Raw genomic sequence first — 144,179 nt, 5'->3', positions numbered from 1 at the left:
ATTAACGAAACAGGTAAAATGCCTTCAAACTGGCTGAAAGCCATCATAGTACCGATTTACAAGAAAGGCCCTAGAGACGACCCCAATAATTATCTTCTTATAAGTTTATTATCCATTATAGGAAACATTTATGCCAACTTTTGATGTAACAAACTTAAAACTTCGATTAGTAACTATAATAATCTGGGGAAAGAGCAAATTGGGTTTAAATCAGGACATTCTACTCTAGACCACTGTTTAGTATTGTCGCATTTAGTACAGAAATCATTGGCGATCACTCGTGGCCGAGTAAGATTGTCTTCCAAGATAAGGTCTTTGCTTGGAAGACGCCTGTGCATGAATTTGTTTTATGTGGGGAGATCGGTGCACGACGATCAACACACAATCTTGAAAGAAAAAGGCTTTGATCCAATGGCATGGATACCATGACGATTGGAAGTCTTTTATCTGCTGCAGCCTTCATCCGCCTTCACAGCCGTTGTAACATACACATTGTTATCCTCCACCTGTTCTGCCGCTGAGGCTTTCTTGGATTGTTCTTTGTCTGGTTCCTCTCCCTTGACCTTACTGCCATGGATGACCCTGCTGCGAGTACATGACTCCCGATGGCATCGCTCACAGGGTTCATTGGAAAACGCAAGCCCACTCACCACTACAAGGTGACGATCCAGCGAGGGGAGTACAGAAATACACAGAACCAAAAAAAGGCAAGCTGCTTACAGCCTTTGTAGATTTAAAATCAGCTTTTGATATGATCTCACATGAGAGATTATGGAGTAAACTGAAGCAGTCAACCTTAAACAGGAGATTGCTGTTCCTGATCCAAAGTACATATTCACTAATAGGCAAAAAACCTTGCAATTTAAGAATGTACCTATGGCCAACAGATATTTCTATCAAACTTTAAAAGGCAGGGAAATTGGGCAGCTATAGCAAATGTATCAGGGGAGCAGGAGACCTGATCTCCTCTCTGAGATATTATACTGCCCTACAAATTTGTTAAGATGCAAACAAAATTTGAGTTGGTCTTTCACAGGTCAATAGCTGGTGGCTATAGGTACATTCTTAAACCGCAAGGGTTTTTTTTGCCTATTAGTGAATTTCCCTGCTTTTTAGTCTGGGAGGTAAGAAATGGGGTCCTATGCAAGTTTGCTGAGAATGGGATTTACTCCCCTGCAATCATGCTTAGGATAAGTGAAACGGACCACAGGGGATGGGGAGGGGAGGAGGGGAAAGGGAGCAGGCAGGATGGGGAGGAGGAGGGTAGGTTTGATCATTTGCATGTTTATTGAGTTCAGTGGGATTTACTCCCATGCAATCATGCTTAGGATAGGTAAAACTGACCATGGGGCGGGAAGCCTGGAGCAGGCAGGGGAGGAGGAAGAAGGAAGAGGGGAGGAGAGGAAGAAGGGAGGAGGAATGGAGGGGGGAGGGGAAGGAGGGAAAAGGCAGGTCTGATCATTTGCATGCTTATTGAGTTCAATGGGATTTACTCCTGCGCAATCATGTCTAGGATAGGTAAAACTGACCATGGGGGAGGAGGAGGGGGAGGGGAGAATAGAGGGAAGAAGGAAGGGGGAGAGGGGAGCAGAAGGAGTGGGAGGGGGAATGAGGGGATTGGAATGAGGGGAGGGGTGAGGGAAGGGTGAGGGAAGGGGCAAAAGGGAGGTGATGGGACGGAGGAGGAGGGAAGGGCAGGTTTGATAATTTGCATACTTATTGAGTTCAATGGGATTTACTCCCATGCAATCATGCTTGAAAATGAAATGTACTGCCTTCAATTCGATTCCGACTTACGGCGATCCTATGAATAGGGTTTTAATGGTAAGCAGTATTCAGAGGTGGTTTACCATTGCCTTCCTCTGAGGCTGAGAGGCAGTGACTGGCCCAAGGTCACCCAGTGAGCTTCATGGCTGTGTGGGGATTTGAACCCTGGTCTCCCAGGTTGTTGTCCTAGGATAGGTAAAATTGACCATGGGGGAGGGGGAGGGCAGAGGGGAGGGGATAGAGGAGAGGGAAGGAGGAGGGAGAAAGAGGGGAGTGGGAGGGGATGGGGAGGGGAAGAGAGGTGTGAAAGAAGGGGGAGAGAAGGGGCAAGAGGGAGGAAGAAGGGAGGGCAGGTTTGATCATTTGCATGCTTTTTGAGTTCAGTGGGATTTACTCCTGTGCAATCATGCTTAAGATAGGTGAAACTGACCTGGGGGAGGGGCGCAGGGGAGGAGGAGGGCAGGAAGGGGAAGGGAAGGGGGGAGATTGGGTGGGCACTGGGCAGAGGGAAAGCCCCTTTCCTTCCCAAAAGGAAAACATGGTGAACATAATCATTCTTTTTCAGGGTTCCCCCCCTTTTTATTCTATAGTAGGCACATGTAGCCTCCCACCCAAATTTAAATCAAAGCTGTCCCTGGTCACATCCACACCAGACTGTTATTTCACTTTAGGCAGTCATGGCTTCTCCCAAAGAATCCTGGGAAATGTAGGTAATGAAGGGTGGTGAGAGTTGCTAGGAGACACCCTGTTCTCCTCACAGAGCTTCAATCAGAGTGGCTGACTGTTAAACCACTCTGGCCATTGCAGCTCTGTCAGGGGAACAGGAGTCTCCTCTCAGCACCCTTCAAAAACCATGCATCCCAGGATTCTCTGAAAGTTCTGGGACTGTTCATATGACTGTTTCATATGAAATCAAAGTCTGGTGTGGCTCCCTGATTAGGCAAGCCCAGCAGCTGGGAGTCTGGGTTTTAGAACACTGACAGTTGGTTCTTACTGAGCATGTCCGATGTTATCATTGAGTTCAAGCCAAAATTTCTTAAATTTCTTAAAAGTCAGCCAGGCATTTTTTAAACTTTTAAACTGCAGAAGATAAAGTTCAGAGTATAGGGCAAGGTCAGTAATAGCATTACAGGTACTCTGTGAACCTGGCTGATTTTTAATTAATTTCAACAAATTATGAGAACTCTGACAAAAATGTCCAAAAGGGGTCTGTTTCTTTCTCTCTCTCTTTTTACACTTTGAACTCTCAATTCTCTCTGACTGTTTTGTGTATCACCATGAAAATGGAGAAGGTTGTTTAGCAAGCGTTTCTGAGTTCAGGACTATAAGTTTTGTAAGGTTTTGTTTTGAAATGAGTTTATGGGAAGCATCATAATGGCATGGAGGTATTTTCAATTTAACATTGAGGAATGTGAAAAATCTATGCTGACTATAGTATACAGCCACTCTCGTGGTTGTATAATCAAAGTACATCAGCTCAGGTATGATGCAGGAATAGTGGTCATTTATCTGAGGTAGGGTCTTCCACAGGTGGGGTATGGCAAGATTGTGTCTTAGCCCCCACCCTGTTTAATTTATACATTTCTGATCTGCCTGTTAATTTGAGCTCCATAGCTTCATTGCCTCCATTACTGCAGGCAAGAATATCTAAAGATAAACTATGCAAAAACAAAGGTCATTGTGTTTTCCAAAAAGAGGGTTAAATGCTCCTGGCCCATGGATGGACACAGGTTAGAAGAAGTCGACTCTTACAAGTATCTTGGGATTTGTTTTTTTACTCTTCCAAGTAGACTGTGCATGCTAATTTAGCAAAGGCAAAGGCTGAGCACACAGTTAAAGCAATCCTTAGGTTTTTCTATATGAAAGGAGGCAAATCTGTTCCAGTGGCTTCACAAGAGTATAAAGCAAAAGTTGTCAGCCAGATTCTATATGGAGCCTCAGTCTGGTTCCCTGGGCTTACATTTTCTCTAGAAAGAGCTCCTTTTTGTTATAGCTATATTGGGTACACTCAAATGTGTTCCTAATGCTGCCCTCAATTTGGAAGCTGGACTCAATTCATTAAGCCGCTTAGCACGGACATATTCTACTCATTATTGGCTTAGAATCTGTTCTTCTGCTTCTCCAATGTCTCTGGTTTGTCAGGTGCTACTTGATCTATTTGGAAAAGACAGCTAATTGGTAAAATAAGTACTGTTGGTTCATCTCCTTCTTATCTCTTGTCCTTAGACCCAACATAAGCTAAAATACATTGTTAAACAGAGAATAAAAGATATGGATATCTAATGGGGAATTTTCATGTATCCATATATGATTTCTATATAGCCACATATACAAGTTGGAAAATATATTTTAAGGAATATAATGAGTAGGAAACATAACCAAACAACAGGCCTGTGGTGTTCTTGAACTTTCAGGGACCCGAACATGAGCAAAATCAGGCCTGTATATGATTGACTTTTGATAAATCATTATGTTGCTTAAGGCCATGGATGTGTAGAGCTGGTTTCAATAACTACAGGGTACTGGTAGGCTTGGCCGATCGGAAACAATGGAATATGCTATGTGCTGGGTATGCATGGCAGACCAGTCATAATAGTATAATGTTGTGCTTGGTAGTAACTGGTTTCAACTGGCCTAAAAGAACATCAGTCAGGGGGACAGCAGAAACAATGGTAACATTAGTCCAGTAGACAGAATAGTGGAATAGGAAAATGCTTGCGTACGATGAAATATTACCTGTACACATGTTCATGTAACTAGATATTAGAGGTACCTAATATTATCTGATTGGTTTAGAAATACTATAGGAGGGTGTAACCTTTATGTAATGCTTTAAGGAAATTGTATGACTGGTGAAATGATTAATGCCTCATTGCGAGAGGGAGTGGTCCCTGGCTGCCTGAAGGAGGCGGTAGTAAGACCACTTCTGAAGAAACCGTCCCTGGACCCAGAAAATCTTGATAATTACAGGCCGGTAGCAAATGTCCCATTCCTGGGCAAGGTCCTGGAATGAGTGGTTGCTGGCCAGCTCCAGACACTCTTGGATGAAACCGATTATCTAGATCCATTTCAGTCGGGTTTCAGGCCAGGTTTTGGCACAGAGACAGCCTTGGTCGCCCTGTATGATGACCTTTGTCGGGAGAGAGACAGGGGGAGTGTGACTGTGTTGATTGTCCTTGATCTCTCAGCGGCTTTTGATACCATCGACCATGGTATCCTTTTGGGGAGACTCGCTGATTTGGGAGCTGGCAGTACTGCTTGGCAGTGGTTCCGCTCCCACTTGGCGGGCCGTCTCCAGAAGGTAGTGCTTGGGGAACATTGCTCGGCACCCTGGGCTCTCCAATATGGGGTTCCACAGGGGTCAGTTCTGTCCCCCATGCTTTTTAATATCTATATGAAGCTGCTGGGTGCGGTCATCAGGAGTTTTGGGTTGTGCTGCCATCAATATGCTGATGACACGCAACTCTACTTCTCCTTTTCATCTTTCTCAGGTGAGGCTGTCAATATGCTGAACCAATGCCTGACTGCGACAATGGACTGGATGAGAGCTAATAAACTGAGGCTCAATCCAGACAAGACTGAGGTGCTGTTAGTGGGTGCTTCTCCTGACCGGATGGTGGATGTTCAACCTGTTCTGGATGGGGTTGCACTCCCCCTGAAGGAGCAGGTTTGTAGCTTGGGAGTTCTTTTAGAACCATCCCTGTCACTTGAGGCTCAGGTAGCCTCGGTGGCACGGAATGCTTTTTACCAACTTCGGTTGGTGGCCCAGCTATGCCCCATCTGGATAGAGAGAATCTCGCTTCGGTTGTCCATGCTCTAGTAACCTCGAAGTTAGATTACTGCAATGAGCTCTACGTGGGGCTGCCTTTGAAGACGGTCCGGAAACTGCAGCTTGTACAAAATGCAGTGGCCAGATTGATAACAGGGACTAGGCATTCCGATCATATAACACCGATCCTGGCTCGCTTGCATTGGCTGCCTATATGTTTCCGGGCCAGGTTCAAAGTGCTGGTTTTAACCTATAAAGCCTTATATGGCGCGGGACCACAATACCTGGTGGAACGCCTCCCCCGATATGAACCCACCCGTACACTATGCTCTACATCGAAGACCCTCCTCCGGGTACCTTCCCATAGGGAAGCTCGGAGGGTGACAACAAGAAAAAGGGCCTTCTCAGTGGTGGCCCCCGAATTATGGAACAATCTCCCTGATGAGGGACGCCTGGCACCAACATTACTGTCGTTTCGGCGCCAGGTTAAAACTTTCCTCTTTTCCCAGGCATTTTAGCATTTTAGTATGTGTTGAAAACTGTCTTGATTCTTCTGGGTATTTTATAATTTTAAAGTTTTTTAAAAAGTTTTAAATTTGTTTATATGTGACCTATTGTATTTTTATGTTTGACTGTTGTGCACCGCCCAGAGAGCTTCGGCTATGGGGTGGTATAGAAATTTAATAAATAAATAAATAAAAATAAAATGGGCCTTGTTCATCGTGCTCACTGGGCCTGACTTGGTCTGCCTATAACAATAACAACAATAATAACAACAATAACAATGACAATAACAATGACAATAATGTTTTCCCCTTCATTTCAGCAGCTGTTTCCCCTTTTAGCAGTGCCTTGCTGCCAGCATGGTGCTTGAAGTCCCAACTTTGGGACTTCAAAGCACAGCCAAACTGAGCAGATTTGGCTGTGTGAGAGAGAGTTCCTTGCAGGCAGCTCTCTTGTGCCTCCAAATCAAGGTGAATTGACTTCCCCTCGCATCAGCCAATGTGTAGGGATGTAAGTCCTGTTTAACACTGGGTTTGGGTGTATGAGAGAGTTTCTTGCAGGGAACTCTCTTGTGCACCAAGTCAAGCTGTATTGACCTCCCCTGACATCATGCTATGTGTGGGGAGGTCGGTCCTGCTTAGTGCTGGGTTTGGAAGTGTGAGAGAATTCCCTGCAGGGAGCTCTCTTTTGTATCTGGGACAAGCGGGATTGACCTCCGTGCATAACAGCTGATGTGTGGGAGTTCAATCCTGCTTTGCACAAAGCTTTAGAAGCTCCTGACAACTAGTTGGTTGTTGGGTGTTTTGGAAGGTGCACCAGGGTGCTTTGCAGGTAATACCAGTTGGAAGCACTTGCAAAGCCCCTTTCAGCCAAGGGGTCAGGTGTAGAGCAGGTGGGTATGGCATGCCTAAAAGGGCCTCATGGGTCAAATGGAGAAGACTAGCAGGCCAAGTTGGGCCCACAGGCTGGAGGTTCCCCAGCCCTGATGTAGGGAAAACATGTGCCTGAATTGTGGTCCAGGAGTATGTTTCATGGCTATGCGGTAAACACTTTCACCTCTTTGTGAGCCCCTGAAAGGAATGATTGAAAAGTGGGGTACTTTTCATGACTTGAGCAAGTTTGAAAGAAAATGCTCCCCCCACAACATGTAGCTCAGCCCTAGTAAAATCTTCCTTAACACTTTCAAGGATGGTCCAAGCCCTCTTTAGATGTGGAGACACAGCCCTCTTCAGGGGTTCATCTGAATGCATGTGGGCTAAAAGTGGGGAGTGACAGAAATGTGCAAGCCTTCTCCCAATGTGTCTGTGCTTTATTAGGATTCCCGGCTGTGAGGAGAATTCTAAATATGTTCACCTGACCATGCTTAGAATTCCCCCTCATACTTCTGTCTTGATGGGTAGTTCTGAAGTAGAATCTGTATCTGCAGGGACATTGGGAGAAGGCTTGCACATGTGCCTCTGCCCCCTCCCCACTTTTATTCCACATGTGTTCACTTAGAAAGCTGGAAGAGGAATCACATGTATACTAAATGCATGAAGGGGGAAGCAGAACCTGCCTTGCTACCCTGGTTATGATGATGATGATGATGATGATAATGATGATGATGATGATGATTAATCAAAGGTTCCAGGGCAGAATACAACAAATTTAAACACATAATTAAAAACAGTTAAAAACAGCCTAAACAACATCACTGAAAATACCCTGCCAATCCTCCCCATAATGTCTGCACATTTGATGTGACATCTTAAAAAGGGAGCTTATGTTCACTGAATGTGTGGACATTTGGGTGGGACTAGTGGGCAAACAATATCTAAATAGGGCTGCAGATGACCAATCTGCTTCAGAATAATTTGGTCATTTTCATAGACTCTGTGTATCATTCTGCCACACAGTAACAATTGTCAGATATGCCAACAAACACAAGACTCAAGACCTGGCAACCTTGGTCCTTAATGTTACTTTTCACACAAAATATGTATACCACTCAACATTCAGACCTGCCATGTTTACAATTTGTCAAAAAGAGAAATCACATATTGCGACACTTGTGGTACAATTCTAAATCCACTTACTGGAGTGTAAGCCGCACTGAATTCAGTGATGTTAAGATTTGTGCAATTTTTCTATATATATACGTTTGCTATTCACATGGTGCTAAGCTGTTGCTCCTCTAGTTGCCCTTATAAAATAAACTATTTGTGAACTGAATGGGCTATTGGATTTATTTTGTGAAATAGGCTTAATCTGGAACACCTTTTGTAATACAACAGAATTTCCTTTCTTTTTTAAAAAACTGGGGATCCATTATTACTAATCAGAACTCTGTTGCTGTATCTAGGATACTTTTCTTTCTATGTTCTTGTAACCAGCATGGGTAGATCAATACAAACTATTCGAAGCCAGTGAAATTTATGCTAGGGTAAATTTTGCCGCTGTAATTTACCCCTGTTCCAAACTGTTCAGGAGCTGAGCCTGGAAGAGGGGAAACAAGCCTTTAAAATACAATTTGACTTATACCATCCTTTTTGCCTGCGTAACTTCTGCAAGGCTAAAAAAGTTACTAGGTCATGTGACTGAGCTGAACAAATAAGGGTAAATCTCTGCCTGCCCCATCCCTCCTTTTTCAGAACTTAACCTGGCTTCACCTCAGCTGACTTCAGCTCATCTGGCTGAACCCCAGCTGAGCTGGCTGAGTCCTGGCTGAGAAAATCCTGCTCAGATGGAGGACTAATGCTGGCCTGTCTGTGGCTGAGCTGGAGTTAGGGACTCAGCCGGAGATCTGCCTATTCCAAACTGTTGGATCTTGGGTTTGGATTGCTCCCAAAGATATAAATTTTTAAAAGAACACAAAATCAAACATATCAGCAAGGTGGATATTACAGAATCATACAAATATAACAGTTTAAATAAGTATCCCAGACTAGTTAGTGAGCTTTGGACTGCTTTTTTTCTTACCCCGGAAGGGGAAAAACAAGTTTTGGCCACAAATTGTGCATTATTAAATCTAACATATTGCAATAAGCTTGCTACAATATGATTTTGGAAGAATGTCTCTGATTCCTCTGGGAAAAAAGTTACCATGGAAACCATATGTTTGTGGCTTCTTTTTTAAGACAGAGGAGGAAGGTGTTGTAATATTAGAACACAATTTGGTGCGTACATTTCCCCTTTTCCGTGTTTGTAGGAAGAAGGGTAACACTTTAAAAGGGAGGATGTCCAATAAATATTAAAGCTCCGGCTTTAGAATATAGGCACAACCCAATGAAATTCTTCCTGCATATCCTCCACTGAAATGAACAGGGACCAAGCTACTGATTTGCAAAACCTGCCTTCTCAGTGCAGAAATCTCCAAAGCTCAGAAAGACCCAGCCTCCACTTTCACCAGGCCTCTTATCTGCCAATTCCTCAACTTTCCTTTCCCATGCTTTTCCAGAATTGGCATATTGAACAATGGTGATAGCATCATAGAGATTGACTAAAGCTCTTCCCAAGTTTCAAGTTTTCAGAAATGAAGGCTTCCGAACATGCTTGGCCTTTTCATGGTTAACAGAATGCCTGGAAACTAAGAAAATTATGAACCAAGTTAAAATTTATTGCGGGCTTTGGTTCAACTCAGATTGGCTCAGAGATCTCCAAATGGAGGCAATTCTACCTCAGTTAATAAGTGAATTCTATTAAGTTGTCTTCCAGATTGATTAACAGGCAGAGCAATCCTAACTCAGCCTGGGGAGAAGCAGGCTAGAACAGAGTGTCACATGTGAAGAAAGGGGTAGGGGTAGTTTCCATCATTTTTTTTTTGCCTGCTCTAGGCTGCTGCAACAGAGGGATCCGATTGAGCCCCTCATGGGAACTGAACATGTTGGTGCAGATCTGCCCCACCCCAAACACCTCTGCCATGCTTTCTATGGCTGCAGAGAGAGTTTACTTGGTGACAGAGTCCCTCTTGCTCCCCCAGCAGCAAAGGCTACTGAGTGGGGATATTTGCTGGATGCTAACCTCCTCCAGCAGCATGGATTGCTGCTCAATTTCAGTTTCTCATTTTTCCAATTTTAAATTCAGTTCTCCACATTTCCACATCAGTTTGTGATTTATTTTTTTTAAAAAACCCTCATGAAAATTCATCAACACTAGTGAGATTTCTCCCAATATACATTTTTTGCATAACGTACACATTTTTGCAAAACAATTTCAGCTAACATAATGCATTTTTGTATATAATTTTCATTAATATATGCATGTTTATGCACACTTTACTCTAGTATATGCACTGAAGTACACATTATTTGGCTGGAGAAGTGCATTGCAAAATTCAGAGAAGTGTGAATGTTGAGGGATGGCTATGTTTTGGTTGGCATATGTTATCTCCCTCCCCTTCCATCCCTGGCAACAAAGCTTTGGCAAACAGTGGTGGCCATTGTGGCAAAGCATGTGGCCAAAGCTGATGGATAGAGAAGGTTAACCCACCAGTGGCCAGAAGCTACTGAGGGGGTTCCCTAAACTGGGTCCCATCCATTTTGAAAGCCCTTGATAACACTTGTGTCTCCCTCCCGTTCTGCAAAATCCCGGGCAATGGAGGCTTGAGCTGTTGGTGCTAGGCACTTGGAAAAGGTGGAAATGGGATTTGCACTGGGAAGGTTTGGGTGGTATGTTGAAGGAACCCCAGTTCCCATTGGAAAGGGGTAGTTTAAGGGTGAGGCATACAGGATGTGGACAGAAGGTTTGATATACTTAAAACAGGATAAAGAGTCAGTGACTATTTATGGTGGTTAAGGAATGTCTTGGGCAAATTAGTTGGTTGACTCTTGGAAGGGGGAGGGAAAGGAGTAATTTCTATGTTACTTTCTTAAAGCACAAGAACATGCTGCCTATGATATTGGGAATATTAAGAGCACATGCAGAATGGAAGGCAGGCATCCTGGAGAATACTGGCATAGAGTCCATCCCCAAAAATGCTTCGATCTGTTATCATGACCCAGAGGTGGAAATGGCCTGTCGATTTCCAGGATTACTAAGTAATGCTTCCAGGAGACAACAGCTGGAAAAAGATGTCATCCATCAGCTACCTGTCTTACAGAGCACAGCTTGTGAGGAGACACGATTAATTAGATGCACCCAGAGTCCCCAGAAGCAGCTAGTTCAGTTTTGCCATGATTCTTCAGTGGACACCATGATTTTTTCCACCCCACAATTTGGTGAAATGTCCCAAGGCAGTGATATGATTCAAGAAGAAGTTTGCAACATTTTATTGATTTCTATGGTCACTTGGGGGGAGGGATCATCTTTGCATTTCCACATTTTTATGGCATGTGCCGAGAAAAGAAGATTCACTGATAAACTGGCTCTTGTCCTGATTTCATCAACAGGGCAAGAATTTCCCAGAATGATAACAAACTGGAAGCAGTTCAATTGACTTATGGATGTAAATATTGCAAAGGAATTCCCAGTCTGTGTCTCCTATTTAGAAATTAGTAATAGGGAGTGGGACAATTGGGTTAAATTATGGGAAGGGGAGAATGGGAGGAGAAAGAACAGGGATTTATCAGGGTGGTTGGGTACTGGAGCTGCCTTCTTGGATGCCACCAATATTGAAATATGAGCAAACAAATTACATTATACCACTGAAGAAATAAGTAAAATGACAGGACCTATCACCAGAGCTCTGGAAAAGACTACTGAAACTCCCAAGATCATAGCAAGTTTACTTCCAATGTGGGAACAGGGAATTGAAAAAGATAATTATGCCATTGTAAATAACATACATTCCTTACAACATAATATTTCCTTGGCCATTACATGTCCCCAAATGCAGAATTGGGCACATAAAGTGGCTTTGGAACTTACCCACATGACAGATAGTGGGCTCATACCCAGGGAAATTAGGTCCCTAATTCAAAATCAAGTTTCCAAGGGAGAAAGAAAATTGGAAGACTGGTGGAGCCTAGTCAATGCCACTATGATAGGCAAAATCATGCACTAAGATTGTTTATTGTAATGGTAGAAGCAGCTGCAAGCATTACTGTTTATTCTATAATTCCCTTGGGAATCACTGTAGATCAAGATTTAGTTCTTAATGCCCAGGAATTTCACCAGTGTGCCATAGTTAAGCATACAAGATGGGTAACAATTAATGTTAAAGGCTGTCAACATCATAAGGATTTGGGATTTGTTTGTGAAGATGATAGTTTGGAATCCCATCAAGATTGCTTTTCTCTTTGAATGATTAATGTTTCTTATTGCTCTTTCATACTAAGAAATGAATAAAGCTCAACTATTGTATATTCTGGACATTCATGCGTGTGCCTTAGAAAGTTTTGTGATTATGTTGTTATTGATAAGTATCATATACAACCTATGCTAAGATATATTAATAGATGCTTTTGTGGTACTGAGGAAATAGTAGGATGTGATTTTTCATTTAAGGTCCTAGTGTGGACCATTCAGAGAATATTAGTTAATCCAAATTTGTTTCAAAACCTCCGACCTATTGCATTGGGCTACGGCCTCGCTGATGTCCAAAAGTTACTTTCCCACCCTACGTTAAAGCAACAATTAGAAGCAGTGAAACACCTGGGAGAGCATTCATTCATTCACTATGTCATCACCAACACAGCAGCCAAGATTAAACAGATAGGGACACACAGGTGGTGGGATGGACTGCTTGGCTGGAGTGAAGGAGCAAAAGGATTTTTATCCCTTCTAGTACACCCCATTGAGGTGATCTTAATGTTTCAAGTTCTTCTGGTCATTGTCTGAATGGCCCTTGTAAGATGAATCCTGTCCCAAATGGCACAGTTATGCCAGATGGAAGAAAGCATAAGAGTCAAGGGCAAGACAGTGAAGTCTGAGGTGTGAAAAGACATCTGTATAAGTATATTCAGATGTTTTTCAATGGGGGAGTTACGAGAGCTCAGCTAAACACCCCATTTTGGTTCAAGTGGAATCAGGGGGGTGCAAGGCCCTGGAGCATTCTGGACTATAATTCCCACCCCATACCTCCTGTTGTCTTACTGGTTATGCATTCCTGAGGTACTGTGAAAAGGACAGCACAAGGTCATCCTGTGAACAACAAAAATAACCAAGAGAAACTGAAATAAATGTTTTCTTCCTTGGCAGGCTTCCCTCAAGCTCAGGAGAACAATCCCATTGTTTAACACTAGCATTAGAAAGTAGCCTGAGTTTCTCAGTGTCAACTAGAAACACACACACACACACACACACACAATCACCTTATACCCGGACCCCTCCTTTTTCATGGGAGTTGGAAGACAAAAAGTGTCTTTAAAAAGCAGGGCTTGAGATCTAAGAGGGGTAATGGCGATCTGAGCTCCAACAGAGGTAACTACGCTCTCAAGTAACAACATGGGACTGCGGGCCACAACCAGGAAGAGAGTCTGTGTCTCGGCATAAGCCTTGAGGCAAACACTCTCATGGTTGTATAATAAGTTCCAAAGGCAACCCCAGGTGGTAATCTGGCTGCTGCATTTTGTACTATTTGAAGTTTCCAGACATCTTCAAGGGCAGCCCACAAAAAGTGCATTGTGATACTACGATCTGGAAGTTCCCTTCAGGTGGAGAATAAGTAAGGTTCTGCTGTGTGTGTGTGGCACACTAAAGTCAGAAAAGAATTAGTTACACTTGCTTTCCAGAAGAGTAGCTGCACTGGTGTATTATACTACCAATTTTTCTGGGCATATTTATTTGGCAGTAACCCTATCAAACGAATTCTGAGTAGGCCTGCACAGGGCTGGGAATTCTAATCTGAGGTAGGTATGGTAAACATTTATTTAAAACCAGAGTTTGGAAGATTACTTTTAAAAAGTAATAAATTACCATTACAAATACATGGCCCGAAAAAGTAGTAATTACAAAATATGCAGGACCAAAGATTCCTCACAACTGGCCTAAAAGTTTTAATTAAAATGTTTGCAAAAAAAAGAGAGCTGTTTTATTTTTAACCCAATGCTCAAGAAATCTAATTTAATCATTTGAAGTGATGCAAATTAGATCTTTGTTTTAGAAATAAATAATAAGCTCATATTTTCCCTTGAATTGTATTTGGGAAACACTTTGGCATATTACAATATGATTTTTTTAAAAGGAACATTTTGGATGTTCACCAAATAAAATAAAGTATGCACAGATGAAGAAAAATGTAATGAGCTTTATTAATAATATTAATATTAATCTGCCCTTCACCAGCAGGTCCCAGGATGAGTTACAATAGTTTAAAATTCAATGTTAAAAACAATACAGATTACAATCACAGGAATAGGGTGGACCCTGAAAACATACATCTCAAGTGTCAATGGCCAGGGGAAATCTGTACAGTGAAGATGCCAAATGCACCTCTGTGGGGATGGAATTTCACAATTTAGGGACTGCCACAGAAAATGAGGTTACAGAACTTCCAAGAAGGCCCTCTCTGTTGATCTTAATAGTTGAGAGGGCCTGTAGGGAAGGAGATATTTGGGGCTTAAGTAATTTTGAGCTTTAAACACTAGTATGAGCACCTTAAACTGGGTCCAGAACAAACTGGCAACCAATGCAACTTTTTTGAGCAGGGGTTATATGACTTCAGTAAGGAATCCCAGCTAGTAATCTGGCTGCTGCATTTTGGACCAGTTGAAGATTCTGAATCATCTTCAAGGGCAGTCCCAAGTAGAGCCCATTGCAATAATCCAATCTTTAAGTTAGCAGAGCATGGATTATTGCAGCCAAGTCATCTCTATCCAGAAGAGGCTGTAGCTGGTAAACCAGCTGTAGCTGGGAATAGGCACTCCTAGCCAGCAAGGCCATCTGGGCCTCAAGTGACAATGTTAGATCCAGGATTACCTCCAAGCTACAGACCTGCTCCTTCTAGGGGAGTGCAACCCCATCCAGAATAGACCATCTCTCCATTTCCTGGACTCAAGAAGTTGGAACACATAACACCTCTGTCTTTTCAGGATTCAGCCTCAATTTATTGGCCCGTATCCAGCACATCACTGCCTCCAAATGCCCATTTAGCACCTCAGCCACCTCTTCTGATTCAGATGGAACAGAGAGATAGAGCTGGGTGTTATCTGCATATTGGTATCACTTCACTCCAAAACTCCTGATGATCCAAATTAGAGTGGTTGATTATTTTCTTACAATTTTTTGGAGCAGGTGATTGAAAGCCTTCAGTCATATATATCAGACATGAGTAAACACTCATTTTAATCATGTTTAGTTTTTTGCCAAATCCTTGAATGACAATCTCTCTGTATCAGCAGAGATTACTCCTAGCACTTTGTCTGCGTTCAATTTTCAAAGGTTTTCTGGAGTTATAATTCCTTGATATTAATGTATCTTTTTGATCACCACCAGATTTTTCAGTTTTGAATGGGTAATCTGCAAATTATGAACAGAATTACCTCTGACATTTCCCTTTACAATATATCCAGAAAGCTTGCAAACTCTTCTACTAGAGACGAAACCAGACATGACATTTAATGAGCCTTTGCATTTAATGGGCAGGTTTTATAAAATGCAAATATCATGGAGGCGCTGATAATTTTAGGGATCAGAGTAAACATGGAGGAGGAATTTAACCTTTTCCTCCTTTGCTGCAGTCCTGAGAAAAATCTCTCCTCTGAAGCTACAATTTGCATTGGGAACAAATCCCTCATTAGCACCTATATTGGAGCAAGTTATTCACCTAGAGCTTTCCATGATGCTGCAACTACCAGCCTGCCTTCCTGTCTTATCTCATGGGTATCTGCTTCAGATGGATCAGAACAGCCACCAATCCCTCCCTTTATAATCTCCTTTTATAGTACTAGAGTGCTATAGCACTCAAGATTTGGGGCTGGTTTTACAGCATTGAGAGAGAGAGGTTAAACCAGATTCACTGAACTGTATCGCTCAGATTGGGGTTGCAGTCCTCCTCTCCCTCATGATTGCAGTGGAGGGATAAGGGAGGTTGGACCTTCTGACAGCTCTCACATCCCCCTAACTAGTTTCTACAATTTGCAGTGTTCTCTAGAGCATTTACGCTTGCATCTTACAAGTAGAACCTTTCCCAAGAAAGCCTGTATGGCTTGTTGTATAACTTTCATATTAGGACTGCAGAATTCTGAAAGCAAATGCCTAAGTAATTATTTTACATCTGTTGATGGTGTGTATTTTATTGCTTTTATATCTAAATAATGGTATGTATGCATGTGATTGGTCTTGATTTAATTTACGATATAGTAACCCACCCACTCATTATCTCTTGCATTTGGTGTATGCAAATGCTTAGCAGTCAGGGTATTTTAAAAATAAAAAAATAAAAAAATAAATATTTTATAGTTTTATCTGAGTATTTGTCTGGGAAGCTTTGGAGAGGGTGTAGCTACATAAGCTTCTATAGTTTTCCTCTCCTGAGCTTCTAGTTCAGTAAATTGTTGGGTTCTACTTTTGTTCTTATGAGTGAAGTATGCAATTATTCCCCCTCTAATCTATGTTTTAAAAGTATCCACTAGCATGGCTATAGATGGGATTGAGGGCAAATTAATGTCAAAGAACTCCCTGATCTCATTTTCCATTTGTGTCCTGCAGACCTCATCTTTCAAAAGGGAGACATTTAATTTTCAAATTGGTCTAGAGGGAGGTAGTTGTGCCAAAGTCAATACCAATTGTACTGGTGTTTGGTCTGGGTTTTTTTGGGGTGTGTGTGTGAGAATTTTGCATTCTTCATTTGCCTTCATGAGAATACAGGACAGAAGAAAATAGTTTGTTCACAAGGAGTTGTTATGCATTGAGGACAGAAAGGTATATTTTCTTTCAGTGGGATATATCAGATTCCAAATATCACCAAGATCTGATGCCTGCACTTATGCTGTGATGATGCATTTTATCACTATAGGCTTTGATGAATTAGGGCTCTGTTCCAATCTGTACATGGGCCTAATATCTCATTCCATTGCAGAAATGAGCTCTTGCAGAGCAAGAGAGGCAGCTGTGGGAAGATTGTCCAGCACTGTGCACCATGTTAAAGCTAGGAGGCTAGAGACATGTCACCACGAGAAGGATGAGATATTAACACACTGGAAGAAGGCTGCTGATTCTGAAAAGGCATTGACTGGCAGAATGCTTTTTGGCTGCCATTCAGTGTCAGCTTCCATGTACTTGTGTGGCTTCCGAGTGACAGCTTGAGCAGTAACGGGAGGAATTGATGCCTCCGCACAAGAGTTGTGTGAGGTGTGCAGAAGGAGAATGCATTGTTAAAACAATTTGTGTCCAGGCTGCAGAATTGTGCTGGTCTCAGTGCAGAAATTTCATTTATTTTTAGAGCTCTTCCTCCAAATCAATGAGATATCAGAAAGACAGCACTGAAAAGGACTAAGCAGAAGTTACCGCTGCCTGTCTGAAAGTACAACAAGGTATTGGAAGGATAACATCATAGATATAAGGCAAGATAAAGTGTCAACATATCTTGGAACAGAGCCCTGAAGTTGCTTATCATTCCTAGGAATTAATGAGAGAGTATTGACACATACAGTGCCAAAGCTTTAGTGACAAGAATAACAATCACAACCATTTGGGAAATGTTGTATAACTGAAAAATGTTCCTTTTTATGAAAAAAAAGCTTGTTTTTGTTTTGAAGTGATGGATCGTGTCAAATGAAGGCATTAATTCAAATGTAAAAGCTTCAGTTCTCCAAGGAGGTAACTGGACAGATTTCAAAACCAACAGATATATGTCAAGCATCTTTTCACTCATGTAGAATTTCTGGCAAAAGAGAAGGAAGTGAGGGGCACAACATGAAAAGTGAACAGCCCCCAGAGGTGCTAATCAAATATGAAAACTGACAAAGATATATGAGGAAAAGCTTGGTGTCTTTCACAATAACTGCCAAACACAAAACATTCATCATGCTGCATTAATGGTGGGTTGTCTGTGAAACAAAAATTCCACACGCCCAGATTCAGATATTACCTCTGCCTTAAAACTGTGAAAATGGAGGCATATATCAGTCCCAAGAACCTCATCCTGCCCATTGCTCCTGGATGTCTCATTACAGGTTGTGCCCCAAATGCTCTTAAATTATATATTCCCACTCCCCCAAGAGATACAACTGAAATTGATAATCAACTAATTATCTTTGAAGCCTTCACAGACAAGACTAGGGTTGCCAGGTCAGAAGCACCTCAAACCCTGAGATTTCAGGGGTGGGCCCTAGTGATGTAATGGGGAGTGGGCTCCAGTGATGTCATGTGGTGGGCCCTAGTGATATCATTAATCATGATACATTAAGCATCAACCACAGCTGCTTGGAGCATACCTCTCAAACAAAAAAAAATCTTTGATTGGAAATTAAGATAGAAATCTTAGCTAAATGAGGGTGTTTCCAGGTCCAGCTGAAGTGGTGGAATCATTCCTTCTCACCTGCTTAGAGAGCCTGGGAATATAACATTTAATCTAGCCTACTTGCTTCTGGCAAGAAGGGTTTAAGTGCCCTCAAGCCAGCCTAGTCACCAGGAGGCCATTGTAGGAAGAAAGGAGCCTAGTGCTATGGAGATGTTAGAAGGGAGCACTCAGGAATAAAGATTAAAGCTGCAATACTAAACACACCCACTAAGTGACGAAGACCATAAAACACAATAGGACTTACTTCTGAGTAGATATGGTTTGGATTGTGCTCTTGGTAAAGCTGGACTAGGGATCCTCTGCAAAGATATCCATATCCAAGCAGGGTTGGCAACCCCCTGCCCGGAATGCTCTGTCTGCCTTTTAACATGGCTGCTCCAAACTTCTTTACAGATTTAGCCCTTCACTGCAGAGAGAGGTTTAAAAAATGAGTAAGAGTTAAGAAGTTTCTCTACCCTTTCCTGCCTACTCTGTGAGTGCTAAAAACTCACTTTGACAGCCAACCCAAATCCAGTGAGTAATAATTGACAGAGAGAGAAAACACATATGGTTTGGTCTACTTTCATGGGCAGTAGCCTGGGAACAACAGCAATTGTAGCCACACTTCCCAGAATGTGAACTCTCTTTTACCACTATTGGCTAAGAAACAAACCATCATGCAAATAACAAGGTGCATCATCAGTGGGTTTAAGGGGGTTGAGCTGACCATATGGAACCACTGTTGTTGCTTCTATGGATGTAAGGGAATAAGGTCAGAGGTAAATGAACTGCAAACAGAAAGTGATGATTTCCTAAATGCAGTACCATACCAACCACAACAAGATTCCTATGAGTAAGGTAGAAAACTGAGCATCTCACAACCAGTCAGGGCTCCCAACCAAAACTAAAAAAATCCTGTCAGCCAAGGTCACAGAAATCCCCATGCAGCACAACCTGACCCAGGGGCTACAGTTAGTGCAGAATGTTGTGGCACAATTGCTGACATGAGTGAGATTTGCTACCAGGCCAAATTCAAGGTGTGCTATCCATGTTACAGGTTCCACATTTATTTGTTCTGCACTTGTAAAAAATCAATCCTTTAGTGTGGCAGCACTATGCTTTGGAATTCCCTGACTATTGACATTAGGGATGTATGTGTGTGTGTTATGTGTCTTCAAGTCAGTTACAACTTATGGCAACCCTATGAATCAGCGACCTCCAATTGCGATAGATGGGTGAAATAATACACAGACAACAGCAGTTATGGTTGAACAAAGGGCCACTTTATTAAATTATAAACAAAATCTTTAAAGTGATCTGCAGAGGTGAAACCTAAGTGCGGGAACTAACTCTAGGCAAGCAGCTTGCCCTACAGCTCTCGGGCGACCAGCCCCTGCTGGGCAAAGGGCAAGCCCCTTTTGCTTACCCCTTGCCCTGGCCACATCTTATAGGTGAGTAGGGAGGCTTTCCACATCACCAACCCCCTGGGGCCGTAGAACCCTTGGGTGGATGATGTAAGAATTGCCCCCAAAGCAGCCCCTATCCTGCCCTCGAGCTGTAAAACCCTGAGAGGCAGGCCTCCGGAACCACCAATCACCTCCAAAGATGCCTAAGGGGGCCACCTAGCTGTCATTACCTATTCCCCTTCCCGCACTTTACCTCCATAAAAGGGGGACAATTTATTTATTTCCCCTTTCCCCACTGCATAGGAGAACTTCCAGCAGACTCCTCTGCAGGTCTTGCAAAAATATGTCATTCCCTGTATCCAACAGGTGAACGCCATCGGCCCTATAGAGTTCAACCCTAGAATGCTGTATAAGTGGATGGGCAATGGGCAACCCACCATCCCCAAGAAGAGCCAACCGAATCTGCCGGTTGACCCTCTTCTGTGCCCAGTCTATTCTCCTGTGGTTCCAAACACCACGCCACTCCCTGCGTGGAAGGATGTCTGACCAAAGCAGACAAACTGAAGGCCAACACTGCCTTATAAACCGCATGTCTTCACATGCCTGAACAGTAAGGGCTCTGCCCTTGAGTAAACCCAGGTCATTACCACCCAGGTGAATGACCAAACTGTGCGGAACCATTTGCACTAACCCTTGCTGGAACAGGGCAGGTAGGAGCCCATCCCAGCGCATCCCTCGCCAGCCAAGCCATTGTATGGTAGCTCGATGGCTGAGCCCCAGCTGTGAGCCCATTCAAGAGAACATGGCCCTACGGCCCGCCCAGAAAATCATGCTGTGGCGGCAGAGTACGATGTGCATCCACTCCATCCCCGTCCAGCAACTTGTCAAAACAAGGCAAACATCATTAGGCTTCCGTATTACCAGGCCCCTTCAAAGGGTGAACATAAGTTTTGTAGGCCCCTGAAGTCCACCTTCCAACAGCCTGCAACCGAGCCTGTGAAAACCTAAGCCCAGCCGCTGTAGAGGCAGCTCCAATTCTAAAAGAGTGGGTCCCAAACCCCAATGGGTCCAGTCCAAGTCTTTGCAGGGCCATCTTAGTGAGTGCCCAAAATTGGTATTTAGTAAGGGGAGATCCATTTCCATGAATAAATAGATATCCACTCCTTGCTCCCCTAACTTTTAGAAAGGATTGCAGGGCCAACACCGGGCAAATGTGTGGCAAAGGGGAAGGGGCTAAAACGATGGTCCGCTCCCTACCCCTCTGGTCAGTCTTGGACTTATGCAGTGTAATGCAAGCGCCGCCTGTTTTCATGACTATATCCAAAATTAAGAGAGCATGCTGGGAATGGTCGAGTTTAGACCCAGCCACCACTTCTCCAATTCTAAATGCCCCCCAAAACAGCGTAAGGGACACCGCCTTAAATAATAGCACTTCGTGGCTGGAGGAGCATACTTCCGGCCACTGGGTCATCAGTTCGCCTAAAAGTTCTGGTGATATCGGACGGCGTTGATCAGGGGCAGCTGGGTGCTCCCTAGCCCACCCAGCCAACATACGTCATACCCTAAAATCTGCTGAATGGTCATGAAAACCCCATGCCTTGGCCATAAAGGAAAGTCCAGCTAGCTTACCTTGTAAGGCTCGGACGGACAGGTCCTTCCTTCTGCCATCTACCAGGAATTCCAGCAGATGACTCACCGGAATGGGCCACTGGGGCATGTATCCCTTGCTGGCCCAAAATTCTTCAATTGCCCTACCTGCTCTTTGATAGGTGGCGAGCATGCTGGAGGCAATGGATAGGCTTATGGCCCTCTCCGGCTCCGCTCTCCAATCTCCCAAATTGTAGCGGGCACGGCATCCGGCTGAGCCCTGGCCACCAGCGCCAGCTGACAGAAACGGTCTCTCTGGTTCCGTGACAGAGCATCAGCAACACTGTTGTCAATGCCAGGAACATGCCGTGCCCCAAAAAGAACATTAAAACGCAGGCACTGGAGAACAAAAGCCCAGACAAGGCCCATAACCTTGGTGTTCCTGGATGTAAGCGAATTGATAACATGTACTGTGGTCTCGTTGTCGCACCAGAAATGGACAGTAGAGTTCTGGAGCCTCTCTGCCCATTAATGTACTGCTAACACAATGGGAAAGAATTCAAGAAAGGTCAGGTCTTTGTCCAGCCCTTCCTGAATCCAAGCCCGAGGCCATTGCCCATTACACCAGGAAGACCCGAATATTACTCCAAGTCCATAAGACCCTGATGCATCAGAACAAACTTGCATCTCTGCCTCCAGGAGCCGCTCCTGTCTCCAAAAGGAGATCCCATTGTATTCCTGCAAAAATGATGACCACACGGCTAGGTCGGCTCGCAAGGATGCAGTAACCCTGAATCTATGTCGGGGTTGAGAAAGCCCCGCCATAGCATCATAGATGCACCTCAAAAAGGCCCACCCGGGTGCGACGACCCTGCAGGCAAAGTTCAGGTGTCCTGCTAGTTCCTGGAGCGTAGAAAGGAAAACTTTCTTAGCCCCAGCTACCTTCCAGATCTTAATGCGCAAAATATTAATCTTATCCATGGGAAGCCAGCAGCTCATGGTCACTGCATCAATTTCAATACCTAGAAATGTCAGGACCTGGGCAGCGCCCTCTGTGTTCTCCAAGGCCAGAGGCACACCTAACTCCTTGGCTAGTTCACTAAATTCGAACATTAAATGTTGGCATTCATCCGTGTTTGCCCTACCCTCAAACAGAAAGTCATCCAGATAGTGTACCACCGTGTGCAAGCCCCCCCGTCTCCTGACAACCCACTCCAGGAAAGAGCTGAAGCGCTCAAACACAGCACAAGAAATTGAGCACCCCATGGGCAGGGCCCTGTCCATGTAGAAATGGCCCGAAAAGGCGAAGCACAGTAGCTCAAAGTCTGCCAGGTTGACTGGCAGGAGATGGAAGGTGGACTTGATATCACACTTACCCATAAACGCCCCCTTACCACAGGAACGCACCATGCGCACCGCAGTGTCCAGGGATGTGTAGTGGACACAACACAAATTATCCGGAATGAAGTCATTAACAGACAGCCCACGAGGGTAGGACAAATGGTGAATGAGCCTAAATTCCCTGAGTGCCTTCTTGGGAACAATACTCAAAGGAGACACTCTAAGGTTAGGGATAGGGATTGACCGGAACGGGACTTGCCCTGCCTGCACCTCTTTGTCTATTTTCTGTTGTACTAAACCCTTCTTTCCCACCGTGGATGCGAGACATAAAGGCTGAACGTGGGCCGGTGTAGGGAATTCGGAAGCCTAAGGAAAATCCATCCAACAAAAAACGCATGGCCCCCTGGTTTGGGTACCCATCCAGGAGGCATTTCAACCTATCTAATTTAATTGGGGAGGGGCCCTTTTTCCTGAGCAGCTCCTGCAGGGGGCTGCTTCCAGCTTCCCTGATAGTCCCTACCCCCACCCCTAAAGGGTCTGCCCCGTGGGCAGGTTGAACATGAGTGCGCTGCCCCGCATATAGAACATTTGTGCCGAAAATGGCACGGGTTGCGGCTGCAGGATCCACAGGAATTAAATTCCCAGCAGAACAACCATTGTTGAACCCCCTGCCCCACATTACTACGGGGCAGGGTAGCAGCTGACTGTCTGCTGAGAATGTGTCCACTATCAGCCCTGTCTCCAGTCATGGCGTGGGCTGCCGTCATGAACTGTAGCCACAGCTCAGGTTCTTTCTTGTCCCAGGGGAGTTTCTTATCAAAGGCCACCCGCATACGGAAGGCCTCGTCGTAAGACAGCCAGGCCGGAAAACTCAATATAGGCCTGGTATATGATGTCTAGATACTTTATCAGGAGGGGGCCTTTCAGTGGCAGCTTTTCCATCACCACTCCTGCGTAAATGAGGTAAGCTGGCAACCAACTATGCCATATTCTCCACCTTCTTACGCTTAGGCCGCTCAGGCTCCACATCTCCATCATTGTCCCTATCTCTCTTGGGTTGCTCCCTGTAAAGCAGAGTAAACAGGTCCACATATTCCCCAAGCCAAATCTTCTCTTTGGTCCCTGGGGCATGTGGAATCCCAAGGAACAGGATGTCGCACCAAAAGGAATAGCTCCCGCAGCAATTGAATCTAATCGGTCCATAACCTTTTAGGTTGCGGGCCTGGCACACCCGATGGGGGCAGGCTTTTATTAGGGTCCCAGCCCAGTGAGTGGTTGATTAACGGAGGTAGCAATTAGGCCTCTTGGGGCTGCAGGCCTGGCACCCCCTTTTTTCTAGCTTAAGTTCCCTCTAAGCACTCCCCCCGGTATAGCCCACACACAGGGTTCTTGTTAAGCAGTGGGGATATAGGGGAGGGATTGACTACCCCTGTGGGTGGTCCGGCCTTACCCCCCATATATGCACAGGTTGGTTCCCAATCCTGGTTTATGTTAGATTTGAGGTGCTTTATTCTATTATATTTATGGCAGGGTGGCTACATTGTGGGGTAGTGGAGCCCTTCTTGCTAGGCCCGGGGATATATTAGGTTTGAGGTAATTAATTCTATGATTATTATGTTACATTTTGGTCTATTGGTGGTGCCTGGTGAGCCTTTTTGGCCTTTGGGCCTTTCATATTTGGGTAATAATGGTGTGCAAAGATAACAGTTTGCTAGAAAATGCCTAAATCGCTGTATCTTAAGGGACAGCGATTCTTTCGCATTCCAGGTGTCAATTTCATATTACTTGTTAACTCTGAGACAGAATATGCATTATCTGAATTTGGTTATATTTAATGGAACCACATGCAAACTTCTGCAAGGAATAGGAGGTGTAGCAGATGATAATGTGGCTTGATTGGAGGATAGGAATAAAGAGGAAAGCCAGATTTGCCTAATAGGCTCTTATCCTCATTTTACAGGATCTTAGACTCTTGTTGACACAGGGGCTGCCTTTTAAGGTCCAGGCAGAATCTTCACCCCTTTGCTGAGGATTTGTACAACCACCACAACAAACCCTTCTTGGCTAGGACTTCTGATATCATTTACCTAAATTACATATGGCATGCAACTTTTGCATTGGCACATCCATTTTGATAATGTGGTGGAAAACCCACAATGAGTAATCTGCTGTAGTGCGGCCACCTAGTGGTGACAGCAACACATCCTCAGCATCTGTTGCTCTAGGAATTATGATATCATTTATGGGAAATCGATATGGCATGCTAATTTTGTATTTTGAACATCTATTCTGATAGGTGTTTGGAAGCCCACAAGGAGGAAGCCACTGCAGTGGGCCAAACATTGGTGATGGCAACATATCCTCAGTATCTGTGCTTTAGGGGAACTGGGTAAGCTGCAATGAAATGGTGGCTGGTAAAGTGTGCTTATGCATGAATGATTTCCTTTCTTTCTTTACAGAAGGATATGTGAAACAGTAAGATACGAGGCCAGTGGCCCTCAAAGTGGTAAGAAGAAGCACCCAGCAGGAGCTGCTCAGGGAAAAGTGTCCCTCCCCTGTTAAGCTCGAGCTACTATGGACCTTGCTTACAGACTACCCAGTTTGGGGGGGGGTCATTTTTGTTATGGGGTTTTCTTGTAGTTTCCGGATCCCATATTGTAGCCTTTCGGCTTGCCTTCATGGCCCGCAATCTTAAATTGGTCTTGGGCATGGACACAATGGTCCAGAGAAAGATTGATAAAGACGTACAATTGGGCAGGGTTCTTGGCCTATTCCATCATCCCCTACCTCTGTTTAAGTGGCAGCTGGCGAAGTTCACCTAATTCACCACCTGTCATACCCAGGTGGTCAGTCAGTAATGGCTTCATGCCAGATAGTCAATGCACAATGTGCGCCTGTGGCAGAGGTACCTTATGGGAAAGTGTGACATCCAATCTATCTTTCATCTCCTGCTGGTACACATGGGGATTTGGGGCTGCTGGGTTTTGCCTTTTCGGTCAATTCTATGTGGCAGAGCATTACCCATGGGCTGCTCTATTTCTCGCATGGAGTGCTTCACCTCCTTCCTGGAAGGGGCAGTCAGAGGGCTCATAAGCAGTGGGGCATGATCTGTATGATTTGCTGTTCACAGGTAGGGCAGATTTTGGGGTGCATGTTAGCATCTGAGGTCACAGTACATAGAATGGCTATGTAGAATGGAGGTTTCCTTAGCAGCTGTGGAAATGGAGGATCCTGCCCCAGTGTTAACCTTCCTGGGCATCAGGATTGACTCTGGGGACCTGGGGCCCAGGGCTGCCGGCTGCCCGGGGAACAGCTTGAACTGTTGCAGATCACGATCCTGGAGTTTTCATAGGCCAGGAAAGTGTTTCCTTTCTGCCCTCCAGGTATTGGGGGTCTTTTACGGTGGGTTTATAAAGCCATGGCAGAGCTTTCACAACCTTACCACAGGTTCAGGATTATGGCTGCCTTATGCACCGACCTGGCTGTGTGGCCCTCTTTCCTGCAGGGCTGCAATGGTGTTTCATTTTGGAAGAAGGACCGACTCCGGAGGTAGAACTGGAAGTCCAATGGATGCATCAGGGCATTTGGTTTTGGGGTTGTTTCGGGACTTCTTGGTGCAATGGTTGCTGACTGCAGGCCTGGATTCAGGAGAGGTCAACTAGGGATTTCACCTTTCATTAACTCTCTTCCAGTCTGTTGGAGGTCGACTTATGGGCAGAGAGGCTTTGGAACTCTCCTATGCATTTTGTGCAATAACATGGCCATGGCCAGGTTTGTAACTCCCTTATATTTAGGAACACTAGTGTCTGATTTCGCCCCTCAGCCGCAATGCGTTGCTGTGGGTGGTTCTAATCAGCAGTGGGGAAGGGAGATGTGTCCAGCCTGGGCAGAATTGTTTCAAAGCACAGTCGGAGAAAACTGTCTGGGCACTTTAGAAGCAACTATTGTGTCTGCAGCCTTAATATGGCAGTCTAATCCTCTTCAGTGACCTGCTTTACTCATGAAGAGGGATGGGGGAGAAATTCAACTCACTTTGCATTTAAACCCAAATCTATCAATTTCACATTTTCCAAAATATGAGTACTGAAACACAGCCATCCTTTGAAATTTGTACTTATCCAAATTTTGCAATGCCGTTCTCCAAGCAATGTTCACAAAAATGAAAATATAAAGGGAAAGTGTGAATAAAATGCATATATTAATGAACATAGCAAACAAAAATGTATTATATTTGGAGAAATTGCTTGCAAAAATGTCACCATTAGTCAAAACCAGGGGTGTAGTTGTGTAGGGTTGTGGGGAGGGGTTGTAGACTGGTTACTTTTTTGGGTCCTTACGTATGAGCGAATCAGTATGAAAAGGGAGCGTGCTAGCCACTGAGAATAGTCCTTGTCCTTTTGTGCTGATTAGAACCAATCAGAGTGAAAGGAGGTGAGTCAGTCAGTAGCTAACACACAGCCTCCCCTTCATGCTGATTGGCTCCTAGGGACATCTGTTATAGTGGAGTGTGGACTTGCAAGATAACAGGGAGAGCAAGAGAGATGAAGGAAAGTGGAAAAGGAGCCGTGGCTGTGTTTGAGTGTGGCTGTGGGGGGCATGGAGTGACTATCAGGCATGGACTGTGCACTTCTGAATTGCCCGCTACACTGCTGGTCACAGCTGTATGCAAAAATGTGTTTATCAGGGGAAATTGCAGTAAAATGGTAGGAATTGTCATGAGGATTTTTTTAAAAAAATGTAAATTGCTGCAGAAATGTGGAGAACTGAATTTAAGACTGGAACAAATGAGGAACTGAGAGAACTAAAATAGACAACCCATCCCTACTCATGAAGCATATAAGGTGCTTACACAGAACTGACTGGGGAAGGGTGGAGAGAAGTGCACCTCCAGAGCTTGGAAAAGTTACTTTTTTAAACTACAACTCCCATCAGCCCCAGCCAGCTTGGCCACTGGATTGGGCTGATGGGAGTTGTAGTTCAAAAAAGTAACTTTTCCAACCTCTGAGGGCCTAGGCTGAACCCTTTACCCACTACTTATGCTGTGACTAATAGCAGATTTGGGGCTTCAATGAGGCCTAAACTACCTGTGACACTTGTTACATAGTTTGCCATTGAGGGCCAGCTTTTCTTCCACAAATTACCAGCATGTGGGACCCTAATCTGGATGGGGATCCTGGCATGAGGGGGTAGGGGCTTCAACTCTTTGCAATTGCTCTGATCCATATTGGGGCATGGGACACCTGCAACATGCGTTGGAAAAAGGTCCCATGTAGTGGTGGCTGGTAACTACAGGAGCGGATGGGGTGCTGAGCAGGGCAATACTAGTTTCTCCCCCCCTTCCTCTTCCCTTGCAACAATATCAAACAATTCTCAGCCATAAGCATCAGAGATTTAAGACCCGTCACTGAGGAGAAATGTTGGACACCTAGAAATTTTACATTTTAGGAGTCAGCATCAAACACCTATGTATACCTGTGATTTTTCAGTTCTGCTTGGACAGAGAGAAGGGGGGAACTCTAGGCAGTGTCAGAATGATGGGAAAATGTATGAATATGACTCTATGGGACACAGAATTGCTGAACTCTACCTCTGGACTTTAAGGTGCAGGAAAAATAATAATGGTAGAGCTCTACCCAGCTCTCATGGGCAGCCTCCCTTAAGTGTATTGTGCTCTAAGATCCTGAAGTCCTCTCCCAGTACCAACAGGAGAGGAGCAGAAAGCTTCAGTCTTTCACTGTGTCAGTCAGCTATCAGGCAAAGCAGGGGTGAGTGGTGAAACGGGTGTTTGGATTCAGTCACTCTTTTGTCTCTTCCTAGCAACAGTTAGGAGGTAAGCAATGCTGTTGAGTGCTGAAGTCTGTTAGGTGAGTCAAGAAGAGCAAATCTGACATCTCTGGTGGCATGAGGATCAGCTGTTAGACAAACTGGGGGAGGGCAAACTGAGTCAGGACGCTCTCTCCTTTGCTCTTTCCTTGCCTAACAAGCTTCAACATTTGACAAGGAGCAAACAGTTAGGCATCACAGCACAGTTGCTGACAGAGTGAGGCCTCTTTTAATGCGTCTCCTGTTAAAGCCACTTGTTACAAGCCTTGTTTGAATGTCTGGATGAATATATGTGTTGCTCATCAAGTTGGAAGAGCAAGTGCCATTATATTATTTGCCCCATTCATCCTTAAAATGGGGGACCGATTGCAGCATGTGTTTGTTTTAAGGAGGATCAAGGCTAAAAATGCATGCAAATGTGCTTCATATTTGATTCATCAAAATCTGTTTCCGCACATATTTATTTATTTATTTATTTATTTATTTAAATCATTGTTTTGCCCTGCTCTTTAGCTAAAAGTTTACTAGAGTGGCTTACAAAGACCAGCAATATGACAGTCTCTGTCCTCAAGCTTACAATGTAACAAAAGGCAAAGTGATTGGGAGGCAAGAGGAAAAAAGCAAACCCAGGCACTGATTTATAGTTACAAACAGAAGTGGTCTATGGGACAATGTAGGCAGGGTGGCATTGCACACCTGTAAACTGGATAGCAAGCGCTGCTGCTGTTTACCAAGAGGAGGGGGGGGCGAGGTGTGGAATGCACAGCACAGTGTGGATGCTACGGTGGCACTACTCTGTTGCTCCTGTCATTGCACTGCTGCTGTGCCCACACTGTGCTGTGTTCCCCACACCTTGGACCTTGCTGTCCAGTAGACAAGTGTTCAATGCATAGAGTAGCTTTCTGTATGTGACCTCATCTATTCCATGCTTTTATTCTACTATTTTTCCACTTTAAACTCATGGCTTCCTCAAGAAGAATCCTGGGAAGTGTAATTTGTGAAGGGTGCTGAAAGTTGTTAGGAGATGACCTATTCCCCTCACACAGCTACAATTCTCAGAGTTATCTGGGAACAGGGGCTTATTATAAACCACTCTGGAAATGGTAGCTTTGCGAGGGAAATAGGGGTCTCCTAACAACTTTCAGCACTCTTCACAAACTACACTTCCCAGGATTCTTTGGGGGAAGCCATGACTGTTTAATGTGGAATAATAGAGGAATAAATGTATGATGTGAATGTTGCTGTTTCTTCCTACTGAAGCATGACGGCTACAATCTACAAAGAAGACAGTTTTGAGGAAGAAAAGCTATAAAAGAGTGAAAAGAAACCCGTAATTGCACCTCTACCTCACAGAATACAGAAGCTGACTGATCAAGGCCATTTAAGGCAGATAATAATTATACTACCCCACTAATCATGTCTGGCAGAAAGCATGACTGGGCCCTTGGGCACCAGCCTGCCCCGGGCCCACAGTTCCATAAAGCCAAACACCCCTGCCTCATGTCAGCACATCCACATGCATGCAACGCATGCTCTGTGTGCATGCCTACTATCACCCAAAATGGTAGTGGAGGTGTCAGCTCCTTAGGAATGCACACTGACACACTGATGCAACAGGAAGGTGGAGCAGGTGGGCTTATTTAAGCCTCGTGCCTCCGGTATCGGGGTGGGGGCTATGCAATCCATGACAGCATCGGGTTGTTGAGTCCTGCAACTAGGGTTACCAACCGTACTCTTTTAAGAGTACATGTACTCTTTTTGAGATGGTGCAACAGCATACTCTTACTTTTCACTTATCGAAGCCAAATGTACTCTTTTTGAAATGGCAAAATGATGGTAACCCTACATGCAACCCAATGTTGCTGTGGATTGCTGTGCAGGAACTTCATCATCCCACCCTAAGGAGGGGACATTCAGAGGCACTCAGCCAGGGCCCAACCTGTCCACCTGCTGGCACTGACCCTGTCCCCAATAATCAGGAAGCAATAAAAGGGGCATATCCTGCAAAGAGCAAGCTTTTAATGAAAGGCATTGTAGCCCTTACAAGCCTTAGTAGCGCATTACCTGTCCACGCTGGACAGCTTGGTGCTGCAATTGCATTTTAAGATTTAGAAAGTGCCACAAATCAGGTCTCTCTCTCTTTCTCTGCCTCCCTCACTTTCACTCTCACTCTCTCTCTATATATATATGACACGATAGCATTGGAATTCAACAATCTGGCAATGGTGTCATCTAGTTAGGAGTGAATGAACAAAGGATGGCAATTCCAGAGGAGGGCAATTTTGGAAACAACTGTAAACTTGATGGGTGGGACTGGTATGCATCCAAGCCTCGATTCTTAAAATCGTATACTTTTCTGGTGGAATGAATGATCAAAATACTTCTGTTAAAGAGAGGGAGTACTAATTATTTACCAACTCCTACAGAAAATCATGGCAGTATATTTGAAACAGAGTTCAGTTAGCACTGTGATGTTGGCTATGAAGGGTAGGATTTTGCATTTTCTTGTGTTTTGGTATTTAAATTGTCCGCACTTAACCCTTTGCCTTTTGGGTATTTTGTCTTAGAACATTTTCTTTATTTAAGCTAATACATTCAAAGTTGAAAAATCCACTGGCACATGAAAAAGCAGGAACACATCCCCAGGAATGCATATTCAGACTGTGAATATGAATGAGGAAGGCAGGGATGAGATTTACCTACCTGAGAGTTTTGGGTAGTAGCCTAAGTAGCTTAGGAGTCTCAATTTTAAGAGATCTAGAGACCTGGTCCTAAGACCTATTGTACCAATGAATTTGTCTATAGAGAACAGCTGGCAAATACTGCTTGGAACATTAGTATCAAGTCAGTAAGCTGATGTTGCAGATGCAGAATTGTTATTCCACCACCTTAGACAAATACATTGCATGCATACTGAGATTTTGTGGACAGGAAGAATAATGTGCTTTAGCCATACTTTTCATTACACATATTTTAACATTTCGCTGTTATCTTCTACTGTCAGTTAAGTTCAGTGCCTTCAATAGTATCTGCTTTGTTTTCAGTTTTTAAAGAAATATTTTAATTGTAGATTCATTAAAGCTTTGGGGTGTGTAGTGTTTTACCATAGCTGAGAGAGAGACAGAGAGAGAGAGAGATGAATTTTATTCTTTTTTGCAGACCATGTTAAATTCCCAATTCTGTCACTCTAATGCAATGACAAAGATCCATGTTAATGTTTAAAGTAAACATATATCACGCCCCAATTTCTAATATGCTAAAATCAATACAAATTTAAGAACATGAAGTGAAATTAACCACTATTTGTGTTTTTCCATGTGTTTTTCCAGCCAGATCTCTGACTGACCCAGTGTAACTTTCCTTGACTAGAGTCTGCCTATTGGTTTATAAGCAGCTCCTTTCCTGAGTCCAAGCCATCATTTTTATTGATATTGATTGATTAATGCAGGCATATCTTTGACAATATTACAATATGGAATGACACCTTCTAAGCTTGAGAAACTTTTATCTCATATGATTATACTACTTGAGATGAAGAAATATACAAAGAATAGGAGGAGAAATGGAGACAAGGATCAGGCCAGTCTTTCATGCATGGTCTTTTGACACATTCCAAAAGTATAGTAAGTTGTGCAATGAAACTCTGGATTAATTTTAGAAGTGATGAATGTCATAGATGCATTAAGTAAAATTACACCTCATTATTAGCAATGAAAAAAAATATTGAAAAAATTTGAGATCACCCAGAGAACATAGACTAGCCACTGATATCATTGTGATATCCCTACAGTGCACTTGAGCCATTCCTTTTTTATAGTATCAGCCATGGGGATGAGCAGGTGATAGCCAGACATGCCAGATACCCCCAGTTCTCTTCCATGAGATACTTGTCCACCTCCTCAAAGATCACCAGACCCTGCTCTGGCTGTACAGCAACAAGGTTAATGCAATAGAACCAATCCAACCCTTCATAAGATAATTCTAGCTTTCAGGAGAGTGAGACGGGGGCTCTGTTGTGCAAGGCAGACTCCCATGCAGTTCCTTGCTTCCCATTTTCCCTATTGCTCAGGTAGCAGAGGACAAAATGCATAATCTCCCACTATTAGTGTAGCAATAGGTCATTATAAAGTTAAACATTGTCTCCAGTTATTATGGGTTGGCGCTAAGGCTCCGCCCTTTGGCTTTTTTTCTGTTACTTTCAGTTTGCTCATTTGTTATGTGTTAGTCTGTTTAGTAGCAAAAAAAATAGCCTCATGCTTTTGGCCTACAAAGTGAGTAATCTTGTTTATATTACACAAAAACGTAACAGTTAGGCTCTGTTGGTACCTCCCACTGTTGCAACTGTGAAACTGTATAAACTGGGGGACATAAATCTGTTTTCTCTATCCTTAGTGCATATTGACTAGCAGGGCATTTTTTAAGGAATTGTGTCCATCTTTTTTATTCATGTGGCTTGCATATGGAAGCCTCTCTACCATGTATAAGCCTTGATGTATGGATTAAGGTGAAAGTGGTCCAAACTAAAACAACAAAACAAACAGGGAATGAACACAACTTTTCACATGCATTTATAAAAGTTACTAGCCCAGCAAAATTCTTACTAGCCTGTTCACCCACCAGTAAATACTTGAACTAAAAAGCAATTTAAAATTAAAAACTGCTGCTTATGTTCCATGTCCTGTAGCATGGGAAAAAAGAATGAAGATACACAGAACCAAACATCACAGTGTACAGGGAGAAATATTTTGTTAAGATGTTTCTTCAGAAAGACTGGTAGTTTGTAAGAATCCTAAGAATTGTTGTGTAATGTGCCCCTATGTTCTACTGTTTCTATCAATTGCATTAAAATTTCAAACCTCTAGTTAGTGTTTCAATGGCTTCCAATCTGTATTTGTGTTCTTGGTTCACTGATTAAATTTTAAAACATACATTCTGTGTGCATTTGTGTCCACTGGGTGACCAAAAGCTGGGACTGGGTGGTTATTTGGACACAAAACTATTACTTAAGAAATGCCTTGTTGACTAGTAGCTGATGTTTATCTCACCCATCCTGAGTGCAGACCCCATGGGTTTCCTCTGTGCTGGCCTTAGAAAATGGTCTATCTTTAACAGTGCCCAGGATGTCATTCCATCTCAGAAGATAAGCAGGTTTGGATAATATTTATTTCTGAGCAAGGTGGGAGGCAACCTTCACAATGATGCCATACCATGTCAAATACTGCTTGTATTTGTCATTACAAGAAACACTGAGTAAAGAGATATACGGTAGCTGTATCTTCATATATTACAGTTTAATAAGGCACATAGTCAATAATATTTAACAATTTGGGAAAAACCCAATGAAACAGAATCATTGATTTAAATCATTGATTTAAATCAAGTCTTCCACTAACAGCACACTCCTATACAGAAAAGTATGCCCTTTTGGGTTCCCTGGGACTCCTCAGGCAAGTGTGCATAGGACGGCAGCCTAAGGCTGAAATGAGATTTGCTGTTGCATGAACATGTGATTGTGCTGTAAATGACTGAAGGCATCTCAGATCAGTCCATCCTGCACTGCAATGGCAAGGCACCTAAAAGAATGCCAATGGGAGATAGTTAAAATAATTAGAAAATCTGTTTTTCCATGATTCAGAATCAAATATGTTTAAAATGAAATTGTGATAGGGGGAAAATTGCTTGATAATTACGTCCCTTATTAAACAACTGGAACAATATTGATTTAAAATCAAGAACAAACATTTCACAGCCAACTTCGTACCCTGGGAGTAGACTCTATATAGAGTTAACTCAGACTAATTGAAAATAATAAAGCATTTGCATAATTGTATTCTGAATATTGTTTCTGTTCAGTCTGCTGAAAGCTCCTGAAACACAAGGAAGCAAAGCTCACTGAACCACTATTCCCAGTCTTACCCCCTTCATCTGCAATAAATCACATTAATTCAAGTGATAAGCACAAGAAATATTGTCTGCTCTGCATTAATTATGCTCACAGCCGTCTTTTCCTTATCAGACATGATACAACCACCAAATACCAGTACGTGTTTCTGCTGGTTCACTGTGGATTCATTTCAGATGCTGTCACTATGGAATGCAAATTTGGTGGCATATAATGGAAATGAACATTTCAGTACTCCCGAGTTGGAATTGTAATGTTTTGTTTTGTTTTATTTATTTTAGTGCATGGCACAATCTCATTTTTTCTGCACTTTGCCTCAGTGGTAAACTTTGGGACAGGAACTGAACGCATGCCAGATTTATTAATGAGTCATTACTGAAGCCATAGCTACAACTTACAGATGACATCTAAACAAAATGTATTTGTGTGTGCAGAAATGTTGCCAGCAGATGGAGTTTTTATCCTCCCACCCAGGTTGCTGAAATAGCAAAATAGTTTAACTGAATTGTTGCTTACGTAAATGGTCTTCATTCTGGCTCCAGGCTTGCAGACTCTAGAATGTTTTTTTCCCCAGTGGAGAGGCTTTTTAACCCTCTACATTTATGGCAGGGGTGGAGAACCTATTTCCCTCCAGCTGGACTTGCATCAGTCCCGGCCAGCATGGCCAGTGGTCAAGGAATTTGGAGTCTTTACGGAAGGCCACAACCCATGATTTATGGTGCTACACTAGAATAACTTACAATGCTTATTGAGGCATCAGGAGCATACACAGGGAAAAACGGGAGGTTTTCCCTTCAGATCCAATGTGCTTTTCAGCAGTTCCAATTGCTACAGGTTGCATGCTGACTGCGCTCAGCTATTTGTTGATCTTTTACCTCATCTATAGAACACCCATGAACTGAAAGCAGACTGGGGAAGGAGTAATGTAAATAAAAGAAAGATAATTTGGGGAACCAATCCGTGCTAGTGCTTATCTGGCCTGTTAATTGGATCCTCCAAGCAAGATTCAGATTTGCTCATTAGCAACCCAGTGAGACAGGGAATAAAGCATAACCAATGAGATATTATACAACCATAAGAGTGGCTGTATACTATAGCTAACATGGATTTTTCACATTCCACAATGTTAAATTGAAAATACCCCCATGCCATTCTGATGCTTCCCATAAGCACATTTCAATACAAAACCTTACAAAACTTATAGTGCTGAACTCAGAAACGCTTGCTTAACAACGCTGTGTGCTTTCATTGCGATACACAAAACAGTCAGAGAGAATCGAGAATTCAAAGTGTAAAAAGAGGGAGAAAAAAAAGACCCGTTGGACTGTTTTCTGTCAGAGCTCTCATAATCTGTTGAAATTAATTAAAAATCAGACATGTTCATCCTATTACTGACCTTGCCCCTACTCTGACCTTCATCTCCTGCTGTTTAAAAGTTTAAAAAATGCCTGGACGATTTTTAATTAATTTAAGTGAAGGATAAGCGTGGGCATGCTCAATAAGAATCAACTGTCAGTGTTCTAAAAGCCAGACTCACAGCTGCTTGGCTTGGCTAATCAGGGGGCCACACCGACAGCACACCTTTATTCCAGTTATGGCTTCCCCCACAGGATCCTGGGAAGTGTAGTTTGTGAAGAGTGCTGAGATGAGACTGCTATGGTAAGACCAACCCAATTTGCATCTGCATTTTGCCAAATTTGTAGGGCAGTACAATATCTCAGAGAGGAGGTCAGGTCTCCTGCTCCACTGGTGAATTCACTATAGCTGCCCAATTTCCCTGTTTTTTAAAAGTTTGATAGAAATATCTGTGGGCTATATGTACATTCTTAAACCGCAAGGTTTTTTTGCCTCTTAGCGAATGTATCTGCTTTTTAATCTGGGAGGTAAGAAACGGGATCCTGTGCAAGTTTGCTGAGAGAATGGATTGATCATTTGTATGCTTACTGAGTTCAGTGAGATTTATTCCCCTGCAATCGTGCTTTGAATAGGTGAAACTGATCACAGGGGATGGGGAGAGGAGGAGAAGGAGGGAGGTGAGGAGGGGGATGGGAGCAGAAAGGAGGGGGAGGGGAGGAGAAGGACAGGTTTGATCATTTGCACGTTTGAGTTCAGTGGAATTACTCCTGTGCAATCATGCTTAGGATAGGAAAAACTGACCGGGGGGAGGGAGGGACGACTGGAGTGGGCAGGGAAGAAGAAGGAAGAGGGGAGAGGAGGAGGAAGGGAGAGGAGAGGGGAAGGAGGGGAAAGCCAGCTCTGATCATTTGCATGCTTATTGAGTTCAATGGGATTTACTCCTATGCAATCATGGTTAGGATAGGTAAAACTGACCATGGGGGAAAGGAGAGGGAAGGAGAAAAGGAGGGAAGAGGAGAGGGAAGGAGAAAGGGAGGGAAGAGGGGAGGGGGAAGGAGTGGGAGGGGGAAGGAGGAGATTGGAGGAGAAGGGGCAAAGAAAGGGGCAGGGGAGGGAAGGTTTGATCATTTGCATGCTTATTGAGTTCAGTGGTATTTACTCCTGTGCAATCATGTTTAAGATAGGTGAAACTGACCATGGGGATGACGAGGGGGAGGGGGAAGGAGGACATTGGAGAGGGAGGGGGAGGGAGGGAATGGGCAAGAGGGAGGGGATAGGAGGGAGAAGGAAGGGTGGGTTTGATCAGTTGCATACTTTTTGAGTTCAATGGGATTTATTTCTGTGCAATCATATTTGAAAATGGAAATGGGCTGCCTTCAAGTTGATCCCGACCTATGGCATGTTGGCATTAGGCTGTACTGCCTAAGGATGTTTTCATCAGGTCTGGAAAGTTACAAGCATGTGTTTTGAGAAGCAGTCTTATCTGCCATGTCTGGCCTGAGAGAACAGACTTGAAGGTCAGACAGGTTGTCATGGTAACGGGAGATAACAGCTGGGAAAGTTGTAACAGAGTCCATGTGTTGTCGTTCTTCTGAATTATGCCTCTGAGCTGAGAGGCTGTCTTTTGTGTTTATCTATGGAGAGAGATGTACCAGAAGGGGGGGTGACTGAAGAATCTCTACATGTATTTACTCTTAAGCCTCTGGCCTTAATGTCTTTCAATAAAGACTCTTAACATGCTCTGAAGAAGTTTCTTGCTCAACTTAACTCCAACGTAATGTATGCTGTTTCACACAACAACGCACACAAGCCAACAGTGGTAGCAGAGGATGGTTCCGCTCCACAGCGCATTACACGGGAGTAAGTTGCTGGTCTGAACGGCAGACAGAGTTCCAGAGAGGGCAGCTTGATTGATTGAACCAGACGGAGGTGAGCAACATGGCTGTAAACTTGTCTGGGGGAGGCTTGCCGATGGAATGACTTAATGAAAAGAATTTTGCCAGCTGGAAGCCGAGGATGAGGGCTTTGCTGATAACAGAAGATTTATGGGACGTGATTAAGGAAAAACCCCTGGCGGTACTGACCGCGGCCTGGAAGCATCGAGACCAGAGGGCGCAGGCGTTTATAATCTTGGCTCTATCGGATTCTCAACTGATGTGTGTGAGAGATGAGCGGTCGGCTAAACAGATCTGGGACGCGTTGCAGGATTTGTCCCAGGAATGGCAGCGGAGGCAGGAGGTGCAGAAAGCCCAGCCGGTGGAAGCTGTCAGAAGCAAGGAGGAGAAATGTGCCGAACCGGAGCAGGCTGCCGAAAGCAGACAGGAAAACAAGCGGGAGCAGCAGCGGCTGAAGTCTTGTTTTGCCAGTGGGGCTCGTGGGCATCTCCGTAAAGATTGTGCAATCAAGCGAAACTCCAGGGACGGAGGCTTGAAGCAGGGAAGTGTGAACCTTGTTTGTAAACAGAAGTCTAAAGACTTGGAACAAATTAACTTTATTGTCGACAGCGGAGCAAGCCATATATTAATCAAAGACAGGAGTCTGTTTTACACGTCTACAGATGAGCAGGACTTTGTTTTACTTGCTGATGGATCACGGAAATCCATAAAAGCTCGTGGTCTGGTGAAATTTGACAAACTTGGACTAATGACAGACTGTTTGTTTGTTCCGGAATTGGCTCATAATATTTTATCAGTTAGCAAACTGGTGAGTTGTAATTATTCAATTTTGTTCCACAAAGACCAATGTTTTATAATGAGGGGAGATGAAGTGTGCATGCAGGGAAGCCTTAATGATTCACAGTTTGTAATAAAGAGCAGTCAAGCAGGGTGTGCTGTGTTAAACGCTGAGGCACAGGTACATCAGGGCTGCGTCCATGAATGGCATCAAAGGCTGGGGCATGCAAACCTTAACACGATAAGGAAAACCCCTTTGCACAGTGAAGACATGCGTTTAAAAGATTGCGGACAGTTAATGGATTGTGATTCTTGTAATCAAGCTAAAATGACTATTGCACCAATAAACCGGGAGGCTGAGAGAACCACAACAGCTCCCTACCAGCTAGTACATGTTGATTTAGCAGGGCCAATAAATGCTTCACGAGGAGGTGTGAAATTCTACATGGTACTGGTAGATGATTTTTCAAGATTTTGTCATGTTTTTCTGTTAAAGCATAAAAGTGAAGCTGAGCAGAAGCTGAAACTGTTCATTAAGAGAATCGAAACTCAACACTTGGTCACGGTAGGGGCTTTACGCTCGGACCAAGGTGGGGAATTTACGAGTAAAGCATTGAGTGACTTCTTGGAGAGTAAGGGAATAAACCAGAATTTCACTGCTCCACACAGCCCGTTTTCCAATGGAACTGCTGAGAGAAAAAATAGGGTGCTTGGGGAAGCAATGAGAGCCATGCTGCTGGATTGCAGTTTAGGGAATTCTTTCTGGGCAGAAGCAATTCTTTATGCAAATTACATTCACAACAGGGTGTTACACAGTGCTATTGGAATGTCTCCTTATGAGAAACTTACTGGCAGAAAGCCTAGAATACAACACATTCAAAAATTCGGGGCAAAGTGCTGGATCCACATTCCACAGGGAAAAAGGAGGGGCAAGCTTGCGCCCAGAGCACAGCAAGGTTTTGTTTTGGGATTTCAGAATGCATATTACAGAGTTTGGTGTCCAGAAACACAGCAGTTAATTCTGAGCAGAAGCATTAAAGTCTCAGAAAAGCCTTGGGATCAAAGGGAGACAGTCCTTCTTACAGGAACAAATGACACACAAACACAAACACAAACACAATCACAGAAATTTCAGCCAGATGTTAACGTTAAAGTGGAAGGTACACAAATACCTCTCAGAGATGCTTTGAATGAACTCATTTCTGGAAAACGCAGATCAAAGAAACGAAAAGCAGAGGAAATGGAAGCTCCTGCGCAGGTTGTGCCAAGCACAAGCACAAATGGGGGGGCAGAAAGAGCCGAAGCTCTGGTTCCTTTAAGATGCTCCACGAGAGCGAATTTAGGCAAACCGCCTGACAGATTTACTGTGGGATTAATAACAAGTCCTGGAATGAATAAAGTTGTAGACATGGATCCTGAGACACTTTATTTGACATGTGTTGAACCAAAGTTTGATTGAACAACGTTTTAGCTAAATGTACAGAGAGTTTCTGAAATGTACTGCTATGTACTGAAATGTATTGCAAGATGTATTGTAGAAATGTGTTATTGTTGTAATGGATTTACAGACATGATGAAAAAGGGGGGCTGTTGGCATTAGGCCGTACTGCCTAAGGATGTTTTCATCAGGTCTGGAAAGTTACAAGCATGTGTTTTGAGAAGCAGTCTTATCTGCCATGTCTGGCCTGAGAGAGCAGACTTGAAGGTCAGACAGGTTGTCATGGTAACGGGAGATAACAGCTGGGAAAGTTGTAACAGAGTCCATGTGTTGTCGTTCTTCTGAATTATGCCTCTGAGCTGAGAGGCTGTCTTTTGTGTTTATCTATGGAGAGAGATGTACCAGAAGGGGGGTGACTGAAGGATCTCTACATGTATTTACTCTTAAGCCTCTGGCCTTAATGTCTTTCAATAAAGACTCTTAACATGCTCTGAAGAAGTTTCTTGCTCAACTTAACTCCAACGTAATGTATGCTGTTTCACACAACAACGCACACAAGCCAACATGGCAACCCTGTGAATAGGGTTGTCATGGTAAACAGTACTCAGAGGGGGTTTACCATTGCCTTCCTCTGAGGCAGAGAGGCAATGACTGGCCCAAGGTCACCCAGTGAGCTTAATGGGTGTGTGGGGATTAGAACCCTGGTCTCCCAGGTCGTAGTCCAACACTGACCTGGGGGAGGGGCAGGGAGGGTAGGAGGAGGGAGCGGGGAGGAGATCGGATGTGTTGGCACCGGGCAGAAGAGAAGCCCCTTTCCTTATCAACAGGAAAACATTGTGAACACTATCATTGCTTTTTCAGGGATTCTCCCACCTTCTTATTCTATAGCAGGCACATGTAGCCTCCCACCCAAATTTAAACCAAAGCTGTCCCTGGCCACATCCACACCAGGCCTTTATTTCACTTTGGACAGTCATGGCTTCTCTCAAAGAATCTTGGGAAGTGTAGTTAGTGAAGGGTACTGAGAGTTGCTAGGAGATGCCCTGTTCCCCTCACAGACCTTCAATCAGAGTGGCTGACTGTTAATCCAGTCCGGCCACTGGAGCTCTGTCAGTGGAATAGGAGTCGCCTCCTAGCACCCTTCACAAACTACACTTCCCAGGATTCTTTGGGGGAAGCCATGATTGTTTCACATGAAATCAAAGTCTGGTATGGGTGTGGCCCCCTGATTATGCAAGCCCAGCAGCTGTGAGCCTGGCTTGTGGAACACTGACAGTTGGTTCTTACTGAGCATGCTCGATATTATCATTCAGTTCAATGCAAAATTTCTTAAATTAATTAAAAATCAGCCAGACATTTTTTTAACTTTTAAACTGCAGAAGGTCAGAGTATGGGGCAAGGTCACTAACAGGAATACAGGTACTCTGTGAACATGGCTGATTTTTTATGAATTTCAACAGATTATGAGAACTCTGACAGAAAAATGTCCAACAGGGATCTGGGTTTTTTCTCTCTCTCTTTAGACCAGCCTTTCCCAACCAGTGTGCCTCCAGATGTTGTTGGACCACAACTCCCATCTTTTCTGACCATTGGCAATGCTGGCTGAGGCTGATGGGAGTTGTGGTCCAACAACATCTGGAGGCACACTGGTTGGGAAAGGCTGCTTTAGACTTTGAACTGTCAATTTTTTCTGGCTGTTTTGTGTATCTCCATGAAAATTGAGAGGGTTGTTAAGCAAGCGTTTCTGAGTTCAGGACTATAAGTTGTGTAAGGTTTTATTTTGAAATGAGTTTATGGGAAGCATCAGAATGGTATGGGGGTATTTTCAATTTAACACTGCAGAAAGTGAAAAATCCACACTGGCTATAGTATAAAGCCACTCTCGTGGCTGTATAATACAGGTTGTATTTTTCAGGATCGCTTAATTATTGAGTGACTGCAATTATGAAAAATGAACCCTCAGTAAGGGAAAGTCTTGAGTGAGTAGACTTTTGGGAGCTCTTCCAGATGAGGCTTTTGTTGTACACTCACCCTGCCTTATTCACTGAATTTTTCAGAAGGTCCTATTCTTAAACTGCCCCCATTCTTAAAACAAGCTATCATTCTTTTAAATGGAGGATGCCATTGTCTGTCATTCCACAAATTAAAAAGAAGGCAATTTCCCAAAGAAATCATTGGGGGTGAGGGGAAGCACAGCTCTGGGTGATGGTGTCCTCATTCCCCCCACCTACCTACAGGGCTGGCCTGAAGACATGCATAATGCAGGTAAGTTGCTGAAGCTAAGCAGGTTTGGGTCTGGACAGTGCATGGAAGGGAGACAATCTGGGAAGCCAGTATGTACAGCACCTTGAGTTCCATGGTGAAAGCAAGGCAAATCATAAATACATACATTTATGAGTTATTGTCAAAAGACACACTTTTATTTCTCTGCAGCATCAATGTGGTCAACAGTGAGGAAACATCAGTGTGGGCCATTTGTGTAGTGTGGGCTACCTGGCAAAGGAATGTACTGAGTATTTCAGTTTCAGGAGCTGGGTAGTAGGCACTGTATGCTTACAGATGCTTTATTGCCTGCCTGGAATTATTGTTGCAGGCTCCCATAGGAGTGGAATGGAGAAAGGCTGAGATTGTGTGTGGGATGGGTAATGAGCTACTCCCAGTACTGCTGACTTTACCTGAGTTTATGCATCCAAAGGGAACAGAGGAAAAGTATGCTACATCCCTGAGCTAAACCACCACAAGCCACCTTATACTTATGCTGCTTATACTCCAAGTATATTTCCTTACTTTATTTCACAGGAGACCCTTGAGAATTTCACTATTTTTGTATATGTGGCCTCAGGAATTGAGTTCGATTCTTAGCATCCTTACGTATTTATGCTGTTTTATTCAGGATCACTAAAGTAATTATAGGGTGATTGTGATAATGAAATATCCACCCTCAGGGAAAACCTTGAGTGAGTAGACTTTTGGGGGCTCTTTCAGATGAGGCTTTTGTTGTGCACTCGCCCTGCCTTATTGACTGAATTTTCCAGAAAGTCCTATTCTTAAATTACTCCTGTTCTTAAAACAAGCTATCATTCTTGGAGGTTGTCATTATCTGTCATGTCACAAATTAAAAAGTGGAAATTCCCCCCCAAAACCTGGGAGGGAGCCCATTTGCCCCTCCCAGGCTACAGGCTTGGTCTGGATGTTTGGTAAAATTCTAAGGCTGCCTTCCTATCACACAGGGAAGTGGGGAGCATAAAATAGTATTGTCTGAATTTCAACACAGCTTTGAGAGATGGACAATGAATTGTAACACTCCAGGAACTGCTTTGCTTCGCAGGTCTTCTCTCCAGACTTGCAGAATGTATTGCCATTGAGACAATACTTATAAACACCTGTTTCTAGATATAGACATGACTAATGGGAGTGCTCCCCACATCAGTAAACTGAGGACCTTTCCTTTGGATCATAGACAGGTTTCAAGGGCACCACAAGCAACTTCAGTAGTGGAGAAGGGATGAAAGAGGCAATACTACATTGGCTCTTCTAAGGCCACATCCACAGCATACATTTAAAGCACATGATTTCCCTCAAATAATCCTGGGAACTGTAACTTGTCACAGATGCTGGGAATTATAGCTCTTTGAGGGGAAAAATCCATTTCTTTGTGGGAAGCCATGACTATTAAAATGATATAAATGTGCTTTTAATGTGTGGTGTGGATATGAATTAAGAGCTTTTGGGACTGACTTTCTGAAGTGTAAAATGAGAGTCACTACGAACATTATTGAGCTGACTCCCAATTATTTTAGAATGACTTCCACCTTTTAATCAACATTATAAAGAAATAAAATCAACACCCTCTTTCAGGGCTGCTGAGAGCTGGTATTGGGCCCAGGGCAAGATGCATGATTGTTCCCCATTCCTAAATCTTCCTAGAAATCAAATGTTACTACTTTCTTTAAACACGTTTTAAAGTGACTTAGATTTAACTTAGGGCAAGAAAGATTGAAAACAAATGAAATACATTTATCAGAATGGGATGGTTGATATGGTTAACACTATTCCCAACCCCAAGTGAAAACAAATAAACTTAACATTTTTAGTACTACTGCATTACTAAACTACTTAATTAGTAGTGTTAATACAGTTCTGTGAACTGGGGCCTATTACTAATAGTTCTGATCCCAAGATATATGTTGCGCTTTGCCATGTCTGAATCATATTATTTATTTATTTATTTATTTATTACATTTATACCCCGCCTTTCTTTTCATGATAGAAACCCAAGGCAGCTTACATATGGTTCCCAGGCGGCCTCCCATCCAGGCACTGACCCGACCTGACCCTGCTTAGCTTCAGCAGGGTGCTGGCCTCATGTGCATTCAGACTTAATGTTGGTACTTTTAAAAAAATATATTTAACAAAATTTATATGCCAGTTCCACAAACTGAAGCACTCAAGTGGGTGCAAATGTGGTAAGGCGGTCCTGCAAGTAAACTGGTCCCAAGCTGTTAAGTGTTCTTTATATCACCTTGAATTTGGTCCGGTAAAAAACCGGCAACCAGTGCAGATCCCTGAGCAGAGGTTTATATGCTAATGGGGTCTCACTCCTGTCAGCAATCTGGTTGCAGCATTTTCTGCATCCAAGTGCAAGGGAAGACCCACCAGAGTGCATTGTAGTAATCCATTCTTGAAGTCACCAGTGCCTGAAGTACTGTAATCAGGCTCTCCCGATCTAGGAACAGTCATAGTTGTCTTACCAGGCACAGCTGATAAAAGGCACTTCTAGTTACTGAGACTGTCTGGGCCTCCAGTGATAGAGCTGGATCCAGAAGCACCCCCAGCTGTGTACCTGATCCTTCAGGGGGAGTATAGCCCTATCCAAGGCAGGCAATTGATCAATTTTTTGGACACTGGAACCACTCACCTACAGTGCTTCCATTTTGCCAGGATTCAAGCTCAGCTTATTTCAAGCACAGCCTCTCCTGATTCAAATGTTATGGGAAAACAGAGCTGAGTGTCATTACCATACTGATGACACCTTGCCTCAAATCTCCTAATGACTACTCCCATATTAATATATATATTAAATAACATTGAGGATAAGATGGTATCCTGAGGCACCACACAGCACAACTGCCAGGGGGCTGAAAGACAATCACCCGATGCTACTTTGTGGACTTGGTCTTGCAGGCAGGGCTGGAACCACCATAACGTGGTGCCCTGAATTCCTATTCCACAGAGCCAGTCCAGCTGAATACTGTGGTCAATTATATAAAAAGCCACCAAGATATTGAGAAGCAGGAGCAAGGTCACACTCCCCTTGTCCCACTCTCTGTAAAAGATATCCAGGAAGGCTTGGATATGCTGAGATTTGGCAACAGACATTATAGCCACTCTCTGGTTTGTTGAGATACCAACATTTATTTTGTAATGTATTGTTTGTTTTTTCACAGTTCAGCCCCCAGAGGCCTGGGCCCTCCAGAGGTCCCCTGCTCCCCCTCTCCTCTGCCCTGATCTCTTCTTCCTCCTCCTCTTCCCATCACCTGATTCACTGATTTCTTCCATTTTTCATATCATGCAATCAGTTTCAGGAATTCCCATATGTGACTGATGCAAGGCCACCTTTATCCTATGGCAGCAATGAGGAACCAGACTCCAACATATATCAGCTGCAGCCCCCCTGGCCAATGGTAAGGGATTATGGGAACTGTAGTCTAACAACATCTGGATGTCTATAGGTTCCCCATTCCTGTTATATGGAAAACTATGCTTCATATATATCTTCCACATTCCGTATCTGAATAACACATTTCCAGTCATTTTGCTGAATACAATCATTGCTAGGATTTAAACAAGCATTTGGTACTTGTACTGAAGTTAGATGACTATCTTTCTAAGGAGCAAACAATTTTATCTGGAGTAGTAGTACCTGATTTATTCCTTCATTCTTTACACTATGTGAATTTTAGTGCAATTGGAACAGAATTTTGTTGAGGTTGTGGGACCTGAAATAACATCAACATTCAGCAAATAGCACCTATCTGAGAATTGTGTAACTTGGCAATAAATTTAGTGAAGAGAAAGTCATCTTAAGCCCTGACAGGGATAGATTGCTGTATCATATAGAAATAGGAGAAGAGTCTTCAGGGTGTACCTCATAATACCTTGGAGCCATACAAACTATGCTGACTATTATTGGGTAGAGATGACATTTTGAATGCAACCTACAAGCTTACCAAGCTCATTTTCTGCTTTCCCTTTCTGTTGGATTATGTTTCAGTGTCCAGACCGTACACAAACATTAGCACAGAGTCAGTTCTTGGATGTGAGAGCACTATTAATAAGATATGGAGGCAGTATTTTCAGAAGTATATTTAAAATTATGTTTTCAAAAATAGCGAATACTTAAATAATTGTGCTCGCTTATAGCAATGTACCTAAATTTTTCACCTGCCATTCATTTGCATTCAGATACCACAGTGGACAGTAATGGGCAGCAAGATTCTCTTCATTCAAGGCTCTGGGTGATTTTGTGTATGTATTTTAGTAGATGGTTGCAATGAATCACAATACAAGATTGTAGCTCAAGTCTACACAGTGCAAGAAGTGGAGGTCCAGGAAGGAGGAGTCAGAAATTATTAGAACTCTACCAGATCATCTTGTTGTTCTGGCCAGTACAGGGCCAGTAAGTATTTTACTGTCTAAGGTAGCTTCCAGACAACCTGTTTATTGAGCATTCATCCTGATTTGTTTCCGGGGAGATTAGACAATGCTAGCTATTTATTGAGAATCCATTCTGATTTATTTTCAGTGAGGTTAGATGATGATGCCTAAAGTAAATGTCACCCACACTTTCCAGTACACTTTCCTGTCACATTCCGTATCGCACAACAACTGATTTTTTTGGGCTGGGGGTTTGTTGCTCAAGAGCTCCAAAACAACTTTAATTCCACAACTTTAATTTGCTGGTATGTGATTGAACCCCACCCCAAAATAGTAACAGTCTGGAAACACCCTGAATCAAGAACAAGATGGTGCCTAGTCTATGTACAGAATCATAAAACAAAACAAAACCCCAAACCCCTGGCACCTGAATCTTCCTTCAGCACTGTAGATGGGACAGCTTCCTCCATCACACCCATAGAAGATATCTGGGGTTCAGAGGCAATGGTGGGAGGTGTGCTGCCTCCACCCAGCATCCACCACCTAAGGCGGATGCCTCACTTTGCCTAATGGTTGGGCTGGCCTGGTCCTGTGCCAGTACACTGAGCACAAATGATTGAAAAGTAACAGAGTTTTACAACCATCCTGACACTTCTTTTTCAGGCCCTTGCCCATACTTAACTGGCAATTCTACAGCAATGTGACCCCTTCCCAATTAAAAGCTGATACAGGCTGACCTTATACCAACCAGCTTTGAAGATCAGACTGATGGTATAGTCTAGCAAATGTTCTATCCAATTTAAATAACAGAATGTCACACTCATACTTCATGTTTGCTCTTATTGTAAGTAACACTTTCTTCCAAGACTAAAATATTCTGTGCTGTCCATCTATCACAGCACATTGTCCAAAAGTAGATACTTCACAACAAAACAATCGAGGCAAGATAAGCACCAGGGGAAGACAAATATGAATTTTGATTAAATGCATGCTAATGATGCAATTAAAATGCTTCATTATCGTGCATTGTCAATATGGTCAGAAAAAAGAACAGCTCGCAGATATGAATGAGGAGCCTCAAGATGAAAGTCATGCACTAGTCATCCATATACCCTTTCTCTATCTCAAATATGGCTCATGAAGAAGTAAATGTACCAAACATTCTGAGGGTGCACCACAAAATAATACGATAGGAATGTGAGCTGCCTATTCATACGTTAATATTAATATAAGCATAAGGAGGGCTTTCTTAGGGAGGCTGAAGCGAAGGCATGGGTAGATAAAGCATGAGCACATTCTTCATCATTACCGGTCTCATTTTTTTATGTGAGCCCCAAAGCATACATAGTTTGCACCATATCTGTAATTTATCATTGTCCAAAGGCACAACTGCTTATTTTCTATAGGCTTCGCCTCATAGAATAGTAGAGTTGGAAGACCATCACGTCCACCCCCCTGCTCAATGCAGGAATCCAAGTTAAAGCATACCTGACAGATGGCTATCCAGCTGCCTCTTGAATGCTTCCTTGGTCTCCATTCTTAATGGGTCTCAGAACACACTGATGACCCATCCAATGCTAGTCCTTTTCTTTCTACCTCTTCCCAGATCCACATACCTGTTTTTGGTTTTTTGTTTGTATTGTAAACATTGAACATATTTGCTTGTTTATTATCCTCTTCTTCCGACAGAAGACTCAGTAGACCAATATCTGAAAACTTCTATAGATTTAGTTTTATTCTTTTCTTACTTAGATGTTAGCTGAAATGTATGTTATACTTGTTTCAGTATGCAAATTGGAATTTAATATTATCTTTCCTTCCTGAATATGTTAAGATCAGACCATCTTTTATGTCTTTGGAAACAAATGTGTCAGTTTTGACTATAATTAAGCAAGAAAATGAATTTCATAATTTTCTTTAAAAGCTTCTCAGGCAAAGATGTATATGGCTTTATTTGAATGCATCATTGTGCATAAAATTTATTCAAGAGAATCCCAGCAGTTAAAGACCATGGCCCCCGTCCCTCTTATTAATGCCTTTTAGTGAAGCTTAGTTAGTTGAATGGCATTCTTTGATGTTAAATATTTGAAAATCTTCTGAAATCCAGAAGAGTTGATATGAAGGGTCTGAAGTTGGTGGCTGCAAATTTGGGCTTTTCACATTTGCCATCTAATTACTATGCAGGCACACTGGCAGGTGGCAATTTTAAAGAAAGGTTAACCACTTTTTTCATCTTAAAGAGACTAGTCTCTGTGGGCTTATTGAACTAAATGCAAAGTTGTCATCAAAGAGTTAAACCATCTCCAGCAAATATACAGGTGGGAAAACCTCCCAAACAGTAAGTATCTGATGGAAGGTTTTGTTTTGAAAATAAACATTATTATAGATGCAGAAGAGCAGCTTGACACGAATATATTATGCCCTCAGAACTGTTGTCAAGCACCTTGCTGCCATATATTTATCTGATCGTGGAACTGCTGATTCTGCTATTTGAGCAGAGGAGTTTCAAGGTCAAAGAGAACCTTTCTATCTTGATTTCTTCCTCACCACACCCCACTCGCTACTTAATTAAAAATAAAACACCTGTTCTTGACAGAACCCAGACAGGGAACCAATTCATCTTTTAAAATGAGAATAGTCTTAAATGTCAGTCCATGATTCAAACAAATTGAACTTTAACATTTTGAAGAGACAAGATCACTTTCCTTTTGTGGGAGTTTTCCCCAGAAGCTTCTAAAGATGGTCAACAATCTTGTCAACTTTTCATTTTCCATCTATGCAATTGGATGATAGTTAATGCTTACCTGAATGGGTTTATAAAGTCAGCACCTCAGCTGGCAAGGAAACCTGAACAATAATGCCTAATGGTAGATATTAATAATCTCTGTAACAAGAAGGCTATCACTGTGCCTCTGGTGCTTTTCCAAAGAAACAGGAAAATAACAGGGCTTGGAAGAAGGTGTACAATGATAGTACTTAAGAATTATTTTCTATATTATACAGACCTCATAGGAATACAGTATGGGGGACAAGAATTCAATTGAGGCTGGCTTGGCTTTCATTCTGACTAGAAAAAGTGCAACTAGGTGGATTGCTGGCTCCAGCGAGCAGGAAGGCTGAGAGAAGTCCTTGAAGAAAGTTCCTGAAGGAAAACCTAACCTAAGCACAACAGCAAGAGGCTTGAGAGAAACCATAAGTATCTGAGGGAAGTGTCCCATTTTGATCAGTAACAGGAAAAGGGTTAACCTATTCCAGTACCTGAGAATTTCACAGAAACATTTATCCTAAAGAAGGGGTTGTCCCAAACCACTTTTTATTAACAATACAGTCATATCACTATCAAAAGTAATTGCTGGATTCCATTGCATATCACTTTGGATCTGGGAGCAGGCTCAATCACTACTGGGCAGGTCAAGCTTGAAGTGCCCATTCCACCTGGCACACATGACTTCCCAAGAGTTTACACACACATTTTGTAGTGAACTCAATAATTGATTTAAATGAACATTTCAATTCGAGACTTATTCACATGACATTTTAAGCAAGGGTTACCAAGATTTGATGCCAATGTCCAGCTGGGACAATGTTCTTCAAATTCACACTTTCCAAAACATGAGAACTGAAACACAGCCCTACTTCAAAATTTGAACTTGCTTGAATTTTGCAATGCAGTTGCCAACCAACCAATGTTTACAAAAATGCATTGTTAGTGGAAAGTCTGCATAAAAATGAATATATGAGTGAAAATAACATACATAAAACTCATTACATGATAAGAAATTGCTTGCAAAAATGTGTACATTAGTCAAAACTGATTCAAAAATGTGTTTATTAGGAGAAATTTGCACTAAAATGCTGGAGAATTTTCATGAGAAAATCTGCAAATTTCTTGCAGAAATGCGGAATTTTAGATTGGAAAAATGAGAAACTGAGAGAACCAAACTTGACAGATCTTTCTATCTCTAGTGCAGATAGAGTTTTTGGTGCTGTTTAGAAGATTTGTTTTGCCTCATCCCTTTAAATGTTATTTGCAATTTTAATGAAAACATGTGGCCTAACTAGATATTCTGGGGAACCTGCGGCTGCCAGGCATTTTGCATCTCACATATATGTCTCTTGGTAATGTCTGGTACAGGGGTTCCCAAACTGTGGTCAATGAGGTTCATTTAGGTGGTCCATGGTATGTCTGTGAAGAACGACATGAGCAGCAGCTGTGACTAGTGGGTGCAGTGTATTAAATAATCATATTGATTGATAATTGTGTTTTATTGCTCCTTTTATATCTTGTCTTGTATTTTGTTATTTATTACTGTATTTTTGTTGTATTCTGTGGAATTCAAATTGTAATGCAATAAAATACAATTTAAGAAATAAAAAAGCAATAAATACAATTAAAATCATACAGCGTCTCGCACAGCGCATTAAAATTGCTAGAACAGGCATAAAATCATTAAGTGGTCTGCTAAGACTCTGAGTTCAAGTGGTCTGTGGCTAGTGATGGGGGAGAAATTCAGTTCACATTTTAAGCTGAATCTATCAAATTTGCATTTTACAAAACAACATGAGACCTGAAGCTCACTCATCCTTCAAAATTCACAGTTTTCTGTATTTTACAATGCAGTTTTCCAACCAATGTATACAAAAATTGATATATTAGAGGGAAGTGTGCATAAAAATGCATACATCAGTGAAAATAACATACAAAATGCATTATATTAGGATACATTTATTGTAAAAATTTGTACATTAGTCAAAACTTCGTGTAAAATGTGTTTATTAGGAGAAATTCACACTAAAATGCTGGAGAATTTTCATGAGGATTTTTTTTTTAAAAAAATGGCAAATTGCTGCAGAAATGTGGAGAACTGAATTTCAGCCTAGAAAAATGAGAAACTGAGAGAACTGAAACGGACAGATTTGTCCATCCCTATCTGGAGAAAAAAGTTTGGGAATAGCTTGTCTAGTGAAAAGACATAATGAGCATTTCCATACCTCTGCTCCAATTTATTAGATATTTATTGCTTGCAGGTAGCAAGGAAACCTTAAACATGATGATGTAACATCACATGTTTCTTTTACTGGGCATTGCAAACAAGACCATTCAGGGAGACATGGGCTGTCATCAGCCATTTACTCTGCTGTAGCTATGTATGTTTGTATTACGGATCACATAGGTTTCTACAGTCAGTTTACAAACTACAAAATATTCAGAGTATGAGAAGATTTATTGGTATATTGATTTCTGGAACTTGTTTTTTCCTGTGATGAAGTGCTGTCAAGCATTTTAACTCCTCCTGCTTCTTGACCTTTATTCGTGAAAACTCTGAGGACCCAATAACCAGGAATGCTGTTAGCATCCACCCTGGCAGGTCTGAACGCAGACAGTGGGAGTGACTGACAGTTTTGATGGAATATGTGAAGTGTTTCCATCCAGAAGAGGTATCAACTGTTACTGATCTGACTTCTGACTCTGATTGATGAGCACAATGGGATGTCAGTTTAAAGATTCATAGCTAGCGCACTATACAAAGGACGCTTCTGAACATGACTTCTGAAACATCATCATAACACTGGAAGACCAGGGCTCTTTTTGACTGTAAAATAACTGATAAAAAGGCCTTGCATGGATTTAATTTATCATTTGACTAATTCCCTCCTTCACAATTGTACAGTTGCAGGAGTTTTTCAATATATGCAGTTTTCCTGTACAAAGGAAATTCATAGCATGCTACAATGGCTCTTTAAAAATATCCTTTCACATTTTGTGGATCCCTGGATTGTTCTCAGTGTGTCTCCTATATCATTTGTGCATTCTATTGTCTTCCAGACACATTACACAAAAATGCATATTTAAGCCTGTCATGCCTAAAATAGCTTGGGTCCTTCAGTCTTGTAACAAATCTGCAAACTTTGCCATTTGAGCAAGTAGCACAGAGAAGCAATTGCCAGGGTTTCTCTTTGCTGCATAATACATAATTCTAGGTTGAGTAAAAGTTTATTATACTTGAACACTATCCTTTAGAAATATGGCATATTACTTTTCTAGTTTATGATAAAAGAACAAGATAATCCGCACAATCCAACAAGGATAAACATACTTAAGGACATTGATTTCAAGTCTGTGTTGGATTGTGCCCATTAAGGCTCAAGACAGATGTAACCATTGAAGCTTGCTGCAAGTGGTTTTTTATACACATTCACTGCATTTCAAGACAAAGGATATGTGTTTAAACCATTAGATCTGTGATGAAGAAGGACATGCATTTTAAGTTGCTTTGTGAGGTTGAACTAATTGTGTTTGAAAAATAAATTATAAAGGTTATATCTTAAAATATTTGCAACCCATGGTCACACCACAAAGAATGGCAACACTGGAGTGTATTTGTAAGGAATCGCTCCCTTGACAGCCAATATATTTTGGAATTACATTACAATTGAATGAAAAGTAATACTAAACAACAAAATTTCCATATTGTTAGAATATAACTGGTTCCCCCTCCCACCTAATATGCAAGCCTAGATTAAGTTAACTTTCTAGCCATCTATTTCCATAACACGGCAACTCTTAGAATGGGGTATGCAATCATCTAGCTGAAGCAGCATTATAGACACTCATGGCAAGTATTGTGTCAGGGCAGAGATATTGCTCTAGTGTTGCAGGAGCAGGACAAAAGGCTTGTGCAGATGTTTTGCATCTGGAATAAAAGACAGGCTCTAACAGTCTCTCTTCAAATACCGTGAAGGCTGGGGGTATAAAAAGCAATGCTACACCCTTGCCTGTAGAAGTTCATGCCCCAATAAATGGGTTAGTTTGTAAGGTGCCACAAGAATTTTAATTGCTGTTGCTGCAAGAGGCTAACAGGGTTGCACCTTTACACATTGGCTATTAAGACATTTTAATTGAAATCAGAAGAACTATCGGATTTTAAAATAATAAGAACCCAAATGGAGCCTGCAACAAAGTGTTGCAATAGTGCAGAGTAACCCTTTTCAGGGTTGCAGCCAACCATTCAACGATGCCCTTTTCCAGGACAGTGCATTCCTTTTTTTTGTCCCCAACATCCACTTACCATCCCATGCCTACGACCATGTTAATTTCTCATTGACCTGATTTTTGAGTCTCTTTCCCCTTAGGTTTCACCCACCTTGACTTTTTTTACTTTTTAAAAAACACCTCTCTCCTGTGTGTATGTGTGGTACTATTTTGACTACATAAGTCTGGCAATCAGAGAATAGATTTGTTATTAGTATATATGATACAAATTTTTCAAGAACACTCAGACAAAGGTTTATCTTGTTCAGCATTCCTTTTCTGGCAGGTCAGTAGTAGGAAATAAACACGATGGTCTTTGGCTGTTGTTTGGTCCACCATAGAGTACTCAGAAATTTACCACTTCTGAACATAGAGGTTCATTTGTCATAGATAACAGCCATTGATAATTTTCCTGGAGCTCTAGAAGCTCAGTCAAGACAGAGCTAGATTAATTTATTCACATAGCTTATGGTTTTCTTTTTTTGTTGATTGATTCATACTGTTAGCTTAACCACCACTTGCAAGCAACACAACAATTTTATATCTCTGTAGATATACAGTTCTGCATCTCTTGTATACAATTCTAAATCTCTGTAGATCCTGCATTTGGAAGATTCATTCCTCCATGTGATCTTGGCTGTTTTCCCACCTTCCAGTTGGTCAGCATGAATGCTACAAGAAGAAACTGTGTGGAACTGTGCTACCTAATTTCTCTTGGCCTGCCCCTTCAATTTCTTTTTGGAAAAATTCAATGGCTTTTTTCTGGATTAGGATCAGTCTAATGATATTTGGATGAAGGGAAGAATTTCCTTCCAGGTCATTTTGGCTAGTGACTGGATATGGAAGGGGTGGGTTATATTGCCTTATAACATGTGGATTAGTTTACTTGCTTGACTAATCTGGAACTATCTGCTCTTCACATGCTGTCCTGCAGTGCATCTGTTCTCTCCATGTGGCTTGTTGTGGAATGGATTGTGTAATATGAGGGTTTGGACCAAGGATAGACCAAACTGTCTTTTGGATGCTTCTAATTCTAGGGTTGACTACATCCTGTTGCTAACATATTTGTGCCTAAACTAGGTCCAAACCCACTGCATTTAAAATGCCATTTCTTACCACAAATTGCTGGAGGCTGGCATCGTGATGCTAAACACAATGACTTTGAAAGAATTCTTCGATTTATCATTTCATTGCCTCTTAGTTTCTTCAGAGTTAGGAAAAGACATAATAGCTGAATTTAACATAATGACAATGACTCACCAACATTCCTTATATTCACACAGCTGTCCTTCCTTATTTAGTTCTTTGTTTTGAAATGCAAACTGAAATGTGACTAACCTTTGTTCCACATCTTCTGTTTCCACCACAGACCTAGCTATATCCAAGAGATCTGGATTTGTTGCACTCTCTCTCTAATTGCCTAGTTGCAACAGACTGCCTTGCCCATTTGGATGTCCCTTATTGATTTAGATGTTTTAACTATTTCATTTATTAAGAGGAATTCTAACTCATGTTTCAGGATAAAGCCTTTCCAAGGTCACAGCACCACAGGCCAAAACACAAGTGCTAAAGCCTCTTGAATAGAGACGCTGTATACAAGTGATTATATGCTAATTCCAGAAGCATCTGGGCCAAGATGGGTGAACTGAATGCTTGGTCTTAGAGGACAGCATTGATATAGTGAACATAACAGAAACTTGTTAGAATGGAAAGAATCAGTTATCTCTGAATATAAACTTGATAGGAATTTCAGGGAAGGACTACTGGAGGTGTTGTTCTTTATGTCAAAGAGTAAGCTAGAAATCCCCAGAGGGGCAGACTCTCCCATAAGATAGTTGTGGGTGATGATATGGACCTGAAGAGTAATTTAGTACTTTCTGTTGTCCCCCTGATCAAAATGCTCAGGGAGATGAGATCAAGGAAGTTGAAATGTTGTAGCAATGGGTGAATTCAAGTACCCCCACATAGATTGGCTATGTACAATGCTCTCATATTACTGAACTACAAATGGTACATTGTAATATTGTTCTGTATGATATTTTACTTTGAAACACTGAAACTCAAAATCAATTACTGTAAGGTGACATTGGTTTTATGTTGGGAAATGTTTGTAAGAAACGCAAAAAACTGAAAGATGTTGCTTGCATACGTATTCAACCCAGAGCTTGGAAGATTACTTTTAAAAAGTAATAAATTACAGTTACAGTTACATGGCCAAAAAAGTAGTAATTACCGTTACAATTACAATTGCTCTGAAAGTAACTGATTACTTTACTTTTCCTCGAAAGTAATCACTACAATTACATTTCAGTTACTTTTAAAAAATGCCTACAAGGTGCTGGCCTTGGCTGCTGTACATTTAAGTAGCCTAAAACAACATTAAAAATAAACAAACACATACAGAGGTAGTAGAATAATTATTTGTATTCATAAGATAGCAATGGTGGTCTCTCCGCTGGTAAGGGTGGTGGGGAGGGAGGCTGAGGCCAGTACTCAGATCTTTGCAGAGCTTGGAAGTAACTAGTTACAAGTAACGAATTACTTGTAATTCATTACTTTTTTGAGTAACGAGTGGGTAATTCCTTTACATTTTGATTGTAATAGAACTAGGAGTAATTTTACTACTTTTGTAGAGTAATTGTAACGTTTCCAGAATTACTTCTGGGCATTACTTGGGGGGGGGAGCTGGGGAAGTCTTCTGCTCTTCAGATTTGTGGATGAAAATCATGTGCCTCAAACTGGGCTTCTGTGCAGTGTCGCTCTTTCCTCATGATCTGTGGATGGGTAGGAGGTGACGAGGGAGGAGGCGGAGAGTGAGACGGGGTGGAGTGGAGAAAACAATTATTTAAATAAACAGATAATGGTGGTGAAGAATGGAGTGGAGGGGAAAAGGATCCGGAGGTCAAGAACATGGATAAAGGAGGAGAAGGAGGCAGCAGCAGAATGGAGATAAAGAACTGTGGAGGTGAAAGATGACTCTCTGTGTGTGTGTGTGTGTGTGTGAGAGAGAGAGAGAGAGAGAGAGAAAGAGAGTGAGAGAGTGTGGGAGTGAGAGTGAGTGAGTGTGAGTGAGTGAGTGAGTGAGTGAGAGTGAGTGAGTGAGTGAGTGAGAGTGAGTGAGTGAGAGAGTGAGAGTGAGTGTGACTGAGAGAGTGAGAGTGAGAGTGAGAGTGAGTGAGAGAGTGAGTGAGTGAGAGAGAGTGAGTGAGAGTGAGAGTGTGTGAGTGAGAGTGAGTGAGAGAGAGAGAATGTGAGAGTGTGAATACTGTGATTGCACATGGCATACAAAGTGGCCTCCACCACCCTCTCTGGCTACTGTGCTGCATTTGCAGTATTTTAACTTTTTTGCATCTCAGGGGAAAATGTTTGCTTGAGTGAATGTCCCTTAGTTGGTGGCAGGGCAGGGTCTGGGAGGTGGTTAAGAGACAGAGATTATGCTGGCTGGGTGAGTGGGGGGGGGTTGCATTTTGTTTGACATGCAAAGATCTGAGTACTGGCCTCAGCCTCCCTCCCCACCACCCTTACCAGTGGAGAGACCACCATTGCTATCTTATGAATACAAATAATTATTCTACTACCTCTGTATGTGTTTGTTTATTTTTAATGTTGTTTTAGGCTACTTAGATGTGCAGCAGCCAAGGCAAGCACCTTGTAGGCATTTTTTAAAAAGTAACTAAAATGTAATTGTAGTGATTACTTTCGAGGAACAGTAAAGTAATCAGTTACTTTCAGAGCAATTGTAATTGTAACGGTAATTACTACTTTTTTGGGCCATGTAACTGTAACTGTAATTTATTACTTTTTAAAAGTAATCTTCCAAGCTCTGGATCTTTGCATGTCAAACAAAGTGCAACCCCCCCCACTCACCCAGCCAGCATAATCTCTGTCTCTTAACCACCTCCCAGACCCTGCCCTGCCACCAACTAAGGGACATTCACTCAAGCAAACATTTTCCCCTGAGATGCAAAAAAGTTAAAATACTGCAAATGCAGCACAGTAGCCAGAGAGGGTGGTGGAGGCCACTTTGTACGCCATGTGCAAACACAGTATTCACACTCTCACACTCTCTCTCTCTCACTCACTCTCACTCACACACTCTCTCACTCTCACTCACTCTCTCTCACTCACTCTCTTTCACTCATTCTCACTCACTCTCACTCTCTCTCTCTCTCTCTCTCTCTCTCTCTCACACACACACACACACACACACACACACACACACGAGTCATCTTTTACCTCCACAGTTCTTTATCTCCATTCTGCTGCTGCCTCCTTCTCCTCCTTTATCCATGTTCTTGACCTCCGGATCCTTTTCCCCTCCACTCCATTCTTCACCACCACTATCTGTTTATTTAAATAATTATTTTCTCCACTCCACCCCGTCTCACTCTCCGCCTCCTCCCTCGTCACCTCCTACCCATCCACAGATCATGAGGAAAGAGCGACACTGCACAGAAGCCCAGTTTGAGGCACATGATTTCCATCCACAAATCAGAAGAGCAGAAGACTTCTCCTGCTCCCCCCCCAAGTAATGCCCAGAAGTAATTCTGGAAACGTTACAATTACTCTACAAATGTAGTAAAATTACTCCTAGTTCTATTACAATCAAAATGTAAAGGAATTACCCACTCATTACTCAAAAAAGTAATGAATTACAAGTAATTCGTTACTTGTAACTAGTTACTTCCAAGCTCTGATTCAACCCCCACACATTAATATTCAGTAGAATCACCTTTCACTGCAATAACAGCTTTAAGTCTTGGGGGGTAGATATGTACCAGCTTTGCACACAGTGTTAGAGCGATTTTGGTCCATTCTTCTTGGCAAATTCGCTCTAGGTTATTCAGGTTGGTTGGACGTTGCTTGTGGGCCGCAATTTTCAAAGAGCGCCACAGATTCTAAATGGGATTGAGAGCAGGACTTTGACTGGGCCACTGTAGGACATTCACCTTTTTGTTCTTCAGCCATTCCAATGTTTCTTTGGCCTTGTGCTTGGGATCATTGTCCTGCTGAAAAGTGATTTTTTTTTTTAGTAGACTGAATTAGGTTCTCTTGTAGTATTTCCCTGTATTTTGCTCCATCCATTCTTTGTTCAATTTTAACAAGATACTCAGTCCCTGCTGCTGTGAAGCATCCTCACAGCATGCTGCCACCACCATACTTTACTGTAGGGATGGTGTGTCTTGAGGCACGGGAAGTGTTAGGTTTGCGTATAGCACTTTGAGTTTTGGCCCAAAAGCGCTAACTTAGTCTCATCTGACCACAAAACCTTTTTCCACATTGCAGCTTGGGCACTCTCATGATTTCTGGCAAACTCCAGACATGCTTTCAGATGGTACTTTTTGAGTAACGTCTTCTTTCTTGCCACCCTCCCATACAGGCCAGTGTTATGCAGAGCTCTTGATATGGTTGACTGGTGCACCATTATTCCACTCCCAGCCACTGAACTCTGCAGCTCTTTCAAAATGATTGTTGGCCTCTCTGTGGCTTCTCTCACAACTCTCCTTCTTGTTCGAGCGCTGAGGTTTGAGTAACAGCCTTTTCTTGGCAGTGCCTGGGTGGCGTGATGTAGCTTCCACTTCCTGATTATTGATCCAACTGTGCTCACTGGGATATCCAAACACTTGGATATTATTTTGTACCCTTTTCCTAATCTACGCATTTGTATTACATTATCCTGTTCTGCGCCTGGTACTTACCGGGCGAAGGGGCAAGTTTGAGGCCACAGCCAAAGCCTAGGCCGCTATCTTGGGTGGGCGTGTGCAAGCGGCGTGCTGGCGTGCTGACATGCCACGCAGCAAGGGGGTGGATACCATGCTTCAGACCCAATCCCCACCCTTAGGGCAATTGATCTGGAACCCAATCAACAAATTCTCCTTGCCAAGGCTGTGCAAACCAACACCAACCCTGCAAGGTAGAAGATAGGCTGCCACCACCCCTTCACTGGTACAACTCTGAACTAGGGGAACTCAGAGCCCAGAAATAGGTAAACCAAGGTTAAGAACATAAGAAGAGCCTGCTGGATCAGGCCAGTGGCCCATCTAGTCCAGCATCCTGTTCTCACAGTGGCCAACCAGGTGCCTGGGGGAAGCCCGCAAGCAGGACCCGAGTGCAAGAACACTCTCCCCTCCTGAGGCTTCCGGTAACTGGTTTTCAGAAGCATGCTGCCTCTGACTAGGGTGGCAGAGCACAGCCATCATGGCTAGTAGCCATTGATAGCCCTGTCCTCCATGAATTTGTCTAATCTTCTTTTAAAGCCATCCAAGCTGGTGGCCATTACTGCATCTTGTGGGAGCAAATTCCATAGTTTAACTATGCGCTGAGTAAAGAAGTACTTCCTTTTGTCTGTCCTGAATCTTCCAACATTCAGCTTCTTTGAATGTCCACGAGTTCTAGTATTATGAGAGAGGGAGAAGAACTTTTCTCTATCCACTTTCTCAATGCCATGCATAATTTTATACACTTCTATCATGTCTCCTCTGACCCGCCTTTTCTCTAAACTAAAAAGCCCCAAATGCTGCAACCTTTCCTCGTAAGGGAGTCACTCCATCCCCCTGATCATTCTGGTTGCCCTCTTCTGAACCTTTTCCAACTCTATAATATCCTTTTTGAGATGAGGCGACCAGAACTGTACACAGTATTCCAAATGCGGCCGCACCATAGATTTATACAACGGCATTATGATATCGGCTGTTTTATTTTCAATACCTTTCCTAATTATTGCTAGCATGGAATTTGCCTTTTTCACAGCTGCCGCACACTGGGTCGACATTTTCATCGTGCTGTCCACTACAACCCCGAGGTCTTTCTCCTGGTCGGTCACCGCCACTTCAGACCCCATGAGCGTATATGTGAAATTAAGATTTTTTGCTCCAATATGCATAAGTTTACACTTGTTTATATTGAACTGCATTTCCCATTTTTCCGCCCATTCACTCAGTTTGGAGAGGTCTTTTTGGAGCTCATCGCAATCCCTTTTTGTTTTAACAACCCTGAACAATTTAGTGTCGTCAGCAACCTTGGCCACTTCACTGCTCACTCCTAATTCTAGGTCATTAATGAACAAGTTGAAAAGTACAGGTCCCAATACCGATCCTTGAGGGACTCCACTTTCTACAGCCCTCCATTGGGAGAACTGTCCGTTGATTCCTACTCTCTGCTTTCTGCTTCTTAACCAATTCCTTATCCACAAGAGGACCTCTCCTCTTATTCCATGACTGCTACGCTTCCTCAGAAGCCTTTGGTGAGGTACCTTGTCAAACGCTTTTTGAAAGTCTAAGTACACTATGTCCACTGGATCACCTCTATCTATATGCTTGTTGACACTCTCAAAGAATTCTAATAGGTTACTGAGACAGGACTTTCCCTTGCAGAAGCCATGCTGGCTCTGCTTCAGCAAGGCTTGTTCTTCTATGTGCTTAGTTAATCTAGCTTTAATCATACTTTCTACCAGTTTTCCAGGGACAGAAGTTAAGCTAACTGGCCTGTAATTTCCGGGATCCCCTCTGGATCCCTTTTTGAAGGTTGGCGTTACATTTGCCACTTTCCAGTCCTCAGGCACGGAGGAGGACCCAAGGGACAAGTTACATATTTTAGTTAGCAGATCAGCAATTTCACATTTGAGTTCTTTGAGAACTCTCGGGTGGATGCCATCCGGGCCCGGTGATTTGTCAGTTTTTATATTGTCCATTAAGCTTAGAACTTCCTCTCTCATTACCACTATTTGTCTTAGTTCCTCAGAATCCCTTCCTGCAAATGTTAGTTCAGGTTCAGGGATCTGCCCTATATCTTCCACTGTGAAGACAGATGCAAAGAATTCATTTAGCTTCTCTGCAATCTCCTTATCGTTCTTTAGTACACCTTTGACTCCCTTATCATCCAAGGGTCCAATTGTCTCCCTAGATGGTCTCCTGCTTTGAATGTATTTATAGAATTTTTTGTTGTTGGTTTTTATGTTCTTAGCAATGTGCTCCTCAAATTCTTTTTTAGCATCCCTTATTGTCTTCTTGGTTCTATAAGACAAGAGCCAAACTTACACTCCTTGTCCAGAAACCTCTGGTAAAACCCCAAAATATACTTTGGCTTAAGTTCTTTTTCCTTGGTAGTTTCGTGGTCAAATGATCAAGGTGCTGGATTCAAAACCACCCTTACCCTCAATGAACACATCAGGTTAAATAAAAATAGCTTTATTAAAAAAATATAAGTGCACATCAATATATAGCAGCAAAACAATTCCTCAAAACCACACACCCAATCAGGGGTTCAGGTACAACATAAGAGGTTTCAACACACAACAAGAAAATAACAAACTAGCTATCCTGTCTACTTACTTAGGAGGTAGTTAGTTCTAATCTCATCTCTCCTCAGAGATAATGGCATCAGGTAAGAAACAATGGAACCCCACTTAGGCAACCACCAGCAAGATGGACAGCATGATTTTCTGGGCAGGCTGCAGGGTGGCGAAATCTCATGTTGGTATGCAGCTGGGGCTCAGTCAAAGGGGCTCAGTGCGGTGGCTGGGACGCCAGGGGATGCGTTGGGACGGTCTCCTGCCCACCTTGTTTCAGCCGGCTGTGGACCAGGCAGTGCCCCAGGTGCTAGTCATCCATCTGGGAGGTAACAACTTGGGTCTGTTGAAGGGCAAGGCCCTAATCGAACAGGCGTGTAGTGACCTCCGGGCCATTGCGCGGTGCTGGCCGGGCGTGCACTTGGTGTGGTTGGACATACTGCCACGCAGGAAATGGAATTGTGCCGGTGACCCATGGGGAATGGACAGGGCTTAGAAGAAAGTTAATAGGCAAATTCAGAAGGCCCTCAGGGAGTTGGGGGGTTCCATCATCCACCACCCAGAAATCGGACACGATATGTCGGAACTGTTTCAGCCAGATAGCGTGCATCTGACTGACTGGGGCAACGACATCTTTCTGATGGACCTGCAGAGGGGCTTACACCAGATTCTTATTGGGTGTGGGGTAAAGGGGGACTAAGCAGAGGCTTGTCCCCCTTTGGTGGCTAAGAAGTGCGGGGAAAGGTTAAAGAGAAAGGGCAGGTAGGTGACACCTTTAGGCATCTTTGGGGGTGACAGGCGGTCCGGTAGCCTGCAGCTCAGGGTTACACAGCCCAGGGGCAGAATACGGGCCGCCTTTGGGGCCAACGTGCCTCATCCGCTCGGAGTTTCAGGGCTCCGGGGGGGCGGTGATGCGGGTTGGACCCCCTACACATCTTCAGGGTGTGGCCACAGCTTGGGTCTGCCACAGGGCAGCCCCAGGCTCAGGCAGGGTTTGGTCGCCCCATAGCTGCAAGCAGGCTTTGCCTGAAGCAGTAGAAGGCTCCCGCACTCAATTCCCCTTCTGCAGGTTCATTATTCAATTTGATTCTGTTCAGTAAAGTGGCCCATGATTTAACCCAATGAATGGTGTCTGTGTGTTTATTTTGGCAATAGGCCGCAATCTCTCACTTCTGTACAATGTTCTTTGGTCTTCATTTTCCTTCAGATCCACAGCCTGACCAATGATCCTTCAACAGTGCTGTAAACCGCCCAGAGAGCTTTGGCTATGGGGCAGTATACAAATGCAGTCAATCAATCAATCAATCAATCAATCAAAAAAGCGGGATTTTTATCCTGACAATGTGACAGCAACTTTAATGGTTCACAGGTGGAGGCCAATGATAAGGTAATTGTGTCCTCAATAGGGCAATTTCTTTCATCTGTGTAAACTGGGAGCTTCAACAGCAAGCAACATGTTTCAGTTTTTATTTCTTACAAACATTTCCCAACATAAAACTAATGTAACCTTACAATAATTGATTTTGAGTTGTTTAAAAATACAATATTAGAAGCTCAACTGGAGTGTGTGCCACAGGTCAGAAAAGGGACCACTAGGACCAAGGGGATGCCAGTGTGGTTAATGATGCTCAATCTTTGCAGAATCAAAGATGCTATTAGCAGCTAGAAAGCTTCCTTAAAAAATGGAAGTCTTGTCCAAATGAGGAAAATGAAAGGGAACACAAACTTTGGCAAAAGAAATACAAGCAAATGATAAGTGATGCTAAAAACAAATTTGGGGAGCACATTGCTAAAACCATAAAGACCAACAACAAACAATTCTTTAAATACTTTAGTAGCAGGAGACCATCTAGGGAGGCGGTTGGATGCTTGGATAACAAGGGAGTCAAAGGTGTGCTAAAAGAGGATAAGGAGATTGCAGAGAAACCAAATGAATTGTTTGCATCTGTCTTCACAGTGGAAGATATAGAGCAGATCCCTGCGCCTGAACTAACTTTTGCAGAAAGGGAGTCTGAGGAACTGAGGCAGATAGGTGAAGAGAACTGAGTTCCAGGCCTATAGACAAAATAAAAATTGACCAATCGCTGGGTCCAGATGGCATCCACTCGAGTTCTGAAAGAACTCAAATGTGAAATTGCTGATCTTCTAGCAAAAATATGTAACTTGTGCTTAAGATCTGCCTTCATACCTGAGGGCTGGAAAGTGGCCAATATAACACCAATTTTTAAAAATGGGTCGGTGGGGGGGAGATTCTGGAAATTACAGGTCAATTAGCTTAATATCTTTTCCAGGAAAACTGATGGAAAGCATTGTTAAAGATAAAATAACCAAGCATATAGAAGAACAAGCCTTGCTGAAGCAGTATGAGCATGGCTTCAGCAAGGGAAAGTCCTGTCTTGCAAACCTATTAGAGTTCTTTGAGAATGTCAACAAGCAGATTGATAGAGGTGACCCAGTGGACATAATGTACTTGGACTTTTAAAAAGCTTTCAAAAGGTACTTCACCAAAGACTCCTGAGTAAGCTTAGCAGCCATAGAATAAGAAGAGAGGTCTTCTTGTGGATCAGGAACTGGCTAGGATATAAGAAACTGAGTAGGAATAAATCCCAGTGTAGGATTGTAGAAAATGGAGTCCCCCAGAGATTGGAATTAGGACCTATACTTTTTAACTTGTTCATAAAAGTTCTAGAGTTAGGGGTGAGCTGTGAGATGGCCAACTTTGCTGATGAAACTAAATTGTTCAGTGTTGTTAAAACAAAAAGGGATATCAAAGAGCTCTAAAATGACCTGAGTTAAGGGGCAGTAAAATGAGAAGAAAGCCTACCCTCAACCACATTGGCTATATAGCATTGTAAACCAACCCCTTAACATGTATTAAAATTTGCCCACCCAGTATGAAATGAACAGAAATTTGTTCTCCATTTTTTGCTGGGGTTAAATGGTCCTGTGAAAATGGAGATGGAAATTCACCCATACATTGACCAAACAAAGACTGAAATTAAGTCTTCAAGGCCTTTTTATAAGCCACTTGTGATGGAGCCATGCATATCTTGCTGGGGAGAGTATTTAATAGATCAGGCCACCACTGAAAATGTCCTGTCTTTGGTACCACCAATTTAATAAATCTTAATAAATCATCATAAATAAATCTAATAAATCATCAGGTCAGAAAGCAGGGACTTTGACACTAATCTTAAAACCTAGGGAAGCACTTACAGGTGCAAATGATCCTTCAGATAACCTTGTACCAAACCATTTTAGGACCTTAAAGGTTAAAAGCAGCATCATAAATTGGGTCTGGAAACAGATGGACAACCTCTATAACTGGTACAGAATCAATGAACTATATCCTGAATGACAAGCTCCCACAAGCAGTCTAGCTGCTGCTTTCAGACCTAAACTACAGCCATTTGCTGAAACAAGAACAATCCAGAGAAATTCAGTAGGAAGGTGATGCTTTCCCACAACCTTTTGAGCACAAACCATACTTCATGCCCAAACCACGCTGAACTGATATGACAGTCCTCCTGTGCAGATTCTGTTCATTTCAGTGGGGCTTGCACCTGGGAACATCCTGCTGAATGGCAACAATCTTCCTTCATTTTCATCTCCCAGCAGATAGTTCTCCTCCCTCATTGGACAATTATGTTCTGCTGATAAACCCGAAAGTGCAATCCATAAATGTATCCAAATGACTTTCATAACCAGAACTAGTCCTCCCTACTGTCTGCTGCTATCGTTTTGGCCTGCTTTGCTTTTACAGACACAGGCTTGGTTTAACAAGATAAGGGGAAAAGGTAACATGCACAGATATTTCAAAGAACTTCCTCAGGAGAATAAATGCAATGCCCAGCAAAGAAAATAAGCACATTTTTCACATTTACTGTTTCAGCAGAAATGAACCAAAGCACACATTTCTCTTCTTCCTTTGGGAAAGAAGCAGAACGAGAGAGAAAAGGATCAGGTCAAGAGATTAGACAAATTCATGGCACACTCAGTCATCAATTGCTATCATTTGAGGTAGCCTAAGAAATATCCTCATTTTCAGACCATTTTAAACCTCTTACTGTCAGGTGCTAGTCTAGGCCGTTGAGTAGGTGGGTAAATCAGTTCCATTCCCCACACCCCTTCACAGCTTGCTTTGTCCCACTATTTCTTCCCATGGCTCCTGCTTCCTTCCTGTACCTGCTGTAATTCAGCTGTACTTCTAACAGTAGTTTTTCCAGTTGAAGCTCAGCTCTATAGGCCCACATTCCTGCCTGTCTCTTTTTCCTTAGGCCTGTTAAGTATGGCAGACCTCCTCCACATGCCTACTCTGATGCTTATGGTGAGATATGTTGATTGCTGGGGAAGCAAATAGCTCTGAGATGCAGGGGTGTCTATACTAAACCACAAAGGGACTGAATTGTTTATTAAGATGAGTAAAGCACTGCTATTCATTTACTCAGGGGAAGGGGGATTTTTAAAGGAGGCATTAAATGTTACAGATTCCCAAAACCTAGTGTCATTCCAAGGCACTGGGAAAATTCTTAAAAAGTGAGAAAAAATTAAAATGTGATCTTTTTCTAGGTGGGGCTAAAAAAAAGAAAAAACACATTTTCTTAGAAAAATGCCTTCTGAGAAATGTCAGCTCAGTTCTAGTTACTCCAATCACAAATTGGCTGAGGTACTGCAGAATTAAAATCTTGATTTGAGTTCAAATTGCAATGAGATTACTTATTTTGCTGAGATGTATGCCAGACAGTGGCATCCTCATGAACTTGGTGGAGTTGGTCATAAATATTTCTGCTTTCAGTGTATAGTAAGAGTGGTCTGGTAGCTTATTAATAGCCAGTGCAGCTCTTTTAGGAGCAGTGTAATATGTGTGTGATTGGACACGCCCAACAGGTAACCTCGCTGCAGCTATACCTTCTGAACCAACTGCAAGGGAAGCCCTGGAGTGCCCAAAGTGGTGTCCCTCTGGGGTATTATGGGAAAATTAAAATGGTAGGTGATTTCCCTGTCTAGGAGGTGGGGAAATGGCTTGTTCTGTATGGGGTTGTGCTTCTCTGGAAGGAACAGGTCCATATTTTGGGGGTGCTCCTGGATCCAACTCTGTCACTGGAGACTCAGGTAGCCTCAGTGGCTAGGAGTGCCTGTTTCCAACTCCAGCTGGTTTGCCAGTTAAAGCTCCTCTTGGACATAGATGAGTTTGCTACTGAACTCCACGCTCTGGTAACCTCCAGATTGCACAATTGCAATGCACTCTGTGTGAGACAGCCCTTGAAGATAATTTGGAAACTTCAGTGGTCCAGAATACAACAGTCAGATTATTGGCCAGGGTTCTATGTAGAGCTCATATAACGCCTATTTTAAAACAGCCTCACTAGTCTGTTTCTGAGCCCAGTTCGAGGTGTTTAAAATCCTGAGCATTTTAGGCCCCAAATATCTGAAAGGCAGCCTCCATCCCTACTAACTTCTTAGGTGTTATAATCAGCAGAGAGTGTTCTGTTGGTAGTAATGCCACTCTCAGAAATGTGAGCATTGTGGCCTGTGTGAGGGCCTTCTCTGTGGCAGCCCCTAAATTCCACCTCACAGAAGTATGTCTACAATCTTCATTGTAAAGCTTTTGCCATGTGCTGAAGACACATCTCTTTAACGTGGATTTTGAAGGTTAAGGCATGTTGTTTTATGGGACACACCTCATTTGCTGAGTTTATAGTGTTTTGTTACATTTAAAACTGTTTTAGTTCTTTTCATAATTGTAATGTTTTTATCTGTTTCTATAACTGCATATTATATGGTTGTAATCCACCCTGGGGCCTTATGGCAGGTAACTTATGACAGGTATACTGGCCCTGGCTTCAGTTCTTGCTGAATTCTGTATGGATCAATTCAACTCATATTCTCAATCCACCCATTTTGCCACATGAGTTTGCCCTAAAACTTATCAGAACTAAGGAGTGTATTACCATTGTGGTGATGATGGAGGAACTGGACAACTGAGACCTAGCGGCTTTTAGCAGGTTGCAGTTTTAGAAATGAAGTGGCTTTGTATAGTAATGAAATGCTGAGCAAACTCTCACTTTACACTCTTTGCAAAGAGCTATTCTTATTGCATAAATGGGCTCTGCTAGTCATATGCTAATAGATATTATGCAAACACTGGATTGGCACTCCTTTGATGGCTTCAGCTGCACTTGAGATTTCACTCTTTCTCTTGAACTCAAAATAGAGAGCAAACTCTCTCCACCTCTTTTGGCAGAGATGATGCATTCACTTTTGATCCAAAGTTTATGCTGAGTGGAAACTACCCAGCTGCAGCACATTTCATATGATTTCTTGCAGAAAATAAATTAATTAATTAGTGCAGTGGTTACTGTAAGAGCTACAGTGTGTGAGATCTGCTATTCTCTGCCATGTGACTCCCCTTTGTCAACTCAAAATGAGAACAGATGGAGCTGCTGGAGAAGAGAATTGAAATACTATACAAAAGAAAAGGGCAGTGTCACTGATGGAATGAAGACTACAAATTCTAAATACGGTTGAAGGTACCACTTCACAAATCATATAGGTAATTTCAGCTTAATAAAAATGTATTCTTCAAATGCTAAGTAGGGGTAACAGCATAATCATCAGTTGTTGACCTCCTTTATGTACTAGAGACGCTAAAACAAGCTAATGTTTGTGGAGGATTTAAGGGAAATTGCAACACAGTCTAGTTCAGCCCTGCACTGAAGATGTGTTCACAACATCCAAAGTATCTCCTGATTAAACTGTTATATTGGAGGATGCATAGAATAGGAAAGGCCATCATAAATGAATTATAGTTTAAAAGTAGATATAAAAAATGTGAGAGGTGAAACTTTTAAGTGGGCAGTTTGAGAAGGGGTGGCATTTAGGGGAGGGGAAAACTTGTGAATATTCCTCAAGAGATTAAGGAGAAATCACACTCGTCAAGGAGGGAGAATTGCTGCTACAGTCCGGGGCCGCTCTTAGAGTGAAGTCCTGCATAGTATACCAGGGGTAGCCAACGTTGTGCCCTCCAGATGTTTCTCTCAGCTTTAACCAGCGTGGCCAGTAGACAACATCTGGAGGGCATCACATCGGCTACCCCTGTACTATACTACACCTATTATCACCTTCCCTATATTACTGGGTTTAAAGACAAATGTATATATGGGAGGTACTGCATTGCGGTGGTTCCACCCCTACTTGGCAGGTCGCCTCCAGAAGGTGGTGCTTGGGGAACATTACTCGGCACCCTGGACTCTCCAGTATGGGGTTCCACAGGGGTCAGTTCTGTCCCCCATGCTGTTCAACATCTACATGAAACCATTAGGTGCGGTCATCCGGAGCTTTAGAGTCCGTTGCCATCAGTATGCTGATGACAAGCAGCTCTATTTCTCCTTTTCATCTTCTTCAGGTGAGGCTGACAATGTGCTGAACCGGTGCCTGGCTGCGACAATGGACTGGATGAGGGCTAATAAACTGAGGCTCAATCCAGACAAGACTGAGATGCTGTTAGTGGCTGGTTCTTCTGACCAGATGGTGGATGTCCAACCTGTTCTGGATGGAGTTGCACTCCCCCTGAAGGAGCAGGTTCGTAGCTTGGGGGTTCTCCTAGAACCATCTCTGTCACTTGAGGCTCAGGTAGCCTCGGTGGCACGGAGTGCCTTCTACCAGCTTCGGTTGGTGGCCCAACTACGTCCCTATCTGGACAGGGATAACCTGGCTTCAGTTGTCCATGCTCTGGTAACCTCTAAATTAGATTACTGCAATGCACTCTACGTGGGGCTGCCTTTGAAGACGGTTCGGAAATTGCAGCTTGTGCAAAATACAGCGGCCAGATTGGTAACAGGGACCAGACGGTCTGATCATATAAAACTGATTCTGGCCCACTTGCATTGGCTGCCTGTATGATTCTGAGCTCGATTCAAGGTGCTGGTTTTGACCTATAAAGCCTTACACGGCTTGGGACCACAATACCTGATGGAATGCCCCTCCCGATATGAACCCACCCGTACACTACGGTCAAGATCAAAGGCCCTCCTCCGGGTGCCTACTCGGAGGGAAGCTCAGGGTGGCAACAAGGGAGAGGGCCTTCTCAGTGGTGGCCCCCAAATTATGGAATGATCTTTCTGATGAGGTGCACCTGGCACCAACACTGTTATCTTTTCAGCGCCAGGTCAAGACTTTCCTCTTCTCCCAGGCATTTTAGCATGTGTTTTAGCATGTCGTTTAAATTGTTTTTATATTGTTTTAAATTTTAAAATTGTGTTTTAACTTATTTTTAAAATATGTGTTTTAAATTGTATATTTGTTTTAATGTTTTTGATTGCTGTAAACTGCCCAGAAAGCTTTGGCTATGGGGCGGTATACAAGTGCAATAAATAAATAAAAATAAATAAATAAATATGCCTTGATTCCAAAATTCAGCTTCCTCTATTGGATCCAGAATTCAGCTTCTTAGGAGTCTCAGCTTTCATTTTATATTAAAAAATGGCTCCAAAGAAATGTTTGCAATTGTCTGAGGAATGCCTGCTGAAATCTCGAAGCTGGGAGGCCTGTGAAAGTTTTCTAGTGGTTTAGGGACTGTTCTTCAACCTTGGGACCCTCAATGTTATCAGACTGCAACTCCCACCCACCCAAGCCAGTTTGGCCAATGGCCAAGAATGACAGAAGTTGTAGTCCAACAACATCTAGGGACCCAAGGTTAAAGAACAGTTGTTTAAGGCAACACTTCCATGCTCTGCACAGCTGTATGCCCTACCAGAATCAACAAGAGACATTCTGCAAATTTGCAAAATGTATGTGGGTGGCAGAATTCAGTTGTACTTAAATTCTTGGCATATAATTTGATTACCAAATGGTAAGGGTGGTTTTCAGAGTTGATTGTGATTAATTATGAACTTGTCAGAGCCTGGGCTTATAGTGCAATGCTGTACATGTCTATTCATTGGACTTATTCTCAGGTAAGTATGTGTATGATGGTTTCTGTGAAAAGAAATTAGCAGACAAACAAGATGTCCATAGTGATGGCAGAAGTAGGAGTAATAATAAAGGAGGCGTTAGTATCAAAGCAGGATGGGGCGGGTGACTGGCCAGGAGGAGGGATGGCATGACACTTTTGCCTAGACTAATCATGTGAAAGCATGTCTGGTGCCAGTGGGCAGCCAGGTCTAGCACAGCCTTGAAGACCCCTGCGGCTCAGAAGGGCCCAAATGCCTAAATCTATAGGCTGCGGCTGGGAGAGGAAGTTCCATGATCCACACCAGCATTGGGTCGCAGGGCATGATTTGCGACTTGGGATAAGGAGTTGATGCCCCCAAGAAGGTGGCAGGGGCATCAGCACCTTACCCCAGACTAAATCATGCCTTGCAGTCCAGTGCTGGCACAGATGAGTGGGAGTGGGAGCTCCACCCTCCCAGACAACATCCCTCATGTAGACAGTATGGGCTTGAATAGACTCAGCCATCCCACCTCCTGTGTTGTCATCTCAGCGTGTGATGATGTGGAAGGCAGGGCGGCTGGGCAGGCCTATTTAAACCTGGGCTGGCTACATGGGTGTGTGTGAGTGCCTGAGGGCCCACTCATGCCTGGTGCTGGACCTGGGTGAATGCTTGCATTCCTTTAGTGAGAGAGAAGCTTTTGTGTGAAAAGAAAATCAAAGGAGCGCTGACAATGGCACTGCTTGGAACGAAGCATAGCATATGCCACCTTCTCACATTAATTTCTGTAGCAAATTACATGGAAGCTTCAGCAGCCTGGATGGACTTATTAAGTCTGTGAGTTCTTTAGTTTTTTGAGTGATTTACTTGTGTTCAGAAAGAGTATCCCTTATTCTGACATTTTGTCATCTCCTCCTCCTCCTCTTCCAAGTATTTCACATCACTTCCATTAATGCCATTTTTGTATCCCCCCAATCCTCTTTTTTGATTCCATAGTGAAACCCTGTTATAAGGTTCTTCTGTTCTGCATGTTACTTGAACGATCATCGTACTCCTTATATATACCAAGTCAATCACTGTGCTCTGCAGGTGAGGGTCTCCTTATAAGAAGATCTGTTCTGCAGAACATAGGAAATGGACCCAGAGCTGCCCCTAGGCACCGGGAAGCAGGGCAGTTGCCCCAGGCCCCGTGCTTTGGGGGCCCCCCACGCTTGGCGATCTGCTCACCAGCCAGCTCCTCCCTTCCTCCCTGTTCACCTTCGCCATGCCAGGCAGAGTGCAGTGCTCTCTCTCTATCTTTCTCTCCGCCTGGGACAGGGGCTCACTCGCCTGCCAGCCCACCCGCCATGCTGAAGCCTCCGCCGCCACTGCTGCTCCTGCTGCGGTCAGCGAGCGGTAGCTGCCCCGGGGACAGTGAGCTGGGCCGACAGTTCTGGGACTGTTGCCTGCACCCCTCAGCAACTTGGCCAAGACTAAGATGGTGACCTGGAGCAAATGTGGGGGGCCCCCAACTATGCTTTTGCCTCGGGCCCCGCACATGCTAAGGGAGGGCCTGAATGAACCTTTAGTGTTATGGCACCTACCCTTTGGAATTCCCTCCCTTAAATTAGACAGGAGCCATCTCTAGTACCTTTTTGGCACCTACTCAAGACCTTCCTCTTTCAACAAGCTTTTTAAGCACAGACCTTATCCCAGTCTGTGTCTGTTTTGGGACTGCTTTTTAAGATGTTTTTAATGATTTTTTAAAAGATGTTTTTAATATGTTTTATTTTTAAAATGTTTTAATATGTTTTGTTTTTGAGATGTTTTAAGATGTTTTTGGTGTTTTGTCCTTTGTTTGCCACCCAGAGCTCCTTCTAGGAGGAAGGGTAGGATATTATTATTATTATTAAACAACAACAACAACAATAATCTACACATCTAGTTCCTCCATCCTCCAGTAGAATTTACCTTTTGTTGTACTCTTATGGTATGTAATATGTCCCCACCCTCTACAGATGGCAGCCAATGATATGGAAGGGGGGTAGAGATGTGCAACAGTGTGAGTTAATAAGACACGTTCAATTCTAGGATATGGTAGAAATTGCTGTTCTTTGTGGCCACAACTGAAACTTTAGAGAAAATGCCTAAATTGGCCTCAAGTTATTGTTCTTCTTGATTCTGTTCAGGATGGGGTGTGTATTTGATGTCGGAGTGATGAATGATATGAGCATCCCTGATCAATTTGCTGCTTGCAGAATTTGAAGCAGGCCTAGCCCATCTTAATTAGGCCCCTGTCTTGATTCTGTTTACATCCATCCAGCTCTGCTTTACTAGTTATGCATTCCCCAAGGACAAAAATATCTCACCTTGAGAAAGGAATGTTTGGACAGGTGGAGAAAGACTTCAGAAAGAGCAGGAAAGGCCCATTTAGCTTCCTTGCTGGTGAAAAACTGCTCTGTGAGAGTTTTTCCCGTGGAGGGGGACTGAACTATGATTTTCAGCCAATGAAAGGCCAATGGGCCTCATATAATCTCTAAAGCAGTGGTTTCCAAACTTTTTTCCCTCATGGACCCTTGAAAATTGCTGAGGGTCTTGGTGAATCACTTAATGATTTTTTTGCCTGTTGCAGCAATTGTACTGTGCTGTGTTAGGTGCTGTATGGTTTTTTAATTTTATTTGTACAGATATACTGTGAACTGTCTGTTTGAAGCTTATGGGCCACTTGTGGGCCATGGATCACAGTTTGGGAACCCCTGCTCTAAAGTCTTCCTCTTCTTGCTACGTACACATAACCTTCCCCACAGTGAGTCTTTTTATTCTTATAGGAGGACATGCAAAGGAGAGTGGTCTTTTTATCTTTCAGGTGTTGAAATAGTTGAAGTTCCCCCTTGATTTAAATAGCCCATTCATTGTTCCATTGGCTAGCAAAACCACAGGCCATATTAAAGAACACCCAGTATCATGCAGCAATGCTCAGAAGTACTCATTGTATTTATTTCTGAAGGCTCCACTATCCATGCTTGTTAAGATGAAAGCTAGGGTAAAAGATTTATTATAGTTATATAAAAGTTCTCCATTGATGGCAGAATACTAATAAATGGAGATCAAATTTATTTATTTAAAATATTTCTATCCCACCCTTCTACCCTATAATAGGGCACTCAGGGCGGCTTACAAAAATAAAATCAAACATGTACATATAAAATTGTAAACAGTAAAATCACAAAAACATTAAAATAAATTAAAATACAATTAAAATACATAAAATACAATACACACACACACACACATATACATAGGGATTGGTACTAAAGGGACTACAAAGGTAAAATTTAATGTAGAAGGCATAAAATCAGTGTAAAATCATATAAAGAATGACAGTTCATATACTTATTAAGATACAAGTTACATGGTAAAAGCAATTGCCAATAAACATAAAACCAATAGATAGTAAATTGCCACATGCAATTTGTTTATGTTTTTGTCTTGTTGCAGTAAAATAAAATATAAACAGGATGTGCTCCCCTTAGAAATGTTGTTAATCTTATTGACAGCGTAATCTGATAGTGTCTACTCAGAAGTGAGCCCCATTGAGTTCACAGGATCCCCAGTTATCTGGGAGTAAGCTGCATTAAATTCAACAGGACTTCTGAGTAAATGTGCCTAGGATTCTGCAATAAATCTCTTTTAACTTTCCTTGACACTCTTCAGGTATTTATCCTTGGTTGGAAATGCCAAATTCTCCTTGAAATTTTGTTTTATGCAAAATTCAGTGCCAATATACAAAAAAGCCTAAAACAAAATGCAGTTTTGTGGTTTCATTAAAGCTTCTATGTGTTCAAACGATCAGTAGGCTTTTCTAAAGTATCATTCTTCCTTCCTGATGTCTCTCAGCACACTATACCTTTGACAGTAATTTATACACCCCTCATCCCTCAAGCTGCTGAATCTTCCCTATAAAATATGTGCAATGTGACTTTTAGCATACAGTATTTTTAGATAAAAACTCTTCAAGGAAATTACTACCATCTTTATATTAATCCCCTCCAACTCCAAACACACTCTCAATATTCTGTAAGGTGACAAAGTAACAAAACCCAGGGAGAGAATATGCAGATGAAAGGGTGGAGGCACAGATTTGATTCTCAATCATTGGGGCAGGGAGCAAGTCTAGCTTATTCCCAAAGGTTTTGCTGAATGCACTTATTTACTTTCTCCCATGTAAGTGAATGGTTGCCAGTTGGAGACTTTATTGTAATGAGGGCAAAATGTATGCTGTCTGCTCTGGATGGACCAGTTTCTACTGACAGGGATCCCACAAGATGGTGCACAAAAATGTAGTTCATTCTCCACTCTAAAAGGATTTACATATGCAAGCTGTACATCTCACACAAATGTTCTATTCATTATAATGATGCGTTAGTGACTTAGGAGCACTGAAATGAAGTCATACCTCTTCCACATGTTTTCACTTAGGTAAAATATTTTCAGAGGAGTCTTCTCTGCTGATGGTTATTTTGCCGCATGAGCTGAGACATGAGGAGATGAGCGATGGGGCTTTCCCCGTGGTGGCTCCTTCCCTGTGGAATTCCTAGAGAGACCAGTTGGCAATGGCCGATAAGATCCTTTCCTTAAGACTCATTTAGTTGCCTTTTGTTATGATTTAGAGGACCTCTGGTTTCAGTTAAACTGGTTCTGGTTTGTGTTTTCTTGGGATTCTTTTAAGATGTTCCTTGAAAGAATAAAGAAGGTAAGACTGAATGGGGATACTGAATGTTCCTACAGGCCTTATATTTTCTGTGGAGGCCAGGTGTCAGTTGGGTGCATTCCACATGAATCAAGGAAGGAGAGGGAGAAAATGGTTTTCTTAACTTTCATGAGGTTCCCTCCATGTGTGGGACATCCTTGCTGGCACTGGAAAGGATAATGCCACATGTATTTTTATACTGGTGGATGCTGATGGATGAAGTGTATTGTTGCCTAATCTAGTGGGATATGCATTTTAAAATAAACACGTTACATTCAAGTTATGATGCATTTTGCAAGTTATTTGTATAGTACCACAAGTCTTACTGAGGTTAATGTTTTTGATTATCAGAACTGTGCAGTGGGAACATTTTTTTAAGCTAAATACTGTGGTATCCTCTCACTTCCCTGACATAGCAAAAGGCAGGGGGAAGCAAGTAATAAAAGTGTTTCATTAGAATGCCTGCTGTAATGCATGAATACAGACTAGAGATAAATTTGAATGTGAGGATAGCAGCTGTGATGATAGATTCCCTTCTTAAATGCAGTCAGCAGCCATTTATTTTTTACTTTTCAAGAGTCCATTCATTTTTAATATATTTCCAGTTCTTGAATTAGGCAGTTACTAGGCAATTTGCTGGGGAAATTCCAACTGAAATATTTATAGTCTTCACACCTGCTTTGCCATTTTTACAGAAAAAAAAACCCTGACAGATCCATAGGGACTCATTTTATTTTTACCAAAACATTCCTAAGATCACTCAGTATACAGATCTGTTGCCTCTTACACAGACCCTTTAACCACCATATTGTTTGCACAGTAGTTAAACAGTGGTACAAGGATGTCCTCTCCACAGTTCTCCAGTGAACATTTAAAAGGAGGTATGGCAATTGTAACTATTTATAGTGTGACTACTTAAGACTGATTTGGAATAAACTATATGGATTAGAAATAGAATCATAGAACAAAAAACCACCATCAACTCCCTGCCACAAGGCAGGAATAGAGATGCCAATGAATTCCAATGATGGTAAGAAACCTGTAGTTATCCCAGTGGTGACCAATGGTGGAATGGGGCACTTACATCAATCCATCACAGTTCTGTTGCAGTAATTATGTCTACTGCTTTGCAGTGGGCTGTAGTACTGCTGGAACCCTTCCACTGAGTCTACTGGATTCTAGGGAACATAGCTCAGCATTGTCTACAACATGAATGAGAAACCTGTGGCCTTCCAAGTGTTGTTCGACTCCAGCTCTCATCAGCTTCTGCCAGCATGGCCAATGGTCAGAGAGGATGAGTGTTGCAGTCCAACAGATTCCCCATATTTTTATCTACACTGACTGGCAGCAGCCCTCCAGGGTTTCAGACAGCAGTCTTTCTGCGTCCAACCTGGGGTCTTCTGCATGCAAAGCATGTGCTCTACCACTGAGCTAGGGAGCGCACTGGAAAAAGCACAGAGCAAAAGTTCAGTGGACAGAGCGTACAGACTGGGGAAGGGGCCCTTGAATGACATTCACAAATCCCAAACCTCTGGCTGCCCCAGTTTTAGTGAGACAAGGTACCCAGTGAAGAGTTCTAAAACTAGTAGCTTTGGGGGCAGGTTAAAGGTTAAGGGGCCTTTGAAGAGGCTATACATCTTTTACCAATGAACCAACGTTTGAGCTGGCAGTAAAATCTTCTGCTTGATCTCCCTGCTTTCATTTTCTGTTCCCACTTTCTGCTTTAATTCTTCTGTTATTCTGTGCATTCCTTCCTTCCCTTTTATTATTGTTGTTGTTGTTATTTACATTTATATACCACCCCACAGCTGAAGCTCTTTGGGCAGTTTACAGCAGTTAAAAACATTAAAAACAAATATACAGATTTTAAAAGACAAAAAACAATTCTTTGCTGCTTGCAGCCTTTGTTCTTCTTCTACAACTGCAGAGTTACTTCTGTTGACCATTCATTGTCCCTCACTGAACCCTGTCATTAGAACTTTCTCCCACATGACACCTGACTACTGTTTTCTGCTTCTTTATTTAAATAGTAACAGGAAATCGATCTATTGACGTGTTATTTTGATTTATTTGCCCCATCCTGTCCTATCTCTCCTTTTTCCATTGTTTTCTGTTTTTGTAGACTGTAAGCCTCTGGGTGAGGCCTGGCTAAAGAAATGTACTCTGTACAGCACTTAGTTTACCTTTTGGCGCTTCATAAATAAACAAATAATAATCTTAAAGGCAACGATTCTTGAGATCAGTTGTGCCCAACAATGCATCAGAAATCTAGCTTGAAAACAGTTGATTCCATCTCCTTCCTTTGATTTTGCACTGTGTGAAGTTTAGGAATTTTATTTATTTATTTATTAAATTTGTATCCCACCCTTCCTCCCAAAGTGCCAGGGCAGGAGGCCTAAAGATTCCATTCATATACTTGTGAATGAAAACTGCCGAGATGAAAGCGTAGAACAGGATCATTCAGCAGATGTTAAGTCTTACAAGCATATGAAGAGCCTGCTGGATCAGGCCAGTGGCCCATCTAGTCTAGCATCCTGTTCTCACAGTGGCCAACTAGATGCCCATGGGAAGCCTGCAAGCAGGACCTGAGCAGAACAGCACTCTCCGATCCTGCGCTTCCAGAAACTTATACACGGAAGCATACTGCCTCTGATTGTGGAGGCAGAACATGGCCATTGTGGAAAGTAGCTTTTGATAGCCTTCTCCTCCAAGAACTTGTCAAATCCTCTTTTGTTGTTGTTGTTGTTATGTGCCTTCAAGTCGATCACGACTTATGGCAACCCTATGAATCAGCGACCTCCAAGAGCATCTGTCATGAACCACCCTGCTCAGATCTTGTAAGTTCAGGTCTGTGGCTTCCTTTATGGAATCAATCCATCTCTTGTTTGGCCTTCCTCTTTTTCTACTCCCTTCTGTTTTTCCCAGCATTATTGTCTTTTCTAGTGAATCATGTCTTCTCATTATGTGTCCAAAGTATGATAACCTTAGTTTCAACATTTTAGCTTCAAGTGATAGTTCTGGTTTAATTTGATCTAACACCCAATTATTTGTCTTTTTCGCAGTCCATGGTATGCACAAAGCTGTCCTCCAGCACCACATTTCAAATGAGTTGATTTTTCTCTTATCCGCCTTTTTCACAGACCAACTTTCACATCCATACATAGAGATTGGGAATACCATGGTCTGAATGATCCTGACTTTGGTGTTCAGTGATACATCTTTGCATTTGAGGATCTTTTCTAGTTCTCTCACAGCTGCCCTACCCAGTCCTAGCCTTCTTCTGATTTCTTGACTATTGTCTCCATTTTGGTTAATGACTGTGCCGAGTTATTGATAATCCTTGACAAGTTCAATGTCCTCATTGTCAACTGTAAAGTTACATCAATCTTCTGTTGTCATTACTTTAGTCTTCTTGACGTTCAGCTGTAGTCCTGCTTTTGTGCTTTCCTCTTTAACTTTCATCAGCATTCGTTTCAAATTATTACTGGTTTCTGCTAGTAGTATGGTATCGTCTGCATATCTTAAATTATTGATGTTTGTCCCTCCAATTTTCACACCTCCTTCATCTTGGTCCAATCCTGCTTTCCGTATGATATGTTCTGTGTACAGATTAAACAAATAGGATGATAAAATACACCCCTGTCTCACACCCTTTCCGATGGGGAACCAATCGGTTTCTCCATAGTCTGTCCTTACAGTAGCCTCTTGTCCAGAGTATATGTTGAGCATCAGGACAATCAGATGCTGTGGCACCCCCATTTCTTTTAAAGCATTCCATAGTTTTTCATGATCTACACAGTCAAAGGCTTTGCTGTAGTCTATAAAGCACAGGGTGATTTTCTTCTGAAATTCCTTGCTCCGTTCTATTATCCAACGTGTGTTTGCAATATGATCTCTGGTGCCTCTTTCTAAATCCAGCTTGGACGTCTGGCATTTCTCGCTCCATATATGGTAAGAGCCTTTGTTGTAGAATCTTGAGCATTACTTTACTTGCATGGGATATTAAGGCAATAGTTCGGTAATTACTGCATTCCCTGGGATCCCCTTTCTTTGGAAGTGGGATATATATTGAACGCTTCCAGTCTGTGGGCCATTGTTTAGTTTTCCATATTTCTTGACAAATTCTTGTCAAAATTTGGACAGATTCAGTCTCAGTAGCTTGTAACAACTCTATTGGTATGCCGTCTATTCCTGGTGATTTGTTTCTTCCAAGAATTTTAAGAGCAGCTTTCACCTCACATTCTAAAATTTCTGGTTCTTCATCATATGGTTCATCCATGAATGAATCAGTCATCCTGTCATCTCTTTTATAGAGTTCTTCAGTGTATTGCTTCCATCTTCCTTTTATTTCATCTCGGTCAGTCAGTGTGTTCCCCTGTTGATTATTCAACATCCCTACTCGTGGTTTAAATTTCCCTTTCATTTCTCTAATCTTTTGGAATAGGGCTCTTGTTCTTCCCATTTTGTTGTCCTTTTCTATTTCTATACAATAACTATTGTAATAGTTTTCTTTGTCCCTACGTATTAGTTGTTGTATAGTTGCATTTAGGGTTCTGACCTTGTTTCTATCTCCTTTTGCTTTTGCTTTCCTTCTCTCTTTAACCATTTTAAGAGTTTCTTCAGTCATCCATTGGTGGTGGCACTGTGAAAAAAGGCTCCCCACTGTATACTTTCAAAAAGAAATTTTGTCACATTCAGGAAATTTTAAAAGTGCATAGTGTTTGTGCATGTCTACTCAGAAGAAAGCCTACTGAGTGGGACTTACTTTCAGATAAGGGTAGAAAGACTGCAGTGTTAGGCTACAATCCAGTACTCACTTACCTTGGAGTAAGTCCCATTTAACTCAATGGAGCTTATTTCTGAGTAGATGTGCACATTTATTCTCTGTTTTTGCATGCTGGCTGAGGCCTCAAGCTTCAGAAAAGGCAGTATTGCCAAAATGGCTTCGTCATTATGCAGAAAATCACTGTAACCAAGAAAAGTCAGTCTTAAGTCTTGCATTTTTTGTGAATATATATTTATAAGATTGTAATAAAATAAAAATACTGAAATAAAAACTGGTTTATTATAATTGTCAACCTGAAAAGCAACTGGGAATATTATCCTGAATTATTACACTTAGCTATGTTGGCATCATGGCTTTTTATAAAAGTACATCCAGTTCTTTGGAAATTAAGGTTGGTCAAGATATTCTTCTGCCAGTAGAATGTTTTGTGAATTCAGCTGAAGATCTCACTTTACAATATCGGGGGGGGGGGAGAGAGGGGGCCATACTGTCATTTCCAAATAGGAAGGAATAAATTCAATATATATGAGGTAAATAGTAACACTACTGGATAGTTTGGCAGCAAGACAGTCTGGTTTAGGATAGAAAACAGTACATAATGGTAATACTCATCTACATCTGGTTCTCATGCTTTCCTAATTCCTAAGTGCTACTGAAACACTTTTACATCCATTTGGCATGTTAGCTGTATGCTATCATGATTAATTTTGCAATATGTGGAAGGCATATTTTGTATTGTCCAGGGTGCAGGGAATATGCATAGCATGGGGGTGTATGGGAATGACTGCAAGACATCTCAATGTAACGAGGAAGTGTAGTGTGGCATGCTCCATCCCCCTGTCCTTTACTCCTGTCTCACACCCCTGTATCCTAGCCAGGTGGGCTTGTTGCTTTCTTTCTCACCTGGCCTATGTAGAATACAATAGTACATAAGTCTGAGAAGCTTTGTTGATGTAATACCGATGATGTAAGAGAGGCTCTTAACTGGCAAAAATAGATAGTGGATGCCAACAGATCATCAGGGAGGATGTTTTCACACATACTGCTAAGTCCTGGGGACTTGGCCTTCAAAGGCAGCTGCAAGGAATCAGGCTTCTACAAAGCAGGCAACACTGACCAACAAAATTGATAAATAAAGGCAGTAGCTTGAGACTGAAATTAAAAGAAACCATCCCCACAGGTATAGCTAGTTACAGTCACAGGTACAAACCTGCACCCAAGTCCAGGGGCTCTTTTTGGTATAAATAAGGGTCCCTAATTCCTCATCTGGGCCCTTCAACATAGACCATTGGTGTGGTGCTGTGTAAGAGGGTGGCCACCTGAGATTTCTCCATTGTTCTTATCTGGGGCTCCTGGACAACAGAAAGGAGACTTAAGGTAACAACTGTGCTCATTAGATGCTTCTATAAGTGTTTTATTGCCCGCCTGCCTGCCTAGAAACATTTGCTTTAGTAAAGCAACAAATTTTCTCCATAAGTGTGTTTCATGGTCTTTGCAATCCTGAACTTTTTTGCCTCTGGCAAAATGGGGACAGTGTGAGAAGGCAAGGTGCTGTCAGTTAAGCCACTTTTTGCACTTTCCAACTTTGGCACCTATGAAATTACAAAATGTATATATGATCATCAGAACTGAAGCAAGGAATCCTTTCATATGGAAGGGTATTGAAGTGAAATGAAGCAAGAAAGTGGGAAAGCTTATCATAAATAATTTATCTTCAGTTTTGATCATTTTTCCTGGGCCTTTGTTTTGATCGTCAAAATGCCAGATTAATTTTACCTATATCCTTACCATGGCTTTATCCTCCTGGGCAGAATTCCATGCTCCCCAGCCCTAGGTATGCTATTCCCCCCCCCCCGTACTCTAGAACCAGCTTCTTCTGGTATTATATCCCCCTGAATCCGACTGCACAGTCAGTGGCTTGATGATTGCAGGTGGTTTTTGTAAAAGACATCTTGATAAGCTGAACAAGGGCAACTGAAAGAAAGCTACCAGTGGAGCTCTATAATAAAGAGATGACATGTAAGAGATTGCACTAATTTGACAACGTACTGACAGGATTACCATGCAATTAGCAAAATGGAGAAACAGCACCAGCTTGTTATATTGAATTTGTTGTGTTAAAGTGGCAGTTGCTGGAGGTGGAAGCAGGAACTTATGTAAGCATCTCTGCTGCATAGCAATGCCATTGCTACGACTGTCCTCATTTATTCACTTTCCTAACAGCTGAATAGTACATGTGGTGTGAAAATCTCTTGGCACCTATTTTTCCCACAACAGCTTTTTTTTTAAATTACAGAGCTTAAAAATTAACAGAAATCCTAGTGCTACTTACAGTAGCTCCTCACATAGGTGCCAGCAGGACTTATTCAGCTGTTTTCCCGAGGAAAACCTAAATTAGATACAGAGATGGGGCAGAAGAACTTAATTTGACTTGCATGTTCTTGTGAACCTAACTAATTCACACTTTCCAGACTAATAAGCAAGCTGAACAGCAGAGCTATCTTTCAAAATTTGCACTTCTCTAAATTTTGCAATGCAGTTCTCCAGTCAAAAATGCATACAAAAAAAAAGTTTGCATTAAGGAAAGGTCTATACAAAAATGCTTACCTTAGTGGAAATATGTACAAAATATTTGAGCAATTTGCTTATATGCAAACAAAAATATGTATACTATGAGGAATTTTTATGCAGAGTTAAAAAAAAAAACAACCCCAGAAACTGCTACAGAGATGAACTGAAGATTGAATAAATGAGAAATTGAGAAGATTCATCCATCCCTAGTTAGGTACGGTAGTGTAATCAGAACTGGTACCAGCAGCTGGCGTGGTTGGGCATCTGCCAGGACCCTCATACTCAATAAACAAGTCAAAGAAATGGAAGGCTAACCTGCACTGGAACAAACAATATCACATAGTAGTACACCCATAAAAAGCAGAAGAGATGAATACAATAATTGACCAAAAAGCAACCCTTTCCCTCTCCCTCTGTGTGCTGGCAAAAGGGGTACAGGACACACACACACACAAGTATCCCCCATATTTTGAGGTTTAGCTGAGAAAATTCCAAAGAGATAGAAGTTTTGCTTCCTGGATGGATGGATGTTCTAGTTTATGATGACATTTATGACAGCTTAGGAAAACACTTATATTGTTTTGTTCCCTTGGCGGTTTGAAATTTAGAGAAGCCTTTAGTGATAAACATTGGAGCCTTGTGCAGACTTTTTACTATATAATGGGCAAGTACTGTATACCGGAGTCACCAATCATTTTATTTGATGGATAGCACCTCTTTGGTCACTTCTCTTGCCAAGATTAGCACCTCTCCCCAGGAAACAGAGAGAAAGTGTGCACACACATTTCACTTTTCCAAGGAATCTATAACAGTCAGATCCAACTGAATTAATTTGAGCCTTGAAAAGCACAGAGTTGAAAAAGAAAGTGGGAAAGAGCTTCCTTCTTCTAACTTCCTTCTTGTGCTCTATGTACTTTTCAAGGGAAAAAAGGTAACCACTATCATCTCATAATCAAAGGGGCAATATGTGTATGTTGGAGTGGGGTTCATGGGAAAGACATGAAGGATGCCATTGTGCCCATAGGGACCACATTGGAGACCCCTACTGTACACAGACAACTAGAACTGGGCCCTGCTAGTTCCCAAATAACCTCAATTCATGTCCCCAAACCAAATCAGTTTTATTACCAGAGCAAGCTAGAACTACTAAAACCCTCCACTTCCTGCCAAGGGCCAAACATTGCTTTCCTCCCAGGTCTTAAATGGATATATGTTTTCATCATGGTGCATATCTTATGTCAGGGGAGAAAGAAAGTTAAGGGCTTGCTGCTGCTAATTGCCTAATTAAATTATCAAAACTAAGGTTCTGAAGCATTTCTTGTATCAATTATCCCGAAGGATAAGGCAAGTAGATATTCTGGTCTTCATTCTAGGTTCTGTTCTGTTGCTACTGCTGCTACTAGGTTCAGCTACTTTACCTAGGCTCAATCTGTCCATCATGGAAGTGTACATTTGGGCTCAGAATATGGAGGGTAGCCTTGTTCTTTTCACTTGGTACTTTGTCTATTAAAACTGTTATATCTGTAACTGTTTTCCTTCCTTGCCTGTTGGACTTTCCTGCTTTTCCTTTATCAGTAGTGAAGTTGCTGCCATCATAGGTTAAAGGACACGACTCCTGCACCTTTAAAAGTTTATTTATTCTTATTTATTTATGCAATTTCTGTCCCATCTTTCGTCATAGATGATCTCAGGGTGGGTAACAACAATTTAAAATACAATAAAGACCAACAAAGCACATTCCGGTAAAACTAGTGCTATGCTGTGCTGAAAGTTTCTTCCTTGTTCCCCTGCCCATCCACACGGCCATTGTGCAGCAGCGAATGAGAAAATAAATTGCATTTGGAAATTCTGAAACGGGAGACTGAATGCTGGTACAATTCGTGGCGGTGGGATGCAGGGAGGTTGTTGTGTTTAACCTTATTTTCAAGGTGATAGGGGGCAGGAGTTGCAAGTTATTCTACAAATAATCTCTCTGGTGGTCTGCATTTTGCAGCCTTCCTGGGTGCCTACATTTCCTCAAAACCCTGTCACACCTCTAGCTGGGCTTTCCTGTAAGTGTGGGAAAGTGGGTATGCTGCCTGACACATTTTTGTCCGTTTTTAAAAAGCAAGGTCTTTTTACTTGTAAGGAAATCAGTGTGGAAATATGTTTTAAAAGAGGAGGGTTTCCCTTAAAAGGAAAGTCAGTGCAGTGATTTTAGGTGCTCAGAAGTTTACTTGCCATTATCCCAGGTTTAAGCTAAAGTTTCTGGGAATATATCATTAAATAACTCTTTCCATAGGGCTTTTCAGGCTTTTCCCCCTGAAGCATGAGCAGCTGGGGAGACTGCAGAGTTCTGGAGAAAGATTTACTGGAAAGAACTCCCGCTCCACACACACATATAACACATGGCCACATCAGACTGAAAAGATACACTAAACCCACCTGCATCCACAAAATTAAATTAAAGAAATTCTAAAGTGCCTTGCAGCTGAGAGAGAAAGCCCTCTTTTGCAGAGGAAGAAAACCTCTTGAGAACTTGAGAACAGGCTTAGGGACAGCACTAGTTTTCACTGGGCATAGGAGCAAAGCATAAGGAATTTGTTTTTTTAGTAAGTCAAATACTACAGTTTGCAATGTCTTATATTAAAAATGGGACTAAATTTAGTAATAAATATATTGTTTGAAACTTTCCTGCTAACGATTTAATGAATTCTATACCCCTTATTTTATTTTCCTTTCTGCTGTATCCCTCATTGTTCCACTTTTTACTTTTTCATTGGCTCCTACATAAAACCAAATGCTTTCTAATTCTCATTTATTACTTTCTGTCCTTTGACTATTTCATTTAATATGGATTGAGAAACTTGGTTCCTTCCCCACCTCACCTCATTTGTCAAATGGAATTACATCTTTTAAAATAGCCTAAGTGCAGTATTCAAGACATATCGATTCACCATGAGCATTTAATGTGAGCGAAAATCAAATATTTGCTAAAAATCAGGGCAACTTCATTTCCTCTCCATTCATTTTTGATTACAATTAATATATTTTAAGCTTGTTTGTATGTGAATGTGAAGGCAAATTTGCAAATAAATTGGTGACTTTTGTTGACTCAAACACGTAATACTTCAGCCTCCAAACTAGTCATTCAACAGATCTGTCAAATACTTGAAATACTGTTGTTACTTTGTTGTTGACTTCCAATGAGTAATACTGGAATTTGGACAGAGGGGTAAGGGGACAGAATAACTGACTGTTGTTCTTTAATGTCTCTTTTTGGCACCTGATTGTTATAATGTGGTTTCTTGGTACAGAAATCTCTTTAAGTGCTGGCATGCAAAAGCTAGCAGTTTTGAGAAATTGATGCCACCACCGATTCCTTCAACTGAAGAGAGGGACTGATGAATGTGCCTCTCCGTGTGGGCACATGAAAAGGAACACAAGAACATAGGAAGCTGCCTTATACTGAATCAGACCATTGATCCATCCCACTCAGTATTGTCTGCACTGACTGGCTGTGGCTCTTCACGGTTTCAGACAAGGAGTCTTTCCCAGGCCTACCTACATGTATTCTTGTCATCTGAGAAATAATTAGGAAGATGCTTCAGAAGAGTGTGATTAATCCTCATTGCTGCAAGGTTGATGATGAGGTAATGGGGTGGAAAAAATGCATAGTAAGAGACCCTTAATATAAGATTAGTGCCGAAACACAGTAAAAAAAGATGACAAAATATACATAGAACATTTGCTGCTAGGATACAGGGCTCTCTCACATTTCAATGCAGTTAAATATAAACATTTAGCATTTAAACAGAAATTGTGCTTCCAAAGAAGGCAAAACTTTATCAGTACAGGAAAGCTAAGAGACTGCAGTCTAGAATGCATGGAGCTTGTCTAATTCTCTGTGTACTAAGAACAAGAATTCTCGGAGAAAAATATTGACTTCTCAAAAGTTATGATTGTAAACCTGGACTATACAGTAAACTATAAAGATTAGACCTCCATATGTGCTGTATAAATTGATTTAAGGAGGTAGTATATTTCAGTTTTTGATACTATAATCCTCTACATTTGTACTTAGAAGTCTCACTGGGTGAAAGAGGGCTTACTCTTAAGTAAGTGTGCACATGATTGCAACCTCAGATGTGTTTCAATCAGCACTCACTGTTCAGTTTGTTTAGATTGCACATAATAATCAAAATATTTTTAAAGTGACTTGCTTGATTCCTATACGTTAAATATTGATTTAGCATTACAAGTTGGCACAAGTCTTCCTCCAGCATATATGTATGCCAGTATTATTGTTGTTGTTGTTGTTGTTGTTGTTGTTATTTCCCTTTATAGACCGCTTACTATCTAAAAGATCTCAAAGCGGTTTGCAATAGAATACACAAGGTTCAATAAAAAACATATCAAATTAATTTACAAAGCAAAATACATGAACAATATCCATATATAAACATATACATAAACACAGTATAAAAGTCAGAATTCACAAAGGGAAGCCTGTAAGCCGTCCTCCCTGCTCTATGACAGTGTCAGAAAATTGAAATTATGTTGACCATGGAGGAGGGTGACAATTGAATGGCAATTGGATGCAGCAGAACTTTATGCCGGCTTCCCTTGCTCCAGCACTTCTTACACCAGTTTCCCTGGAGTTGGATTGCTCTGCCCATGTGTTGCCCTGCAGGCCCTTTGTATCCCTGATGTTGCCCCTTCAAGTGAGTAATGCAGGACAAGAACCTTTAGGGTTGGATCCAGAATTAAACTGTGTGAACTCATGGGACAGTCCCACTGATGGGAGGGAGATGGTTTTCACCAATTCCATCTCCTCCCCTTTCCTCCCACTAAAAATCTGCTCAAAAGAAGTAGGGGATCCTCCAGAGCTACATGGGAGGTGACATGGATTGTAAGGGACATCACTGAAAATCATCTCCGTCCCTTTCCAGCAGTGGGAGCTTCCACTGGATCAAACTCCCTTCTGTGCATGGAAGAAGCCCTTCTGTTTGCTGAAGGGCAATTCAGGATCCAAGCTTTTATATTTAGTATCTAATATTAAAACATCCTTTGGGTAGGATTATTGTAGAGCTGGACTTCTTTTCATCTATAATCAGGCAGAAAATGGGCTGCTTTATCAGTATATGGACAATGGGGTACTTCTAAACTTCTGGTGATTAAATAAACTGAAACAAGATAGAATAACAAAAATAGCACAACGTTTTGTTTCCATCAGGCATTCATTATGTGCAGTACACTAAATGCCTTCACTGTGAAGCAAACATAAATGTCTCTGTTTAAGCATCACTCTGTCTATATCTTTCCAAGCTGCTTCTGACAGTTTGATCACACATTGTCGAAACTGCGCCTGTTATTGTAGTACTTTTTGATGATGTCTGTGGACTGTAGACGACTCTTATTTAATTTTAGCTAATTTATTTTATTTGCTTATTGTATGTAGAGTTTCTTTAGCACCCAAGGCAGTAATCTGAGGCTTTTGTTCACCGATCCCTCAGAATTCATATTTGGGCTAGGATTTTTAGGTTAAATAATTGAACTTGTGATTTGTCCATCGTAAATATTGATAAGTTATCTGGGTAACAGGTCACTTTTCTCAAGTGTACAGCATGAGAATATTTTTGATGTGATTTGCAGCCTCGAGACTTAATTTTAGCCAGGATTAGATGGGCAAATGACAGGATTCAGAGACGAGCAAGTCCATGTGACCCTGTAGATTTTACACTTCTGGAACTTCTTCTGAAACCAAAATTAGTATTTATTTACAGGAATACACAACTTTAAGCTGAAAGAGAAGACATAGAATATGTGGCTATATGCATCTTAGTTGTGTTCATAGCTGTGGAATTTTGAAAGAGAGCATATTAATAATATCTCTCTATATAGATTGATTATTTGATAGCATGAGGCTGAACTTGAACTGACTGCCAACAACAACAACAACAATACAAAAATCACTGCCTGTCACCTCAGCATTCTGTCCTCCCAGTCCAGCACTGTGATGGGGAGATAAAACAATGTTCCTTCGTGTTTCCTGAGTCCTAAGAGCTTACTGCAATGTTGCTGCCCCAGAGGGAGAAGAGATCCATTTGCAAGTTAAGTTGAGTTAGAGGCACCCAATTTTCACAGGGCTGGCTTTCCCTCCATAAGGCCACAGTGGGAATATCACAGCACCACACTTGTGGACATTGAAGCAGAGCATTTTTTCTCCAAACCCTCCTGGGGGAGCTAGATTCAGCCCATGGCCCATAGGTTAGCCGTTCCTATTTTAGGTGATGTAGTCTGTGAAGACTTCAGTTTAGATGCCACCAGCATTGTTGTGTTGTTGGCACACATTCAATAAGTCTAGAGACAGGGATGACATGACAGCACCCTCTGCCACTGCCTGTAGAAAGCTCAGGTGCTTTGTTAGCTTTTCACAATCAGAGAAATTTGGAAATAGCAACAGAGGAGGCAGTACTGGGAAGGAGGAAGAGGTTGTTGGAACAAGTGATGGAGCCAGTGAGGAAGGGCCATGCTGCAAGGCTCCAGCAGCTTTTCAGCATTCAATATTTGCATTGCTGCTATGTTTTTGTCATTCTAATATAAGGAAAGGCTTGGGGCACTTCCAAAAAACATGCTCTGATTTCTCTATTAAAGTGCAACGACATTTTTGGTTGCTCTGACCCAGGACACTCACAACTCTTAATGGCAACATGCAATCAGTAATATTCTGAACAATATGAACAACCTTCATCCATTACTCTAATTTTATAAGTAGTGCCACCAAACGTTGAAAAAATCAGCTTTATCTCACCCACATCTAAAATATCTTACACTATCTAATTTATATATTTTATTAATACATTGACTCCACCACAAATGACCAGCCACTTGTCAGGAAAATGGGAGAGAGTCTTTGGGGATAAAATCATGTGCTATCATTCTTATTCTGAACACTCATGGACAAACTCTTGGTGCATAACTAAGATGGTGTGTGTGACATTTCCCCTTCTGATGAAATGAATGACTCAAAGTGTAGGTCATGGTGCACATAGAAGATTCTGAATTAGGATACTGGAAAACTGAATTAGTAAATCCTGAATAAATACTGATAAACTTCCAGTGAGATGTGTTTTACATTTGCTAGGCCCAAGGCATAGGACATCTGTTTGTCAGAGAATAATCAGTTGGTTATAAATTCTTATCAAACTATACCTAAAAAGTGGTTTATTTCACTACAGAAACACTATTTCGTTTGTAACTAACAATAGTATTGGCACTGTGGGAAAATCCTGAAGTACATGGCATAAAGCGTATAATAGAGAGTGAGCTAGTTGAATTTGATTTATTTTACATTGGTATTTTACTTTTTGAAATGTAACCAATAATTTATAGGAGAAATAAGCAGATCATCTACAATATATTACCATATGAAATGAAGCTTTAATCAAGTTGGTTGTATGATGAATTTATGGTAAAGTATGTGTCACCCTGTACTTCACAGATTACAGCAAAGCCTTTGACTGTGTAGATCATGAAAAACTATGGAATGCTTTAAAAGAAATGGGGCTGCCACAGCATCTGATTGTCCTGATGTGCAACCTATACTCTGGACAAGAGGCTACAGTAAGGACAGAATATGGAGAAACCACTTGGTTCCCAATTGGAAAGGGTGTGAGACAGGAGTGTATTTTATCACCCTATTTATATAATCTGTATGCAGAGCATATCATATGGAAAGCAGGACTGGACAAAGATGAAGGAGGTGTGAAAACTGGAGGGAGAAATATCAGTAATTTAAGATATGCAGATGATGCCATACTACCAACAGAAACCAGTAATGATTTGAAAAGAATGCTGATGAAAGTTAAAGAGGAAAGCACAAAAGCAGGACTACAGCTGAACATCAAAAAGACAAAAGTAATGACAACAGAAGATTGATGTAACTTTAAAGTTGACAATGAGGATATTGAACTTGTCAAGGATTATCAATATCTTGGCACAGTCATTAATCAAAATGGAGACAATAGTCAAGAAATCAGAAAAAGGCTAGAACTGGGGAGGGCAGCTACCAGGGAACTAGAAAAGGTCCTCAAATGCAAAGATGTATCACTGAACACTAAAGTCAGGATTATTCAGACCATGGTATTCCCGATCTCTATGTATGGATGTAAATGTTGGACATTGAAAAAAGCGGATAAGAGAAAAATCAACTCATTTGAAATGGGGTGTTGGTGGAGAGTTTTGTGCATTCCATGGACCGTGAAAAAGACAAATAATTGGGTGTCAGAACAAATTAAACCAAAACTATCACTAGAAGCTAAAATGATGAAACTGAGGTTATCATACTTTGGACACATAATGAGAAGACCGGATTCACTAGAAAAGACAATAATGCTGGGGAAAACAGAAGGGAGTAGAAAAAGAGGAAGGCCAAATAAGAGATGGATTGATTCCATAAAGGAAGCCACAGACCTGAACTTACAAGATCTGAGCAGGGTGGTTCATGACAGATGCTATTGGAGGTCACTGATTCATAGGGTCGCCATAAGGCATAATCGACAAAGGCACATAGCAATAACATGTGTCAGCATACAATCTAATTTATATTATGAATAAGGTAAAAACTATCTAACTGTTCAAACAGTATAAGATGTGTCTGACTCTTCTAGGAGCTGATAGGCTGTAAATCTTACTGAGGAAATCCCACTGAATCCAGTGGGACTTAAGTGTACCTAAATTTATCTTGACTACACCGTTGTGGTCCAATCCAGTAAATGTCCTCTGCATGCACAACTAAGTTTCCATTTGTGCACAAACACCGGGTACATGGGGAACAATAGATTGTGACTATGATGCAAAAGGTCATATGCATTCTTAATTTGTATGAGGCTTCCCCCTCTACATCCCCCTAAAGCCCGAATTGTGGGGATTATCCAGCGTGGCATTCTTGAGGGGTTGCTTCTCCATAAATAGTGATTGATGAATTTGTCTGTTTGGTTTCTCTCGGGGTCTCATTTTTATAATCTTAAACTCGGTAAATCACATTTCTGTATCAGTTTGTGATTTTTTTAAAAAAATAGCCCTCATGAAAATTGGTCATCATTTTAGTGCCCATTTCACCTAATATACACATTTTTTGCAAACAAATTTCCCTAATAGAATCCAGTTTTGTATGTTATTTTCAATATTATGCATTTTCATGCACACATTTTTTCCTTATATATGCCTTTTTATGCTTTTTGGTTGGAGAACGGCATACAATTTTTTGGAGACGTGAATTTCATAGGATAGCTGTGTTTCAGTTCAGCTTCAGGAACTGTTAATTAGATATATTCACATTGAAATGTGAAGCAAACTGAATTTCTTCCCCTACTCATAAGTACCAGAAGGTTATATTCAACGTAGTGTGAAGGCAAATGTTCCATTAGTACAAGTATTTCTCCTTGCGAAATGGAATTTTCTCCCCGTCTTCCCCCTGTGCACCCCCTACATCTGTTCTGGGGGTTCTCACAATTCTCTGGAGCAGATTAGGAGATGGCACAGGACACCCACAGGGAAAGGAGAGAGGGAAACATCCTGTTGGGCAAGCGGAAGTTGTTCCACTTGTGCAGTTATTTAGATAAATGCTGCCTACAGTCAGTATTAGGCTTAAGTGGCACAGTGGAATAAATTCAGTCATTAAAAGCTAAATAACCTTGGCTAATTGAGACATGACTGCCAAGAAAAAGAATTTTGTAATTTTTGCACATACAATGTTTGCAAAGAATCCTCCCTTCAAAGACTGGTAGGAAGACAAGCTCTACAAAACTACAAATTTTCATAATTGTTTCAAATATACTCAGTTGTGTTGTATGTTCTCCAGGATTATATTGTGTAAAAATATTCCTTAAACATTAGTTTCTTAATTCTTTAAACATTAGTTTCTATTGTACAAATTACAAAGGTTAACGTTCTGAATTTCCTGCCGTTCCTACACTTTCACATTATAAGAGTGTTTGGATATCTGGTTCAAGATTTATGTTTTATAAACAAAGAGGTAAGAAACAGATTGATTACAATTGTGTGTATGATATATATAATTGTGATAAAGTATCAGATCTCATGTTTATTAGGGCACTTGGGAAAGCGTTTTTACAATGTACTCTTTTTCATTTTACCATTTGGCTACAAAACAAATTTAATTATAAAAAATGTGAAAAATAACAACATGCCTACTGGTATGCATTTCAGGGTTTTTTTCTGTTTGGTTCTGTAGGATTCACTTTACAAGATTACCATAAATTAATCTGCTACCTCAAAAGGTTGGGAATCAGGATGAATGAAAGAACAAAGGGATAGACTGGGCCTTAGTTCAAGAAACATAATTTGTATCTTTAATATACTGCATCCATTTTCATAGGCTTGGATCCATAGTGTTCCTTCTGCAAATGGAAATGGAAATGATGGTGATGATAATGAGATCCAGCGAAGGCTCCTGCTGCAGAAAGAGGAAAGTGACTTTTGCTGCAAGGGCAACTCCTCACATTTTTCTGGTGGGTCTCCTAAGTTCCAGAGCAGCTTTTCAGGGGGCATAAGAGGCTGCAGGAGAAGGAGGAACTGGATTGCCTTTCACTTTTTCTCCAGTGAGAACATTGCCTGAGTGAAGTTCTGCTCACAGCAACTCTGTCTTTTAATTGTATTTTTCTTTGTTACAAGTCCAGTGTCCTAGCTCCTCACCAGAGAAGTAGACTCAGGGCTCAAAGACTGGGTTTGCACAGGAAAATAGCATCAAACCATACTAGGCATGAATCAAGATACAGATTTCAGCAGGTACACTAGGGTGTGGAAGCAACGGAAAGTTGTCACAACAAACCTTTCATCCCAAGACACTCCAAATAAACAAGAAGGGGAGGGCACTCTACTTGCACGAGCTAAATCTAGTACTTCCAGTCTTTGAAGCAAGGTGGGGGCTTCTCCTGGGAAAATAGGAAAATTTCTCAAGTTGTAACCATTTTTTCTCCCGCCTGCTTGACCTTGGGGAAACTGTCATCTCTGACTCTGTGAGATTCCCCCTCCTTATCTCTTTGGAATTTACTAGCAGATTCATAAAGGCCTGACTGCTGCATGAATGAGTCTGGCCTAAGTGCCAGCGATGACAGTAGACTGCATTCCTCACTCTCTACTGCAGGTTAAGGGGGGGGAGGCTGCTGAAGCCTTCCTCAGCAGAAACATTAACAGGACTCCTGAGCTGACAGGAGTCTCAGGAAGCATTTCCTCCATGGTCTCACCAGAACCTTCTCCAACTCCTGCAACCTCCTTCCCATTCTCCCAATCCTGCCAATTGTTTTCTGTGGGGCCCATGACATCCAGAGTCTTTGAAACTTCTGCAACTCTCATTCATTTCAGTAGGGGTCAAACAGGAGTTTTTCCTGGAAGATTATGCTCCAGGACTATAAGATCTACTGAGAGTCTAGTTAACAAAGAAGCTGACAACAACTGTTTTTAGATTTAGAAAATGGTGATCCACTAGGAATAGATTTTAACAAAATTGACTTGAGTAATGTAAACATCATAGTGGATAGCTCAATGAAGATGTTAACTCAGTTTGCGTTAGTTGTGAAAAAAGCAAATTCTATGCTAGGGATCATTAGGACAGGTATTGAAAATAAAACTACCAATACCATAATGCTGCTATACAAATCTATGGTGCGGCCACATTTGGAGTACTGTGTACAATTCTGGTTGTCTCATCTCCAAAAGGATATTGTAGAGTTGGAAAAGGTTCAGAAAAGGGCAATTAAAATGATCAAGGGGATGGAGTAACTCCCTTATGAGGAAAGGTTGAAGCTTCTGGGGCTTTTTAGTTTAGAGAAAAACCAAGTAAGAGGCGACATGATAGTGTATAAAATCATGCTTGGCACGGAGAAAGTGGATAGAGAAAACTTTTCTCTCCTTTCTCATAGCACTAGAACTCGTGAATATCCAATGAAGCTGAATGTTGGAAGATTAAGGAAAGACAAAAGAAAGTACTTCTTCACTCAGCATGGAATTCGCTCCCACAAGAGGTAGTGAAGGCCATCAACTTGGATGGCTTTAAAAGAGGATTAAACAAATTCATGGAGGATAAGGTTATGCCTGCTAGGCATGATGGCTATGTCTTCCTCCATAGTTGGAGGCAGTATGCTTCTGAATACCAGCTGCTGGAAAGTGCAGAAGGACAGAGTGCTCTTGTACTTAGGTCCTGCTTGTGGGCTTCCCATAGACATTTGGTTGGCTACTGTGAGAATAGGATGTTGGCCTAGATGGGCCAGTGGCCTGATCCAGCATGCTCTTCTTATTTTCTTATGTTCATAGAAGTGGTTTGTTGGGTGGGGTAGAGCCACTGCGCTTGCCTCCTGGCAGGTGTGTCACAGCTGCTTACCAGGAGGGAGAGGGGTGAGGTAGCAGGGAGGTCGGTGAGGTGGTGGCAGAAGTGCCGGATTGGCTCTGCTGGTACATTTGTACTGCACCAACCTCCCCAAAACCTTGTCTCTTCACCTCTGCCTCCCGGTAAGCAAAAGTGACACATCTACAAGGAAGCTAGTGTAGTAGTGGCTCTACCCTACCTGGTGATCCACTTCCAAATGTAAAGGAAGCAAAACAATAAATGATGGTAATTTATGACAGTAATTTGCTAGCAGGCAGACCTCCATGCCCCCTCCACACTAAATTTCCCTACATGTTCTTTGAATGCTTGAATACCTCAAGTAATGCATGAATATGGATGTTCATTATTCCAGACCCTGAAGACAAACTACTGGGGACCATCATCAATTTCACGTCCTTTTTGGGAGCTTCCAGAAACAATTAGATGACCATTGGTATAAAAAATGCTAACCTTATCCAAAAAGGCAATCCTTATATAACATTCCTAAACCCTAGATATGTCCCATATATATTTCTGCTGTATTTCTGTTGTTATGAACATTTTAGGATTTCTTTTATGATGATTATAATTTTTAACATGTTAATCGTCTGTTCTAACATTTAGCTTTTGTGAATTGCATTGTTGGGCATGTGTTGTGTTGTTGTGACCCACCCTGGAATAATTAACCAATGAGGGGCAAGGTATAAATGGAAATAAATAAATTTGTCAAAGTTGCACAGGAAGCTTCATGCACTTTCTTCACTGCTGTTGTACCAAACCAGAACAGGACCCTGCAAAAGGAATGGCATGACGGTGCATTTTGGGGTTGTCCTTGGCAGTTTGGCAAGTAGGGCATAAGACAAAGAGAGGTTCAGTCTGGAGACAAGGCAAGGTGGGATGAAATTCAGGCTGAGTTCAGGGCTGGATACAATGCAGGGTTCAAGCTGGGCTATGGAAGATACAGAGCTCTCAAGTTGCTCCTGCAAGGAACAAGCTGAAATTTAGACATGTAATGTTTATTTATTTAATTTATTTATATCTTACATTTCCTCCCAAAGAAGTCTAGGATGGCAAACAGAATAACAAAAAAACCTCTAAAAACTGTCTAAAAACAGTAATCTCAGGGTTGCCTGGAATAGTGTCCTTCAGCCATCAAATGCCTGGATAAACAGGTTTTTCAATTACTCCTGAAAATCAATAATGAGGGAAGGAGTCCGCAAATGGGGAAAAGGCCCTGTCATGGGCCAACACCAACCGGGCAGACCTCAGTGGCAGTCACAGCAGGTGCAGCATAATTGTTAGCACCACCTGTGCCGCAAGGTGCTACTCTACTTAAAGGGGCCCAGTCTTCTCTAGTAATTTTCTACTGTGACAGCAGGGGAGGCTCAGGTCTTCCAGGGTCTCCTACAGTGGAGTCCTTAGGTCAGAGGATGGCAGTGTCATATCCTCGGGCCAGGGGCAGGCAGTGGCCTCATGGGTTCACTGGGGAGCAAAGCTTCTGGGGCTGATTCTGCATGCCCTTCCCCCTCAGGTTTAGAATCCTTGCCTTCACCACCTGATGAAGTGGAATCTGGCTCCTGATTCCTGACAGGGTTTTTCTGCGCTGCTGTAACTCTGGCCTCCACATGGGTTTATTATGCCCATCTTGAAATCAGCAGGGTGCTATCTGAGGACTGGGTGTACAGAATATGTGTGTCAAATGAGCAGAAAAAAGGCTCCATATAGCCTTTAGTATTCATAGTAGCTTCATGTGCACTATTTCAAAATATTCTCTTTTAAAGACGTATTTATCTTTAAATTTTTCCCATAGAAAATATACTACCTACTAGGAGCTGTTGCCCATGCTTGCTTCACTCACCAACCGGGGCTACTGCCACCAAATCTCCTCTTCCCCTCCTCACAGGTTGCCAAAGCTCCCTCCTCCCCTCCCCATGAGTTGCCAAAGCTCCCCCTCCTCCCCTCAGGTTGCTGAAGTTCCTCCCTTTCTCTTACTGATGGTTAAAGCTCCCCCCTTCCCCTCTCGGGCCAATGAAGCTCCCTCCACCCCTTCAGGTCATTGAAGCTCCCCCTACTTCCCACAAATCACCAAAGGCCCCTCTGCCCCTACTGCTCACCAAAGCTCCCCCTGCCCCCCCACAGGTTGCCAAGGCCAGCCTCCCACCTGCCCAGGCCACAGCATTCTCACCTGCCACGGGTCCATGGCTCCACCATCTCCACGGCCTCTCCTTCTGCAGCCACCTCCACCTCCGGATAGCCTGCCGGTTTGCTCAGCGGTCTTTGCTGGCATGTCACATCCCTGCCATCACGCCATATGTCATGACGGCGTGAGGGCATGAGGGCTTATGTTTTTATTATATAGAAAGATAGAGTGTATTTGTTTCCATTAGAAGGCTAGCAAACTGAAGCAATGTGCTAATATTTCATTTTTCAATGATTTCAACATTATGTCTAAGCAGCTCATATTTGCCAAATCCAGTAAACAGACTGTGTAACTCACCTAGCTTTTTAAATATTTAGTGTGTGCATTTATTTATTTCATTAGAGCACATTTGTAGCCTGCTTTTTCTTCTTCATGGAACTCAAAACAGTATATAGGGGATTCTCAGGTGCTCCTCCACCAGGCATTAGCCAGACTCACAACTGCTAAACTTCCTCATATACTGTCAGACTGTGATGTGGGGGTGCATTTTTGTGAATATTAGGATACAAAAGAAATCTTCATCAGTGGCCATGCTGCCTCAGTAGCACAGGTGCAGAAGTCCTCCAGTGTCCCAAACCCAGCAAATGTGTAGAGGAAGAGAGGCACGGGGGGGGGGGGAGAGAAACAAAAAATTAATGAGCCACAAGAGATACTCAGAAACAAAAAAGCAGAATTACAATTTATTTCTTGTCTGCTAGGTCCAGGAGACTTGCCTACATTTAATGGAATGCCACTAGATTATGTTGGCCAATGCTGCACAGAAAAAGCTAAACTAAGATTGCCATTCTGGCAGCAGCAAGTAGTTCACATCTTTTGTATATAACGAGATTTATTAGTCAGCAAACCGTCTCCCAAGAGGAGCAATGGAATCCCTGCTGCCTGTCTCATTTCTAATTAGGCTGGACAAAGCACTATTAAATGGGCAAAAGGGAATAGCTTTATCACTGAGATAGCAGATAGCCCAGAAATGGGCTGGGGTTTTTTATCTTCCCTGAAACCTGATGACATTTTCTCAAATAATTCACCTAATTTGCTGTTTGCTGGTCTTATGATCTATTATCTTATTGAACAGTATTTTAGGGTGCTTTGGTTTTCACTGGTTAGTTTTCCACCATCAAAATCACTTGAAGGGATAACAGTAAAATGGCAATACATCCACCATGGTATCTTGAAGATAAATAGCCTGGCTCTGAGATGGTGAATACAGTGTTCCCTGCACTACTCTGTATTTCCCCTTGATTGGATCCCCTGTGGAGGATCAAGAGACATGCTGTGTATGTATGTTGGAGAATTTTGTATTTCTCCTGTGGGTTCTTTGCTGGGGGTCCCTTAAAAATAATCTCTAAGACAGGCTTAAAGCAAAAAGGTAGGCCTTTATTATAAAAAATAAAACAAGCATATGCAAGGTCAGTCCCCCAGAACACATCCAGGAAGTATCCAATAGGGACTGCAAAGAAATACAGCCTGAACAGATCCTTTATACCTTATTGAATACTTTTATTTTATTTATTAAATTTATTAGTCGCCCATCTGGCTGGCTGTCCAGCCACTCTGGGCGACATACAAAATAAAAACATACAAATACATTAAAACATTAAAAATCTCAACAATAATAATAAAACCTAACCCACCTCAAAAGCCTGCCTGAAGAGCCAGGTCTTCAAGGCCTGGCGGAAGCTCATCATAGAGGGGGCATGGCGGAGATCATTTGGGAGGGAATTCCACAAAGTGGGGGCCACAATTGAAAAAGCCCTCTCCCTAGTCCTCACCAGTCTAGCTGTTTTAACTGGTGGGATAGAGAGAAGGCCTTTTGAGGCTGATCTTGTTGAGTGGTATCCCCGATGATGTTGGAGGCGCTCCTTCAGATAGACTGGGCCGAAACCATATAGGGTTTTAAAGGTCAGAACCAACACCTAGAATTGGGCCCGGAAAACAACCGGTAACCAGTGGAATTCCTTCAGCACTGGAGTGATGTGATCTCGCCGGCGGCTGCCTTTAATCAGGCAAGCCGCCACATTCTGTACCAGTTACAGCTTCCGGACCGTTTTCAAGGGTAACCCCACATATAGCGCATTACAGTAGTCTAGGCGAGAGGGGACCAGGGCATGTACCACAGATGGGAGCAGATGGTTGGGAAGGTAGGGGCACAGCCTCCGTATCAGATGGAGTTGATATAGTGCCGCCTGGCTCACAGCCAAGACCTGAGCCTCCATGGACAGCTGGGAGTCAAGAATGACCCCCTGGCTGTGGACCTCGTCTTTCAGGGGCAATTGTACCCCATTGAGCACCAGGTCAACATCCCCCAACCTTCCCTTGTCTCCCACAAACAGTACCTCGGTTTTGTCAGGGTTCAGTTTCAGCTTATTCCTTCCCATCCAGCCACTCACTGACTCCAGGCACTTGGATAGGGTTTCTACAGCCAACTTCGGTGAAGATTTGAATGAGAGATAGAGCTGCGTGTCATCAGCATACTGGTGACACGGCAGCCCAAATCTTCTGATGATAGCCCCCAGCAGCTTTATATAGATGTTGCACAGCATCGGGGAGAGGATGGAGGCCTGTTGCACCCCACAAGTGAGAGGCCAAGGATCCGAAACCTCATCCCCCAATGCCACTCTCTGGTACCTACCAGACAGGAAGGAATGGAACCACTGCAATACAGTGCCCCCTATGCCTAACCTCTTCAGGCAGTCCAGAAGGATACCGTGGTCAACAGTATCAAAAGCCACTGAGAGATCCAGGAGGACAAGGAAGGTGCATTCGCCCCTATCCAACGCCCTCCTCATATCATCCACCAAGTCAACCAAGGCCGTTTCAGTCCCATGTCCAGGCCTGAAGCCTGATTGAAATGGATTCAGATAATCCACTTCCTCCAAATGCACTTGCAACTGCTTTGCCACCACCCGCTCAACCACACATACACATGTGACATTAGTTTTACCAATCCCCTAAGTTCTTTGTAATATTTCTTCCCTCATGAAATATTTCCAACCAACCAGATAACTTTATTAAAATGAATCATAACCAAGTAGACACATCCCATCTCATTGTGTGGTTATCTTTCTCAGATTAATGTCAATCTGTTCCCTTTCCAGATCTCACCATTCTACTGTCATAATTACTGATGATTCTGTACTATGCATTTCATTCCCATCATGGTTTTCTGATCAGCCAAGCTGGGCAGGAACATCCACAGGACATAGGACATAACGGCATGTTCCTTTAGAAAATACCATGATGCAAGGCCAATTTTGGTTTCTCTTAAAGTGACTGGAAAAGTCTATATGAACATTCTGCTTATTACTACACTGCTATAGACAAAGGTTAATTTTATATCACCATACTATAACAAAAAGCCACATAATATAAAGAATATAATATAAAGAATTATTAGGGAACACAGAAATGGAAAAAGGGTAAATCTGAGCCAGCCACTTCTCCATAAAACACAGAGAAATGCAGAAAGGCAGCCCATTTCAAAATACCCCTTACCTCAAGAACACACTTAATGATTTTATGGAATACATCATGCCATTATAAAATCAGTATCAAGCTAAAATTTCTGTCTACTTAGATTTTCCTGTATAAAGATTTCTTTTAGCTGAAGCCTTTTGCTTTTCAATAGGGGAGCTCAGAAACCCCGGTTTCCAAGATCAAATACTAAAAGTATATTAATCTTAAACAATACTAAATTAATGATCCTCGGTCACGCTTCTAGCCCTCCTTGGCACGGAAGGGTGCTCAGGAATTTTGCAGAGAGGTGAGCTTGACCTCTCTGCTTTTCCCTACACACAGGCTTTGCTTTTAATGCCTGCTGTATGTGAATAAGGGGAAATAAATCCATTTTTCCTTCATTAATTTTCAAGGGCCCATATTGCCTGGGGCCAGGACCCCTTAGGGGTTCTCCATCATGTATTTTCCCCAAAGAGAAGCTCAAGGGGGTAGAGAAGTGGAGAGACATTTTCTATAGGCCATTGTTGTATTGAGTCTCTGACACAAGCCCTTAAACAAGGGAAGGGTTAAAGCTCATTGGTAGAGCAACTCTTTTGCATTTAGAAGGCCTGAGGTTCCATCCCTAATATCTCTAGGTAGGGCTGGGAATGGACCCCATTAGAAACCCCGGAGAGCTGCTGCCCATGGATGTTACTGAGCAAGATGGCTTTGGATGGCTTTAAAAGAGGATTAGACAAATTCATGGATGATAAGGTGAGCAATAGCTACCAGTCATGATGACTATATACTTCCTCTTGTATTGGAGGCAATATGCCTCTGAATACCAGTTGCTAGGGATCATAAATAGGAGAGTGATTGCTCTCATGTCCTGCTCGCAGGCTTCCCATGGGCTTCTCAGGGGTTGGCCAATGTGACAACAGGATGCTGGACTGCATGGATCTTTGGTCTGATTGAGCAGGTGTATACTTCTGTTCATAGAAGAAAGCCAGTCATCTACATAGTAGAGTTTTTTTTAACAGACTCACAGATAACTGATTAGGTAGAAGATTGCATGAAATCATATTTAGAGACCAAACAGTAGATCAGTAGGCAGTAGACACTGGTGTCTTCAGTTAAGTGAACCATCCCATGAATTTGTGTTAGTTCAGGCGACTTACTGTCAATGACAAGATAGCAAATATTATTGTTGTTATTTGTAATTACTAAAATATTAAAACATAAAAACAAACTTTAAAACACATTAAAACAAAACACCTTCAAAAAGTTACTTTAAAAAAGCTATCAAAACAACATCTAAGATTAAAAACATTTTAAAAAAGAAAGTTTAAGAACATATTAAAAAGCAATTCCAACACAGATGCAGACTGGGATAGATCTCAACTTAAAAGGCTCGTTGAAAGAGGAAAGTCTTCAATAGGCACTGAAAAGATAACAGAGATGGCACCTGTCTAATATTTAAGGGGAGGGAATTCCACAGGGTAGGTGCCACCACACTAAAGGTCCGTTTCCTATGTTGTACAGAATGGACCTCCTGATAAGATGGAATCTGCAGGAAGCCCTCACCTGCAGAGCACAGTGATTGACTGGGTATATAAGGGGTAAGACAGTCTTTCAGGTATCCTCATCCCAAGCTGGATAGGGCTTTGTACATCAAAACTAGCCTTGAACTTAGCCCGGTAGCAAATGGGCAGCCAGTGCAATTCTTTCATCAGCAGGGTGACATGTTGGTGATACCCTGCCCCAGTGAGCAGTCTTGCCGCCGCATTTTGCACCAGCTGCAACTTCTGGGCCAACCTCAAGGGCAGCCTCACATAGAGCGCATTACATTAATCCAGCCTGGGAGTTAACTGTGCGTGGACAAGCATGGTCAGGCTATCCTGGTCCAGAAACAGCCGCAGCTGTCTTACCATCCAGAGCTGGTAAAAGGCACTCCTAGCCACTGAGATCATCTGGGCAAGTAGCAACAAAGAGGGATCCAGGAGCACCCCTAGACTACGGACCTGCTCTTTTAGAGGGAGTAGGACCCCATCCAAAGCAGACAACTGACCAATTATCTGAACTCGGGAACCACCAACCCACAGCTCTTGCTAGGATTGAGAGTCAGTTTATTGGCCTTCATCCAGCCCACCACTGAGTCCAGGCAGCAGTCAAGGGCTTGCACGGCCTCTCCCGATTCAGATGTTATGAAGAAATAGAGCTGGATATCATCAGCATACTGCTGACACCTTGCCCAAAATCTCCTGATGACTGCCCCCAAGGACTTCATATAGATGTTAAACAGCATGGGGGACAAGATGGTACCCTGCGGCACCCCACAGCACAACTGCCAGGAGGCCGAAAGACAGTCACTCTGAGAGCGACCTTGGAGATAGGATCAGAACCACTGTAAAACAGTTCCGCCAATACCCATCTCACCAAGTCAGCCCAAAAGGATACCATGGTCAATGGTATCAAAAGCCGCTGAGACATCAAGTAAGAATAACAGGGTCACACTCCCCCTGTCCTTCTCCCGATAAAGGTCATCCATCAGGGCGACCAAGGCCGATTCAGTCCCATAACCAGGCCTGAACCCAGACTGGGGTGGATCAAGATAATGTGTTTCATGCAAGAGTACTTGCAATTGCTGCTCCACAGCCCTCTCAATCACCTTCCCTAAAAAGGGAGTATTTGCCACCGGGCACTAGTTGTCACAAACCAATGGGTCCCGGGTGGGCTTTTTCAGGAGTGGTTGAATCTCCGCCTCTTTCAGTGCGGCTGGAAGCACTCCCTCCCACAATGATGCATTGACACACCCTGGATCCACTCAGTCAGACCCCCTTGGCAAGCTTTAATAAGCCAAGAAGGACAAGGGTCGAGAGGACACGTTGCTGTGGCCACATCAACGCAAGCACCTTGTCCACGTCATCAGGCCGCATCAACTGAAACGTTCCCAAGAAGTTGCAGCAGATGTTGCACTGGACACCTCATTGGGGACTACAGTAGATGTGGATGGGGCATCAAGACTGCTACGGAGGCAAGCAACTTTACCCTCAAAGTGCCTTGCAAACATTTCACAGTGGGCCTCCAAAGGGTCTAAAACTCCAGTTCCTGGAGTTGATGTTAACAGACCCCTGACAATACGGAAAAGCTCTACTAGATGGCTACTTGAGGATGTGATGGAGGCAGAGAAGTGGGCCTTCTTCGCCACCCTCACCGCCACACAGTAGGCACTGTTATGATGTTTTACTTGTGCCTGATCAGCCTCACAGCATGTCTTTCACCACTTGCGCTCTAGCTGTCGTCCAGCCTGTTTAATTGCCCTTAGCTCACTGGTGTACCAAGCTGCAAACCGGGCTCCACAATGCTGGAGAGGGCACTTGGGTGCAACTGTCAAGAGCTAGACGCGCTTTGCTGTTCCACATCATGACAAGGATTTCAGCAGGTTCACCTGCTCTATCTACTGTGAACTCCCCCAGGGCATTCAGGAATCCAGTGGATTCCATTAGGCTGTGGGGGCGGACCATCTTCATCTGTTCACCCCTCCTGCAGGGAAGGATTGGAGCCATAAGTCTAAACTTCACCAGGAAGTGGTCTGACCATGACAATGAAGTGACATCCACCACCACCCATCTCCAGACCACCCCTTCCTCCATCAGGAGCAAAAACCAAATCGAGGATGTGCCCTGCCCTATGCATTGGGCCAGTGACAACTTGAGACAGCCCTATGGTTGTCATGGAGGCCATGAAGTCCCAAGCCGGAACACTAGAGGCAGTCTCAGCATGGACATTGAAATTACCCAGCACTATCGTTCTGGGCTGCTCCAATGCCATAGCCGAGATGACTTCCACCAGCTCAGTCAGAGAAGCTGCTGGGCAGCAGGGTGGACGGTACACCACCAGCAACCCTAGTTTCCTGTCTCCTTGCCCCAACACCAGGTGCAGGCCCTCACAGCCAGCTCCAAGACAGAGTAGTTTCCTGGTGACATAGATGGAAGTTCTGTAGACCACAGCAACTCCTCCCCCCCATCCTGGCAGCCTGTGCTGGTGTTGTACTGAGTATCTAGGTGGGCAAACTGGGTCAGATCAACTCCTCCCAGCTCACCCACCCGGGTCTCAGTAATGCACACCAAATCGGCACTTTCATCCACAATCAAGTCATGGATGAAAGTGGTCTTTTTGTTTAGCAATCTGGCATTAAACAACAACACACACAGGCCAGTGGGCACAGCAGATGAGCAACGAGGAACCTATCCATGAGAGGAGTGGCAGCAAGGAACAAGGTGCAGATAGCCTTGCCCTCATCTTCTATGGTAATTTGCCATATCCCCATCGCTATATTTCCCTCTACCTGTGATCATGGCAATTGGGGTGGCATCACCCATGTTCCTCCATACTAAGACTCCTCCTAAACGCCTGATATGGACCCAACATGAGCCCACCAACAAAGCCGGCCTGAGCCAATTATCCTAGTAGGCCTCTGCGAGATTTAGGGACAGTCAGACCCATTCAAACTTTTTCACACAGGACCCATCTACTCCCCCTCCTGTCTCACACTGAGGGAGGGCCAGCCTTCTGCCAGTTACAGACTCTCACTCTGAAGGCATTTGGTGACTTTCTCCTATCATTCAGTTCACTGCATAGGCTCTCACCCTGTGCAGGAACTACACATGCACCACACGCCCTCCCCACCACCAATCTCCTCTAGATTGGTTTAACAGAAAAATAATAATAAAAATTTTTTTTAAAGTAATATTTGTGACTAGGGCTGCATTCAGACATGAGGTTTATTGTGTTAGTTTTACTGATTATAATGGTAGCACTTCTGTCCCGATTTCTAACATTCCTTTTCCATTGCCTTATGGAACTATAGCTTTTTGACCAATATACCACCGTGTCACACTAAATTTCATTCACACCAGGAAGTGTGGTGTGACACTACAATGAACATTATTGGACATGTCAGTACTACTCAACCTTTTCTGTTCTCCCATGGTTCCTCCATGAAAACGGTAGGAAAGCACTGTATGCTGGTATATCACCCCAAATGTCGCCACTTTGCTTCCATGATTTTATGGGTTAATGGGGTTGCAAACTAACTTTTTTTTCTGGAAGCAGTTAACACAGAAATGAGTGCTATATTTTTGCTATATTTCGCTAGATTTCCAAAAGTATTTTGGATTTTATGGCATGGGAAAAATAAAATAAAATACAGAAATTATCAGGTAAGGAAATGTCAATAAATGGAACAAACTGCCACCAAGGTCATAGTAGGCCTGAGGGGAGCCCCATAAGCTTCCTATGTGCTTGTAGAAAGTATCAGGCAGGACCCTGTAGTTAGTGGTAGAGCAGATGCTCTGCATGAATGAAGTACCAGGTTGAATCCCTGGCATCTCCACATAAAAGAACCCAATAGCCGGGCTGGGAGAATTGCTCCCAGGGGAAAGATGACAATATTCTGCTCATACTTATAATAGGGCAGCTTTGTATAGCAAAACGACCAACCCAGATCCATATACTCATAATCTTTGATCCCTTTTCTTGCCACAAAGAACAACAAACATGGCCATCTTTTGCTGTGACTGAAGGACATTTCTGATAATAAACAGCCATATATGGATCACTTTTAATCTTGCTGTGTGGTGATGACCTCCACTTTGATTTTAGATCAAGGCAAGGCAAAGGGCAGGTGAAGAAATATCCAGAAGAAAGTCTAAAAAGATAACTGAAGGTCTGTCTTCTCCTGTAGAAATAGAATTCCTGAATAGAGAAGTCTGACTAGGAAGTTTATAGATGCTGGGCAGTATCACATAACACCCTCTATCTATCGCTGTTATAGGACTTGCTTCTTTCAGTTTCCCATTTTCCCAACCTTCAATTCAGTTCATTACACTTCCAGATCAGTTTCCGATTCATCAGCATTTTGACATGCATTCTCTCTCAATATACACATTCCTGCAAGCAATTTTGCCTAATTATATTATGCATTTTATGGGGTTTTCCCCTAATATGTGCTTTTTATGCACACTTTCCCTTGATATATGCATTTTTGTATGCATTAGTTGGAAAACTACATTGTGCCAGTTCAAAGCATAGCTGTGTTTTGGTTTGTGTATTATTTTGGTGAGAGCAAATTACTGAGCTAAATCCCCCCCCCCAATCTTTGCTTAAGACCTGCTACCTTCTCAAGTTCTGATGCAGAAGAGATGTTGACTGGCTATAGGGTTGCCAGGTGTCCAGGTTTTGCCTGGAGACTCTGGATTTTTGGGATGTTCGTTGGGTCTCCTGTGGAGTCAGCTTAATCTCCGGACGCTCAACTTTCATTAAAAAAAAAAGTTTCTAGATGGTCTGGTTCCCCAGATATACACCAAACTGTCAGCCGCCCCCCACTTCAGTTAAATGAGCTCATAGCTGACAGCTCTAATCCTGCCCTTTCATGTTTGTAGCCAATAAGTGAAGTCAGGGTTGTGATTGACAAGGCAGTAACTAGAGCCCTTTGCAAGTCAGAAAACTTGTTTTATCCTGCTTTTCTGAAAATCTCATCAATTGAATAAATATATAGCTTTCAGTCTTTTTCGCTCTTGTGTCAGGAGTCAAACAAGTTTAAATTTTCCTGGGCCGTTGAAGATGGCACTGTTTTGAAAACCTTCCCAATATGAAGCTTTAATCCAGTACTTGCTTTTCTGGGAGTAAAGCTCAATGCTAATTCCACATACCCAGAGTAAACCCCATTGAATTCAGTAGGATTTACTTTTGAGTAGACAAGATTAGGATTGTGCTGTAAATTAATGTGACTTTTGAGTGAGCATAGCAAAGAAGTGTGTTTGTGTTGTAAATCTTTCTCTCCCCCTTCAATCCTATTTTTAAAGCAATTAAGCTGGCCTTACATAGGTATCACTGCTTTTATTTTGTAGGAAACTAATACTGATTTTTTTAATGTTCTGCAATGACCAACTGGTTTGACAATAAACGATTATATGGGGTGTATGTAGTTTTACATCTCCATTGTGTGTGTGTGTGTGTGTGTGTGTGTGTATGGAGACTTTCCAACAACCCTGTGAGGTAGGGTTGCAGACTACAAACCAAGGCAGCTCACAATAAGAAATAAATCCCTTTAAAATCCAATAACAATAAAAACAAGTATAAACAGTTGCAAAACAGCTTAAAGTGGCATGATTCTGAATTTTGGGCTGGGTCAATGAAGTTCCTTATCATTTGAGATTGCAGTTTTGTGCATGCTTCCCTGTTTGAGTAAGCCCCACCGAATACATTGGGCCTTTTTTCTGAGTAAACAAACAGGATTGCACTATAAATATTTTTACAGGTTGTGTAAATAATAAACATAATTTATAGGCATGCTTATATAAATATTCTTCATACTATGTACCAATAAGTATCTGATTTCACACTATGGTTCTACATTATTATTTCCTCTACATTTTAAGAGTGCCCATCTTCCTTGGGGTGGTCATGGTCCCTCCCTGTTGTTTTCACACTGAGGGGCAGATTAGGCTGAGAGATGGTGGGTAGTCCATTGTCACCCAGTAAACTTTGTAGCTCATTTCCATTAAAAAAAAATAATTAAAATGATTTACATGCAGGCCAAGCTTACTAAATAGATCCACACATGTTTAAAGCACATCCAACTCACATTTAAAGCACATGACTTCTCTCAAAGAATCCTTGGAAGTGTAGTTTCCCTCTCACATTTATAGTTCCCACCAGCCTTAACAAACTACAGTGTCCATGATTCTGTGGTGTGATTCATGTGCTTCAAATAAGTGTTGAATGAATGGTGTGGATCTGCACTAGGTATGATGTGCATTCATTAGTGACTTGCAAATATATATTTTTTAAACAGGGGAAGGGCTGTAGCTCAGTGGTAGGGCACATGCCTTGCATGCAAAGCTCCAAAATTCAATTTCTTGAAAAGACTATTGCCTGGAATCCTGGAGGGCCAATGCTAGTCCATGTTATCAGTACTGAGCTAGATGGCACCAAATGGCCTGAGTAGGTATAAGGCAGTTTCCTTTGTTCCTAAAAATGGAAAGAGACCCAGGGGCCACAGTGACTCTTAAATTTGTTTATGTATTTTAATTACACCATTTATATACCACTTTAGTGTAAAAAATGTCAAAGCAGAATTAAAATAAAATTGTTGACAAAAGCAATTAAAGACAGGTATTTAAAAATATTCAAAATAATAAACCCAACAATGAGTTAAAAATAGATAAAAACATAATAGCTTCTACAGGCCTGCATAGGCTTGCCTAAACAAAAATGTTTTAGCAGGGGCCAATAAGAGTTCAATGCAGGTGCCTGCTAATGTCAATAGGCAGGGAGTTCCAAAGCATAGGTGCTGCCACACTAAAGGACTGATTTCTTACAAGAGCAGAACAAGTATTATGTGGCACCCATAACATGGAAAGCACACTTTGAACTTGGCCTGGTAGCAAATAAGCAACTAGTGCAGATTTTAGAGCAGATGTGTTATGTGCTGATAGGTTTTCACTCATGTCAGCAATTGTGCCACAGCATTCTGCACTAATTGTAGCCCCTGGGTCAGGTTGTGCTGCATGGGGATTTCTGTGACCTTGACTAACTTGCTGCCAGTATTCTTTTAGTTTTGGTTTTTGGTTAGGAATCCTGACTGGTTGTAGAATACTGAGTTTTCTGCCTTACTCATAGGAATCTTGTTGTGGTTTGTATGGTATTGCACTTAGGAAATCATCACTGTCTTTTCCTTTTCTGTTTGCATTTCACTTACCTTCATCCTCAATCCCTTTCATCCATAGAAGCAACAACATTGGTTCCATGTGTTCTGCTCAACCCCCTTAAACCCACTGATTATGACCTTTTTGTTTGCATGATGGCTTGTTTCCTGCCCAATAATGGTAAAAGAAAATTCACATTATGGGCAGCGTTGCTGCAATTGTGGTTATTCCCAAGCTGCTGCCTATGAAGGTAGACCAAACCATGTGTTTTCTGTCTGTCAATTATTATTCACTGGAATTGGGTTGGCTGTCAAAGTGTGTTTATAGCAGCCCACAGGGGAGACAGAAAAGATTAGAGAATCTTCTTACTCTTACTCATTTCTCAGACCTCTTTCTGAAGTGAAGGTTCAAATCTGTAAAGAAATTTGGAGCAGCCATGTTAAAATGTAGGGGCAGGGCATTTCAGGCAGGGGGTTGCCAACTCTGCTTGGATATGGATATCTTTGCAGAGGATCCCTGGTCAAGGTTTACGAAGAACTCAATCCAAACCATATCTACTCAGAAGTAAGTCCTGTTGAGTTCTATGGGGCTTAGTCCCTTAGTAAGTGTGTTTAGAATTGAAGCCTTCAAGGGCATCCTTCTTTATTCCTGAGTGCTCCCATCTAACATCTCCACAACACTAGGCTCTTTTCTTCCTACCGTGGCCTTCTGTTGACTGGCCTGGCCTGAGGGCACTTAAACCCTTCTTGCCGAAAGCAAGTAGGCTAGAGTAAATGTTCCCTACCGAGGCTCCATCTTTTAGCTAAGATTTCTATCTTAATTTCCAATCAGAGAAATGTTTTTGTTTTAATTGTATGCTCCAAGGAACTGTGGCTGATGCTTAATGTATCATGCTTAATGACATCATTCAGGCCCACCCCGTGACATCACTTTGGCCTGCCCCATGACATCACTCAGGCATGCCCCATAACATCACTAGGGCCCACCCCCAAAATCTCATGGTTTGGGATGCTTCTGACCTAACTACCCTAACTGGCCATGTGGTAAAACTGACATCACTATATTCTTACAACTGTGCGGAAAGTGTGGTTAGTGAGAGAATGGTGAGGGTGATCCCTTGCTCTAGTTGAGCAGCTCCCCAGCACTGAATGGTGAGATCATAAGCTGCAAATACATACCAATTTGTGGGAGACCACACAAAGCAAATTATATAATCAGCCATATGATTGCTTCTTCATGAGTTTGTTCAGTCCTGGCTATGAAAGGATAGATAATGTTTATTATTTATTATTAAATTTATATTCCATCCTTCCTCCCGAAGGAGACCAGGACAGCAAACACGTTAATAACAAAACATTTTAACAACAAACATTCTAAAAACAATTTAAAACATCCTAAAAATAGTTACAGTTAAAGCATTCTAAAAATATCTGCAGATAAAATATAAGCCCCACAAGCAGTCATGTGAATTAGCTTTTGTGCTGACTTGCCATATTTTTCAAGGGAGGTGATGTTTCAAAAAGCAGCCAAACTATTTGTTATCAGAAGCAATGATACTAAAAAAAGATAAAACACTCTAGCCTGCACAGTATTATCCTGACTTCATGATTAAGCAAAGGGATTTTTAAATTGTATTTCTAGTGGCAGCTTATTGAATGTGCTTTTGATTTTGTCTGCATTTGTAAAGCATCATCAATTTGCATTGAAATACTTATTTCAGGTGCTTGAATAGAAAATGCAGTTTTCTTCATGATGGTGCAAATAAAATGAGCACTACTGCAGCAGTTTAGAGCAGGAGGAATCCATTGGTTTGGCTCTTAAAGTACAAAAATACTAAAATTAAAGTCATGCATTATTCACAATTTAATTTGCATATGTCTACATAGTGAAAGTTCACCTTGCTGTTTGTTCAATAACATTGTGAGAAATTTTCAATTACATTATGGGGAAAGGTTTCATTCTGGTGCCTGCTGACTCTCAGCCCATATTAGGACTTTACAGGACAAATTTATCTGAATCTCCTGGAGAAATATCTTAAAATGTGGATAGCAGAACTTGGTATATCTGAGCATTTTTACACCTGATCAGTGGTGATGGAGAAGTAGGCATTTGTATAGTTGTTCTCTCGGCAGGCAATACAAGGCATATATATTCAGACCTGGTACCGCAATATTCTTTTGGTTTTAGTAGCAGTCTGTAACTTGACAGGGTAGAATGTATCATGCCAGTAAGCATGATTACCCGGAAAAAAGGAAAGACCTGATAACTTATGGGCCAAGTTCCATACTGTTGTACTGTATATTGCTATGGTGGTCGGTATGGCCAGTACAAAACAGCTGATTAGATTATAATGACTCATGGACAGAGAGTTTAGTTTGGAGCATGAAGATCTGGGTTAAAGTTCTGTTTATTTATTATTTATTTTATTTATTATTTGATTTATATCTCACCCTTCCTCCCAGCAGGAGCCCAGGGTGGCAAACAAAAGCACTAAAAACACTTTAAAAGATCACAAAAACATACTTTAAAATACATTAAAGCAAAACATATTTAAAAACATTTTTCTAAAAAGCTTCCAAGACATCTTTTTTTAAAAAAGTAAAAAATATTGTTTTTTAGCAAAGGCTTTGAAAACATATTAAAAAGCAATTCCAACACAGACGCAGACTGGGATAATGTCTCAACTTAAAAGGCTTGTTGAAAGAGGAAGATTTTCAATAGGCACCTAAAAGATAGCCATGGTGCTGAAAAGAAAACCAAGATAATAATCCATGGTCTTATAAAATGGCTTGGGTAAACTGGCTATGCCACAAAATGGCCACCTGAACGTTGTATCATGTGGTGTAAAAAGGAGACTTCACCAGTTGCAATGTATATCGGACATGCAACTTGAGTCAAAAATTATTATACTAGAGTCCTGTCCAGAGTGCAAGTCACGAAACGGAGGCGAGACTGGGATTAATTCTTGTTTTATTAGAGTAACATCAAAGGCAATGCATTTCATAGACTTAGCTATGCTAACTCACTACAGTCCCTAACTAAGCTACCTAGGCATACTCTGCAGCGTGTGAAGAAGGTTGACTCAGCAACCGGGTCAGGGGGGCGCTGCCTTAAGTAGGGAAGGTCTTCACCCGCAATCTCTGACTTCTTCAAAGTCCCACCTTCTTGTGGTGTCTCGTGCAGGGCAAGAGGGGGCGAGCCTCCACTGGCTCATCTGACAGTACAGGCTCGATAGATGCCTCAGGAGATGGGAAAGTGTTTGAAGTGCCAGGCGGGGAATCCTGAGGGGTGGAGCTGCGATCCCACCCTGTCATCCCTCAATGGCTCTGTTGGGGCATCTGTAGGTGGAGCGAAGTCTGTTTCAGCGGGAGAACTGTCTGTGGGAACTGGCAGGCTGTCAACTACTCCCCTCCCTCGTTGTCCTCGAAAGTCTCATTTACTTTTGATTCCTCCCCCTGCTCTATCTGAGGAGGCTGGGGCTCAGCTGACTCCCCTCTCCCCTTGGCAGAGCTGGGGCTCAACAACTAGGCCTTAAGTCCTTTATTAAATGTAGTTATCCATCTGTAAAATAGGCATAATAATTATTATTACTGTTCAGGGCTGTTATTTACAGAGATAAACTGTGCAATAAAGACTTGGTTTGTTAGATGTCCTCATCATGAACCAGTGATTTGTTGCAAAGTGTGGAAGCTCTGGTGTCCTCTGCCAAATAGCTTTTCCATTTGTTTCAGTGGAGAAACTGATCTGAATGCATATTCTCATCAAGACACAACTTATCTTGAAATAATAAACACAGGCACAGACATGTGCACAGAGAAGCAGACATGCACGCATGCACACACACACACACATTTAGTGCAATCAAGCACTCTCTATGCATTTAGGTTGCACACACAGTGGTTGCTGCATCTGGTTGACTAAATCCCTGAACATGAATTGTAAACAGCACATTTTCTGCTAATTCTGCTCCTGTGTATTTTTGATTACCTTTTTTTGCCGTGGGGGGCTGTATTCATAAGGCTGAATTGATCACAGAAGAATACCCCCCCCATGAAACTGTGTACTGTAGATATTGCATTTCATTCTGATTATTATTCAGAATAATGTACTTAGGGTCTAAGCTTAAAACAGTAATCAATCTTTCATTTTCCCTCATTAGAAAATTGTTCAGAAAAAAATTATTGGCAAACCCCTGTCAGGGGTAAGTGATTATTTTAAAAATTGAAAAATAAAATGTTCAGTTCTTCATTAATCAGGTAATACTTATCCCAGCAGCAATAATGTAATATGGTAGCTTAATAAATTCAAAGAAAATGCCTGCTTTAAGAAAGAGATAAAAACAAATTAAATGGTTCAGCAAATGCCTAGTTCTGAAACTATTTATAATTGTATAGCACTTGAAAACTCGGATAGATTTTTAAATTATGGGACAGGATCAACCAAAATTTCCATCTAACCATGCAATGTCATGAGCAGTGATGTTCATGTTAAATTTCTCAAACTTTAAAAATTAATCACCAACATAAAATCAGGGAAGGAGAAAAAGAATGTGTGCACTACACTAAGTACTTTGGAAATGCTGAATGACAGAAAAAGTAAATGTAAATTAAAGTATGTGTCCTAACTAAACACTTCAATTCTCCCAATAAATGCAATCTATTAAGCTACAGTATATTGGCCAGGCTTTTCCCCCTTGATTGGGTGCCTAAACATACTCTGAACTCAAATGTAAAATATTAATCTGTCATCAGAGGTTATTTATTTAGTGAATTTATATCCAACCTTTCATTGTGAACGGCCACCAGGCAGCTTACAACAATCAATATAAACAATATAGGACAATACAGTACAATACAAAAACAATAAAGGGCCTTCTCAGCGGTGGCCCCCAAATTGTGGAATGATTTTTCTGATGAGGTGCGCCTGGCACCAACACTGTTATCTTTTCGGGGCCAGGTCAAGACTTTCTCTTCTCCCAGGCATTTTAGCATGTGTTTTTAAATTGTTTTTAATTTTTTAAAATTGTGTTTTTAAATTTTTTTGTGTGTTTTAAAATTTGTATAATTGTTTTTATTGTTTTTAATTGCTGTAAACTGCCCAGACAGCTATGGGGCGGTATATAAATGTAATAAATAAATAAATAAATAAAACCATAGCAATAAAGCCAGGTAAAACAACAGCAAATAATAATAATTATTTATTATTTATTTAATTTATTAGTCGCCCATCTGGCTGGTTGTCCAGCCACTCTGGGCGACGTACAAGATAAAACAATACATTAAAACATTAAAATTTAAAACCATAACAGTAAGAAACCTAATCCATTAAAGAGATCTCAGATACCATTTAAAATGGAGGTGTGGAACCTCAGGCCTGCTGGACAAATGCACACCCCCATGCTTTGGCCCTTGGGACTCTCCTTGAGTGTTTTTGGCCTTTGATAATGCCTCTTGATTGCCTGGAAGGTGGATGGAGGTCTGTCTGTAGAAACCTCTGACTTTTGCATGGCTGGAATGTAACATTAATTGCTCAGCCCATTTTTGCATCTGACCCTTTCTACCACTGATGGGCCCAGGAGGAAATGTGGCCCTCAGGCTGAAAAAGGTTCCCCATTCCTGATTTAAAACACAAGCAAATAGGATGGACTTTGCCTGGCGCTTAAAAGATACCAGATGATAGTGTCAGGCTAACAAGTATAGGGATAGAGTTTCATAATTTGGCCTCCACCTTCCATGACCTCTCTTTGATGGCCACTGCCTGATCTCAGGATTGTCAGGCAGGCATTTAATTGGTGTTATATATCTTTCTAATTATAAGGAGTCAAACAATTGTAAATTTTCCTGGGCTGTTGAAGAGGGCAGTTTATTTGTCTAATTCATAGCCTGGTTTGAAAACCTTCCCAATGTGAAGCTTTAATCCTGTTACTTTTCTGGGAGTAAAGCTGCAATGCTAATCCCATATCCTGGGAGTAAACCCCATTGAATTCAATAGGACTTACTTTTGAGTAGACATGGTTAGGATTGTGCTGTTAATCAATGGGACTTTTGAGTGAACACACCAAAGTTTGTGTTGTAAATCTTTCTCTCCCCTTCCAACCCTATTTTTTAAGCAATAAGGTAGGGCTTACTTAGGTATCACTGCTTTTATTTGGTAGGAAACTAATACCGATTTTCTTTTAAAAATGTTCTATAATGACCAACTGGTTTTGACAATAAACTATTATTTATTTATTTATTTAATTACATTTCTAGACCGCCCTATAGCAGAAAGCTCTCAGGGCGGTGTACAACAAATTATATGGGATGTATGTATTTTTGCATCACCAGTGTGTGTATATGGAGTCTTTCCAACAACCCTTTGTGGAAGGGTTGCCAATTATAAACCAAGGGAGCTCACAACAAGAAATAAATCCATTTAAAATCCAATAACCATAAAAAAAACAAGTATGAAACAGTTGCAAAACAGTATATAGTGGCATGATTCTGAATTTTGGTTTGGGTGAGTGAAGTTCCTTATCACTTGAGGGTGCACACTTCCGTTTGAGTAAGCCCCACTGAATACATTGGGACTTGCTTCTCTATAGGATTGCACTATAAATATATTCACGGCTTGTGTAAATAATAAACATCTTTGACAGTCAGGCTTATATAAATATTTATCCATACTATGTCTCGATAAGTATCTGATTTCACGCTATAGTTGTACATTATTATTGCCTCTAGATTTTAAGTGTGGCCTTCTTCATTGGGGTGGTCATGGTCCCCCCTGTTGTTTTCACCCTGAGGGGATTATTAGTCTGAGCGATGGTGAGTAGCCCATGGTCACCCAGTAAACTTTGTAGCTGATTTCTGTTTTTAAAAAATTAATTAAAATGATTTATATGCAGGGAATGCTTATGAAGTAATGCAGATCCACACAATACATTTAAAGTACATCCAACTCACATTTTAAGCACATGACTTCACCTAAAGAATGCTGGAAAGTTAAGTTTCCCCCTCATAGGTCCCACCATCCCATAACAAACTACAGTTCCCATGATTCTGTGGTGTGATTCATGTGCTTCAAATGTGTGCTAAATGTGCTTCATATGCATGGTGTGTATCTGCCCTAGGTATGCTATGCATTCATTAGTGAACCGAAAAGAAAAAAATTAAAAGATACTTTTTTAAAATGGGAAGGGCTGTAGTGAGTGGTAGGGCACATGCTTTGTATGCAAAAGTCCAAAACTGAATCTCTAAAAAAGACTATTGCTTGGAATCCTGGAGAACCAATGCTAGAGCATGTCATCAGTAGTGAGCTAGATGCCTGAGTCACTATTTATAAGGCAGATTCCTTTGTTCCTAAAAGAGGGAAAAGACCCAAGGGCCACAGTGACTCTGAAATTTATTTATGTTTTACTTACAACATTTATATGCCACTGTATTCTAAAAAACCTCAAAGCGGTTTACAGAAGGAATTAAAACAATAAAATTATTGGCAAAAACAGTTAAAGACAGATATTTAAAAACATTCAAAATAATAAAACCTACAATGAGTTAAAAACAGATAAAATACATAATAGCTTCTTAATGCCTTGGTAGGCTTGCCTAAACAAAAATGTTTTTAGCAGGTGCCAAAAAGAGTACAATGAAGCACCTGCCTAATGCCAATAAGCAGGGAGTTCCAAAGCATAGGTGCTGCCACACTGAAGGACTGATTTCTTACAAGAGCAGAGCAAGTGCAATATGGAACCCGTAACATGGAAAACACACCTTCAACTTGGCCTATCTTCAACCAGTGCAGATTTCAGAGCAGAGGTATTATGTGCTGATCAGGTCTCATGTCAGCAATCACGCTACAGCATTCTGCACTAATTGCAGTCCCCAGGTCAGGTTGTGCTGGATGGGGATTTCTGTAACCTTGGCTGACTGGCTGCCAGGATTCTTTTAGTTTTGGTTTTTAGTTAGCAGGGGTGTCATTGTCCAGCGTCTCAGGGGGGGTCTTAGACCCTTTACCTTTTTGGGAGCAGGATCCCAGAAGCGTCCCTATGTCTCCAGCTTCCTGCAAACCAATCAGCATGAAAGGAAGAGTCTTCTAATATGCTACCTTGTCTTTTCCTGCTGATTGGAGCCAATCAAAGTGAAAGGAGGTGAGTCAGCCACTGAGAAGACTCTCTCAGTAACTAATATTCTCTCTCATGCTTATTGACTCCTAGGGATGTCTGTTGTTGTGGGAGAAGGCATCAACAAGGATCTCATTCTCAACAGCAAAAGGGAGGAGAGTGTGTGGCTGTGACTAACATGAAAGGCACTTCTGAATTTGCCACTACACTAATGTTGGTTAGGAACCATGACTAGTTGAGGGATGCTGAGTTTTCTGCCTTAATTATGGAAATCTTGTTGTGATTGGTATGATACTGTATTTTGGAAATCATCACTGACTTCCCCCCCCCCATTTTTTGTATATGCATTTCATTCACCTTTAACTTCACTCCCTTACATCCATAGAAGCAACAACAGTGGTTCCATGCACTCAGCTCCACCCCGTTAAACCTACTGATGATGCACCTTGTTGGTTGCATGATGTTTTGTTTTTTGCCCAATAGTGGTAAAAGAGAATTAACATACTGGGAAGTGAGGCTGCAATTGCTGTTGTTCCCAAGCTACTGCCTGTGAAGGTAGATCAAACCATTTGTGTTTTCTGTTAATTATTACTTTTTGGAATTGGGTTGTCTGTCAAAGTGAGTTTATAGCAGCCCACAGGGTAGACAGGAAAGAATAGAGAATCTTCTTACTCTTACTCATTTCTCAAACCTCTCTTTGCAGTGAAGGGTCAAGTTTGTCAAAAAGTTTGGAGCATCCATGTTAAAAGGCAGGAGCAGCGCATTCCAGGCAGGGGATTGCCAACCCTGATTTGATATGGATATCTTTGCAGAGGATCCTAGTTAAATCTTATCAACAGCACAATCCTAACCGTATCTTCTCAGAAGTAAGTCCTATTGAGATCTGTGGGGCTTAGTCCCTTAGTATGATTGTTTAGAATTGCAGCCTTTACTTCTGAGAGCTCCCATCTAACTTCTCCACAACACTAGGCTCCCATCTTCCTACAGTGGCCTTCTGGTGACTAGGCTGGCCTGACGGTACTTAAATCCTTCTTGTCAGAAGCTAGTAGATTATCCAGTCTCCCTAAGCAGGTAAGAAGGAATGATCCTGTCACACCCTCTTTCAGCTTAGATTTCTACCTTAATTTTCAATCAGAGATTTTTTTTTGTTTAAATGGTATGCTCCAAGCAACTGTGTTTGATGCTTAATGTATCATGCTTAATGGCATCACGAGTGCCCACCACATGGCATCACTAGGGTCTGCCTCACCCTGTGACATAACTAGGGCCCACCCCAAAATCTCATGGTTTGGGATGCTTCTGACCTGGCAACCCTAGTTGCAGCCAAGGCTCTCCCAGTAGCTCTTCCATTTGGTGCTGTGTGCTGGTAGCAGAATATCAATTTGGAATCCTCTTGGCTCTTCCCTCCCCTCATCCTCCCCTCATAGCAGCTGGAGAAGGAAATATTAACCTTACCCTACCCACTCACTATGTTACCACCTCCAAAAAATTGCTCCCATGCAGCAGTTAGTTTTTGTCTTTTTTTAAGAAAAGCTTCCCTTGGTGCCAGCAAGTGTAATTGCACGCGCTCTCTCTCGTGTGTGTGTGTTGGGAGTGGAATTTGTGAGGGTTTGTAGTTGGAGAGGGAAGTGTCGCATAGCATCCCCACATTTCACTCCTGCAGAGCAACTTTTAGAAAGCTTCCATTGGTGCAAATGGGAGCTTTTGAAAAAGCCTATGTATTGTTGGGAGGGACTGAAGAGAGGAGGAAAAGAGGGAGAGGGTGACAGAGGAAAATGGAAGAAAGATATGGTGAAGGGGATACACACATGGAAAGAGAGAGAATGGAAAAGTGGGGAGTGTCTGACCCTGACCACATTGGGCTCTGGCCCTGCCCACTGCTGCCATGTGGCCTCCAGAAGATTTCTTACAATGGAATGCAGTGCTTGGATTACAGGGATTCCTTAGCCCAATTTCAGAGCCTGAAATCTCTTCTGTTTAGACTTCTTATGAGGGGTGTGTGCATGTGTGTAGGAAGCCCCAAGACAGCCTTCTCCTGAGCCACCATTTGAACCACAGGGCATTTCGTCTCGAGAAAGTGTCACACTTTCCCAGTCACACTTTTAGAGGAGGGAAGCATGCCAGACAGAGAAGAAAATGGTAAGGAAAACCCTTTCCCACATTTCACTCCTACAGGTGTTGATTTCTGGGGAAGGAGGAGAGCTTCCCAACTGGAACTTTTCTTTGCATAGAAAAAACACCCTTAAATGGGGCAACAAGAGCAGTAAAGAAGGGAAAACCAGCCAGCTTTCCACCCAGTTCTAGCACATTCTCCCATTCTTGCTCTGGCTTACTCAATGCAAGGAACTGCTGCAGTGATGCCCAATTTAGTGATGACTGTGCAACCTTGAGTTCTCTTATAGCTGCCTACAAGTCCTGTATCTCATACTGAGGCCTTTGAGAATTTCTGCACGTCTGGCAACAATGCTAATGCTCTGCTTCCAACAGCGAAGAAAATCTTTTGCAGCTTGGCCTTGTCTATCGGGCCGAGATGCAGCCATAACACAAGAACAGTGGCATTAACTGGCATTTCTTCAGAATGCTTCTTGCACCATATGTGCTTGCAAGACTTTGCATAAGATATCCATTTAGAAAATTAAGGATGGCTTTGTTAGGATGGAAAATTTTGAATTGATTTGTTCCATGTGAAATAGATCTTTAGTAAAAGCCAATGTTAAGTTGTCTGACATGCAAGGGTTAAGGGATGAAGGTCGACACTGGAACAACAAGTGAGATTCACATACAACTGTATCATTTTGTGTGCTGTGCGTAACTATGCCAGGCCGAGGTTTCCAAGACTCCCTCCACTCCCACCTTTCCACTCCCACCTTTGTGCTTTGTGCAATCTGCCTAGTGATAGAAGAATATATCTATGCTTGTGAGAACTGTAACTCTTAGACCTCACTGGACTGGCAAGAGCTGTCTGTGGGTCTCCGCTTGCAAACGAAATAAAGAAGGCTTTGGTCTGAAACCTTGAGTCTCACGTTGTTTGAGTATTGGGATCTCATCCAGCGGTACGAACCTCAGAATTGAGTGTAACAGCTTTAACTCCTGAGTGCTACAAACTGCAGTTTTGAAAATAACATTTACTAGAGGACACGTTTTATCCAAAATGATGTATGTGTACAATTTTACCAAAAGTCTCTCCTTTTTGTACAGTGAATCCCCCATGTAGAGGTATTCATACGAGAAAATGTAAAATAAACCTGTATACAAAATAATGCCTGCCCCCCCATGTGATAAACAAGTATCCCAGTTTTAGTTATTAGAACTTCTTATAAGGGCCAATTCTAATAGCACTGAGTCCTGGTTTCAGTACCAAAACAGCCTTGGTTGCCCTGATGGAAGACTTATGCTGGGAGTGCAACTTACTTAATTGTTCTGGATCTTGCAATGGCTGTTGATGCAGTTGACCTGGTCCCCATGGATAGGCTGATGAGGATGGGGAAGTATGCTGCAGTGGTTCCACTGTTTTTGGATGGTTGATTCTAGACAGAGGTGCTGGAACACTACTGCACACCATGCCCATGGCATTATGGTATGTGGTTCCATAGGGTTTGGTCTTGCTTCCATAATCTTGGGGAAGGTCTTGAAGTTCTCTTGAAGGATCAGCTCACAGTTTTAGAGTGATGATAGATAAGAGCGTATGTCAAGCCTGCTGGATCAGACCAATCATCCTGTTCTCATGTTGGCCAGCCAGATTCCCATGGGAAGCCCCAAAGCAGGACCTGAGTGCAACAGCACTCTCCTCCCAGCAGGAGCCCAGGGCTGCAAACAAAAGCACTAAAAACACTTTAAAACATAATAAAAACAGACTTTAAAATACATTAAAACAAAACATATTTAAAAACATTTTTTAAAAGCTTTCAAGACATCTTTAAATAAAAAGGTTAAAAACATATTGTTTGTAAAAAAAACATTTAAAAACATACTAAAAAGCTACTCCAACACAGACACAGACTGGGATAAGGTCTCAACTTAAAAGGCTTGCTGAAAGAGGAAGGTCTTCAATAGACACCAAAAAGATAGCAGAGATGGCGCCTGTCTAATATTTAAGGGTAGGTATTCCACAGGGTAGGTGCCACCTCACTAAAGGTCCATATCCTATGTTGTGCGGAAAAGACCTCTTAATAAGATGGTATTTGTAGGAGGCCCTCACCTGCAGAGTGCAGTGATCGACAGGGTATATAAGTGGTAAGACGATCTTTCAGGTATCCTGGTACCAAGCTGTATAGGGCTTTATGCACCAAACTTTGCCCGGTAGCAAATGGGCAGCCAGTGCAGTTCTTTCAGTAGTGGAGTGACAGGTTGGCAACATCCTGCCCCAGTGAGCAGTCTCACCACCACATTTTGCAGCAGCTGCAGCTTCCAGACCAGCCTCAAGGGCAGCCCCACATAGATCACATTACAGTAATCAAGCCTAGAGGTTACCAGTGCGTGGACAACAGTGGTCAGGCTATCCCATTCCAGAAACAGCAGCAGCTGTCTTACCAGCCACAGCTGATAAAAGGCACTCCTAGCCACTGAGGTCACCTGGGCCTCTAGTGACAAAGATGGATCCAGGAGCACCCCCAGACTACGGACCTGCTATTTCAGAGGGAGTACGACCCCATCCAAAGCAGGCAACTGACCAATTATCCAAACTCGGGAACCACCAACCCACAGCAGCTCCATCTTGCTAGGATTGAGAGACAGTTTATTGGCCCTCATCCAGCCCACCACCAAGTCCAGGCAGTGGTCCAGGGCTTGCACGGCCTCTCCTATTTCAGATGTTACAGAGAAATAGAGCTGGGTATCATCAGCATACTGCTGACACCTCACCCCAAATCTCCTGATGACTGCCCCCAAGGGCTTCATACAGATGTTAAACAGCATGGGGAACAAGATGGTACCCTGGGTACCCCACAGCACAACTGCCAGGGGGCCAAAAGACAATCACCCAATGCTATTCTCTGAAAAAGACCTTGGAGATAGGATCGGAACCACTCTAAAACAGTGCCTTCAATACCCATCTCACCAAGTAAGCCCACAAGGATACCATGGTGAATGATATCAAAAGCTCCCCCTGTCCTTCTCCCAATAAAGATCATCCATCAGGGCGACCAAGGCCGATTCAGTCCCATAACCAGGCCTGAACCCAGACTAGAATGGGTCAAGATAATGTTTCATCTAAGAGTACTTGCAATTGCTGCGCCACAACCCTCTCAATCACCTTCCCTAAGATTCCCAACATAGAATTCACCTTTTGCACAGCTGCAGCATACTGGGCCAATATCTTCATTGAGCTATCTCCTATGACCCCAACATCATATTCCTGGTCAGTCACCGCCAGTTCAGACCCATGAGTGTATCTGTCAGTGTCACTTGGGGCTCAAGTGGTGTTCATGTTATGTACTTATTTATAAAGCCTTGAAAAACCAGTCCCCCTAAACCCTTATAGCTCAGCTTAATCACTGAGATCATCTGCGGGAGCATCACTGGTCTTTCCCTGAGTAGGCACAGCTCATTTGACAGCAACAAGAAATTAATCCTTTAGTGTCATTGGCCCAGTCTTGTGGAATGCTCTGCCAACAGAGAGTCAGCAGGCACCTTCTGTTTTGGTTTTAACTTTTTTTAATACCACCACGCTTATGCAGGCAATTGAGCAGATATCTTTCTGCTATAGTGAGTTAATGATTTCTGATTTTAAATTACATGGTTTTATGAGATAGGTAGGTAGATATGATTATTGTATTGTGTTATACAAATATTTTTCTATATAAAATACCACATTTCACTAGCTAAGGCTGGTGTCCCAGCTCTGTCCCCCCGCCTCTGCACAGATAACCTGGCTGCAGTCATGCATGCCTTCGTCACGTGAAGATTAGCCTGCTGTAATGCATTGCACATAGGAACACTTCGACTAACTCTAGTTAGTTCAAAGTACTAAATTATTAAAGCTGCTAAATTGCTTACTGGAATCAGTTGAAGGAAAAGCATGCTATTGATTTATTTATCTATTTATTCATCAAAATAATAAGGGAGGTTGCCACTGTGCAAATGCACAGGTAGGAGCAATGAAGCAGCACCTGTCAGGAGGTCACATATGTGCTGCCGCCCCATCCACCTGCATCCCTACTGGACATACTGCTAAGTATGTGTGTTTAAACTTTCGGTTCTGTCTCATTTTGATTATGTATAATTAGGTGAGCCTTCTCTAATGTTTGTAGTTCACTGGTTCAGAATCATTTATTTATTACATGTGTATCCAACCTTTCCTCCAAGAAGCTCAAGGGGTGTATGTGGTTCTCCTCCCTCTCCTCTCTCTGATAGGTACCAACAGGTGGCATTGGGGGAGGAGGTTTCAGACCCTTGGCCTCTACATTGTGGTGTGCCACAGGGTTCTATCCTCTCTCCCATGCTATTTAACATCTATATGAAGCTGCTGGGGGCAATCATCAGGAGATTTGGGCTGCAGTGTCACCAACATGCGGATGACACTCAGCTCTATCTCTCATTTAAATCTTCACCAGAGTTGGCTGTGGAGACCGTGTCCAAGTGCCTGGAGTCCGTGAGTGGATGGATGGGAAGGAATAGGCTGAAACTGAACCCCGACAAGACCGAGGTACTGCTCGTGGGGGACAAGAGAAGGTTGGGAACCGTTGACCTGAAGTTCAATGGGGTGAGTTTACCCCTAAAGGACCAGGTCCGCAGCCTCGGGGTTGTACTTGATTCCAAGCTGTCCATGGAGGCTCAGATTTCGGCTGTGAGCCGGGCAGCTTGGTACCAACTACACCTTATACGTAGGCTGCAACCCTACCTTCCTGTTCATCAGCTCCCACTGGTAGTATATGCCCTGGTCACCTCTCGATTAGATTACTGTAATGCGCTCTACGTGGGGTTACCCTTGAAAACAGTCCGGAAACTACAACTTATTCAAAATGCGGCGGCTCGATTACTCACAAACAGTCGTCGCCGGGACCACATCACGCCAGTGTTGTTCGATCTACACTGGCTTCCAGTTGTTTTCCAGGCCCAATTCAAGGTGTTGGTTTTAACCTTTAAATCCCTACACGGTCTCGGCCCAGTTTATCTAAAGGAGCGCCTACAACGCCACCAATCATGCCGCCTGACAAGATCGGCCACACAAGGCCTTCTCTCAGTCCCGCCAACCAAAGCAGCTAGGTTGGCGGGCACTAGAGAGAAGGCCTTTTCAGTGGCGGCCCCCACCCTCTGGAACTCCCTCCCACAAGATCTTCGGCACATCTCTTCCCTGAATATGTTCCGCAAGGCCTTAAAGACCTGGCTTTTTCAGCAGGCTTTCGGGACTTCTGGGGAGGCTTAATATTCTTCTGTTTTAAATGCCTCCTATTATGTATTGTTTGCTCTTATAATTTATATATTTCACTGTATTTTTATATTGTATTCTGCCATATTTATTGTATGTACGTCGCCTAGAGTGGCCATTGGCCAGATAGGCAACACATAAATTAAATTTATTATTATTATTATTATCTCCATTTTATCTTCACAACAACCCTGTGAGGCGGATTAGGCTAATAGACAGACTTGCCCAAAGTCACCCAGCAGGCTTCATTGCTGAGTCGTAATTTGAACCCTGGTCTCCCAGGTCCCAGTCTGACACTTTTACCATTACATCATGATAACTCTTTTGTCATGCAGTTCATTTCTCACTTTTAGACTGAACATATCCACATTTAGGAACTTAGAAACAGAGGAGCCTAGGAAGTTGTCTTACACTGAGTCAGACCATTGGTCCATCTATCCCAGTATTGTCTAGACTCTACACTGAGCTGACAGTGGCTCTCCAGGTGTCCAGACATCTCCCAGTGTTACCTCGAGATCCTGGGGATTGAACTTAGACCCTTTTGCATGCAAAGCAAATGCTATACTACTGAGCTACGGCCTTTCTCACTGAGCTCAATGGGAATTACTTTCTAGTAACTTTGCAGGGCATACTTTGGTAAGTTAAGAATAAATGCTTGTTTTTAGTCATTCTTAGTAAAGGGAGATGTGAAGAAGGAACGATACTATACCTAAGGAGTCACCAAACTTTTTGGACCAGAGGGCACATTTTAAATATTGAGAGAGTGGTGGGGGCACCAGTCACAAAATGGCTGCCATGCAGGCATGGCATAACACAAAATGGCTGCTATGAGGATGTGGCATAACAAAATTAGAGAGTAGTCATGGTCAATCTTTTCCCATAATTGTATTTCCATATTAGAAAGACTTGACCTGTTGATTTTCTGCCTGCCATACAGCTTTTAAAGGCACAAGAACTCTGTTTTTCCCCAATGCCAACCCTAAACCAAAGCTCAGGTTGCCATCTTGTACTTACTTACTTATCTTGTAAGTCCCATTAAACACACTTATCAGTAGACATGTGCAAGTGTACTGTAAGTACAGTGAGTTCTTAATGAGTCCCTGGTTTTTAGTTGCGAGTGAAGGGGCAAAATAAGACAAGGACACATCAGCTTGGGTTGAACAAGGGCCACTTTATTAAACTATACAAAAACACCTTTTAAAGTGACCTGAAGAGGGAAACCTAGGTATGGAACTATCTATAAGCAAGCATCTTGCCATACAGCTCACGGGCGACCAGCCCCTGCTTGGGACAAGGGCAAGCCCCATCTGCTTACCCCTTCCGCCAGCCACACCCAGTAGGTGAGTAGGGGGGCCTTCTCAGGTCACCACCCCCCGGGGCCACACAACCTTCGGGTGGATGAGTTAAGTTGGCCCCAAAAGCAGCCCATATCCTGCCCTCAAGCCGCAAAGCTCTGACAGAAAGGCCTCTGGAACCGCCAATCACCTCCAAAGGTGCCTAAGGGGGCCACCGAGCTGTCCTTACCTATTTCCCTTTCCGCACCTTCCCGCCACAAAAAGGGGACAAATCTCTATTTAGTCCCCTTTTACCCACTGCCGAGAAGCACCTCTCGCAGACACCTCTGCAGGTCTGCCAAAAAGACGTTACCTGCGTCAGACAGGTGAACGCCATCGGCCCTGTACAGTTCACCCATCCAATGCTGAATGCAGGGTGTGAAATAGCCAACCCCCCCTGCCCCAGAATAGCCAACTGAATTTGCTGGTTGACCTTCTTTCGCGCTTGGTCCATCCCTATCGGGCTCCAGACACCATGCCAAACCCTTCGCGGGAGTATGTCTGACCAAAGCAGACGTACCCAAGGCCGACATTGCCTTATTAACTGCATACCATGCATGCCTGCCAAACTGAGGGCCATGCCCTTTCGTTGCAACTGAGGGCCATGCCCTTAAGTAACCAAGGCCATCGTTGCCTCCTGAACTGCATGTCCACACATGCCTGCCAAACTGAGGGCCATGCCCTTCCGTTGCCTCCTGAACTGCATGTCCGCACATGCCTGCCAAACTGAGGGCCATGCCCTTCCGTTGCCTCGCCAACTGCATGTCCGCACATGCCTGCCAAACTGAAGGCCATGCCCTTAAGTAACCAAGGCCATCGTTGCCTCCTGAACTGCATGTCTGCACATGCCTGCCAAACTGAGGGCCATGCCCTTAAGTAACCGAGGCCATCATTGCCTCCTGAACTGCATGTCCACACATGCCTGCCAAACTGAGGGCCATGCCCTTAAGTAACCGAGGCCATCATTGCCTCCTGAACTGCATGTCCGCACATGCCTGCCAAACTGAGGGCCATGCCCTTAAGTAACCGAGGCCATCGTTGCCTCCTGAACTGCATGTCTGCACATGCCTGCCAAACTGAGGGCCATGCCCTTCCGTTGCCTCCTGAACTGCATTTCCACACATGCCTGCCAAACTGAGGGCCATGCTCTTAAGTAACTGAGGCCATCGTTGCCTCCTGAACTGCATGTCCGCACATGCCTGCCAAACTGAGGGCCATGCCCTTAAGTAACCGAGGCCATCATTGCCTCCTGAACTGCATGTCCGCACATGCCTGCCAAACTGAGGGCCATGCCCTTCCGTTGCCTCCTGAACTGCATGTCCGCACATGCCTGCAAACTGAGGGCCATGCCCTTTCGTTGCCTCCTGAACTGCATGTCTGCACATGCCTGCCAAACTGAGGACCATGCCCTTAGGTAACCGAGGCCATCGTTGCATCCCGAACTGCATGTCTGCACATGCCCGCCACCTGAGGGCCTTGCCTCAAATACTGAGGTCATTCCCAACTCGGGGAATTTCCACCACATGCGGAGATGTCCACACTGAACCAAGCTGGGACAAAGTGGGTAGGAGCCTGTCCCAAAGTATTCCTCGCCAGCCAAGCCACCACACTGCAGCCCATTGACTGAGGCCTAACTGTAAGCCCAGGATAGGGTGCGCAGCTGCTCCATCCCTGTCCAGCAACATTCCTGGTCCATCAATGTTATACAGGTACAACTCCCTTCCATGGAGACATCTGATTGCTGGAGGGCCCATTGAGACAAATCTCCCTTGGATCCGGCCACCACCTCACCTATCCTAAAAGCTCCAAAAACCAGCATAAGGGCTGCTGCCTGGAATAGTCTGGCTTCATAGCTTGAGGAGCATACTGTTTTTCACTGGCCCACCATACTCAATAAAATGTCCCATGAGAAAGGGCAACGGGGATCGAGGGTGGCAGGGTGTTCTCTAGCCCACCCAGCTAACATACGGCGGACTCTAAAGTCCCTGGAATAAGTGGGGAAATCATCAGCCTTTACCTCGAAGTGCTTGGACTGAGAGGCCCAGTCTCCAGCCATTCACTAGGCAATCCCAGCAGGTGACTCACTGAATAGGCCACTCTGGTGCATAGCCCTTGCCAGCCCAGAAGTCCTGGGAAACCCCCCTCCTGCATTCTGATAGCTGTGGAGCATGCTGGGGCGACAGACCGGCTTATGGCCATCTTTGACTCTGCTCCCCAATCTCCCAATGTGCAGTTGTACAGCACAGCTGAACCGCTCCACCTGAGTCTACCTTACCATGCCCCCCCAAAAAACATTAAAATCTGGGCACTAGAGAACAAAGGAACAGACAAGGGCCATAACCCTACCTAAAATGGACGGGAGAGTTCCCAAGCCTCACTGCCTATAAGTCCAAGCCTGCAGCCAGCACAAAAACCCCGATGCATCCACGGACTTCCAGTTCTACCTCCCAGCCCTACCTAGAGATGCTATGGACCTTCAGACTGCAGTTCAGAGGCTCTAGCCCTGAGCTATGTCACGTAATTCTACAGCAAGTTAGTTAGTTCTTCCCCAGGAGTGTGGGAAAACTAGACTAAATGATTTGGGCAAGAATATAAAATGTAACCTGCAGTTTGGCTCTAATTTCTTGATCAATATTTGATCACAACAAGCATTAAATTATTATACAGCCACAAACCTGAACCTGTAGTAAGGCTGTGGAAGCCCTGCTACGACCTCATAAACCACCGGAAAAGACCTCTAATACCTATAGGGCAGACAAGAAACACTTTCTTGGCCTAACTGGCATGAAGCCCTTACTGACTGACCACATGAGTATGATTGGTGGTGAATTAGGTGGTATGCCCCGGAAGGTTAACACCGGGCAGGATGGTCCATTGACACAGCCATTAAGATGAACCAGTTACATAGCCATTCCATAATCTGTGACATCAGGTGTTAACATGCATCCAAATTTTTTACCCTCTCGTCCCGACAGCCCCTTCAAGGAAGGAGCTGAAGCGTTCTGTGCGAGAATAGAGCAGCCTATATATAATGCTCTGCCTCATAGAATTGACTGAAAAGGCGAAAACCCAGCAGCTATAAATCCCCTTGTATCCCCACAGTAGATGAAAAAACAGATTAGATGTCATACTTTCCCATAGGCAGTGCATTAACTAACTGGTAGGAAGCCATTACTGATTGCCATTGCGTCTATGCCCAAGACAAATTTAAGAGTGCAGTCCCTTAAGGCAAGTCCTGAGACTACAATATGGGATCCAGAAACTGAAAGAAAACCCCATAACAAAACAAACCTCCCCAGGAACTGGGCAGTCTGCAAGCAAGGTCCCAGTACCTCGAGCTTAACAGGGGAGGGACGCTTTCCTTGAGCAGCTACTGCTGGGTGCTTCTCCTCACTGCTGTGAGGGCCACTGGCCTCATATTCCCGTTTCACATAAAGAAAGGAAATAATTTATGAGTAAGCACACTTTCCCAGCCACCATTTTAGTGCAGCTAACCCAGTTCCCCAAAGCACAGATACTGGAGATATGGCGCTGCCACCCATATTTGGCCCACTGCAGTGGCCTCCCCCTTGTAGGCTTCCAAACACCTATCATAATAGATGTCCAAAATGCAAAATTAACATCCTATATCCCTTTCTAGTAAATGATATCATAAATCCAAGAGCAGCAGATGCTGAGGATGTGTTGCTGTCACCAATATGTGGCTGCACTATAGCAGGTTTTCCAACACATATCTAAATAGATGAGCCAATGCAACAGTTGCACGCTATATGTAATTCCAGGTAATGATATCAGAAGTCCTAACTAAAATGTAATTTCAGGCAATGATGTTTCGTTGTTGGTGCCACAATCCTCAGTAAAGGGGGGAAGAGTCTGCCTGGACCTTAAAAGGCAGCCCTATGTCAATAAGACTCTAAGATCCTGTAATATGAGGGATCTCTGTTAGGCAAATCGGGCTTTCCTCTTTATTCCTATTCCCCAATCAATATGATTACCGTCTGCTAAACTTTCCATTCCTAACTAAATTCAGGTAAATGCCTCTTCTGTCTCAGAGTGAACAAATAGCCTGAAATTAACACTTGGAATGCAAAAGGATCGCTCACTTAAGATACAGCGATTTAGACATTTTCTAGCAAACTGTTATCTCCGCCCTTATTATCATATAACTATGAAAGGCCCAAAGGCTAAAAAGGCTCACTAGGCCCCACCAATATACTAGTATGTAGTATAATAATCATATAATTAAGTACTTCAAACCTCATACATGCCCGGGCCTAGCAAGAAGTTGTACCTATGCCTGGGCCTAGCAAGAAGTCATAAGCCTCACGAAAGGGCTCTGCCATCACATCATGCATCCACCCTGTAATAATATAATAAAGAACCAACCTGTGTATATCATCGGGGGGGCTAAGCTGAACCTGTTGGGGGAGAGTGCTCAGAGGGAACTTAAACTAGAAGGATTAGATACAATTTCTTTTGTTCGTCCCTTTTATTCTGATTTATTTTTAATTTCCCTTTATGTGCATGAGTCTGTCTTTAACCAGTGTATTAGCATGACTATATTTAATTTTGTTTGTATATCCAGTATAGTCTCATTTATTTTTAAACTTCCTGTGTCTTTCTTTTAACCAGCAGCAGCACTAACGTCGCACTGCTCAATAAAAAGCCTCAATCAACCCCTCCACAACTGCTAGGTGGGGGGGGTATCGGACGTGCCGCTGCTGGGCCCCACTACGAGGCCCACTGGTCAGGTCCCTTTACAAGGCCTGCCCCAGTCGCAGCCACGCCGCAACGCTACCACCCACAGCTGTTGGGGCTCCCAAAACCCCCTCTGGGGGTAACCAATTAGGCCTCATAGGCCCAACCAACGCCGACTGTCCTGCAGCTTTCTCTGCTATGTCCCTCGTCGTCCTCTCATCGCTCGTTGAAAGAGGAGGTAGGAGGGGCGGCCTGGCCTTAAATAGGCCCATGGCCCCTCCCCTCCCTGCCACACGTCACGCACACATAACGCTGCGACACACGACATTGCCCTTAACGAAGATGGCCGCGGCAGCATCGCTCCCTCCTCGCAACTATGCCCCGCTTATCCATGCTGCGCAGGTAAGTGGGGCTTCATTTCTTGCCAAGTAGGAGACATGCCTAAGCTTTGCAAAGTTTTCACATTTGCCTTTTCGAGGGAGAGGGATTCTTTAACATTCACCCACACTTACTGAGTTGTAGTATTTGCAGAAAATAATTTTGAGGCAGTACCTGATCTTAGGTGAACCCAGCACAGGAAAGATGCATCCTGGTTGCCAGGGAAAAAAGAAGGGCAAACTATGGAGATTCCAAGGACTAGAAAAAAACAAAGAAGCAGGATAAGTGCACTAAAAGACAGGGGGAAGTACCAGTTCTTTAGGACCCTAAGGATTCCTATCGCCTGGTGTCCAAACAGCTCACTTACCAATCACAGCTCTGACTTCACTCATTTGCTAATAACACCAACACGTAGTAGCAGCCAGGCTTGCTCATTTCACATAAATCACATAGAACCTGCACATTTTGCTCCACAACTTTCTTTCTAGGAAGTATAGAGACTTACTTTTTTAAAAAAATGAAAGCTCAGATTCTGGACTATCTGCTATGGGAGGCCATCAAGGGGGGCATGGCACTGGTGGGAAACAGGTTGGCAACCCCTGCTAAATATCAAATTACATATGTACATGGAGGCAACTATTGGTATGGGGGCTAAAACATGTAGAGGATAGTATTTGTGGCTTTCAGTTCACCTCATGTGGAAGCTCATACCTCATGCTGTGAAAGTTTAAACTAACTGTACACCTACAAAACATTCATATGATTCAAGATGGCATCTTCTGGCACTAAGTGAGCCCTGTCACATGATCTTGTAAAACCAACACTATTGTACACTAGGGTACCAAGTGTCCTGCTTTCTTTATATCATAGACAATCCAAGCCTACATCTTCCTCGTGCATAACTTAACGAAGTATACAAGAGAAACTTTTCCCAAGATTCCTTTGGGTTGTTTTTTTTTGTAATGTAGGGCATCTCTGCAGTAATGCTTACCTTGTTACTATCAGGCATGTTAGGGGTCCATATTGATTGCTGCAGTTCTATTAAAAGGGTTTCAAGAAGCATTCATATCTGTTGTCCACATGGATCTATTAGTTTCGTCATCATAGCTAGCTGTTGCAAGTGCACCTGAGGCTGTGTGGGTTTGATTTCCGCCTGTGGTCTTAAGATTCACAGTTAAAATGTATTAGCTCTGCATGTAGGTATCTAAGTTTCTCATTAATATGAAAATAAAAGCCTCCATCCGGGGAAGTCCCAGAACACGGTCTTGTCTTTCATTATTGGATGAGTTTCAGTTGGTGCAGCTTGAGGAAGTGGACAAGGTGCTTGGATTGGTGCGAGCGACCACGTCTGCTCTAGATCCTTGTCCATCTTGGCTAGTGAAGGCTAGCAGGACTACTACCACCGGCTGGGCCAAGGAAGTGATAAATGCCTCCTTGAGTGAGGGAGTAGTCCCTAGTAGTCTCAAGGAGGCAGTAGTGAGACCTCTTTTAAAGAAACCTTCCTTAGACCCAGATAACTTGAAAAATTATAGACCGGTGGCAAATGTCCCCTTTTTGGGCAAGGTTCTGGAGCGGGTGGTCGCCGGTCAACTCCAGGTGCTCTTGGATGAGACCGATTATCTGGATCCGTTTCAATCCGGTTTTAGGCCTGGTTTTGGCACTGGAACAGCCTTGGTCGCCCTGTACGATGACCTCTGTCGGGAGAGGGACAGAGGGAGTGTGACTCTGTTGATTCTCCTTGATCTCTCAGCGGCGTTTGATACCATCGACCATGGTATCCTTCTGGGGAGACTTGCGGAGTTGGGAGTTGGAGGCACTGGTTGGCAGTGGTTCCGCTCCTACTTGGCGGATCGTCGCCAGAAGGTAGTACTTGGGGAACATTGCTTGACACCTTGGACTCTCCATTGTGGAGTCCCTCAGGGGTCGGTTTTGTCCCCCATGCTTTTTAACATCTACATGCAGCCTCTGGGTGCTGTCATCAGGAGTTTTGGAGTGCGTTGCCACCAGTACGCTGATGACACGCAGCTCTATTTCTCCTTTTCATCTTCTGCAGGTGAGTCTGTGGATGTGCTGAATCACTGCCTGACCGCGATAATGGACTGGATGAGAGCCAATAAACTGAGACTCAATCCAGACAAGACTGAGACACTGTTGGTGAATGCCTTCCCTGCCCAGATGGTGGATGTTTACCCTGTTCTAGATGGGGTTACACTCCCCATGAAGGAACAGGTTCGTAGTCTTGGGGTTCTTTTCAATCCTTCCTTGTCTCTTGAGGTGCAAGTGGCCACGGTGGCAAGGAATGCGTTCTACCACCTTCGGTTAGTAGCCCAGCTACGCCCCTATCTGGACAGGGATGACCTCGCCTCAGTTGTTCATGCTCTGGTAACTTCTAGGTTGGATTACTGTAATGCGCTCTACGTAGGACTGCCCTTGAAGACAGTTCGGAAGCTTCAGCTAGTGCAAAACGCAGCAGCCAGAATGCTGAAGGGGACCAGCCGGTCAGCACATATAACACCTGTTCTGGCCCGTTTGCACTGGCTACCTATTTGCTTCCGAGCCAGATTCAAGGTGCTGGTTTTGACCTATAAAGCCTTACACGGCGTGGGACCACAGTATCTTGTGGAACGCCTCTCCCACTATGAACCGACCCGGTCACTTCGCTCAGCATCTAAGGCCCTCCTCCAGGTACCAACCCATCAGGAAGCCCGGAGGACAGTTACTCGATCTAGGGCCTTTTCTGTAGTGGCCCCTGAACTGTGGAACAGCCTCCCTGAAGAAGTACGCCTGGCGCCGACGTTTCTATCTTTTCGGCGCCAGGTTAAGACCTGGCTATGCTCCCAGGCATTTTAAGCGTTTAATGTTATAATTTTAAATCTTTTTTGTTTGCTGTTTATTTATTGTGATATTCTGTATTTTAATCTTTTTGTACACCGCCCAGAGAGCTATTCGCTATGGGCGGTTTAAAAATGAAACAAACAAACAAATAAATAAATAAATAAACTTAATGGTAGAGTACTTGATCTGCAGACAAAAAGGTCCCACTCTCAGGTTTTACCCATGGCATCTCCAAGTAGAGCTGGAAAATACTCCTATTTTGTTGGATTTGGAATGGGTGACATGCATTTAAATCCCTGTTCAGCAATGAAGGAAAGGTGGGATATAAATATAATAAACAAAACCATTGCATTAGCAGCTTTTGACTTTGGCACAAAAGATGTTCACATCTCTCCAGTGTATGGCTGAAATATTGACTGGAAGCTTTGGATTTGTCCTGAATGGGACATGAGCTAATGACTAATGGTGTGACATGCTGATTAAAAAAAGCATTTGATGGCTATGTTTGAAAATCATTCATGCCCTCAACTATACTATATATAAAAGAGGTAGCACACTGCACCTCTTAGCCTCCATTTGGTAGAGACAGAGAAGGCCCAAGCCTGAATTACATTTGATATTTTAGAAGTGATGGACGCCTAGAGCTCCCATTGTTTATTCAGGGAGAAAATGAAAGGGAGGGAAAAAATGATGATTTAGATTAAATCTGAACAAAAGCTGTTATTGCCACTGGCTATTGTTAGGAAAATTGAACACACGGGGGCTGTAAAAATTAAATGAAATACAAGTTTCAGCAGATAAACACAAATCCAAAGCTAAGATCTAATCAGCTAATAACACTTTATGCTAACTCACCCTGTGTTTGCCTTTCTTCTTGTCCCTTCCCCTTAAAAATGAGGAACAGAAAACACTGTTTAGTACACAGAGCAAAAGCGATACAAAGTATATCATCATGGCCCCAGTTCAAATCAGTTGTCATTCTTACTGATGCTATTTTGCTTTTGGAATGTATGAATTCAAAACAAATCCTGCAATTTCTGACTTCAAAGTAAAGCAGTATTGATCCCCTTCCAATGTTAATTAGTAGGCAAAATAGAGGATTAAATAACTATTTGCAAGCAAAAAGACCACCAAAATAAATTACTGCTTTAAATTGATTTTAGTTCCCTCTCTTCTGTTCATGAAATACTTTATTATGTGAAATGCACTGAAAGGCTATTACAAAGAGATCTTCTTAAAATGCAGACAGCAGCTCTGGGCTTTAAGACAGCAAAGGCCTTTGTGAGACAGACAGAGGGACAGCCCAACACATTTGGTGGTGCCTGAGGTACAGTTTCATTAGTAAGGGGCAAACTGCACTGGGATCTTTCCCTGTGCAATCCATCCGCAAGTAATTCTGTAGATGCCCCATTGCAACAAATGGGAACAAATGTGGTTTGGGTTTCAATGAGGTTTGCACAGGGAAATGTCCAGGTGGGCATTGGTTAGATCTGTTTGGCTCAAACGACAGGTTACAGTGATACCTCCGTTAACAAAATAGATGTGTTCCTGGACATTACCTCTTTAACACATTACTTCTTTAACAGAAACTTTGGTACCAGAGGTAAGAATAACATGGAAAGAATAGGAATAGGTTCCTACACCTGCTCATAGATGGTGGGGGCAGCTTCAACAGGGGCTTTAAAGGGTGCCTACCGAGCATCCACTCCATCCCCCTCCTTCTCCTCCTCTGAATCCTATTGGATCCTTCCCTCCTCAGCCCTGGGAGAAAGCAAAAGATCTCTTTAATGCAAAGCAAACACATAGGCTTGCCCATTTCATCCTAGCAAATCAAAGGCACAGGCTTATCAGTTTATTGATAGCAAAGCAAAGACACAGGCTGGTCAGTTTCACCTTAAAGCAAAGGCAAAGGCTTGAAAATTTATCCACAGCAAAGCAAAGCTGGTCAGTTTCACCTTAAAAAAGGCTTCAGTTAAAAAGGAGCTTGGTTCCTGGTGGAATCATTAAGGGAGGTATTTCTGTATGTTAAACACCCCACCTCCTCAAAACAAACAAACAAACAAACAAACAAACAGTTCAAGGTGGCAGTTTTTAATTTGTAGGAAGAGCCACATGGGGCATCAGGGCTCTGCCAAAAATCACTTCCTGGCTGCTAATTGCAGCTAAGTGCTCTGTACTGTAAATAATACCCTCAGAGGCAAATAGCAGAAGGGGGAGGGAAAGGACCTGCTTTTCAGTGGCAGTCGAGGCCACTGGATAGTACAGGTCAGTACAGTACAGTAAAGGCAGTACAGGCCACCCAGTTCAGGAGCACAGTCTGGACTGGGGCCCCACAGGACTGCTTTTCCATCCAATCAAAGTGCCCTGCTTTAGAGAAGAGCTCAGTGATAGAGCATTTATTTATTGCCTTGGGCGGCTTGACAGAATGCCTTTACAATTGCCTTTACACTCTGAGAGCCAGTGTGGTATAGTGGTTAGAGTATTGGACTAAAACCTGGGAGACCAGGGTTCAAATCCCCACTCAGCCATGAAATTTGCTGAGTGACCATGGGCCAGTCCCAGTCTCTTAGTTTAACCTACCTCACAGGGGTGTTGTGAGAATAAAATGGAGAAGGAGGAGAACCATGTACACCACCTTGAGCTCTTGGAGGAAAGGTGGATACAAATGTAATGATAACGATACCAAAACAAATAAAGGATATAAAATATAAACTTGGTCCGGGGGAGAAGATAGCCCAATTGGAGCAGGCCTTGATGTTGCCTTTGCCTGCTTTCTTTACTCTCTTCTTCTTTCTCACAGGACAGATGGTGTCCATTAGCCCTGTAGATGGAGGAGACAGTCCAACTGGAGCAGGCCCTGAGGTTGTCTTCATCTCCCTCTTATTTTTCTTCCCATAGGGCAGATGGGGTAGCATTCAATACTAGACCTACTCAGAGTAGACCTATTAAGCATGCTGCCTTACACAGATGGCTCTGGACAGCGATAATATTTTGTCTTTTTCTTTAACTCTAAACATTCAAAATATGTGTAATCCTCCCAGAACTATGTGCAGTTTTTCAACATTCTTGTAAAATGTTTACTTATTACTTACCTCAATGATGTAGTCATGCAGCCACATCTTATTGGCTACCTGGCATAATGATATCATCCCATTCGCTATGCGATTAATGGAGGAGAGAGCAGTCAACAGCTACTGGCCATGATGACTAGGTTCCACTTCCACTGTCAGAAGCAGTATGTCTCTCCATAGTAGTTGCTAGAAATTACAGGTGGGGAAAGCACTGCTGCACTCGGGTCCTTCTTGCAGGCTTCCCATAGGCATATGGTTGGCCACTGTGCAAGCAGGATGTTATCCTACATGGGCCTTTGGCCAGATACGGCAAGGCTCTTCCTATGTTCTTATCCCAACCATGTGATTAATCTAGGAAGGAAGGGAGAAGCTGCCAGAAGGAACGAGGAAAGGCACCCAAGAGGGCTGCACCCAAAATGAACAAGTAGAACAAATAAGCCAAGCCAATGGGTACACAAAAACATGTTTTGAATGTTACTACAGAGTTCCAAATAATATAAGAGAGTTCCTAATATGTTTTGGTGTTCCTTTCCTCAGGAGAAATCTCCCATGCGCATTTCCTCAGTTACATATATGGATGGGGGGGAAATTCAATTCAGTTCTCATTTAAAGGCAAATCTATCAAATCTGTACTTTCTGAAACAATATGTGAATCAAAACACAGCTATTCTTCAAAATTTGCAGTTTTTCTGAATTTTGTGATGCAGTTCTCCAATAACAATATTTACAAAAATACAGATATTGGGGAAAGTATGCATAACATGAATATATCAATGATAATAATGTACAAAATGTATTATACTAGGGAAAAGTGCTTGCAAAAATGTGTACATTAGTCAAAACTGCATACAAAAATATATTTATTAGGAGAAATGTGCACTAAAATGCTGGAGAATTCTCATGAGGAATTTTTAAAAAATAGCAAAAAGTGGAAATGTGGAGAGCTGAATTTAAGACTGGACAAATGAGAAACTGAAGAACCAAAATGGACAGATCCTTCCATTCCTAGACACATAAATGCAATATTTGATCTATCATTTGGCAAGAGGAGCTTTTGGAGTTCAAAGAACAGTTTTTGTTTTGTTTGTCGAAGAAGCAATTGCCAGGCAAAATAAAGGCATAGAATACTTTTTTTAAAAAGGTGAATGTTTACATCAGTCTCAATGTTTTTCAGAAGAAATTTCCACTCCACTGAGATCCCCAGTTTTGACCTGAACATTGAAAGTAGAGAATATTTTGCATAGTAATATTTTATGCTTTTACTGATTTGTGAATAAAATCAGAGTGCTTGGTTCTTCCCACTGATACAGTGGGCAGATACAGCCTATAGATTAAGCTGATTTCTTACGTTCAAATATATGTATGATGTTAATAAACCCCTGCAGACAATCAACATCTTCTTGCAGATTTAGAGACTCTGTCTGGAGCAGTTCCATCTTTCCTTCTGCATGTTAAAAAGATCAGAATCTTGGCCCAAGTGTTGCAAGCTGGCTGAGTAGCTTTGTTCCCTAATGTGATGAAAGCTGTCAGGTAGGGAAGAAGATTTGTCAATTCCTAGGATGTCAACTCTGCTAGCTAGATACCATCAGAATGTGCTTTCTTCAATTATTCTGTGTTTGTCCCCTCATATTTTGGTTTTCAGACAGGAAAATAAATCTTGTTTCTTTGATAACAAGCAACCCACCATCAAAAGGATGCTGCCAGTTGCATTTTCCTATTGTTTGCATTTTGTGGTTGTGCCAAATGAAAAAAAACTTGTCTGATTTGAGGGGGGAATTGTTGTGGTACCTCTCAAACTCCTGTATAATTTGATGCCTGCAAAGTTAACTAGGTTGACAGTGGGTTCCAACAAAGCTTTGTTTGCTTCTCTTCAGAGATATTGCCTTCAGCATAAAGACATGGAGAAGAATCACTAGTCTGTTCCATTTGTTACCAAGGTTAAAGCTGATATCCTCTGTAGTCATATTGAGAGGTCAAATCTTGTGAGCTATTGTGTGGAGGCAGATATTGCATTATAAAAGTTGCAATTCATTCTTGTGTTTGTGAAAAGAAGTTTGTCCCTTTAGAGCTTCAGTAGCTTCATGACACCAGGACGCTCAGGGACAAAGGCCATGTTGCTGAACATGAAAATACTCACATACACACATGCTAATCTGTGGCCTTTATATAACAAGACATTTTTTGAACTTTTGTATAGAAATTGAGAAGAATTCAGGTTCGCTTAGTGCAGAGTAACTTTAATGCCCATTATTTTGGAGATGGCAGTTCCTGTAGCCAGTTAATCTCAATGGTGTATGTAGAAGAACAAGGGTTAAGCATGGAGAAGAGCCATAGTTCAGTGTTAGAGCATCTGCTTTGCAGGCAGAAGATCCTAGGTTCAGTCCCGGGCATCTCCAGATAAAGTCAAGAACGTTCCCTGTCTGAAATTCTGGAAAGCCGCTGTCAGTCAATGTGGAGTATGCTGCGTTAGATAGGCCAATAGTCTGACTCAGTATAAGGCAACTTTCTATGTTCCTTTGAGCAGAAGGAGACATTTTACCAAGATATGTAAATTCAGAGTGCCCAGCCTACTACCACGAGGGGGGAAATTAGGCTAAATAGTAGATCATGCTTGTGGATTTATTTATTTTTTTGCAAATATATTTCTCTGGATTTACAGAGTGTCTAGATCTTGAAAGATACTGTAAGATTTGCTAGAGCTAAGCAGAAGCAGAACAGAAGAAGTAACATTATGTGCAGGACTCAGAGTGAGAAAGAGGAAGAGAGGGAATGTGCTTGCTTGGGAAACTCTAGCTCTCATGTTTTAAGAGACAGGGTGGTGTACTTCTCTCTATGTGACGTGCTCTGGCAAGAGCTACAACAAGTATTACTTTAGAGGAGCTCCCTCAAGTATTTAAGTTCCAGATTGTTGAAGACTTTATATGTTATTTGCAGACAAGAAACCAATTGGCAGCAGTACAGATCTTTAAAAACTAGTGTAACATGGTTCTGGTTGGTGGCTCCACTCTATAGACAAGCTGTTGCATTTTGCACCAGTTGCAATTTTCAAGTAGTCTTCAAGGGCAGCCCTGTGTAGAACATATTATAGTAATCCAGATGAGAGGTTATCAGTACATGGATCACTGTGGCCAAGCTATCCCTATTCAGGAATGACCATAGCTAGAGAACTAGCTGGAGCTCAGCAAAGATCCTCCATGTCACTGGAGGTAATATAAAAGAGCAGACCCTGACTATGTACTTCCTCCCTCAAGGAGAATGCAACTCTGGCAAGAACAGGCCATTGCTTAGTTCCAGATCCTCATCTTCTTGGGTTTCAGTTTCAATTTTTTCATCCTTATACAACCCATCACAGTATCCAGACACTAAGCCAGTGTGGTGCTGTGGTTAGAGTTTCAGACTGGGACCTGAGAGACAAATCCCTGCTCAGCTATGAAGCTCACTGGGCGACCTTGGGCCAGTCACTGTCTCTCAGCCTAGCCTACTTCATAGGGTTGTTGCAAGGATAAAATTGGGAGGGGAAGAATTATGTTTGTACTCCACCTTGAGCTCCTTGAAAGAAAGGTGGAATATAAATGTAATAAATAAATAAACCAGGTGTACAGTCCCACCTTATTCCAATGTCAAGGAGAAACAGAGCTGGGTCATCTGCACATCAGTGGCATCTACCTCCAGAAATCCTCAGGAGCTCATCCAGGTCAAAAAGGATCTTTGTCAGTACAATACATGCCATGTTGCCATGTCTACAAATCAGGAAGTTAAACAAAGGTGCCTAAAGAAACGGAAGGATAACAATCAATCAAGCCTAATATATATCAAAACAAGATAAAAAATTTTGTGTCTCTTTTTCTTGTGGGAAAAGAAGCCTCATTTACAGGTTTGTAAAAGGCCCAGAGAAATTATATTTGAGCTCGGCAGGTGACTATACTCGATGACTGTAGAAGGGGCAGATTTCATTGGCACTCCTGTGGTAGTTCAGGTGTACAAGAGAGTTCCAAACAAGTGTCCTCTCCCTGCTTCACCAGCATCTACAAGAAGTGTGTGTGTGTGTGTGTGTTTCTGTCATGTTTGTCTAGATCAGGAATGGGGAACCTCTGGTCCTCCAGATGTTTTTGGACTACAACCCCCATCATCCCTGATCATTGGCCATGCTGGCTTGGCTGATGGAAGCTAGCATTCAACAGCTTCTAGTTAGCCACAGGATCCCCATTCCTGGTCTATTTGGATTGTTGGGTACTTTCCTCTGGCAGTATCACAGTCATCCTATGCAGACAGAGTAAAAAAGACTGGGCTGTTATTTTCAAGGGCTGGGAATTGCCTTATGATGCTATAGTGAGAGAAACAAGAGGTGATGCAAGAAGAAATCATGGCTGGGTTTTTCCTATATTGTATGAGAGCTCTGATCAACTAAAGGCCAAGAATGTTGAGGCTCTGGAGTGAGAATTTTCAACTGCTAATTTGGCAGCACTGGAGAAAGAGCAGGATAAAAGAAAATGAAAAGATGGAACAGAACAGAGGCTATAGAAAGATCATAAACATCCAATTTTGTTTCAGTCTTGCCTAGTGCATTCTCCTTGCTAGGAACAAGCTACAAAAAGGGGCTCGTGTAATTAGGGCTCCTACTGGGAGAAAGGGCAGGATAGAAATCTAATAAATAAATAGGGGTACAAGTCATTTCAGGCTTTAGGGGACTCCATGATCATTACATGATGGAAACAAACTTTACTGTGTCACTTTACTATATCATTTTTCCAGGCTGCTACAGAAAATTGGTAGGAAAAGTGCAGCGGAGTACCCAGATGCAAAGGCATGTTTCTTTCTGCTTCTTGCATTACCTGACTTTCATTTACACTGCAGCAACAGTACTGCATATCAGAGTACATAATTATGATTTTTGAAGTATTGTCTAAGAAGTGATTCTGTTTATTGCGCAAGATGGAGCCAGATAGCTATTGCAGATAACTTTTACAGGGTGACACTCATAATCAGAATGCATATAAGGCAGATTGCCAACACACCAAGGAAGACTCGTGACACATATATGGTTGAAATGTTATATTTATTAAAATATAACACATAAATCAAATTCCAATTCGCCAATTAATAAATATCAAATCCTTCAGGCAGGTGAGGCTCCACCTATCTATGAGGGTCTATACCCTCCAAACCAGGAGGCAAGTCAGTCACATTGAACTGCACTCCCCAGACAAGGATGTGGGAAAACTTCTCCCTCCTTGCAATTGGAGTCAGGTATGTGGTTCCAACCTCCGCACCCTGGCCCCGCTGTACAGGCGTTCACCATGATGCGCAAGCCGGTCCTACGTGGACACCCCCCAAATCCACACCAGACCTTACGCCTTGATGTTTCACCAGGGGGTGCCCTTTACCAAAATGCCTCATCCACCTCAATTTTAACCCCAATTACCTCACCTGCCCGAATTCAACACCACAAGAGGGGATCAGCTCAAGCTTGGTCCCCTCAACCCAAAGAAAACAAAGCCCCCAAACCCAACCTAAGATCCTCCAATAACAAATCACACCCAGCATCCGAGAGATGAACACCATCATCTTGAAACAGATGAAGAGCGTGAAAACGAATCCTGTCATGTGGAATATAGGCCCCTCCCAATGACAAGACCAAATTCCTAACCTTCCTATTCACCCACTTCCTGGCCCTATCGATCCTGTTAGGATGCACAGCACCCCTCCAGACCCGTCTCACCAGCATGTCAGACCACACTAAAACAAGGTCTGGATACGACTGGATGAGTGTATTAAAATCCTGTGTGATCTTAAGCAGCAAATCCATACCGGGCTGCTGCACCAAATCATTCTCCCCCAAGTGAACCACCAACACATGTGGCCAGCTAGGCGAAGCCATCAGCCGACCCACCACAGGCATGAGCGCATTCCATAGCATGCCTCTCTGAGCCTCCCAGCTAACCATAGCACTGAGTGAAAGCTGCAGCTGTGTCCCGGCAACAGTAGAAGAGGCTCTCCGATGGGCCCAAAACAAAATCGAGTGGCCACACAGGACGACCCTTGCAGGCACTGGAAGGCTCCTCATACCTAAGAAGAAAGAACAACACATTACTATCAATATCTAATGTAGGACTTGAAAGCGGAAGAACGCCACCTTCCAATCGCCTGGATATCCTCAACGCTCATGCCCACGAGGGCGGCGGCCGTAGCCGCCCCAATCCGAAATGAGTGCAGCCCATAGACTCCAGCATCACGACCACTGGCCAACAAGGCCCGCCGAACAACGGCCCAAAATTGAAATTGAGTCAGGGCAGAACCATCCGCATGTACAAAGAGATAACGCTGGCTCGCTGGCCTCAATAACATAAATAATTGCACTGCAGCCACAGGGCATAATTCAGGAACCTGGCAAACTTTCAATGAAATAATACTGCCACAGCCCTTTTGATCCGTCTTAGAGACTCGAAGGGAAAGCCTAACTATATCTGCACCTAGCGTGCAATCGCCAAAGCAAAAGGCTCGATAGGACACATCGCGCTTTGAGGAAGCTAGCACTTCACTAGGGCGAAAAGCACCATAGAACATCGTCAGAGTTACTGCGGCGAACAGGTGCGACTCATACTGAGATGAGCACAGAGACCTAAATAAAGGCAGGATCTGAAGGAGAACATCGGGCGTGATTGGCCTCCTTCGGTCAGTGGGCCTGTGAGCGGAACGCGACCAACCCTGAAGGACCTTCCTGACCCTAAAGTCTACAGAATGATCCTGCATTCCTCTTGCCTGGGAAATAA

General features: G+C 42.6%; 1 long non-coding RNA gene across 1 annotated transcript; it reads left to right on the top strand.

Annotated features, from left to right (window-relative positions):
* Positions 1-68,324: 68,324 nt before the first annotated feature.
* On the top strand, positions 68,325-95,973 carry LOC133378303 (uncharacterized). The gene is made up of 3 exons (XR_009760944.1): positions 68,325-68,453; positions 93,298-93,430; positions 95,657-95,973. It is a non-coding gene; the product is annotated as an uncharacterized LOC133378303 (long non-coding RNA).
* Positions 95,974-144,179: the final 48,206 nt, after the last annotated feature.

Source organism: Rhineura floridana, chromosome 2 (assembly GCF_030035675.1).
Source record: "Rhineura floridana isolate rRhiFlo1 chromosome 2, rRhiFlo1.hap2, whole genome shotgun sequence".
NCBI classification, from domain to species: domain Eukaryota; kingdom Metazoa; phylum Chordata; class Lepidosauria; order Squamata; family Rhineuridae; genus Rhineura; species Rhineura floridana.
This window is presented reverse-complemented; position numbering and strand designations above follow the sequence as displayed.